At 40.6% G+C, this 143,852-nt stretch overlaps 7 protein-coding genes across 7 annotated transcripts in view; 3 read left to right on the top strand and 4 right to left on the bottom strand.

Moving 5' to 3' along the window:
- The first annotated feature begins 15,102 nt into the window (after positions 1 to 15,102).
- Positions 15,103 to 19,280, top strand: tmem9 (transmembrane protein 9). Its single transcript, XM_083894716.1, has 6 exons — positions 15,103 to 15,204; positions 15,337 to 15,482; positions 16,420 to 16,511; positions 16,652 to 16,760; positions 16,947 to 17,078; positions 18,018 to 19,280. Exons 2-6 carry the CDS (start codon positions 15,390 to 15,392, stop codon positions 18,156 to 18,158), a joined length of 567 nt encoding a protein of 188 aa, XP_083750842.1. The 5' UTR covers positions 15,103 to 15,204; positions 15,337 to 15,389; the 3' UTR covers positions 18,159 to 19,280.
- A 558-nt stretch (positions 19,281 to 19,838) lies between these two features.
- Positions 19,839 to 59,035, top strand: LOC310931496 (dihydropyridine-sensitive L-type skeletal muscle calcium channel subunit alpha-1-like). Its single transcript, XM_083894666.1, has 45 exons — positions 19,839 to 20,212; positions 21,829 to 21,934; positions 24,213 to 24,352; positions 24,518 to 24,651; positions 24,762 to 24,914; positions 25,481 to 25,686; positions 25,789 to 25,892; positions 26,853 to 26,998; positions 27,082 to 27,163; positions 27,254 to 27,414; positions 27,510 to 27,735; positions 27,837 to 28,044; positions 28,454 to 28,574; positions 28,688 to 28,802; positions 28,896 to 28,995; positions 29,112 to 29,181; positions 29,611 to 29,743; positions 29,825 to 29,954; positions 30,036 to 30,095; positions 30,178 to 30,284; positions 30,405 to 30,492; positions 31,621 to 31,728; positions 31,832 to 31,884; positions 31,962 to 32,108; positions 32,334 to 32,535; positions 32,640 to 32,798; positions 33,991 to 34,101; positions 34,220 to 34,303; positions 34,905 to 34,952; positions 36,803 to 36,829; positions 36,912 to 37,037; positions 37,140 to 37,205; positions 37,965 to 38,056; positions 38,139 to 38,298; positions 38,394 to 38,521; positions 38,637 to 38,733; positions 39,092 to 39,194; positions 39,279 to 39,380; positions 39,467 to 39,600; positions 39,787 to 39,912; positions 40,145 to 40,347; positions 40,431 to 40,495; positions 40,706 to 40,752; positions 40,844 to 40,918; positions 57,540 to 59,035. Exons 1-45 carry the CDS (start codon positions 20,028 to 20,030, stop codon positions 57,858 to 57,860), a joined length of 5,559 nt encoding a protein of 1,852 aa, XP_083750792.1. The 5' UTR covers positions 19,839 to 20,027; the 3' UTR covers positions 57,861 to 59,035.
- Positions 59,036 to 59,541: 506 nt separating this feature from the next.
- On the bottom strand, positions 59,542 to 69,637 carry smc1a (structural maintenance of chromosomes 1A). The gene is made up of 26 exons (XM_083895270.1): positions 69,318 to 69,637; positions 68,587 to 68,775; positions 68,321 to 68,433; positions 67,755 to 67,958; positions 67,274 to 67,512; positions 66,921 to 67,179; positions 66,455 to 66,595; positions 66,279 to 66,361; positions 66,094 to 66,193; positions 65,152 to 65,259; positions 64,857 to 65,042; positions 64,364 to 64,543; positions 64,074 to 64,220; positions 63,675 to 63,812; positions 63,464 to 63,580; positions 63,263 to 63,369; positions 62,830 to 62,971; positions 62,590 to 62,735; positions 62,267 to 62,420; positions 62,066 to 62,173; positions 61,721 to 61,877; positions 61,467 to 61,621; positions 61,055 to 61,206; positions 60,878 to 60,947; positions 60,671 to 60,781; positions 59,542 to 60,303 (listed from the first exon to the last, which is right to left on the bottom strand). Exons 1-26 carry the CDS (start codon positions 69,424 to 69,426, stop codon positions 60,223 to 60,225), a joined length of 3,696 nt encoding a protein of 1,231 aa, XP_083751396.1. The 5' UTR covers positions 69,427 to 69,637; the 3' UTR covers positions 59,542 to 60,222.
- A 994-nt stretch (positions 69,638 to 70,631) lies between these two features.
- ribc1 (RIB43A domain with coiled-coils 1) lies at positions 70,632 to 73,318 on the top strand (the record flags this gene model as incomplete). The annotated part of the gene is made up of 7 exons (XM_083894754.1): positions 70,632 to 70,830; positions 70,941 to 71,158; positions 71,283 to 71,397; positions 71,650 to 71,768; positions 72,343 to 72,561; positions 72,917 to 73,083; positions 73,237 to 73,318. The coding sequence occupies 7 exons, from the start codon at positions 70,632 to 70,634 to the stop codon at positions 73,316 to 73,318; spliced, it is 1,119 nt and encodes a 372-aa protein (XP_083750880.1).
- Positions 73,319 to 76,018: 2,700 nt separating this feature from the next.
- On the bottom strand, positions 76,019 to 94,273 carry l1cama (L1 cell adhesion molecule, paralog a; the record flags this gene model as incomplete). The annotated part of the gene is made up of 27 exons (XM_083894859.1): positions 76,019 to 76,412; positions 77,204 to 77,276; positions 78,155 to 78,286; positions 78,569 to 78,718; positions 78,818 to 78,931; positions 79,018 to 79,194; positions 79,429 to 79,551; positions 81,322 to 81,538; positions 81,887 to 82,002; positions 82,084 to 82,309; positions 82,419 to 82,489; positions 82,575 to 82,772; positions 82,977 to 83,078; positions 83,529 to 83,653; positions 83,872 to 84,031; positions 84,206 to 84,363; positions 84,832 to 84,943; positions 85,054 to 85,200; positions 85,298 to 85,429; positions 86,563 to 86,747; positions 87,256 to 87,370; positions 88,699 to 88,869; positions 89,264 to 89,386; positions 90,350 to 90,552; positions 91,024 to 91,126; positions 93,077 to 93,091; positions 94,147 to 94,273. The coding sequence occupies 27 exons, from the start codon at positions 94,271 to 94,273 to the stop codon at positions 76,172 to 76,174; spliced, it is 3,816 nt and encodes a 1,271-aa protein (XP_083750985.1). The 3' UTR covers positions 76,019 to 76,171.
- Positions 94,274 to 129,164: 34,891 nt separating this feature from the next.
- On the bottom strand, positions 129,165 to 135,477 carry LOC310931874 (E3 ubiquitin-protein ligase HUWE1-like). Its single transcript, XM_083895114.1, has 13 exons — positions 135,268 to 135,477; positions 134,919 to 135,157; positions 134,159 to 134,261; positions 133,777 to 133,926; positions 133,422 to 133,667; positions 133,212 to 133,329; positions 132,980 to 133,120; positions 132,604 to 132,891; positions 132,332 to 132,437; positions 131,955 to 132,072; positions 131,350 to 131,531; positions 130,122 to 130,312; positions 129,165 to 130,010 (listed from the first exon to the last, which is right to left on the bottom strand). The coding sequence occupies exons 1-13, from the start codon at positions 135,389 to 135,391 to the stop codon at positions 129,908 to 129,910; spliced, it is 2,109 nt and encodes a 702-aa protein (XP_083751240.1). The 5' UTR covers positions 135,392 to 135,477; the 3' UTR covers positions 129,165 to 129,907.
- Positions 135,478 to 135,652: 175 nt separating this feature from the next.
- Positions 135,653 to 143,852, bottom strand: part of LOC310932201 (E3 ubiquitin-protein ligase HUWE1-like) — a gene marked incomplete at its 3' end in the record, with an annotated part of 29,856 nt that continues 21,656 nt past the window's right edge. The window contains exons 49-69 of the mRNA XM_083895493.1: positions 143,655 to 143,827; positions 143,401 to 143,540; positions 143,169 to 143,244; positions 142,835 to 142,933; positions 142,562 to 142,689; positions 142,323 to 142,482; positions 141,719 to 141,947; positions 141,452 to 141,630; positions 141,274 to 141,363; positions 140,935 to 141,095; positions 140,809 to 140,851; positions 139,806 to 140,189; positions 139,384 to 139,594; positions 139,063 to 139,187; positions 138,762 to 138,982; positions 138,237 to 138,628; positions 137,210 to 137,864; positions 136,393 to 137,107; positions 136,211 to 136,302; positions 135,909 to 136,065; positions 135,653 to 135,804 (exon numbers count right to left, since the gene is read on the bottom strand). Of these exons, the coding sequence (XP_083751619.1) occupies positions 135,653 to 135,804; positions 135,909 to 136,065; positions 136,211 to 136,302; positions 136,393 to 137,107; positions 137,210 to 137,864; positions 138,237 to 138,628; positions 138,762 to 138,982; positions 139,063 to 139,187; positions 139,384 to 139,594; positions 139,806 to 140,189; positions 140,809 to 140,851; positions 140,935 to 141,095; positions 141,274 to 141,363; positions 141,452 to 141,630; positions 141,719 to 141,947; positions 142,323 to 142,482; positions 142,562 to 142,689; positions 142,835 to 142,933; positions 143,169 to 143,244; positions 143,401 to 143,540; positions 143,655 to 143,827 (4,582 nt within the window). The remainder of the gene's footprint in view (positions 135,805 to 135,908; positions 136,066 to 136,210; positions 136,303 to 136,392; positions 137,108 to 137,209; positions 137,865 to 138,236; positions 138,629 to 138,761; positions 138,983 to 139,062; positions 139,188 to 139,383; positions 139,595 to 139,805; positions 140,190 to 140,808; positions 140,852 to 140,934; positions 141,096 to 141,273; positions 141,364 to 141,451; positions 141,631 to 141,718; positions 141,948 to 142,322; positions 142,483 to 142,561; positions 142,690 to 142,834; positions 142,934 to 143,168; positions 143,245 to 143,400; positions 143,541 to 143,654; positions 143,828 to 143,852) is intronic.

Genomic DNA, 143,852 nt, shown 5'->3' on the forward strand with positions numbered 1-143,852 from the left:
TACAGGATTATAAAAATAGAAAGTGCAATATCGTAAATATAAAAGTCTGTGGCTGGTTTGTTTTGGAGGCGGGGGATTGCGTTTACATGAGGGTCGCGGGGGCCGCTGGTGCCAATCCCATCGTTTTTTTGCAAATCAATCACAGATAAATATTAGGATTGTTTGTCAAGTCATATTGTTTTTGCGCTCTTTTTTTTTTTTTTTTTTTTTTTTTTTTTTTAAACTTGATGCCTTACCTGTGCATGTGTGTTTACTGTACAGTAATTTGTAATCAGTGTGCACCAGTGTGGATGTGTCTACATCCTGGTGTTGTGCTGTTTCATTAGGTTCTGATTATGGGGCCTGATGCAGAGTGACAGTGTGCAGATTGAGTTGCACAGCCGCTCTAATTCTCTCTATTAACAACAACCCGACACACTGCCGCCCTGAACCACATTTATTAATCACAATTTGTCATCTGTCCGATGCTCCACCCTCTCCGCCGTTCTCTCCCTCTTCTTTAGCTCTGTTCTCCCTCCCAGCAGGGCCAGTTACCGCCTGCTCGCCCCACCCCTCCCTCCCCGTCCCCTCACCCCTCAGCTCCGTTTGCATTCGGCTCAGAGACATGGTCCAGCATACTGAGGGGATGTTCTCCGTCTCCTCCCTTACTCACTCCTCTCCTCTCCTCCACACTTTAACTGCACTCTAGAAGGAGTCTGATTAATCATAAAAGCTTTAATTGGCTAAATAACAGTTAACGACTTGGTGTGTGTTGACTGACTTGGTGAACAAAATTATGCCGTCGATTATTCTAAATTATCGTGAAAACAAACAAAGCAGCACACACACAAACCTTGTGGAACGCATTGCATCCTTGTGCAGCATTGATCGCAGCAATGTGGAATTTCTTTGCACGCAAAATGCTGGCATGTGATCAATATGTATACGCTGGGATGGCGTAGATTGTATTAGTGCATTATTGGTGAGAAAATACCTAAAAATCTCATTTCTGCTCATGTCTTAGTCAAACGGCCCTTGACCCTACTTAGAAAGATGATTTATGAGTCAGCGTGTCCCCCAGGTTTCCCACTGCCACTCAAATATTTGAGGATATTCATTTACCTTAAACTGCGGTTTCATCACCCAGGAGAACTTTTCTCCCATAGTTTGTTTCTTCAGGAGTTGCAGTGCCGCCATTGCCTTGCGTTGAGGTTTGGAGGAGATGTTGTTTCTTCTAATTACAGCACCCTTCATCAACCCACCATCGTCTCACACTGAACCAGGGGCCCTCCACTGTTTCCCTTCAGTCAAACGGGTGTTTGGGGGAAACAGAGGCGATTTTCATGTGCAAATGTCACTCAGTCCGCTCCCAGCAATCACAGGCCCCGTCTTCTCCTGAGATCAGGGCTTGAGACACAGCCTGAATAATTTAGCAGCTCTGTGCCACAGTGCTCTAGGGTCACAACCTTCTAAAGTGACGACAGAGAGACATTGGCTGGCTTTCCTTCCGATTCACTCCCATTAACACGTATTTACCGTTCCGGAATTCCAGGCAGACAAAAGCAGAAGGCCACACTGGGGACGGGGAAATCATCATCGCTGTATAAACTCTGTCATACAGCACGGCACAACCAAACAATGACATTTTCACAGCATCCCCAAGTCAGCGGTGATCCCCTCCTGTGCCACACTGTGAAATAAACACGGGCCGCGCACGAGAATCATCCGAGCCAACGGTCACAGTCAAAAGAAATGATGGACGCGCATAGAGAGAAAAGGTCGAGGAGTGACACACAGCAGGGACACGGAGAAAAATCTACCGATGTATGAAAAGGGTGGATTAACATTCAGATAGTGGGGGAGGCATGCAAATCTGCTATTTCAGGGGAGGAGAGAATGGAGTGAATTGCGAGGTACGATAAGGAAAAGCACGGAGACATAGAGGACGGGGTAAAAAGAAACTGATCCCTCCTTTCAGTCAGATGCTCAACATTTCAATCACTCAGGGAGACGGACAGCATTTTGTCTGACAAGTGTGGTCATCAGTCGTCTGCGGCACGACTCTGACAGCAACATGACGAGGATGAATGGACTGACCAGCAGCTTCCAACCGAGATGCACATCTTGTTGGGGGGAAATGATAGATTTATCTGCCTCATAATTTAATTCAGTGATGATTAATTTCTTCTTCAATTATCCATCACTTCTTTGCTTTCTTTTTCTTCTTTTTTTTTTTTTACATATTTGGCCACATATCATTCAGTCATGATGGTGCATTGTATAAACGTTTGCCCCCTTTATCAATGTCAACATTTTTATGCCTCTCAATATCTGTGTTCATTATGAATCAGCGTTTATGGAAATCCAAAAATGCCCCGAAAACACAAAAAACATCCACGGGCTGAATCTGAATGTCTCCACAGCACACGCAGGAATGTGAGGAAGCAACGGTGAATTGTGAATCAGTAATACAGTGGGATGTTCCCATGGAGATATCAATTGTGATAGTGTATTAGCCCGGCCGGTGAGATGCACGATCACTAAGACACTCTGCGAGGAATGAACGCTGCGTCCTAGCTTTTCTCTCTCCTGACCCGTCGTCATGCGCCACAGCAATACAATCAGTCATTTCAATTGTTTGGGGTTTGTGCGTATGCTGCATTTATAAAGAGCTTAAAGTGTCGACAGGCATGTGGTTTGACCGTGTGTCGTGGAAATGCACTACAAGGGCAGACAGAGGGGAGAGGAGGACACGAGTGATCCTTACAAATTATTGAGAGTGATGATTCGATGACATATGGTTGGTGGCTGTCAGGAGGTGTCGTGATAAATTGAGCTGAGGAAGAAATACACTTTCTGTTTTTCTTTGCTCCACTTGGACGTTCTCAGATGGGCTTTTGGGGCTGCATATCCCCATAAGTCTGATGTAGAAAGGTAACTGTAACTGTGTTTTGGTTTTGATATGTTTTATATTTGTTCTAAGGCATGAGGAGGAGGAGGAGGTGCCAGGCTGTGTACAGAGGCCACTGTTTGTTATATTAAAGCTCCATAGAGCGGAAGTTCCAACTAACGCTGTTTTTTTGGTGTGTATCTGCGCCATTACCTCGTTTATGAAGCCCTAAAGTTTTGAAAAAAACAGTTCAGCCACTGCTGGGATTTTATTGTATTCTCCGGCTCTGCAAGTTGTCAGAAAAGGCCTGGTATCGTGACGTAAGGATTCCGTCTCCTGAACAGCAGATCCTCCTGCTCCGGGCACTAGTCCGGGCACATCCGGTGGCAAACATTGAACCGCAGAAGAAGAATAACATCCGTTGTGGAGGTGTTTCACTTGCGACAGTGTCTTCTGACTCTGGGTCCGATTCCGAGTCAAAGGCGTAAAAAAAGGAACTGTGCCGGGGAGTCGTGATGAAGCCATTTAATAATGTTCTGATAATGAGTGCATCCACCGTTCCAGAGGGGGGAGCTGCGCTTCTGAGAGCTGACGTGCTAATTACGTCACTTCCAGGTACCTGGCCAATCACAAGACAGTTGGGAAGGCTCTCGTTGGCTGGCCAATCACAACACAGTCCGTCTTCTGGGGGTGAGATTTCAGTCTGAAACGGCGCGGCTGACGAGAGCTTCAGTGAGGAGAGATTTCTATCGGCCCGTTTGCAGCAACTCGGAGGTTTTTGACCATAAAAACAAGTTAATGTATGTAAGTAGACCTCCATTACTCACATATAGGCGATAGGACTCTATGTCTATCTCCAATAAATGACACCAAACAAGACTCAATAGCAGAATAAGGTGTTTTTCATGAACGCAACCTACATACTCAACTCTGCTGCTCCTCCCACAAATGTGACAGGGTTTCACATTTATTGTCAAGAAGCATTGGTAAATGTACTATACTACACAACTATATAGTAAGTGTACAACTACTGTACCACCTCCTCGTATTTCAACTCCCTTTCCCGAAAGTTTGAGGGACCAACAATGGCCTTCGCCTGCCAGGAATGATGTTTCCTTCATTTGCTTTAAGCTTCCATTTCAAAATGCGGAACACACATTCTCTTCTGTTTGTCCCTTCATGGTGGTGTAGAAACGTGAAGACACAAGATAGTGGCCTATGTGAAAAGCAAGACCTTTGCCTGAAATACATACAAGATGGTTATTTTACAAGATGGCTTTTGCCAATAAACTCTCCTAAATCTTACACACTGCTAAGTAAGTAAAATAATTGCATAGTTGCATATATTCACTTTTGGAGTGAAATGTCACTACATGTAGTGACTGATTTGCTATGGAATTTGGTGCAGCCATTTATTATGTCATCTTCCTTAATGAATTCTCAAGTAACCTGATCAAACACCTGATTAACTGTACAGTAATGACATTTTTTTCAGAATCAGCTGCATGGGCCTTGACAAAATTGTCTAAACTGAGGAGCCGATATCCTGGAAAAATAACAAAATCGCTTAAATCGTTTAATGAGGATGTGAAGATTCATGTCTGAAAGTGGATTTTAAGTAAAAGAAACATGTGATCATCAGTCTGGAGATGGAAGGTCATCCCACCTTTGGGGACTCAGCGGGGAGGAGAGCAGGAACCATGTGGAGAGATGAAGAGTTGGAGTGTGAGTAGGAGAGTCTGAGTTAAATGGGCAGCAGTGATCGATGTGCGGAGCCTTTGCCTTCTAGGTGCCGGAGCGGGGACTCATACAGGAATCAAGGTTTTAAAACTACAAACAGCCTGTGGCTGCCAGTGACTGCAAAAGGTAGGAACCAGGGTGATTTGGTGTGGATGAAAATGAAGCAGCAGCATCTTTCTGAGTAGGAGGCAGACGTAGCAAGGGAAATGATTGAACCTTGATAATGGGGCTGGGTCTGATGAAGTGCATATTGTTGGTGGAGTTCAGTTAACTAATAGATAAACTGATGGATGATGATAGGACACACGGTGCAGGGCCAATCTTTGGTTAAGCCCATTAAATGAGATAACTCCCCTCTCCATGAATAATTATTTTCCCAACAACCATCAGGTTTGTGGTTCTTCAAGATGTGCGAGATCCTCTTGCTTCTCCTCGAGTGGCTTTGTTTTCTTTTCATTGTACGCATACCAGGAGACCTGTTTCCCCATTTATAATTGACATTCCCCTGTTGCATAATGTTTCTAACTGACTGATCAGTTATCAGAGATGGAGTTCTTTGTGTAAATGCAGTCTGAATAATTCATACATGGCTGTCAGAGAGAGAGAGAGAAGGGGCATTTTAGAAATCAGCTCACTAGGCCCCTGACCATGAATAATTGATCTAAACTGATTAAAGTTTGCAGTGATTACCCCTTCACCCAACCACCACCACCACCACCAACAGATAAAATGCCACACCTGTGTTTGCCGTCTCTTTACTCATTCTCATTATTTTTCTGCCTCCTCAAACATGTTTTAACTAGAACCACGTGACCACACTTTTAAAGTGTTGCTATTGTCTCATATTAGCCATTTGTAAGCAAAACGCACTTGATTTAAGCACAAGTGCTTGTGTTCTCTGGCCCTCTGATGAAATATACAACTTGTATGTTTAAGCAGCAACTTTAAATATGAGACATTCATTAGTAGCTAATATTGAAATTCTGAAGAGCACATTTCTTTTTATCCCTCAGGCAGTAAATCCTCCGTTAGCCATAGAAGCGCTCAAACACCGCTGCAATTGCGTCGTCACTACACACTCAAAGACACTGGGCTACAGTACCTTGATCAAATCGCGTCCACTTGCTGCACTTCGGCTAACACACAGACAAACGGCAGACTCATTGGGATTGCTTCTCACTTTTCTTAACCTTCAAGGTTCCAACTAAGGAAGGCACTTGATCTGTGTTCCACAGCCAAACGAGAAAAAAATGTGTGAGAGAAAGTGATTTGAAGGAGGAGAAAGGCCGTGGGAGTGGGAGGGAGTGTGGCGGAGTGACAGCTAATGACAGTAGCAACACGCCGCGACCTTTAGAGCGATCACACAAGCATGACGAACCAGGCTCAAGGTGACAGACAAAGCCGGGGCTACTTTGGAGAAGAATGTTCAGGACAATAAATCCTTGTGTGTCTGCGATTAGGCAGCCGAGGTGCAGCGGTGGTGATTGAGACTGAAGGTAATCTGGATATCAGTAGCACTGAGGGTTTGTCTGTGCTTAAATGCCGTTAAAGATAAAATATTCACTCAGACAGGACAACAGCAACACCTTTTAAACTTTTATTTATTCATCCAGGGGAAGGTCAAGTGCTTTGCCCAAATGGCGCTACTGCTCTTCTCTCGCTCTCTCTCCAAGCTCAGCTCTTCTCAGTGACTTAATGGGAATCATTTGCTGAATTGTACATTGGCAGTGATCACGGTGCAAAGGAGGCTTGTTATTCATTTCAACACCTTAATTGAATACATGCATGATTACTTCCTAGTTTTCAGTTAAAGGGGAAGTAAGTAGTTTATGGTGACATCTAGAGGAGCGGCTGAAATTTACAACAAAGACCTGCTGCTCTGCTCACCCCCTCCCTTCCCTGAGCTCTACGGTATCCGCAGCTGGTCAAATGTCGTCCTTGTTGTCTTTCTCCGTGTCAGCAGATGAGGTTCGTGAGGCGAGGGGACCGTACCTATGTTCCCCGGGTCCTATGTTCCCCGATTTGTATGTGACCGGGGAACATAGGACCCTTTCTCTAAACCCTCTCTAACCCTAACCCTACCCATTTTCAAAAAAGGGTCCTATGTTCCCCTGTCACATACAAAGTGGGGAACATAGGACCTTTTTTGGAAAAACGGGGAACATAGGACCTTTTTTGGAAAAACGGGGAACATAGGACCCGGGGAACATAGGTACGACACCGAGGGGGGAGCTACCGCGGCTGTAGCAGACGAAGCGGAGAGAGTGGAGGCGGGACTTCCGCTACAAGTAAAGAGACGCTTGATTTGTTCACTCGCGTTTGTCCTTACAGGCTCCGGCAGAAACATGGCGTCTCACTGCTAACAGTAGCTATGCGACCGCGGCCCGCGACCATGTTATTTTAAATTACTTTTTGAAACACTACGAAAATGAAACAAAGAATATTATACAGCGACTAGACAATGCAGGAGCACATAATATGTATAAAAAGTGGATTTTGGGTAATATAAACCCATAAATACTACATATTGTCCCTTTAAGCCAGCCCGACTGTTTCCAGTAAGCTGTCAGACAGAGACGCAGAGATGTTCTACCGTCGGTGTCGGCACAAGTCGCCAAGAGTTTAATGACAAATTATCAAATTTTTGCGGAGGCCGTGCACAGGATACAGCAGTGCTCTAATAATAATAACTTCCTCTTCTAAAGCGTCTTTCACGAAACACAAGGTCGCTCTAAAAGGAGAAGAGAGACAAACAAGAAACTAAAGAAAAAAGGTGGCAAAAACCTGCTCTGCCTCCGTCGCCTCTCAACACTGATATTTTAGGTCACGTTAAATCACTCAGGGCAAACTACTAAAACACAATGTAAATGTTTTTGACCGATGCTAACTTTATGTCATACATGTTTCCCCATTGATTTGGCTTATATTTTAGCTGCTGTAAGTTGTAAGTGATGCTCCGTGCATATCATCCAGTGTTTAATGTGAGCATTCAAACCACAGTCATTGCAGAACGGTATCGACACATTATCAACACCGATTTTGCTGAGCAGCCTGGGACCTGGACGCTCGCTCTCAGGCTGCTGGCACGGACAGAACAGAAACATTTTCTTCATGTTAAATCTTTTCCCAGCTTCAAACTGAATCTGTTCACAGTGTCACATGTGACCTCATACAACACTAACTCAAAAACCACTCACTATTTTCTCAAGATTCTTTTAACAGATTTGTTTTACTTTCTATGGCCGTGCTATAAAAAAAAAAAAAACCTTATATAAGTCACCTTGGTTTTATGAGATGTGCTTTTGAATGCACACTATAATGTAAACCTGCAAGCAGCTTCAGTGTGAGACCTCACAGATTTGAGGTCAGTGTTAAGGTTAGCATGCTAACATGCTCTCAACACATCAATATGAAGGCCGAAGTTACTATTTCCACTATTTTCATTTAGCATCTTAGCATGCTGCAGCACAGAGTGGTGCACGTGGCCGGCCTTTCACCCTATGTCATGTGGAGGATAAAGCAGTAGACGATGGTTGGATGGATGCTTACATTGGCTAATTGGCAATAACTCCCAATAACAATATGCTGAGAAAATCTTTGTTTTGAAAATGGATGTTTACACCCAAAGTGGTACAGATGGGTGTTGAGTTAACTGATGCACACACTTGTGTAAACAGAAAACTTTTATTAGTTTATATATTTTTCTAAACATTTTTAAAATGCATACCTAAGAAATTTGTCAGCATAAATGACACATTGACACACACACCACACAGGTTTGCACAGTCTTGTTTTGTTTTTGTAGTTTTAATAAATGTTAAACTTACTTACATTCCTTTCCTGGAGACTTACGCTAACCTTAACAATAATTACTACTGACCTAATACTAATCCTGACCCTAACCATAACCCAACCCACAAATAACTTTAAAACACGTTTTCACCTTAAAATGTAGTCATTTATGTTTTGGGGACTTGATTTTTGTCCCCATAAGGAAGACAAAGCTCCCATGATGTGACTGTGTGAACAGATTTATGTCCCAACAACATAAGGAATACCAGACGCACACACACACACTTTTACTTGTCATGGATCAGCAGGTCTAGATCATATTTGCAGTGCATCAATATATGCCACTGAATACACTGGATTAAGAGCGAATAACCCATCAACATGCAACTGCACTTGCGCTGGTTATTCACCCAGTATTATTTTCAAAGTGTTCTCTGCCACTGAAAGGTTAAATGCTTGAGAATAGGTCTAAAGAGAAGATGTGACCTACAGATTGAAAAAGGAGGCAGGGAGGTATATAGCAAGGGAGGATGAGTCCACTTCAGGTCCCCTGCTGGAAGTGACTGGGCTCTCTTTATGTACACCCCATCCTAAAAAAGGAAGGAGAGGGGGAAAATAGCATCACACACAGCTGGCCTGGGCCTCACCCTTGCCTTCTCCTTGTCTGCTTTCCTTGTGCAGAGACTTCACAAGAGATGGGAGGAATACTAAGAGCAAGCATGGATTTTCTGCTGGGGGGATAGAGGAAGCGAGGGAAGGCTGGTGGAAGGTGGCGGGGTTGACTGCTCACATCAGACTCCTCTCTTTTTTTTTATCTCACCCTCTCCCTTTCTCCTCCGCTTCTTCTCATCTGCTCAGCTCTGGAGGGACCCTCTGTTTGTCAGCCAGGCAGTGGAGCGTCTCTCTCTAACCCCACCACATCCTGCCTCTCCCTCTTTAAATCCCCACCTCTCTCTTGCTCTGTTTCTTTTGTCTTTTCATAATACCAGTTTCTTGCTTTCCTCAGTTAAACAGCCTTGTATCTCCTCCGTTAAAGAGGAAGACCACCGATAAAGACCCGAGACGGAGTAAGATATATGATGGATGCAAATTAAACAAATAACTGCCACTGCTCCTTCAGAATGGAGACATCGGACAAAGAACACAAACATTACCCAAGGACCTCAAAGTGACTGAGTTGACCGAGGTCTATTTCTTCACAACAAAGCAAACCTAAGAAACACGACCGAGATACTGTGTTTGTACAGAGTAATAGGAATGCTATTTTTGGAAGGCACATAATGGGTGAATTTTATTAATCTGAATTTTATATTATACCGTAAACACGTTTTCACCTCTGGCGGATTGTACAAAAGTCTTCCTTTTATTAATTGGACAAACACATTCACAGTGTCACTTTACAATATGAATTAATCAGCCCTCTCTAGTCTCACCCCTCGTCCTGTCATGTCTGCTTCCTTTACAACATCCCTCTGTTTCCCTGCCTCCTCCTCAGTCCCACCACAGCCCAACTTCACTCCCTATGTGTGTCCAGATTTGAGGGAAAATGCGGAGCTCTATTGATTTTCGAAGCTGTGAGATGACAAGCCGGGCTCTCAGACCCTCCTGTTTACATCAGATTTGCTGCAAGATGCTTGTGGTCACACAGAAGAAGGAAAGTATAGAGGATCAGAGAGGAGAATCACCTACGCTTCCCCGGAAGAGGATAATTACCTGTAATTTTGTCATTCCAGTATGTAGAGACATTTATATTATGTATTATCTACATCTTGTTGTTTTGGTTTATGTCCCTGGTTTATGTCCCTGGTCTATAACATCAGGTGCGGTCCATTGTGACACACCACTGAGCTGTCAGGACAGATTGTAGAAAATGCCGAAACACAGGAAGGTGAGTCACACTGGCGTTTGGACGTGGAGGTGAAGTCTCTCATGCCTGCAGATGTGTCCTGCAGCTGGGGATCACAAACTGCTACAACACGGGAATTACTGAAGATTGAGGGGTGGCATTGACTAGATTACTGTGACTCACTTTGATTCAATTTCCCTGTATAGCACCAAATCACAGCATATATTATCTCGAGGCACTTTACATGATAAGGTAGAGGCCATAGAATGTTATAAAGAGGAGGAAAAGCCCAGCTATTCACAATAGGAAAACAGAAAAATCCCTTTTAACAGAACTCAAAAACCATATCATTAAACAAAATCACACCCACTCCCACAGACAGAAGGAAATATAGGGGGTGTTTCATTATGTCCATGTTTTGTCAAACCTCTAACTCTATGATTGACTGGCCTCCCCCGTATTCTTTGAGACAGCTAATGTGAAACCTATATAGGTCAGTTTTTATGACGCGCATGTGTTTTTTGTTTTCTTCATCGTCGTCCACGCGTGTAGCAGCATTATATATTTAAGGGTTCTATGCATCACTGGACATAATAAGTCAGTTTGAAACTGTGTGTGTTGGTGAAAGTGAAACGTGGGCATTAACAGCTGACAGTCCATTGACTGGCCTGCCAACTGTTGTTAGATGAAGTAGCAGCTTTTCCAAGACCAAAGCCTACATCACCTCCTTTGATACCAACCACAAACCTTCCTGCCTCCCCCGCAGCTATTTATCTACCTCTCAATTCATGTCACCTTTCATTTCTCGCAATTGTTTTCAGCTGTCTTCTTGCTTGACCCCTGGTCTCTCTTTAAAGATGCATGTGGATTTCTGGCAGCTTGCCGTTTTCCTTTTCCCACCGACACGCCACGATTCTGTGATTGGCCTATGAAGGGCTCTGTGAGGCTTCCCTGCATCCTCCGATCATCGTGGGCAACATTAAAGTCCACACATTATGGGGGGTGCAGAGTTCAGGTGGAGGATGCTGTGATTCAAGTATTATCCCCTCCTTTTTAAGTCTTCCCCCCCTTATTTTTATTTTTTTTTGTTTCTCAAGGAGAATGTCAAGCAGGGAGGAAGGGGGAGGAAGCAGCTTCTCTTCCTGTGTTTGTGTCCATCATGTGTCATGGCCCACTCTTGGCTTTCGTGTTCTGTCTGGTTGAGTCTCTCCTGCTCCAGCAGTCTCTGTTTCCTTGCTGAAAATCTGTGTCCCTCAGAGGCAGGAGACTCGTTCTCGTCTGCATCCATTCCAGCTCAGCTCAGCTCAGCTCAGCGTAACTGGGGCTCTGCTCTCACCTTGCTGACACCAGTTCCTCAGTAGACACCTCTCCCCAGCGTTGGCTCAGCTGGCTGAGTGACAGCTATCCATACAGATTAAGAGGACACACACTGTAATCTTGAGTCCATGTCGCTGCCTTGTTGTTCTCACTTTACTCTCCGATTCAGACACTCGAGGAAGCATCGTTCAGAAAAGAAACATGATATATCCGCTTGTTTCTGTCAAGTTATTTTTTATGCATTTTGTCGTTGTATTTGTTTGTCGGCTATTACACTTCAAAGTAAGCACAAAATACTCTCGCTTTTATTAATTTGTGCTTATGTAGAACCATTTTTTTTTGTGCTGCATCTCAAGTGTGGCTAATCATGGAACCCAATATCACACACTTGGACACAGACACTTGAGTGGTAGTCTGTGTTTGATTACCCCGGGAAAAGGAAAATTCTGTTGCAGGGGCCCAAAACAAGCCAGTGGTTGATGAAGACAAATGTGCAAACACATGTTAGCAGAATTGCTTTTTGGTTGAGCGTGATCGGCTACGCTCAGGAGGGCGGAACCCGAGGAGTTGTGATTTATAGTTTTGTGCTGTCCCTGGACCACCACTGTCTGCTGCCTCCCACTACTGTAATTACTACATGTGTCTATTAGAATAGTCCAGCTGCCCACAATGCATTGGAGGAGGAGAGGAGAGGAGAGGAGAGGAGAGGAGAGGAGAGGAGAGGAGAGGAGAGGAGAGGAGAGGAGAGGAGAGGAGAGGAGAGGAGAGTTATCACTTTCCAGAGATAGTCTTGTTATTCAAACAGTGTTCTCTACAAAAGCATAATACAGAGGAAGAGCCGCGGAGTAAAAAGACTCTGCAGATGATGAGATAAAGGTCAAAAAGAACCATACTGAAAGGTTGAAGTGTGTATTGAAAAAAGGGAGAATTGGGACAGAAATGGGTATCTACCTATAGGTCAGGTGTGAATTTATTTGGATGCTCTGCTCCATATAAAAAAAGACTTGGTACAATACTTAAACTGTTATTTATGGCTCAGCCTCTTTTATGTTGTAAAAAGCCACAGACCTGCTTTCAATTCAATTTCCCTTATATTCTTAACAACATCAGCGTTGTTGTAACATGCCCTGTGTAGAATTTAAACTCATATTTAATCTTTTGTTGTCTTACACGTTGTTCTTCATCTTATTTCCACGACAGGTGCCCTAAAGTCTGCTTTACCTTGGGCCTTATAGCATCTCCTAGTGGGCAAACTGCCCAGTATTTTCAGTGTCATGAAAACGAATGCTTAAAATAAATGTAATTCAATCAATGCCATCAGCTACCTTGTCAAATTAGAGAACTCGACATCGCCTGAGCTCGTTTAGAAAGTGTATTTCTCTGCTGTGTTTACATATGGATCATTTTCCTTTGGCTGTTTTACAGTCGTGGGGCGTTAGCCGTCCACAGTAATTGTCAAAACACTGTATCCGTCCACATAAAAACAGTCTTGTTTGGAGCTAATAAAGCATTTTACATACGGCAACTAGATTTATTTCTTTTTCTCAAATGAATAACCTTTTGCTATCCACCTAAAAAGGGAATTAATCTTTTTTCCCCCCTCTCTTTTCATGAGCGCTCTGAACTGATAATGAGACTGGACACTGTCCTCTGGTGTGTGTCATCTATGCAGTAATTGGCCTAGGGTTGTAAAGGGCATTCATGTATCAAGACAGAGAACTAAGTGGCATACAATGACAGGACTAAGAGAACATAATGCAGTCAGTTAGCTTGCACAATTCTATATTTATCAACTTATTTATGACCCAACAAGCATTATGCTTCTGGTGATTATCGCAAAATTGCATAAATTGATTATATTGTTTTGGAGATTACAAACATTTGCAATTACAATTAACCAGATTTGTGCAAATTTAAAACAAATCAAATCGAGACTTCATTTGAATTTGATTATTTTATGGGTCTTTTCCAAACAGTTTAAGGAACAGTAACCGTTTTATTTTAGTTGTTTTTAAATAAACAAACAGAGGAGTATACTGTATATATATATAAACATTTACCTCTGACACCTGAAAGTAAGAACAATCGGAGACCTGAGACGAATTAACAAACCCCCTGAAAACAAAATCATCCAACATTCCAATATTATAATGTTTTAATATTTCACGCTGATCCACATTTTGTTTTCTGATACAAATTTAGAATATTATCTAGCCAAGGTCCACCGATGTTTGTGCACCACATATTCTCCCATCATTCATGCTTATTAATGTATTCCATTATATCCAAACAAACACCCTATTTCTCCAGGTGTGGTTGGAGCAAACATACCGATATTTTAGAAATACAGATTAAAACATTCATGTAACCTTCATAGCATTTGTAGGGGAAAGAGAAAATGTTGTTATTTTTTACGTGGCTAAATCGAGGGTCACATGAATGATTGGGGTTACAGAGAGGATAGAGATGTTCTGTTCACTGTGATATCACTGCTCATTAGAGAAATAACCATGGTCTCAATTGATCTGCGTGACCACGAGCTCCTCGTGAGTTTCAGGTTGCATTTGTGAGCCATTGATTTCTATGGTTTATTAAAGGTGCTGAGCTGATCTTACAATACAGAGCTGAACAGTGTGAAAGCAGGATTATCAGGAAATGGAGGTATTGATTGGGTCAAGATGCTACATTTCAAATGTCACCATGGACACAGAGTTCGACTGTGTTAACAGAACGATGCGGAGGAAATAGTCACAAATAGATTGGACATGCAATACAGAATGGTATGTAATAATAAATGTTATTAATAATTAAAGCAAAATGATTGTCTTACCTGTATCACCTGGTAGGCAGCTTTGACTGGCTGTAGGGTTGTTTTACCAGTGGTGTAAAAAAGTAAACACATAAATGTACTATTTATATTATTATACTAAATAAATATATATATAAAATTGTATTTAAACATATATATATACAATTTTTTATGTAACAACAAACTGTATGTAATAGGGAATTAAAATAATAACATGTTTTTGTTTTATTGTGCATGCTAGTAAATTTCATTTATTATGTTTTATTATTTATTTTTAGCTCCTGGTTTAACTTTTAGTAATTGTTGTTTATATTTGTGTATGGCGGTTTGGTCAACTAAGGTTTTTATAATTGTGTTGTTGCTTTTTGTGATTTAATTAACTTTAAAGTGTGGAGGGGTAGACAATAAGAGCGTATACTCAAATACATGCGCAATCGTAGAAAGTGCGTAAGCATAGGTTTTTATTTCATTTGCTCCTCTTTCACTTACCTTTGTTTTTGTCCAGTAGGTGTCAGTGTCGCTACAGCATTATTTAATCTCCGCTCTTGAGAAAAGTGAAGTCCCGCCCACAGCCTGCCTCTGATTGGCTCACCGTAATTAACTTGTCTCCTTCTGACCAATCATTTATCTCCTTTCACAAATCTAAACCAATCAAATGCATGTACGATGGGGGAAGGGGGTGGAGTTTTATGATCAGTCTCGTGACGAAGACACCCGGAAAAAGGAAGCTACGTATTCATTAGGACAAGCTAACAACAAAGCTAACATAGTAATGCGTAGTCACATCTTGAAAGCGCTGCAAAAAAGAGCACTTTGATTTCTAAGCGCCACGTAAGTTGTGTTTATTCTAGTTATTGTCTTGTATATGATCAAATGTTTATATGTACCCACAGCGCAGTAAAATTGGACCGCGTTTGTCTTAATTTGCTACGCAACCTGACACAGACTGTTGTGTTTTGACAGAGCTTTGCTGGAAATCCTGCACCCGCAGTGAAAACAGCCTCACATCTGACAAAATGCCGTTTAATCGGGAACGACCCTGGACATTCGTTGTGGCCGCAGTTGTGACCTTCTTTCTGCTGGATGTTGTCGTTTTTGCACAAGCGAAGGTAAAACACCTGCTGATCCACATCTGATAACGGACTAAACCTGGTTCTCGAGCAGCCTTAAAAAACATTAATTTCACTTTCAATATACTTCAATTGCCTAACGTTGTAATATTGAGGGATTTGATAGTAACTCATAAACTGTTGTGGTATGTGACGTTGGTAAACGCTGTAAACTGAAGATGAAGATTTATTATTTTATAGATTAATAGATGGACTGAGGGATTTGGCCTGAATGGCTCGAGCAGGCTCGTGTCTTTCACAATACACACGAAATTAAAATGACTCCGTAAAAGGCAATTTTAGACATAAATATAAAAGTGTTCATTAAAAATCTGACCACTTCAGAAAGTATCCTCGGGTCCATTAAACACTGTGTAAATGAGACTCATTGAGTCATTGACACTACAAAACAGACTCATTTTTAGTTGATACTGCCCATCCAGCAGAGCAGAGCATAAAACATTGTGTTGATGTCAGAAAGTCCACGTTTTTGTTGTGTTTCCATTCTCAACTTGAATAAAATCCAGCCTTTCAATCCATTTTCTACTGATTCTGTTCAGGTTTGTGATTTTTCTATCATCATCATCGATCTTTAGAGATTATTTTGATCCACTATTGGCAGAAATGCACTATAAATGCCAGTGAATCATTATACGTGGTAACTAACAGTAGGTCAAATCAACCTGACAAGGTTTTATTATTTTTCACAATTACATTTTTTTGATTCATCATGTATGAAACAGATTGATACACTTATCTGTGCTTGTATAAAGAATTAAAGCATAGTTAACCAACAGTATAGTGTATTGTATACAGGCAATGGTTTGTGCAACTGAGGGAAAGAGGGCCACTGCTGGTGGTCTAGAGTATTATTATTATTATTATTAAGTTTGCCAAGTTTGTGTCCACTTTAATCCAGTTATGTCTGAAATTGCAGAATTTTGAGGATGTTCGCTGCAAGTGCATCTGCCCTCCATACCGAAACATCAGTGGCCATATATACAACCGAAATGTCTCCCAGAAGGACTGGTAAGATAAACCTTCCAAATTACGGGACTTTATCACACACAGTGTTCCTGCTGTGTAGAACACGTCTGAATCCAGTTTAACACCTTCTTTGTTAACGTTGAATCCACCACTCACAGGACAGTTTTGAATATGTTTTACAGTAACTGCCTTCATGTAGTGGAGCCCATGCCGGTGCCAGGCCATGATGTTGAGGCATACTGCTTGTTGTGTGAGTGCAAGTACGAGGAAAGAAGCAGCAACACCATCAAGGTACCGTGGGAAAAATAAATTCTATTTAACCTGAGCTCTTAAAATGTAGTTAAAAATTAAATCAAATGGTGTCTCTCAAGTGAATCACAGTCACAGTAATATATAATAGCAAATATAAATAATTTGAAAATAAAAATGTGTTCGCTTCACGTGAATGTGTAAGAATTTTAAATCTGTCTCTCCTAGGTGACCATCATCATTTACCTGTCTGTTGTGGGTGCACTGCTGCTGTACATGCTGTTTCTGCTACTGGTCGATCCTCTCATCCGCAAACATGACCCTTACACCCAGCCACTGCACAACGAGGAGGACGCTGAGGTAACCATTCACTATAAACAACCCATACTGCATGTGCTTAAAGGACCACAGTGTAGGATATCGCTGTAGAGCGAGCTTCTACATACTTCTTTCAGACCTAAAAGGTTAGGGTCAGACCTTTAATAACACAGCTGGAGAACCTCTGGCGAGTGAACGCCCTGTTTCCTGCATGCTGAGTTCAGACACCACCCCTTGCCCTGATCCTCTAGGACAGGGGTCTCAAACTCAAATGACATTCCCATGTTCAAAATATTGCATCATGATATCACACGTATACTTAATAATACCATTTATGGTGCAAAAATGTATGTATTAATATCAAAAACAGACATTTATTTTAAATTACACCAATAATAGTGCGGACAACTATAGTTAAAATTTGTGCCAGGAGCCGTTTTGGCCACTGCCATTCGTGGCTTGGGCCCTAACAAGTGTATATATACTGTATAGGTAATTGAATGTTGTATATGATACAAGATATATAGACCAAATGTCTTATTATTACTGTTATAAACAGTAACATTGCTAGCAAACATATATTCTATCACCTCGCTGGCAGCTGTGCCTCAGCCACACACTGTGTTTAATAGACGGTGAGGTCGTGGGCCATTACATTAAAACATGATATTAAGTGGGGGGGCCGCATGTAATCGATTGGGGGGCCGCCAGTTTGAGACCCCTGCTCCAGGAAGCCTCCTGATGATTTGAACATGTCTCAACCATTATGTTTGTCATATGCGAACAGAGAATGTCCACACCAAACGTTGTCTGGGGAGAGGGGTCCTTCACTTGATCGTAATCTTTAGCTTTACTAATAGGTGCCTCTTGATCTTGCACTTTGGTCTTTTAAACACCTACACTTCACACATGCATTTCATTTCCGTTTAAATGTAAATTCCTTGTTTAATTTTTGTTCTTGGCTCTTGTGTTTGTGTTCAGGAGATGCGTCCGCAGGTGGACAGCAGTCAGGCGAGAGGAAACACGGTGCTGGAGCGAGTCGAGGGAGCACAGCAGCGCTGGAAAAAGCAGGTCCAGGAACAGCGCAAGACTGTTTTTGATCGACATAAGATGCTTAGTTAAACCCGAAAGCTAACCTTAGTACAGGTTTAGAATAAGTAACCTCATCTGGCTCAGAACCCAGGGACCAGCTGAGCTAACTTGTTTGTAACTGATTGTGCTCTCCATCTGAATCAGTTGAACACTGATGTACACACGTTAATTTGACATTTCCACTTAATAAGGCTAAATTGCAGTTTGCACACTATGAAACGACTACTAGAATAGAAATGTCTTTATTGTAGAACCCTTTTTGTCTATTTAGCCAGACTGAATAGCCTTCAAGCTTCTTTTGTGATGCTTTTTTGTTTGTTGTTAGCGTCTTGCTAACATGTTATTTATTATTATTGTCATTATCAATGTTACCTCAGAACAGGTAAGCTTTATGTCCGGTAATCTATTGGGGTAGAAAGAGTAACCCCATCTATGCTATTGCCAAGCATTGCACATTTCATTGTTTAGAAAATATTACTAATGGATTTTTACACGAAAAGTTGGACTTTTTCAGTATTATTTGCACTAATATAATTGTAATTGAAGGAATGTTTAGGCTTTGTGATTTAAAAGCTTTGACATCACCTTTTAGAGACCTCCAACACGCACCTTTTCTCTTCTTAAATGATTGGATGTTACACTTAATTCCAGTGCAATTGTTGCTCTTTAAATGACAGTAATTTACAGCTGTAACAGATGAAATCGAACAGTAATTTTCTCCCTTTTGTCAAGGCGACATTTACATGATCTAATTTGCAGTCTAGGCGGATGGAACCCACTTTGCAATGCAAAGACAGAGATGGAGAGCGAAACATTTGATGGAGCTTTAAATCCATTCAACATTCAAAATAAGTAAAGCTGCTAATAATGTGTTAAAGTATGAAATATCAGGCTGTATTACAACTCTAGTGTGCATATTTTGCCACTGCAGCTTCCTGTTTTTAATATGACAAAGGTACACTGACTCACATTCCCTCAGGCTCAATGGGAACGGTTTAATTTTATTTGTTTATCTGCTGTGGTTTTCATTATCACTGGAAAAATGGTATTGGCTAATATACAAATCCTTTCATATTGCTGCTATCGTTGGTGTTTTATATTTATACGTCTCTCCAGTTGAATTTGATTATTTTGCTGTGTATGTCTATATGTTTGGCTTGGTGTGAAATGATAATAAATACAAACACTTTTAAGTGCAATATTTTTGTTATTTATTATTTTTGTAATATTATTCTGGTTGTCAAAGGACTTGTCACTATTGGTGTGCTTTACTCTGGGCTTTACCTGCACACTATCACTAGAGGTAACATCCATGAGTCTCCTGCCTCTTTCCTGGTAATTTTCCTTTATCTTCAGGCTATATGGCTATTCAGTATGTTTTGAAATTGAGGACCAGCTCTTGTTTGCTCTCAAGAATATTTAGTTCGTGCAAGACCCCCACCCAAATAAAAAAAACTGTCTCTTGCCACCTCTATACTCTCATTTACCACTGCTGCTCCAACCCCCTTGATCCCATCTACTCCCTTCTAGTACCCACCCTCATAACTATCCCCAAGCATGGCCTGTCAGTGGTTCACAGTCTAAATTTAAACTACAGCAGGGCCAACTGCTCCACCAGCCACTCTGGGTCCCTGTTATTTTGCCCAGGGTGGGATGGGGGGGCTTTTTTTGACGAGGCCCTCAGCCAAGAGCTGAGGTCTGTGACTCTGCACGAGGTTGAGGAAGTCAGAGGGAGAGGAGACGAGGAGGGAGAGAGGTCAGTGGAGGAGTGCACACAAGATCAGCAATTTAGGGACCCACGGACCTCCACAACAGGGGTTTATACTGAGCCACAGATTGGGATTATACAGAGAACGGAGTAATTTCTTTTGGAGTTGGACTTAAGGTGGAAGTACCAAGATGGCGGCCAACGCAGAGGCGGCAAAGCCGGTCATCATGAATGAAGAGGAACTGAAGAGGAAGCAGAGGGAAAAGCTGAAGAAGCTGCAGGCCACGGGAGGCAACCCTCGCCCCGCGAGATCCCTCTTCCTCTTCAACCTCAAGAATCCCTTCCGCAAGGCGTGCATCAACATCGTAGAGTGGAAGTATCCTTTATGTTTCACACAGATATCTCCTGGAGACTTGAACTAACATTAACCATAACTGCTACCATAAAAGTTTCCCCAAACTTAAGTTAACCCTAACCAAACTCTAATATGAATGATTTTACATTATGGATTTTGTGTTGTGTCTCCACAAGCAAAACTGGTCCCCTGAATGTGACCGTAAACACAACATGAGTAACAGCACACATTCATACATAAACATAGATTGATTGAACTGATTTAATTTACATTCATCTAAATATATTCCATTTAAACAGCATATGTTTATTCTATAGAAATAGGATTGTTGAGGCATTTCTAATTGACTTCACACAGTATATGATCCTTTAAATGTATTGTGCAGTTATTACATTGCATACTGGGCTGTGGTAAAGAACACTGACAGCTAGGATACACACAAATTATGTGTCTGCATGACAGTGAATTATCAGCTATGTACTGTAGTTAACCTGCTTGCGAGCCTGATGGAGCCAAATCCCTTTCTGATCTGTTAAGAAGTGTCAGTGCTCTGTTATGTACGTGGCACTGTGTCAATGTCAAGTTTACGGCTCTCCTGTTTTCACCTAAAATATGAGAGAATGCATTTACATCTAGCAAACAAAAGTTATCGATGAGTCTGCCTCCCTACGTGTCCTGACCAGCTGTCATGTTGGTTTTAATGTGGAAATATTTCTCTGCATTGCTGGCACTCAGTGCACATGAACACAAGGCAGGCTAGTGAGTGATGTTATGGTCCCTACTTGCTTTTAGCCTGATGTCCATTCCTGGATAATAATAATAATAATAATATAATAATGCTTTTCCCATCCAAGGTGGATTGTATTGATCTTTGGGCGAACACAATCAGTTTCAGATTTTGAATAACATAGATATATTTTGAGTATTTTCGTACATCATTATGGCGTAAATAAATGTTTTCAGCTGCGTCGTCATGTATTTCCATCTCTTCAGCCAGGTCATTTTCTATTGCAGCAGTTTAATCACTTTGGTATGCCAGTCTTTAACACAGGACATGGTGTGAAACAAATAAAACCTCAAATCCTAATTTGAAATCAAATCCTAGTGTCTGGGGGAAAAAAATGACTGCTCACAGACACTTGAATAATAAAATTCCTCATAGATGAACCAAACACTTTTATTCCTGATGAGTAGTCTGTGTTAAAATGGTTTGGTCATATTCTTGGTCTGTGCAGCTGTCCCACGGCATCACACGGAGACATGGTGCTGACCTGGCAGGGGAATTCTCTTGGAGAGCCCCCTATGGATGAGAATGAAGCAGGACAGCAGACAAGATTACATTAACTGTGACTGCTTTGCTGGCTCGCTGCTGGGCCCAGTGTAGGGATGATGTTTCAAGCAGCATTTAGAGGCACTGATTGATTTTTAGCAGAGCTACACAGGTGTTTGAGATGTGCTATCACATTACATCACAAAAAGTAATGAACGCGTCAAACAGACTGACCATTTACTTTCTAAAATAAAACTGTCACTCAATCATTACAATTCCATGTGAACAGTATCCTTTTTGAGTTTATTTTACCAGTGTTCTTCGTCCTCATGTTTTGTTGTTAAGACCCTAAACATCCCCAAACCAGAACGTTTGAGATCATCATCTTATTGACGATCTTTGCAAACTGCGTTGCTCTGGCAGTGTTTCTGCCCATGCCTGAAGAAGACACTAACAACACCAACTTAAACTTGGTGAGTATGACCCTCTCGCCTTTTCTTTCATGTAACGTCATAGGACTGTACTGTACTTCACTCCTCGTGGCTGTGGTTTCTAAAGAATCCTGTGTTTTGCAATGATCAGAAGATATCTATGTTCCACGGGGTTTAGGGTTTGAGTGCTTTAATCCTCCAAAGACAGGTTGCTGCGTGTTGACTCCCTTGCCCAGAATACTATGCTTCGTATAAATGCCTGCAGACACAACTCACCTCTTAGTTTGGAGTTGCATCTGTGTCTGCAGATGAACAAGTCATCAACCAAACATGTTATTGGATTTTCCCTAAACTCTCATCTTCATGTAAATAGCAAAGTCTTTTTTTTTTATTATCTCATTGTATCTGTTACAATGGTTCACATAGCCTGAATTTTGTTGTATTCATATTGTTGTATTCATATATTCATAACAAGAATTATAGAAACACATTCTGCCAATGAAATTGAAGTAGCTTATGCTGCTTCAGTTAACTTTGTTATGTAAATTAAACATTTATGTATATATATATATATACATATATATATATATATATATATATATATATATATATATATATACATACATATATATATTCATGGACATCATATGTATGTTGCTAATAATGCTGGATAATGTATTCCAGATCTGAGGCTGAACAAAACTGGGTGAAAATGAATGGTGTTGACATCTCAGTGTTTACTGTATGTCCTGCTAGACATGTGGTGTTGTATTATCAATGGTTTTGAGGAAGATTGTTGTGAGGGGTATTGAGATGTTGGTCAGAACTCACTTTCCCCTTCATTAGGTACACAGGATGCCTAATACAGTGGCATTATGTGTGTTTTTCTGCTGCTTTGAGTCGCTGATGTGAGTTAGATGTGCCTTTTTATGATTGTATCCAACATTTTGGCATCAACGAGGCATCTTTGCAGAGAGAACTGCAACTTACTCGTGCATGTTTTCTCTCTTTTTTGGACCATTCGCTATAAACCCCAGAGAAAGATATGCCTGAAAATCCCACTAGATCAGCAGTTCTGAAAGACTTAGACCAGCTTGTCTGTCACTTAAATCGCCTTTCCTCCACGTTTCTAAGGCCACGTTGGATTTAAGAAGTTTTGCTTTAAGCAGGTCTTCGTGCCTAAATGTATTGTGAGTGAGTGCACCACAACTCACTAGGTTAACACTGTATAAATAATGCAGGCACCAAACCATTTGACCTGAACACAGGCCAAATTCATCACGTTATCAAGTATCTAACCTAACTCCACCGTCACTATAATATCTTTAGCGTGGCTCGCTTGCCAAACCTGCTCGCAACCTCTTCTTGAGTCTCAGTGTGCCATTCTTCAGAGGTGAGCGATGTAAGAGGAGCTAGTCAACCCATCCACCCCCCAATGTCCATCACACTATACCCCGCCACTGCTGCTGTAAGAAGTAAAGAAGTAGGTCGGCCCGATCAGCGTCACCGTGGAGAGTCCAAAGCTCTTATCTCATGTAACAACGCTTACACTGTGCACGTAACATGCGGACAGAATACGTTCCTATAATATCATCTAACTACAACATGGAAGCACAAGCTGTGATTGCAAATTACAAATCTCCTATGATTGTAAAGTCTTCATAATTTACAGCAATTGTGAGAAAAATTCAGAGGCCAAATAATACAGCTGAGACATAAAGAGGCATGTCACAGCACTGGAGGGACACACACTGATTATTAAGACACAAAAAATAAGGCCCGATTTTCGACCAGACTGATATTTATCTCTGAACGAAGTGTTGATATTTGTGCTAATTGTTTGCTTTTTGTGAAACCTCTCTGTTTCAAAGCTCTCGCTTGTATTGTGTCTACTATGGCTTTTTTTCATCACTGATTCATGGGCCACTCATCTGTTTCAGCTGTCTGAGGTCATGGCATGATATCAAAAGCTATAATGAGTTCTTCTTTTATTCACTTCAACCTTTATATGTACTTGGATGATAATTTATTGCCCTGATTTACAGCCATGTAAAGTGACCAAACATGACAGAAACGATCAAATACAAAAAAAAAAACTGCACAAAGTAATTTAAGGGCAAATGGTTAAAAGTCAATTAATGAGAGGTGTCATATATATGGATTGAGAATTTCATTTAAACATCAACAACACATACTGTAGTGGCAAGTGCTTAAAGGTCAAAGTTGTCATAAACCACAGTCTCTCGTTGAAATTGTACCTATGGGTTGAGAGCTGTACGATATCTAATGTCCTGGTTTGTGACTTTTTTTTTTCTTTCAGGAGAGTTTGGAGTATATCTTCTTGATAGTCTTCACATTAGAGTGCTTTCTGAAGATAGTGGCGTATGGGTTAGTTTTCCATGAAGGCGCCTATTTACGGAACTGTTGGAACATACTGGACTTTGTCATCGTCTTCATGGGGTAAGATGAGCTGTGTGCTGCAGGTGGATGTCCCAACTGCCAAAGGACACAGCTTTTCCTGGTCACTGTAACTCACTTTGACAAAGCTGATGCAAATGCAATGGCAAAACAGACAACATAAAACAAGTCTCCAAATTAAAACGTGTGTTTTTTCTCCTCCTACAGTCTCTTCACCTTTGTTGTGGATACGATCCATCATATAGCAGGCATGCCGATAGAAAAGGGTGGAGGGTTTGACATGAAGGCACTGAGAGCCTTCAGGGTGCTACGACCTCTACGCCTCGTCTCTGGAGTCCCAAGTAAGAGCCAGTGCTTTGTTTCATATGTCCCCCCCTTTGCTCTTTCAGATTAGTGTCATTTAAGTCTTCATTTCGAATCACCGTGTGTCTGCTTTTAATGTTCACTTCAGGTCTGCAGGTGGTGATGAACTCCATCCTCAAGGCCATGCTCCCTCTGCTGCATATTGCCCTGCTTGTCTTCTTATTGGTTACCATCTATGCCATCATGGGACTGGAGCTCTTCAAGTGCAAAATGCACAAGACCTGCTATTACACTGACACGGGTATGTAAAACAATGGCACCATCAGACACAGTTGTAGTCATACTTTTATGTCTTATTACATTACCGTTCAAAAATTTTGGGGTCACCCATACAATTTGTTTGTGTTTTCCATTAAAACTCACACTTTTATTCATCAAAAGAGTTGCAAAATGAATAGAAAATATAGTCAAGACACCAGATTTTAAATAATAATGTTGCCCTTCAAACTTTGCTTTCGTCAAAGAACCAGCAACACTGTTTTCAGCTGTGCTAACATCATTGCACAAGGGTTTTCAAGGGTTTTCTAATCATCAATAGCCTTCTAATGTGATTAGCAAACACAATGTACCATTAGAACACTGGAGAGATGGTTGCTGGAAATGGGCCTCTATACACCTATGTACATATTCCATTAAGAACCAGACGTTTGCAGCTAGAATAGTCGTTTACCACATTAACAATGTATAGAGTGTATTTCTGATTCATTTAATGTCATATTCATTGAAAAAAGGTGCTCTTCCTTCAAAAATAAGGAAGTGAGGCTTTTGAACGGTGGTGTATATTTATGTCTTCATCTTGGCCCACAGGTATCTATGCTATAGCAGAGGGTGAGCTGCCTTCTCCCTGTGCTCAGGCTGGTAACGGACGCCGTTGCATCATCAACGGCTCCGAGTGTCGGCCGTACTGGGAAGGTCCCAACAACGGCATCACTCACTTTGATAACATAGGCTTTGCCATGCTGACCGTCTTCCAGTGTATCACCATGGAGGGATGGACCACAGTGCTCTACTGGGTAAAGGGTGACCATCAACACCGCAGCATTTTTTAGCGATTGTTCAAAAGCAAACTTCAACAGATTATCATGTTTGTGGCTGATGCAGCTCTGGTCTTTCAGGTTAATGATGCTATAGGGAATGAATGGCCGTGGCTCTACTTTGTTCCCCTGATTCTGGTGGGTTCCTTCTTCGTGCTCAATCTGGTTCTGGGTGTGCTCAGTGGGTAAGACGACGTTCTTATTCCATCAGTTGTCTTGCTTTTTGGTAACAAAGAACCCACTGCCAATCACTTTTTACTGCTTCACCTGGATAGTAGGTTAGGCTTAGATTCCTGTGCGACAACCTTGTGTTGTATTTATTGTATGAGAACTGTGTATGTGATGGGAATGTTGGCCTTTTAGTTTTCACTACTAAAAGTAATTTCCGCTGTACTGTATTGTTCAAGTATCTTCTGTGTTTCACCCCACTGTTGAAACCTTAATGCATTCTTTCATCACTTCCCACTGGGGTTATTTCAGTTCTCTTCTCCTCAGTGCAACTTCACACAACTTAAAGAGACTTCAATTTTTTCAAATCTCTCCCTCAAACATTCCCATGATCCTAAAATCCCTACCCTTCAACAACTTCACTGGCTCCCTGTATGGCATTTACTAAATTCTTCTCCTGTTTTTTTCAAATCCACCCACAATCTGGCTTATCCATACCTCTTTTTAACGTATTATTTGTAATACCTGTTTCGAATGCTTACTCGGGAGTCTGTATCAGTATGATTGCAATTTTTCCTGTGGGGCAAGTTTCCATCTATCTTAAAGTTCAAATTCAAAATACCGGGGTCTTTTAGGTTTCGTTTTCTGACATAACTGGCAACCCGTGGTTGCTCGGCAGCTGAGACTCTACTGACTGCAATGATTGGTAGACGGCGGTAGGTGGCGCCACATGCCAAAACATGATTTCAAAACATCAACATGATTTGCAGTCTGCAAAATATTTTATTTAATGCAAATATTTTGTCTGTACTATTGTTGTTGGTGAGTTCAGTTTGTCATATGAACATTATTCCTGAGTCTCTGTGACATATTAGGAGGATTTTATGGCCAGTTGCTTTAGATTTATTACATAATGCACCTTTGAACTAAAACATAATAACGCTTACTGATGTACTTTTCCTCATCTCTCCAATCAGGGAGTTTACCAAAGAGAGAGAGAAGGCTAGGTCGCGTGGAGAGTTTCAGAAGTTGCGAGAGCTTCAGCTGCTCGATGAAGATCTTCACGGCTACATGGAGTGGATCACTCATGCTGAAGTGCTAGATGCAGACCGCGAGGGCAAAGGTGAGCACTACACAAACAAACCTCGGGCACCGTGTCATGACACCAAGACTTTTAGATTTCTACCTGTGATTCTCTCTTGTCAGGGCTGCTGCCTTTGACCGGTGGAGATCCTGACGCAGACAGCCTGTACGGCCTGGAAGGCAAAAGTCGAGTCGTCTACTACTAGTGAGTCTGCTGTTTTTCAAACGAGTTCATGTTGACCTGTAATGTTCACAGCAGCTGGCCGCTGTAAGCCAGTGTTATTTTTATGTTTAGCCGCCTGGCCCGTCGCTGGAATCGTTTTTTCAGGATGAAGTGCCTGGTGTATGTGAAAACCAGGTGTTTCTACTGGGTGGTTATGATCCTTGTTTTAATCAACACCCTGACCATAGCGACAGAGTACCACCACCAGCCTGAGTGGCTTACGTCTCTTCAAGGTTGGAGATTAATGTATTGATGTGTTGTTGTTGTTGTTGTTTTTTTTATATACATTAAGTCCGTTCTTTACAACTTCATCCTTTTATCTCAACAGATGTTGTCAGTCGTGCACTGCTGGTGCTGTTTGTCATTGAGATGTTTGTGAAGATGTACGCTCTGGGCCCCAGAGCATATTTCATGTCTCTGTTTAACCGCTTTGACTTCTTCGTGGTGTGGTGCGGTATCCTGGAGATGATCATGTTGTCTGCAGGATCTGTGGCTCCGTTAGGTTTCTCTGTACTCAGGTGTATTCGGCTGTTGAGGATCCTGAAAGTCACAAAGTAAGTCCACGGTGTCCTCAAAGCATCGTGTTGCATTCATTTTAACAGCTGCAGTGGTGTTTAGTTTTGATTAAACACCTCCTCTCTCAACTGCTTTGCAGGTACTGGACCTCTCTGAGTAATCTCGTGGCCTCTCTCCTCAACTCTGTCCGCTCCATTGCCTCCCTGCTCCTCCTCCTCTTTCTCTTCATCGTCATCTTCTCGCTCCTCGGCATGCAGGTTTTTGGAGGAAAATTCAACTTCCCCGACCAAAGACCCAGACGCAGTAACTTTGACAATTTCCCTCAGGCCCTCATAAGTGTATTTCAGGTGAGACTAACCATTGTATTGTAACAATGTAGTGACAGTATGATTATTATTTTTAATTATTATGGTGATATATATCATCCTATTTCTATAGTAATCACCAAGTATTAAAAGTAGTGTGGGACTAAAAATGTGTGTGGGACCTACAGGAAAATGAATTTCAACTTTATAACATGGTATTTATGAATGTGATGGTGTCACAGTTGGTAGCCTATAGTGATTCTTATTATCAGTCTATTACCTAGATATCACATAGAATAACTGTAGTATTATCTCCTTATTACTACACTGTTACCTTGCTATTTCATAATTATAAACATATCACTACATTATTACTGTACTGTAATGTTAAATGTTATTTATTTTCTATTTATGATTCATCGTGTGTCGTGTCACTGACGGTTTTTCCCAGGTCTTGACAGGAGAAGACTGGACCAATGTTATGTACAATGGCATTATGGCCTATGGAGGGCCTGTTTTCCCCGGCATCCTAGTCGCCATCTACTTCGTTGTCCTCTATGTTTGTGGAAACTGTATCCGTCACATGCAAAACAAGGTCATGTAATATTCAAAAAGCTATGCATAACAATAACGGCTGGCAAATAGATCCCAAGAGTTTGTTTGTCCCTGAACTCGCTGCAATCAGACATCCTTCTGAATGTTTTCTTGGCCATCGCCGTCGACAACCTGGCAGAGGCTGAGAGTCTGACCTCAGCCCAGAAAGAGAAGGCAGAGGAGAAGTTGAGACGGAAGCTGCTCAGGTGAATAAAAGAGGTTTAACCTGAGTGAGACTATTCTGCTGTATTTACTCATATCTTAAACATATCCCATTCATTTCCTTCTTTCCCCTCCAGGTCTAAAATGCCTGACAAGACTGATGAGGAAAGAGAGAGGATAGCTAAGAAACTGGCAGAGCAGAGGTCCAAGATAGAGGGCATGCCCACCACTGCTAAGGTTAGTGCTTCTTTCTGGTATCATAATGTACACATATATTCATGAATAGAACAGTGATAGAAGCTATACATACTGTAAATAAATATATGTACTCTTTATTTCTCTTTTGTTTTCAGCTAAAAATTGATGAGTTCGAGTCAAATGTCAATGAAGTGAAAGATCCATTCCCACCTGCTGACTTCCCGGGTAATATACAAATATCTAAACCTCAAAAAAAAAAAAGAATCTTCATCTCAAACCACTTTCTTTGTCAGCTATCATGCAGATGGAGCAGAAAGAGTTCACTGATTGTAGGAATTTATATTGATTACACCGGCTGTATATCAGAGCTGCTTGGCTATGTTTAGTAGCCTCTCCTTATTATTAGACTCCCAGTTCCCTGAGCTGAGTTTATAATGCAGTCTAAAGTTAGGCTATTTTCACACTGCCCTGGTGACTACCATATAAAGTCTACAATGTTATTTGGTATCGGGAGTTCAATGTATACATTTCCTTTAGATGTGGAATTAATTTAATTTGCTTTGTATTCTCTCTTTCTGTCTTCCTGTTCCACCTATCAGTAGATGTGTAATTGCAGTAAAGTATTTTGAGCCTGCTTTTTTTTCCTAATGGTAGGTGACGATGAGGAGGTAGAGCCTGATATCCCCATCAGCGATCGACCCCGACCAATGGCCGACCTGCAGCTGAAGGAAGAAGCTGTTCCACTGCCTGTAGCCAGCTCCTTTTTCATCTTTGGCCCTCAGAACAAGTGAGAGCCTAAAACTGATTGTTTTTCATATTATAATAATCTGTGTATGTGAGTGTTTATGGGCCATTCACTGGTCTTCAGGTTCCGAAAGCTTTGCTACAAGATCATCAACGCATCGTCCTTCACCAACTTAATCCTCCTGTTCATCCTGCTCTCCTCCATCTCGTTGGCGGCTGAGGACCCCATCGATCCCAAGTCCTACAGAAACAAGGTGATAAGCAGGGTCTAATGTGACAGACAGTGATTATTGAAAGAAGGTCACGGTTGATAACTGAGTGCATCTTTCTTCCAGATCTTGGCCTATGCTGACATTGTCTTCACGACGGTTTTCACCATTGAGATTGTACTAAAGGTAAATACCACCTTTTGCTATTTGTTTAATTTGATAGAAGTGTTCATAGTCTTACACATTTCTACCAATATGCACATGACAGATGACAGTGTATGGAGCGTTCATGCACGAGGGCTCCTTCTGTCGTAACTCCTTCAACATCCTGGATCTGCTTGTGGTCGGAGTCTCCCTGCTTTCTATGGGAATGGAGTGAGTTACTGCATTGGATATAAAACATTCCATTTTGTTTCTTTCTTTCCCCACATTACACTTTGGTAGTTTTTCAAGACAATGCAACCAACATTCCTTTTTGCCATGTGTTAAATGCAGATCCAGTGCCATCTCCGTGGTGAAGATTCTCAGGGTGTTGAGGGTGCTGAGGCCTCTTAGGGCCATCAACAGAGCTAAAGGGTTGAAGGTACAAGTGCAAAAAGAATGTCTCTGTTTTCTCAGGTGGAGAAAGTTTTCAGATCCTTGCTAAAAACAGATATGTCGTGAGATGATTGGTGTGGTTGGAAAAAGAACAAAAAAAAAATATCTATAAAATATACATATACATTTTTGGATACTTTTAAATATTTGGACCTCAACATATTATTGAAACTAAACATTCAGACAATTCCTATTTCCCACAAATGATTGATTTGGAGGCCATGTTTTTTCTTTCTCTTCACTTAAGGGTTAGGGTTAGTAAATAGTTCATGTTGTTGCAGTAAATGGTACGATATTCTTCTTTAAACATGTGGTTTAGTACAATTTTAAAGGGGACATATTATGCAAAATCAACTTTTTAATCATTTAAATCTGGGACTCTGGAGGCCCTATAAAGTGCGATAAAGATTCACTCATGTTTTTGTGATTCTCCTCAGTCTAAGTACAGGAGATAAAACATGCGATGTTGACTTGCGCACTCACTGGGATGTCGCAATGCGCTAAATTCCTGGAATTGTTGTCTTGCGGAGCTCCACTTTGTCCGTAAAACACGCAAGAGTGATGGCGAGGGCAACTGTATCCGAAAATCGGAAGTCCGTGAAGTTCGCGAAAAGTTCTATTCTTGGCGCCACAGTGCAGCACAGAGTCCTACACAAACTTCCAGCCTCAGAGGATTTATCTGTCCGGTGGATACATGTTATAATATGACGGCAATGTGCCTGCTAGAGCCTGCAAATGATCACTTTTCCAAATGCTAACTGCCAGTAGCCTCTGTGTCCCTTAAGTTTCGTTTTATTTATAAATATATATATATATATTTATTTTTTATTTTTTTAAAGAAATACTACTAAACAGAGCATTCTGAACAGGGCTGTTTTGACAGGGTGATTGAACTGCTGTGATGCTTCATCCTTATGGTATTTTGACCAAAGCATGTCACAGACATGTTCATTAGGACACCAGGGAACTAGGTTAACTTGGAGAAATAGGGTATAATATGACTCCTTTAAAGTACCTTGAAGTAATGGTATTTTCTTAATTTCCACTGCCATGTATTTCCATTACCTACTTGACTGTGTGTTAACTGGTCATTGTGTGTCTGTATTGACAACAGCATGTGGTCCAGTGTGTGTTTGTCGCCATCAAAACCATCGGTAACATCGTCCTGGTCACCATGCTGTTGAATTTCCTCTTTGCATGTATCGGCGTGCAACTTTTCAAGGTAGGTTTTTGCACCTGATACAGTTGATACCACATAAAATATTAGTGTATTAGAAACAAACTTGCCTATGCATCAAATACATCACTAATCCATTACCTCGTAGGGTAAATTCTACAGCTGCACAGACGCCTCAAAGATGACCGGGGAGGAATGCCAGTAAGGCAAATATATTATATAATCCATCGAAACCATAGTGCTATTTTAGTGTGACCATTCACTGTGTCTGCCCCCAGAGGATACTTCGTGAAGCACATGGAGAATTCCTTACAAGACACAACGTTGGCTCAGAGAGAATGGCTCAACGGGGACTTCAACTTTGACAACGTGCTCAATGGCATGCTGGCTCTCTTCACCGTGTCCACGTTTGAGGGCTGGCCAAAGTAAGCACTGCATGCATTTTGATTTGATAAATGGTGTCTTTGAGTTTGAGGACAGATTATCTTGTTATGTGGATATTGAGATGGAAGTAACTCAATTGCCTCGAGCCAGGAATTGTAGAAGAGGCAATATATCCTTTTTAATCTAATGAATTATACATTTCATCCATACACATTGCCATGATTGTGTCTCTAATCTTTTGATCTTCTTCCTCACCTGTTCCCAAGACTGTTATACCGAGCCATTGATTCAGGTGAAGAAGACATGGGCCCCGTCTTCAACAACCGCGTGGACGTCTCCATCTTCTTTATCATCTACATCATCCTCATCGCCTTCTTCATGATGAACATCTTCGTGGGCTTCGTCATCGTCACTTTCCAGGAGCAGGGAGAGGAGGAGTATAAGGACTGTGAGCTCGACAAGAACCAGGTACGACGAGACCTTCAGAGTCGAGCCTGGTCAAGTAAAAATCTGAAACTGTGAATCATTTTCCTTGAAAACCCACATCTCATCTGTGCTGCCTCTCCCTTCAGCGTCAGTGTGTGCAGTACGCACTGAAGGCTCGACCTCTGAGGTGCTACATCCCCAAAAACCCCTACCAGTACAGGGTCTGGTACATTGTCACCTCCTGCTACTTTGAGTACCTCATGTTTTTCCTGATTATACTCAATACCATGAGTCTGGGGATGCTGGTAAGTCATGGTGCAATGTAAACAAATCTGTTGTGTCTTCAGTACATCTGTTGTGTCTTTTGTAGCATTCAGTGAATGAAAAATGTGATTCTTTGTAGTTTTATGTAAACATGAGACAGAATTTGAAAAGGCTGATTCAGTTTATCTCAGCTTAGATGCTGTTTGTGTCAATTTAATCATCACTTCAATTTAAATTAGACTTGTTCTTTGAGAAAGACTTTCTACTCAAGTTAAAACAGTGTTATTTTCTTTATTTTTTTGAAACATATTTATGCTTTCCACATGAAAATAAGTGTTACAGGTGAAATAATTATTACTTGTTAACTGGATTTGTTGTCACATTACAGAGGAAGATTTAAGTTTTAAAACAACCTTTTTGACTATACTCGATGATGTTAGCTAGTAATATGTAATGATCTTCTATGAAACTACATGTTGGGTTAATATCTTAGGTCTGAGTTTGGAGATATGTTCTGTTGTCTAAGGTAGTAATACTATTTGGCATCAGTTTTTAGTCGGTGAGTCCCATGATATGGACGAAAAAAGAAGAAAAAATGGTTTCCTGTTTATCTAGGAGAGAAATATATTTTTTTCACTTTTTATAAATATATGGACTTAAAGGTGCATTATGTAATAAATCTAAAGCAACTGATCGTAAAATCCTCCTAATATGTCACAGAATCAGGAATAATGTTCATATAACATAGTGAACTCACCAACAACAACAGTACAGACAAAATATTTGCATTAAAAAAAATCTTTTGCAGACTGCAAATCATGTTTATGTTTTGAAATCATGTTTTGGCATGTGGCGCCACCTACCGCCGTCTACCAATCATTGCAGTCAGTAGATTCTCAGCTGCCGAGCAACCACGGGTTGCCAGTTACAGTACGTCTGAGCTACAATGGTGGAGAAAACGTAACCTAAAAGACCTCTGTATTTTGAATTTGAGTGTAGTAACCGTTTTTGGCCACATTCTTACATATGGCGCCTTTAAATATATGAACATATTTTGGCACTGGTTTGTAGTCACTGAGCTGCAAGACATTATAAAACAGAGCAGTTATTTCTCAATTTTACAGGAATTTGTTGATGGCCCCTCAGTGAAAATCCTGTGATCTGGAGTAAACCAAACGGTAACTTCACTGCAGTGTAACGGCAAACTTGCATTTTCTTTTTCTTTCCGTGCAGCACTGCAACCAGTCAGCCCATGTGACCAAGCTGTCAGAGATTTTGAACTTGATCTTCACCGTGCTCTTCACCGTGGAGATGATTCTTAAACTCATGGCCTTCAAAGCGAAGGTAAAAACACTGACGTCTGTGGTTCCAGTGGTTTTCCACCCCTCCACCCCACCCCCCACCCCCACCCAGTTGTCCTGTTGTGTCATCAGTGCTTCTGCTGCATTGTGTCTCTGTGCAGGGCTACTTCGGAGACCCCTGGAACGTTTTTGATTTCGTTATTGTGGTTGGTAGCGTTGTTGACGTCATCTTGAGCGAAGTCGATGTGAGTGAGAACAACAAATCATGTATGATTTTATCTTTTCCACAGACATTTGATTATCATCACAGGTGCTGCACATGAAAGTCCCTTGTGTTGTCATAATGAAACATTCCCAGTCAATAGGGTGATGTTAATTTAGACGACTGGGGGAATTTATTTAATGCTGTCGCACAGAAGCGTATTATTGTGACTGGCACCAGCAGATAGCTCTCAGGTCACGGTCAGTACTGTTGTTGGCAAATCTTCACCCTCTTCACTCTCAGCCTCCTCAGTGCCTTGTGCCACCTCAGATGTTTTTTTTCAATTTACATCACCAGAACTTTCGGTGATCACTGATCTAATATCAAAGGAGGTTTTTAGTGTTGTTGTTATTTTTGTGATAACCGTATAACACCACACAAAGTCACAGTTTTCTCTGTTGCACTGCATCACCCTCATCTTTCTTCATTCACAGACACAAGCTTATAGTGACGTTTGTTCTCTGCACCCACATCTTATTTCACATCTTTTCATGCTCAATATTCCTCCTTTTTTCCCCCCATTATCCCCATCATCTCTCTCCGTCCTCCATGCATCTCACTCCTCATCTGTCTATCCTCCACAGACTGCCCTGGCCTCCAGTGGAGGACTGTACTGTCTCCATGGCTGTGCTGTAAATATCTGATCTGCACCGCACTGCACTGCTGCATGAGCCTTGCTGTGTGAGCACTTCACTTTGTTCTCAACTAAACTGGTTGTAATACTGTACTGAACTGTTTGTGGCTCAAAGTGCGGATGTTTTTTTGTTTTTTTTACTGTCCATGTCATCTTGCAGAGAATGGGTTCAGGCCCTCAACATGTTATCTAATTTGTGTTACAGTATGGCTCATATAAAATTAGAGCTACATCTCAATATATATATATCTGTATATTATATATATATATATGTACACACTACTGTTCAGAACTGTTCGGGGTCACTTAGAAATGTCCTTATTTTTGAAGGAAAAGCTCTTTTTTTCAATGAATATAACATTAAATGAATCAGAAATACACTCTATACATTGTTCATGGTAGATGACTATTCTAGCTGCAAACGTCTGGTTTTTAATGGAATATGTACACTAAAACGCAGGAAGAAAAACTTGTAGTTATTGTTATGTGACAAAACAGAGTAACTATCCAAAAAATAACAGTACAACTTTATCGGTTAAGTGGCTTTAATTTGCGAGCATTAGGATCAATTTCAAAACAAAGGTCCTGGAGTAATGGCAGGAAGAACACAACCAGGGGGATCGATGATCCAAGTTCACAAACTTCAATAACGTGTGTGTCCACCATTAGCCTCACGCAGAGCGGTACACCGGCGACGCATGGACATCACCAGGTTGTCGACCGTGGCCTTGGGGATGTTGTCCCATCCCTCCTGCAGAGCCACTTGAAGTTGGCGGCCGTTCTGGGGGAACTGGAACCCGGTTTTCTGTCGTTCCAGTCTCTCTGAAACGAGTCCACGGGCGGCTGACAGTGGAATGATGCACATCCAGTTGTGTTGCCACAGCTGTAACGTTCAACCCAGCACTCAGCATGCCAATGGCACGCTCCCTCGTGATTTATGACATCTGTGGCATATTGACAAGTGACAAAAGTCCACATTTTGGTGTGCCCTTTTATTGACCAGACCATAAGGAGTATCTGTGTACTGGTCAACCATATTGACCACCACTCCTGCCATGCTCCATGACTGTCGTGAGTTGAAATACTCAATCTGAGATTGTAGTCAATAGGAGTGGCCAAGTGACACTGGACTACTGGGTTTGAGCAAAACAAATCATTCCATAAACAAATGCATCAAGAATCTGAGTAAACGTCATGACATTCTATTTTTGTTCACCATTTTCAAGTTTGTGCGTTGAGTATACATAGGTGTATAGAGGCCCATTTCCAGCAACCATCTCTCCAGTGTTCAAATGGTACATTGTGTTTGCTAATCGCATTAGAAGGCTATTGGATGATTAGAAAACCCTTGTGCAATTATGTTAGCACAGCTGAAAACAGTTTTGCTGGTTCTTTGACGGAAGCAAAAGTTGAAGGGCAAAATTATTATTTTCAATACAAATCATTATTTCTAATCTTGTCAATGTCTTGACTATATTTTCTATTCATTTTGCAACTCTTTTGATGAATAAAAGTGTGAGATTTAATGGAAAACACAAAAAATTGTATGGGTGACCCCGAACTTTTGAATGGTAGTGTATGCAGTATTAATGATGCTGAATGACTGAAAACTACATTTTTGACAGCAACAAGTGTGATGTTGTTAATTTCGCATGAGTTACAAGTTGTAGCAGTTTTTCTAGTTTCTAGTTTTTAAGCAAACTAAAACTCCTAAAAAGTGGGTAACTTTCTTATATTAACCCAATTTTAGTGTTTATCTAATGATCCTATGTCTGCTATGTGCTTCCTATTAATGGTATCGTAACTTTTATCAAGTGATGTTGGACTTTGACATTTCTCTTTGTGCAGGAGACGAATCCTATGCAAGCGATTGCGGTAAGAACAAACTCTCAGGATTGAAATCTAACATTTTTTCCTTGTTTTCCTTTTGTCATAACACACTGTCTTTTCTCCACAGGCCTCTGAGAATGCCTCTGTTTCCATCACGTTCTTCCGACTCTTCCGTGTCATGCGTCTGGTCAAACTGCTGAACCGATCAGAGGGCATTCGTAACCTGCTCTGGACTTTCATCAAGTCCTTCCAGGTCTGTCACGCTGCTCATCATTATCATAAAATGTTTTGGTTTTAATGTGTTTTTTTTTTACTTTAACACACTCTAATTGGACTATGTGGTTTGTATCTACAGGCGCTTCCTCACGTTGCTCTGCTCATCGTGATGCTCTTCTTTATCTATGCTGTCATTGGGATGCAGGTACTGTTTTCAGTGTTGATTTTTAGTATTCTTTAACCATTAGTGCACATGCGGCATGGATCTATGCCTTATATGGACATCCTGGGGGTGTGTTCTTTGTTCCGTCTTATGTGTTGTTGAGTCAAAATTATGATTCATTTTATATTGCATTTTTTAGTAGTGATATTCCAAATGTAATAAATTAAATTCGATTTTAAACATTTTGAGTAATTTTTCCTCAGTTGTGTTTATATAGTTGGTGAAAATTATTTTTTTTATTTTTTTTACCTACACTCTAAGAAATAAAAGTGCTAAGTAGAACCATATAAGGTTCTTCGGCTAGCTTGTCCTCATAGGAGAACCCTTTTTGGCTCCAGGTAGAACCTTTTTATAAAGGTTCCACCTGGAACCCTTTTCGAGGGTTCTACCAAGAACCATTTTAAAACCCTTTATTCAAACCCTTATTATTATTAATAAGGGGTTTTAAAGGGTTCTCTGGATCAAAACGGTTCTTACTGGAACCATCAGTGTTACCAAGAACTCTTGAAAACCCCATTTCTTTGGGAAAGGGTTTTCAGAAGCAAATGGTTCCAGGTAGAACCTCAGCCCTTGTACAAGGACCCTTTTGGAACCCTTATTTCTAAGAGTGTAGGTTGTTCTGAAAAAAAAAGGATGTAAGACGCTCTATGTTGTGCATTCTTTTTAAAATACTCTGTGTTCCAAGGGTTAATATGTTAATAAGTAAAATGTCTGTATTTTTACTGTCTAAAATCCCTTCAGATCTTTGGAAAGGTAGCCTTAGTGGACGGCACCCAAATCAACCGCAACAACAACTTCCAGACATTCCCTCAGGCTGTACTTATGTTATTCCGGTAAGTGTGTGGACCAAAATGAGGGTCAAAGCTCAGTGTTGAGCTTCACTCACTGTACTTGTTTTGCGTTTTCTATATTAAGATGTGCTACTGGAGAGGCTTGGCAGGAGGTCATGGTAGCATCGATGTATGGGAAGAAGTGCGACCCCAAGTCTGATTTTCAGCCAGGAGAGGAGTTCACCTGCGGGTCCAACTTTGCTGTCTTCTACTTCCTCAGCTTCTACTGTCTCTGTGCCTTTTTGGTAAAGAAGCAGCCATAAACCGCATGGCTGTTCACCATTACATATGAGATTTTCACTTCTTAAATAAGGGTGTTATTTTTCCCTTCCTGCTTTAGATCCTCAACCTGTTTGTCGCGGTCATCATGGACAACTTTGACTATCTGACCCGTGATTGGTCGCTCCTTGGTCCTCATCATCTGGACGAGTTTAAGAAGATCTGGGCTGAATACGACCCTGAAGCCACGTAAACCTGAACTCAAATTGAGATCCATAAGTTCAATCAAACCCAATCATTAGGTCAGATTTGGGTGTGTGTGTCCCACCTCAGATGAATGTAACTTGTTTTTTGGATCTAACAGTGGGAGAATCAAACATCTGGATGTGGTGACGCTGCTGCGAAGCATCCAGCCTCCCCTCGGCTTTGGCAAGTTCTGTCCTCATCGTGCTGCGTGCAAGGTACATCCATATTTAATTACAGAGACATTGCATAAACTGTTGTGCATGGTGTTGTGTGTAATGTATGGAAGTCATGTGATGACATCATGTAAAAAAATCATTCCAAATGGACACTAGTAAAATAACATATGAGTTGTAGTTGTCTTATTTTAACTAACCTAAACATAATATGTACTATATAAAGATTGTATATGATATCTATAGCCTTACATAACATAGTATGAATTGATATTAATGATGATATGAATAAAGTGAATTAAAAACTTGGGAAAATACATACAAAAAGTTTATAAAACGTTTTTGTTTTCCTCCTCAATTTTTCTATTATTACTCACTATTCTCTGTTTCCTTTGTGCAGCGTTTGGTTGGTATGAACATGCCTCTCAACAGTGATGGCACAGTCACTTTCAATGCCACCCTGTTTTCTCTGGTCAGGACTGCTCTCAAGATCAAAACTGAAGGTACAATGCATCACTGACACAGTAAACCGATCCATCAGGTGATTTAAATTTTAATCTGCTGCTTTTTTCATGGACTGTCAATAGGTAACTTTGAGCAGGCCAATGAAGAGCTGAGGGCCATTATAAAACAAATCTGGAAACGCACCAGTATGAAACTGTTAGACCAGGTCATACCCCCGATCGGAGGTATGTTTAAATGAATCGGTTCTATTCAAGTTCACCTTTACTAAATGATCCAGCACTAAAATGCACCCTAACTCGTTTGGTTATAGACGATGAGGTGACTGTGGGGAAATTCTACGCCACCTTCCTCCTTCAGGACCATTTGCGCAAATTCTTGAAGCGTCAGGAGGAGTACTACGGCTACCGGCCCTCAAAGAAGAACGCCTCAGGCCCAGAGATTCAGGTGATCAGACACTCTGGAGTCAGCATCATATGATCAGTGTCATGTTTAAAAATGTCAGTCACAAAATAACTGCTCATATATTCAAAGGGCACCAGGCTTTTTCTTACAGCAGTACTCCTGTCCTTGGTAATGCAGTGCTACGTGCCTCTACTTTTCATTTTTAACACTTCCTTCATGCATTTGTAGGCAGGTCTGAGGAGTACAGATGATGAGGCAGCTCCAGAGATGCACAGGACCATTTCAGGAGACCTGCAGAATGAGGAAGAGATGGACAGAGCTATGGAGGAGGCTGGAGAAGAGGGAATTTACCAGGTGAAAACCACTCTCTGAAAGCATGGGCAGTGCAGCAGTGATAATCATCATCAATCTTATTTGATTAAATGGTCCTGGAGAGGGTTTTATGCGTTTTTAGTCCAGTGAAAACATTTTTTCAAAATTTCAATGTCAAGCGGAAGGGGAATGGAACTTGATCTTGTAACAAGATGGTTGGCAGTTTTGTATCACAATATGGGTTTATATCTGCATGTGTGCTTGATATTTCCAGCGTACACACTCTCTGTTTGGTAACCGGATGGACCCGTTCTCCACTGAGCCCACCAACACTCAGCCTCCACACATGACCAAACAGCGACCACTCATATTCTCCGACAGTCAGCCCGAGTCATCACCTGACTTTTCTCCCTTGACGTCTACAACTGAATTCTTCCCCACGACAAAGAACAACACAAACAATAACGCCTTTGCAGAGTAAGAAACAACCTCACTGTTATTTATCTTGGTGGCGTTTGTTTGGCGGCGACTGTGTCTGATGGTTTTTTGTTGTCTTGTAGGTTTTCATATGAAAGAGAAGGCAGTCCTGAAGAGTTTTACAATCCCAGTGAGGACACAGATCCAGGTAAGTGCAGAGATGTGGGGTTCATGTGATTCCTGTGAGTTTTATCTCTAAATCTAAAAGATAGTCAATTTACTATCGCAACACAGAAAATAGAAAAATCTAAAATCTGATTATCAGTATAATTTTCAGTGTTACTATCAATCATCAAATCTTTTCAGGTGAGTTTTATTATCCTCTCAAAATGCATGTCTTGTTTTCACCCTTAATCAGACAACCTGAGATCCTGGAGTTTCACAGTGAGAACAGACAAAACACAGGTAACATTCCAAGAAAGGGGAACTTGTCACATGTGCATAATGATGAAGTCACACAGAAGATGAACTGTACATGCATGTCTTTTCCATATAGTTTCCTTATGATCCTCACTATGGAGACAGTCAGAGTCAGAGCTCCCGGAGTGCATCTGACCAGCTTGTCCAGGAGGTAAGGAACCGATTAACCACTTAACCATGTCAAATATTAAATAAATCAATACTTCTACGATCAGGGAAGGGCATTATACTATATACTATGTCGTCCAGAATTTTATAATTTTTTAGAAAAACTTTTTTGGTCCAAAATCTGACAAAAACCTCAAACTATACTATGTTGTCCAGAATTTGAAAAAATGTTAGGAATAAATTGTGGTCCAAAATTTGACAAAAACGTCATACTATACTATGTCCTCCAAAATGTGACAAAAACATCATATTATACTATGTCGTCCTGAATTTGACAAATTTTTTGAAAAAATGTTCTGATCCAAAATTTGACAAAAACGTCATACTATACTATGTCGTCGACCAAAATGTCATACTACACTATTTCGTCCAAAATCGGACAATTTTTTTAAAAACATTTTTTTAGTCCTAAATGTGAACAAAACGTCATACTATACTATGTTGTCGACCAAAATGTCATACTACACTATTTCGTCCAAAATGTGACCATTTTTTGAAAAAAAAATTTGGTCCAAAATATGACAAAAACGACATACTATATACTATGTCGTCCAAAATCTGACCATTTTTTTGAAAAACGTTTTTTTGGTCCAAAACTTGACAAAAACGTCATACTATACTATGTAGTACGTTATACTATACTATGTCGTCCAAAATGTGACCATTTTTTGATATGAAAAAATTTGGTCCAAAATTTGACAAAAACGACATACTATACTATGTCGTCCAAAATCTGACCATTTTTTTGAAAAACCTTTTTTTGGTCCAAAACTTGACAAAAACGTCATACTATACTATGTAGTACGTTTATACTATACTGCGTCGTCCAAAATGTGACCATTTTTTGATATAAAAATTTGGTCCAAAATTTGACAAAAACGACATACTATATACTATGTCGTCCAAAATCTGACAATTTTTTTGAAAAACGTTTTTTTGGTCCAAAACTTGACAAAAACGTCATACTATACTATGTAGTACGTTATACTATACTATGTCGTCCAAAATGTGACCATTTTTTGAAATAAAAAATTTGGTCCAAAATTTGACAAAAACTACATACTATACTATGTCGTCCAAAATCTGACCATTTTTTTGAAAAACGTTTTTTTGGTCCAAAACTTGACAAAAACGTCATACTATACTATGTAGTACGTTATACTATACTATGTCGTCCAAAATGTGACAATTTTTTTATGTAAAAATTGGTCCAAAATTTGACAAAAACGACATACTATACTGTCGTCCAAAATCTGACCATTTCTTTGAAAAACCTTTTTTTGGTCCAAAACTTGACAAAAACGTCATACTAAACTATGTAGTACGTTATACTATACTATGTCGTCCAAAATGTGACCATTTTTTGATATAAAAATTTGGTCCAAAATTTGACAAAAACGACATACTATATACTATGTCGTCCAAAATCTGACCATTTTTTTGAAAAACCTTTTTTTGGTCCAAAATTTGACAAAAACGACATACTATACTATGTCATCCAAAATCTGACCATTTTTTAAAAAACCTTTTTTTGGTCCAAAACTTGACAAAAACGTCATACTATACTACGTAGTACATTATACTATACTATGTCGTCCCAAATGTGACCATTTTTTGAAATAAAAAATTTGGTCCAAAATTTGACAAAAACGACATACTACTATGTCGTCCAAAATCTGACCATTTTTTTGAAAAACTTTTTTTGGTCCAAACTTGACAAAAACGTCATACTATAATATGTAGTACGTTATACTATACTATGTCATCCAAAATGTGACCATTTTTTGAAATAAAAAATTTGGTCCAAAATTTGACAAAAGCGACATACTATACTATGTCGTCCAAAATCTGACCATTTCTTTGAAAAACGTTTTTTTGGTCCAAAACTTGACAAAAACGTCATACTATAATATGTAGTACGTTATACTTTACAATGTCGTCCAAAATGTGACCATTTTTTGATATGAAAATTGGTCCAAAACTTGACAAAAACGTCATACTATAATATGTAGTACGTTATACTATACTATGTCGTCCAAAATGTGACTATTTTTTGAAATAAAAAATTTGGTCCAAAATTTGACAAAAACTACATACTATACTATGTCGTCCAAAATCTTACCATTTTTTTGAAAAACGTTTTTTTGGTCCAAAACTTGACAAAAACGTCATACTATACTAGGTAGTACATTATACTATACTATGTCGTCCAAAATGTGACAATTTTTTGATATAAAAATTTGGTCCAAAATTTGACAAAAACGACATACTATATACTATGTCGTCCAAAATCTTACCATTTTTTTGAAAAACGTTTTTTTGGTCCAAAACTTGACAAAAACGTCATACTATACTATGTCGTCCAAAATCTTAACATTTTTTTGAAAAACCTTTTTTTGGTCCAAAACTTGACAAAAACGTCATACTATACTAGGTAGTACATTATACTATACTATGTCGTCCAAAATGTGACAATTTTTTGATTTAAAAATTTGGTCCAAAATTTGACAAAAACGACATACTATATACTATGTCGTCCAAAATCTGACCATTTTTTTGGTCCAAAACTTGACAAAAACTACATACTATACTATGTCGTCCAAAATCTTACCATTTTTTTGAAAAACCTTTTTTTGGTCCAAAACTTGACAAAAACGTCATACTATACTAGGTAGTACATTATACTATACTATGTCGTCCAAAATGTGACAATTTTTTGATTTAAAAATTTGGTCCAAAATTTGACAAAAACGACATACTATATACTATGTCGTCCAAAATCTGACCATTTTTTTGAAAAACGTTTTTTTGGTCCAAAACTTGACAAAAACGTCATACTATACTATGTAGTACGTTATACTATACTATGTCGTCCAAAATGTGACCATTTTTTGAAATAAAAAATTTGGTCCAAAATTTGACAAAACTACATACTATACTATGTCGTCCAAAATCTGACCATTTTTTTGAAAAACCTTTTTTTGGTCCAAAACTTGACAAAAACGTCATACTAAACTATGTAGTACATTATACTATACTATGTTGTCCAAAATGTGACCATTTTTTGATATAAAAATTTGGTCCAAAATTTGACAAAAACGACATACTATACTATGTCGTCCAAAATCTGACCATTTTTTAAAAAACCTTTTTTTGGTCCAAAACTTGACAAAAACGACATACTATACTGTCGTCCAAAATCTGACCATTTTTTAAAAAACCTTTTTTTGGTCCAAAACTTGACAAAAACGTCATACTATACTACGTAGTACATTATACTATACTATGTCGTCCCAAATAAGACCATTTTTTGAAATAAAAAATTTGTTCCAAAATTTGACAAAAACTACATACTATACTATGTCGTCCAAAATGTGACCATTTTTTTGAAAAACTTTTTTTGGTCCAAAACTTGACAAAAACGTCATACTATAATATGTAGTACGTTATACTTTACAATGTCGTCCAAAATGTGACCATTTTTTGAAATAAAAAATTTGGTCCAAAATTTGACAAAAGCGACATACTATACCATGTCGTCCAAAATTTGACCATTTCTTTGAAAAACGTTTTTTTGGTCCAAAACTTGACAAAAACGTCATACTATAATATGTAGTACGTTATACTTTACAATGTCGTCCAAAATGTGACCATTTTTTGATATGAAAATTGGTCCAAAACTTGACAAAAACGACATACTATACTATGTCGTCCAAAATCTGACCATTTTTTAAAAAAACTTTTTTTGGTCCAAAACTTGACAAAAACGTCATACTATACTACGTAGTACATTATACTATACTATGTCGTCCCAAATGTGACCATTTTTTGAAATAAAAAATTTGGTCCAAAATTTGACAAAAACTACATACTATACTATGTCGTCCAAAATCTGACCATTTTTTTGAAAAACATTTTTTGGTCCAAAACTTGACAAAAACGTCATACTATAATATGTAGTACATTATACTATACTATGTCATCCAAAATGTGACCATTTTTTGAAATAAAAAATTTGGTCCAAAATTTGACAAAAGCGACATACTATACTATGTCGTCCAAAATCTGACCATTTCTTTGAAAAACGTTTTTTTGGTCCAAAACTTGACAAAAACGTCATACTATAATATGTAGTACGTTATACTTTACAATGTCGTCCAAAATGTGACCATTTTTTGATATGAAAATTGGTCCAAAATTTGACAAAAACGACATACTAAACTATGTAGTACGTTATACTATACTATGTCGTCCAAAATGTGACCATTTTTTGAAAAAAAAATTGGTCCAAAATTTGACAAAAACGACATACTATACTATGTCGTCCAAAATCTGACCATTTTTAAAAAACCTTTTTTTGGTCCAAAACTTGACAAAAACGTCATACTTTACTAGGTAGTACATTATACTATACTATGTCGTCCAAAATGTGACCATTTTTTGAAATAAAAAATTTGGTCCAAAATTTGACAAAAACTACATACTATACTATGTCGTCCAAAATCTGACCTTTTTTTGAAAAAACTTTTTTTGGTCCAAAACTTGACAAAAACGTCATACTATACTAGGTAGTACATTATACTATACAATGTCATCCAAAATGTGACCATTTTTTGAAATAAAAAATTTGGTCCAAAATTTGACAAAAACGACATGCTATACTATGTCGTCCAAAATCTGACCATTTCTTTGAAAAACGTTTTTTTGGTCCAAAATTTGACAAAAACGACATACTATACTATGTCGTCCAAAATCTGACCATTTTTTAAAAAACCTTTTTTGGTCCAAAACTTGACAAAAACGTCATACTATACTAGGTAGTACATTATACTATACTATGTCGTCCAAAATGTGACCATTTTTTGAAATAAAAAATTTGGTCCAAAATTTGACAAAAACGACATGCTATACCAGGGGTCACCAACGTGGTGCCCGCGGGCACCTGGTAGCCCGCGGGCAGCCAATACGGTGCCCGCGGGCTCACTTCACTTCACCTCACTTGCATGTATCCGTATGATCTGTCAGTAAAATATCTTTGATATTGTTTATAAAAACTGGTAATCGTTAGGAGTAAGCACTGGAAGGAATGTGTATGCAGTTGAATGCATAATATTAATCATTTAAATGGTAAACAAATAAAAAAATATTATATGGTAGCCCTCCATATTATTTTTTACCCTTAAGGTAGCTCTCTGACTCAAAAAGGTTGGTGACCCCTGTGCTATACTATGTCGTCCAAAATCTGACCATTTTTTTGAAAAACGTTTTTTTGGTCCAAAACTTGAGAAAAACGTCATACTATACTATGTAGTACGTTATACTTTACAATGTCGTCCAAAATGTGACCATTTTTTGATATGAAAATTGGTCCAAAACTTGACAAAAACGACATACTATACTATGTCGTCCAAAATCTGACCATTTTTTAAAAAACCTTTTTTTGGTCCAAAACTTGACAAAAACGTCATACTATACTACGTAGTACATTATACTATACTATGTCGTCCCAAATGTGACCATTTTTTGAAATAAAAATATTTGGTCCAAAATTTGACAAAAACTACATACTATACTATGTCTTCCAAAATCTGACCATTTTTTTGAAAAACTTTTTTTGGTCCAAAACTTGACAAAAACGTCATACTATAATATGTAGTACATTATACTATACTATGTCATCCAAAATGTGACCATTTTTTGAAATAAAAAATTTGGTCCAAAATTTGACAAAAGCGACATACTATACTATGTCGTCCAAAATCTGACCATTTTTAAAAAACCTTTTTTTGGTCCAAAACTTGACAAAAACGTCATACTTTACTAGGTAGTACATTATACTATACTATGTCGTCCAAAATGTGACCATTTTTTGAAATAAAAAATTTGGTCCAAAATTTGACAAAAACTACATACTATACTATGTCGTCCAAAATCTGACCTTTTTTTGAAAAAACTTTTTTTGGTCCAAAACTTGACAAAAACGTCATACTATACTAGGTAGTACATTATACTATACAATGTCATCTAAAATGTGACCATTTTTTGAAATAAAAAATTTGGTCCAAAATTTGACAAAAACGACATGCTATACTATGTCGTCCAAAATCTGACCATTTTTAAAAAACCTTTTTTTGGTCCAAAACTTGACAAAAACGTCATACTTTACTAGGTAGTACATTATACTATACTATGTCGTCCAAAATGTGACCATTTTTTGAAATAAAAAATTTGGTCCAAAATTTGACAAAAACTACATACTATACTATGTCGTCCAAAATCTGACCTTTTTTTGAAAAAACTTTTTTTGGTCCAAAACTTGACAAAAACGTCATACTATACTAGGTAGTACATTATACTATACAATGTCATCTAAAATGTGACCATTTTTTGAAATAAAAAATTTGGTCCAAAATTTGACAAAAACGACATGCTATACTATGTCGTCCAAAATCTGACCATTTCTTTGAAAAACGTTTTTTTGGATATAAAAATTTGGTCCAAAATTTGACAAAAACGACATACTATACTATGTTGTCCAAAATCTGACAATTTTTTTGAAAAACGTTATTTTGGTCCAAAACTTGACAAAAACGTCATTCTATACTATGTAGTACGTTATACTATACTATGTCGTCCAAAATGTGACAATTTTTTGAAAAAAAAATTGGTCCAAAATTTGACAAAAACGACATACTATACTATGTCGTCCAAAATGTGACCATTTTTTAAAAAACCTTTTTTTGGTCCAGAACTTGACAAAAACGTCATACTATACTAGGTAGTACATTATACTATACTATGTCATCCAAAATGTGACCATTTTTTGAAATAAAAAATTTGGTCCAAAATTTGACAAAAACGACATACTATACTATTTCGTCCAAAATCTGACCATTTTTTTGAAAAACGTTTTTTTGGTCCAAAACTTGACAAAAACGTCATACTATACTATGTAGTATGTTATACTATACAATGTCGTCCAAAATGTGACCATTTTTTGATATAAAAATTGGTCCAAAATTTGACAAAAACGACATACTATACTCTGTCGTCCAAAATCTGACCATTTTTTTGAAAAACGTTTTTTTGGTCCAAAACTTGACAAAAACGTCATACTAAACTATGTAGTACGTTATACTATACTATGTCGTCCAAAATCTGACCATTTTTTAATGTAAAATTTGGTCCAAAATTTGACAAAAACTACATACTATACTATGTCGTCCAAAATCTGACCATTTTTTTGAAAAACGTTTTTTTGGTCCAAAACTTGACAAACACGTCATACTATACTATGTAGTACGTTATACTATACTATGTCGTCCAAAATGTGACCATTTTTTGAAATAAAAAATTTGGTCCAAAATTTGACAAAAACGACATACTATACTATGTAGTACGTTATACTATACTATGTCGTCCAAAATCTGAAAAAAATTTTGAAAAACGTTTTTTTGGTCCAAAACTTGACAAAAACGTCATACTATACTATGTAGTACGTCATACTATAGCATGTAGTCCTAAATGTGACCATTTTTTGAAAAAAAAAATTGGTCCAAAATTTGACAAAAACGACATACTATACTATGTCGTCCAAAATCTGACAAATTTTTTGAAAAACGTTTTTTTGGTCCAAAACTTGACAAAAACGTCATACTATACTATGTAGTATGTTATACTATACAATGTCGTCCAAAATGTGACCATTTTTTGATATAAAAATTGGTCCAAAATTTGACAAAAACGACATACTATACTCTGTCGTCCAAAATCTGACCATTTTTTTGAAAAACGTTTTTTTGGTCCAAAACTTGACAAAAACGTCATACTAAACTATGTAGTACGTTATACTATACTATGTCGTCCAAAATCTGACCATTTTTTAATGTAAAATTTGGTCCAAAATTTGACAAAAACTACATACTATACTATGTCGTCCAAAATCTGACCATTTTTTTGAAAAACGTTTTTTTGGTCCAAAACTTGACAAACACGTCATACTATACTATGTAGTACGTTATACTATACTATGTCGTCCAAAATGTGACCATTTTTTGAAATAAAAAATTTGGTCCAAAATTTGACAAAAACGACATACTATACTATGTAGTACGTTATACTATACTATGTCGTCCAAAATCTGAAAAAAATTTTGAAAAACGTTTTTTTGGTCCAAAACTTGACAAAAACGTCATACTATACTATGTAGTACGTCATACTATAGCATGTAGTCCTAAATGTGACCATTTTTTGAAAAAAAAAATTGGTCCAAAATTTGACAAAAACGACATACTATACTATGTCGTCCAAAATCTGACAAATTTTTTGAAAAACGTTTTTTTGGTCCAAAACTTGACAAAAACGTCATACTATACTATGTAGTGCGTCATACTATAGTATGTAGTCCTAAATGTGACCAATTTTTGAAAAAAAGAAATTGGTCCAAAATTTGACAAAAACGACATCCTATACTATGTCGTCCAAAATCTTATATATTTTTTGAAAAACGTTTTTTTGGTCCAAAACTTGACAAAAACGTCATACTATACTATGTAGTGCGTCATACTATAGTTTGTAGTCCTAAATGTGACCATATTTGAAAAAAAAAATTTGGTCCAAAATTTGACAAAAACGACATACTATACTATGTCGTCCTAAATCTGAAAAAAATTTTGAAAAACGTTTTTTTGGTCCAAAACTTGACAAAAACGTCATACTATACTATGTAGTACGTCATACTATAGCATGTAGTCCTAAATGTGACAATTTTTTGAAAAAAAAAATTGGTCCAAAATTTGACAAAAACGACATACTATACTATGTCGTCCAAAATCTGACAAATTTTTTGAAAAACGTTTTTTTGGTCCAAAACTTGACAAAAACGTCATACTATTCTATGTAGTGCGTCATACTATAGTATGTAGTCCTAAATGTGACCATTTTTTGAAAAAAAAAATTGGTCCAAAATTTGACAAAAACGACATACTATACTATGTCGTCCAAAAAAAAGAAAAATTGTCCTAAATCTGACAATTTTTTTGAAAAACTTTTTTTTTGTCCAAAACTTGACAAAAACGTCATACTATACTATGTAGTACGTCATACTATAGTATGTAGTCCTAAATGTGACCATTTTTTGAAAAACGTTTTTTTGGTCAAAAACTTGACAAAAACGTCATACTATACAAGGTAGTACATTATACTATACTATGTCGTCCAAAATGTGACCATTTTTTGAAATAAAAAATTTGGTCCAAAATTTGACAAAAACGACATACTATACTATGTCGTCCAAAATCTGACCATTTCTTTGAAAAACGTTTTTTTGGTCCAAAACTTGACAAAAAAGTCATACTATAATAGGTAGTACGTTATACTTTACAGTGTCGTCCAAAATGTGTCCATTTTTTGATATAACAATTGGTCCAAAATTTGACAAAAACGACATACTATACTATGTCGTCCAAAATCCGACCATTTTTTTGAAAAGCTTTTTTTGGTCGAAAACTTGAGAAAAACGTCATACTAAACTATGTAGTACGTTATACTATACTATGTTGTCCAAAATGTGACCATTTTTGATATAAAAATTTGGTCCAAAATTTGACAAAAACGACATACTATATATACTATGTCGTCCAAAATCTGACCATTTTTTTGAAAAACGTTTTTTTGGTCCAAAACTTGACAAAAACGTCATACTATACTATGTAGTACGTTATAATATACTATGTCGTCCAAAATGTGACAATTTTTTGAAAAAAAGAAATTGGTCCAAAATCTGACCATTTTTTTGAAAAACCTTTTTTTGGTCCAAAACTTGACAAAAAACGTCATACTATACAAGGTAGTACATTATACTATACTATGTCGTCCAAAATCTGACCATTTCTTTGAAAAACGTTTTTTTGGTCCAAAACTTGACAAAAACGTCATACTATAATAGGTAGTATGTTATACTTTACAGTGTCGTCCAAAATGTGTCCATTTTTTGATATAAAAATTTGGTCCAAAATTTGACAAAAACGACATACTATACCAGGGGTCACCAACCTTTTTGAGATGAGAGCTACCTGAAGGGTAAAAAATAATATGGAGGGCTACCACATTAACATTTTTTTGTTTGTTTACCATTTAAATGATTAATATTATGCATTCAACTGCATACACATTCATTCCAGTGCTTACTCCTAACGATTACCAGTTTTTATAAACAATATCAAAGATATTTTACTGACAGATCATACGGATACATGCAAGTGAGGTGAAGTGAAGTGAGCCCGCGGGCACCGTATTGGCTGCCCGCGGGCTACCAGGTGCCCGCGGGCACCACGTTGGTGACCCCTGTACTATACTATGTCGTCCAAAATCTGACCATTTTTTTGAAAAACGTTTTTTTGGTCCAAAACTTGACAAAAACGTCATACTATACTAAGTAGTACGTTATACTATACTATGTCGTCCAAAATGTGACAATTTTTTGAAAAAAAAAATTGGTCCAAAATTTGGCAAAAACGACATACTATACTATGTTGTCCAAAATCTGACCATTTTTTTGAAAACCCTTTTTTTGGTCCAAAACTTGACAAAAACGTCATACTATACTAGGTAGTACATTATACTATACTATGTCGTCCAAAATCTGACCATTTCTTTGAAAAACTTTTTTTGGACAAAAACTTGACAAAAACGTCATACTGTACTAGGTAGTACATTATACTATACTATGTCGTCCAAAATGTGACCATATTTTGAAATAAAAAATTTGGTCCAAAATTTGACAAAAACGACATACTATACTATGTCGTCCAAAATCTGACCATTTTTTTGAAAAACCTTTTTTTGGTCCAAAACTTGACAAAAACGTCATACTATACAAGGTAGTACATTATACTATACTATGTCGTCCAAAATCTGACCATTTCTTTGAAAAACTTTTTTTGGACCAAAACTTGACAAAAACGTCATACTATAATAGGTAGTACGTTATACTTTACAATGTCGTCTAAAATGTGTCCATTTTTTAATATAAAAATTGGTCCAAAATTTGACAAAAACGACATACTATACTATGTCGTCCAAAATCTGACCATTTTTTGAAAAACGTTTTTTTGGTCCAAAACTTGACAAAAACGTCATACTATTCTATGTAGTACGTTATACTATACTATGTCGTCCAAAATGTGACCATTTTTTGAAAAAAAAAATTGGTCCAAAATTTGACAAAAACGACATACTATACTACGTCGTCCAAAATCTGACAATTTTTTTGAAAAACCTATTTTTGGTCCAAAACTTGACAAAAACGTCATACTATACTATGTAGTACGTTATACTATACTATGTCGTCCAAAATGTGACCACTTTTTTTAAATAAAAAATTTGGTCCAAAATTTGACAAAAACGACATACTATACTATGTCGTCCAAAATCTGACCATTTTTTTGAAAAACATTTTTTTGGTCCAAAACTTGACAAACACGTCATACTATACTATGTAGTACGTTATACTATACTATGTCGTCCAAAATGTGACAATTTTTTGAAAAAAAAATTTGGTCCAAAATTTGACAAAAACGACATACTATATACTATGTCGTCCAAAATCTGACCATTTTTTAAAAAACCTTATTTTGGTCCAAAACTTGACAAAAACGTCATACTATACTAGGTAGTACATTATACTATACTATGTCGTCCAAAATGTGACCATTTTTTGAAATAAAAAATTTGGTCCAAAATTTGACAAAAACGACATACTATACTATGTCGTCCAAAATCTGACCATTTTTTTGAAAAACCTTTTTTTGGTCCAAAACTTGACAAAAACGTCGTACTGGACAAGGTAGTACATTATACTATACTATGTCGTCCAAAATGTGACCATTTTTTGAAATAAAAAATTTGGTCCAAAATTTGACAAAAACGACATACTATATTATGTCGTCCAAAATCTGACCATTTTTTTGAAAAACGTTTTTTTGGTCCAAAACTTGACAAACACGTCATACTATACTATGTAGTACATTATACTATACTATGTCGTCCAAAATGTGACCATTTTTTGAAAAGAAAAATTGGTCCAAAATTTGACAAAAACGTCATACTATACTATGTCGTCCAAAATCTGACAATTTTTTTGAAAAACCTTTTTTTGGTCCAAAACTTGACAAAAATGTCATACTATACTATGTAGTATGTTATACTATACAATGTCGTCCAAAATGTGACCATTTTTTTAAAATAAAAATTGGTCCAAAATTTGACAAAAACGACATACTATACTCTGTCGTCCAAAATCTGACCATTTTTTTGAAAAACGTTTTTTTGGTCCAAAACTTGACAAAAACGTCATACTAAACTATGTAGTACGTTATACTATACAATGTCGTCCAAAATGTGACCATTTTTTGATATAAAAATTGGTCCAAAATTTGACAAAAACGACATACTATACTATGTCGTCCAAAATCTGACCATTTTTTTGAAAAACTTTTTTTGGTCCAAAACTTGACAAAAACGTCATACTAAACTATGTAGTACGTTATACTATACTATGTCGTCCAAAATCTGACCATTTTTTAATGTAAAATTTGGTCCAAAATTTGACAAAAACTACATACTATACTATGTCGTCCAAAATCTGACCATTTTTTTGAAAAACTTTTTTTGGTCCAAAACTTGACAAAAACGTCATACTATACTATGTAGTACGTTATACTATACTATGTCGTCCAAAATCTGACCATTTTTTAATGTAAAATTTGGTCCAAAATTTGACAAAAACTACATACTATACTATGTCGTCCAAAATCTGACCATTTTTTTGAAAAACGTTTTTTTGGTCCAAAACTTGACAAACACGTCATACTATACTATGTAGTACGTTATACTATACTATGTCGTCCAAAATGTGACCATTTTTTGAAATAAAAAATTTGGTCCAAAATTTGACAAAAACTACATACTATACTATATCGTCCAAAATCTGATAAATTTTTTGAAAAACCTTTTTTTGTCCAAAACTTGACAAAAACGTCATACTATACTAGGTAGTACGTCATACTATAGCATGTAGTCCTAAATGTGACCATTTTTTGAAAAAAAAAATTGGTCCAAAATTTGACAAAAACGACATACTATACTATGTCGTCCAAAATCTGATATATTTTTTGAAAAACGTTTTTTTGGTCCAAAACTTGACAAAAACGTCATACTATACTATGTAGTGCGTCATACTATAGTTTGTAGTCCTAAATGTGACCATATTTGAAAAAAAAAATTGGTCCAAAATTTGACAAAAACGACATACTATACTATGTCGTCCAAAATCTGACAAATTTTTTGAAAAACGTTTTTTTGGTCCAAAACTTGACAAAAACGTCATACTATACTATGTAGTGCGTCATACTATAGTATGTAGTCCTAAATGTGACCATTTTTTGAAAAAAAGAAATTGGTCCAAAATTTGACAAAAACGACATACTATACTATGTCGTCCAAAATCTGATATATTTTTTGAAAAACGTTTTTTTGGTCCAAAACTTGACAAAAACGTCATACTATACTGTGTAGTGCGTCATACTATAGTTTGTAGTCCTAAATGTGACCATTTTTTGAAAAAAAGAAATTGGTCCAAAATTTGACAAAAACGACATACTATACTATGTCGTCCAAAATCTGATATATTTTTTGAAAAACGTTTTTTTGGTCAAAAACTTGACAAAAACGTCATACTATACAAGGTAGTACATTATACTATACTATGTCGTCCAAAATCTGACCATTTTTTGAAATAAAAAATTTGGTCCAAAATTTGACAAAAACGACATACTATACTATGTCGTCCAAAATCTGACCATTTCTTTGAAAAACGTTTTTTTGGTCCAAAACTTGACAAAAACGTCATACTATAATAGGTAGTACGTTATACTTTACAGTGTCGTCCAAAATGTGTCAATTTTTTGATGTAACAATTGGTCCAAAATTTGACAAAAACGACATACTATATATACTTTGTCGTCCAAAATCTGACCATTTTTTTGGAAAAAAAATGGACCATTTTTGGTCCAAAACTTGACAAAAACGTCATACTATACTATTTAGTACGTCATACCTTACTATGTCGTCCAAAATGTGACCATTTTTTGGAAAAAAATGTTTTTGTCCAAAACTTGACAAAAACATCATACTAAACTATGTAGTACGTTATACTATACTATGTCGTCCAAAATGTGACCATTTTTTGATAAAAAAATTTGGTCCAAAATTTGACAAAAACGACATACTATACTATGTCGTCCAAAATCTGACCATTTTTTTGAAAAACGTTTTTTTGGTCCAAAACTTGACAAAAACCTCATACTAAACTATGTAGTACGTTATACTATACTATGTTGTCCAAAATGTGACCATTTTTTGATATAAAAATTTGGTCCAAAATTTGACAAAAACGACATACTATACTATGTCGTCCAAAATATGACCATTTTTTTGAAAAACTTTCTTTGTTCCAAAATTTGACAAAAACGACATACTATACTATGTCGTCCAAAATCTGACCATTTTTTAAAAACCTTTTTTTGGTCCAGAACTTGACAAAAACGTCATACTATACTAGGTAGTACATTATACTATACTATGTCGTCCAAAATGTGACCATTTTTTGAAATAAAAAATTTGGTCCAAAATTTGACAAAAACGACATACTATACTATGTCGCCCAAAATCTGACCATTTTTTTGAAAAACCTTTTTTTGGTCCAAAACTTGACAAAAACGTCATACTATACTATGTAGTACGTTTATACTATACTACGTCGTCCAAAATGTGACCATTTTTTGATATGAAATTTTTTTTTCCAAAATTTGACAAAAACAACATACTATACTATGTCGTCCAAAATCTGACCATTTTTTTGAAAAACGTTTTTTTGGTCCAAAACTTGACAAAAACGTCATACTATATTATTTAGTACGTCATACCTTACTATGCCGTCCAAAATGTGACCATTTTTTGGAAAAAAAACTTGGTCCAAAATTTGACAAAAAACGACATACTATACTATGTCGTCCAAAATCTGACCATTTTTTAAAAACCTTTTTTTGGTCCAGAACTTGACAAAAACGTCATACTATACTAGGTAGTACATTATACTATACTATGTCGTCGAAAATGTGACCATTTTTTGAAATAAAAAATTTGGTCCAAAATTTGACAAAAACGACATATATACTATGTCGCCCAAAATCTGACCATTTTTTTGAAAAACCTTTTTTTGGTCCAAAACTTGACAAAAACGTCATACTATACTATGTAGTACGTTTATACTATACTACGTCGTCCAAAATGTGACCATTTTTTGATATGAAAAAATTTGTTCCAAAATTTGACAAAAACAACATACTATACTATGTCGTCCAAAATCTGACCATTTTTTTGAAAAACGTTTTTTTGGTCCAAAACTTGACAAAAACCTCATACTAAACTATATAGTACGTTATACTATACTATGTTGTCCAAAATGTGACCATTTTTTGATATAAAAATTTGGTCCAAAATTTGACAAAAAACAACATACTATACTATGTCGTCCAAAATATGACCATTTTTTTGAAAAACTTTTTTTGTTCCAAAATTTGACAAAAACGACATACTATACTATGTCGTCCAAAATCTGACCATTTTTTAAAAACCTTTTTTTGGTCCAGAACTTGACAAAAACGTCATACTATACTAGGTAGTACATTATACTATACTATGTCGTCCAAAATGTGACCATTTTTTGAAATAAAAAATTTGGTCCAAAATTTGACAAAAACGACATACTATACTATGTCGTCCAAAATCTGACCATTTCTTTGAAAAACGTTTTTTTGGTCCAAAACTTGACAAAAACGTCATACTATAATATGTAGTACGTTATACTTTACAATGTCGTCCAAAATGTGACCATTTTTTGATATAAAAATTTGGTCCAAAATTTGACAAAAACGACATACTATACAAGGTAGTACATTATACTATACTATGTCGTCCAAAATCTGACCATTTCTTTGAAAAACGTTTTTTTGGTCCAAAACTTGACAAAAACGTCATACTATAATAGGTAGTACGTTATACTTTACAGTGTCGTCCAAAATGTGTCCATTTTTTGATATAAAAATTGGTCCAAAATTTGACAAAAACGACATACTATACTATGTCGTCCAAAATCTGACCATTTTTTTGAAAAACGTTTTTTGGTCCAAAACTTGACAAAAACGTCATACTATACTATGTAGTACGTTGTACTATACTATGTCGTCCAAAATGTGACAATTCTTTGAAAAAAAAATTTGGTCCAAAATTGGGGTTAGGGTTAGTTAAAACGTCATACTATACTATGTAGTACAAAATGTTTTGGTCACATTTGGTCTTAAATGTGACCAAAAAGATCAGATAAAGACATGACAAGACAGCAACTGCTATGGAAATAGTTAATATGACAAAACAATGACTTCGTCCCACCTCTGCTGTATACAAATAATAACAGCTAAGACAATATTAATATGAAAATGTTACTGCGCGTGAGTACCAAACCTGTGCATTGTTCTGTCTTCCAGGCTTTAGTGATGGGCGGTTTGGGCTCAATGGCCAGAGATGAGGCTTTTGTGTCGGCGACGAAGCAGGAGATGGCTGATGCCATGCGCATCCCTGTCAATGAGATGGAAGGCTTGGCTCAGGGCATCCTAAAAGAACGTTCTGGCAGCATCCAGTCTGTCAAAAAGAGACGCCCCATCCCTGCACCTCCGCCAGACCTATCTGTGGCTGCACAGGAAAAGGGGAGCCAGATCCAGCCGGATCCAGCTGTGAGGAGAAAGAGACGTCCAATCCCTATGGTTCCCTCAGTACATGAGGTCAAGGATACTGACTCAAAAGTTTAGAGGCTGTCACCTAGTGGTCATCATGTGTTTTTTTTATTCGCGCAGGTGGCTCCTCCTTACCTCAGTTTACCAAACTTGGCGCCCATGTGAAAATCTTCTAGGATGCCTTGCGGACTCACAAATTGTGATATACTGTAAAAGTTGGGGTTTAATCCCAACTAAGGAGAAACAGCATCTCTGATCATGAAAGAATTTCTTAATCAGATTTATTGAAACTAATAAAAACGCTAACTTATCTCAGCGCAAACACATTGACGCACTCCTTTCTTTATAGGGTTTGTTGAGGTTATCCATTCCATATTGTTATGGTACAACCATGTAAGTGAGCCGAGTGTCTCGCTGAAGCCTTGAAGAGAGGAAAGTTGGATCGTAACTGTTAACTAAAATGTCTGAAGGGACTCTGAATAAGGGACTCTGCTGCAGTTCAGTGAAGAGGAGGGGAAGACTCCACTGAGTTTCTGTGAATCCAGGCCCAGAAAAGACCAGCATAGCATTAAGCTCACACTCTTAAATGGTTCTGGATTTAACAGCGTTCAAGTTTGCGAAGCAGTGTCCTAATCCTTTAGGACTTGCTGTCTTTTAGTCTTTTATTACGCCAGTTTTCTTCTGCTCACAGCTGTTTTTGTGTGCAGTTGATTCCAGCGGATTTTAAAGAGGAAACTTGTTTTTGAACACATAGGATTATTACCTTACAGATGAAATAAACAATATAGTTTATTTCATGTAAGATTTAGTTGTGTTAATGTTTTTGTCCTGTTTAAGCGATACTGTAGCCATGCAGTGCATGTGATCGTTTTTTTTCACTTTAAGTCACTCTACTGCTACAGGTTTTGTTTTTCACTGACATGAACCTTGGAGTTGGGGGCAGTTAGTTGGACCCATACAGAAAATGTATCCTCAGCATACCAGGAGTATGGTGGATGGAGCTCGAAAGCTCCCCAAAGCCTTTTCAACTCATTTTGTTCATAAATTACTGCACTTAAAATATGACAGGCCTTCCAAAGTACAGTTTGTTTCTTGTTTACATTCTCTGACCACCCTGTATTTTGCCGTCATCTTAAACTTATGTTTTGAGTGAGAGCTCAACGTCTGACCTTAATTCACCTTCACTTCTGTATCTGTGCCAATATGGTTGATTGACATTTCCACTACTGGAAAACAAATAAATCATCCAAAACGTCCATTTACATGTTTTTTTTTTTCTTTCTATAACAAACCACAATATGGACACCCGACATTACAGGTGAGTTTGTTCCTGTAAAAATATGCTAAAGCAAAACTGTGAAATGGGAAAGTGAGCGCAAACAGCCTCGATGAGAAGATGGGTGCGTGCGTTTGTCACTGCCCCCACTGCAAATGTTACGGTGTGAAAATTGAGAGCCTCTATAAATAGTCTTGGCTTGCAAAGCAAACTCTTCGCTTATGGAATGGAAACTAATGCAGCAAGATGAATGCTGCAGAATGAGTTCATATAAGTTCAAGTAAATGCTTAGGAATCAGGAAATTCACCCCCCATAGCAGAGGCTTGAAGGAGAAACCTGCTTTTGAGCTGTAAATGGGATGCAAGCGTGCACTGCAAAACAAAATGAAAGGAGCTTAAATATTTAGAAATGTATTTATTGAAGCAAAACTATTGAAAAAAAAAAAAATCCTGACAGACAATTCTCACTCAAATGTTTTCCATTTGCCTACAGCTGATATCAGGGAACATAAAGAGAAAAGAGTAATTCATACACCTCAGTACATTTCCTTGAACTCGGATTACAGTTTTGACATGATGGTATTCCAGTCCCTGCCAGTTGCGACTAACAAATGGTTTAATTTATCACATAATGGGAATGTATCCATACTTAACATTTTCCTGATTGAGCTTCTAAAAAAATGTAGAAAACCAAGACAATCTTTGAGTAAATATAACAGGAGACAGGAAAAGGCTTTGAAGCACATCACTGACAGAAGGGCAGTATAAAAGTTCTGAGAAAAGGCTTGATTCAGGTCAATTTAATGTTTTTACTGCATGATAAAAACTTTTCAGTCTCTTAAAAACGTTCGTCTCCGACCCATTTTTACTGGGTGATAACTAAGTTTCCTCACTTTAATCACTCTTGTAAGGCCAAATTGAGAAACAGCCAAATTGTATAAATGTACATACATCTTGGTTGTCGCTGTTCATAAAGAACAACCTGCAAAAAAAATATCACTAATTCACTAATCCAACATTTCCAAAAATACATACACATGATAAAAACAATAGTAAAGAGCAGGTGGGGCCTAGGGGATACATGATTTGTGTCTACAGAGTACACAAGAGAGTAACAGATGTACATACAACTTGCCAAAATACCACCGTCGGAGTCACGTCCTATTCATTTGGATTTGGGTTGGCATCAGGATACTGAGAGAGGTCAAAGGTGAGAACTTTGCTGATGACACAATCTCCTTGCTGTGGACAGGGAAGAGAAAAATGTGTTGTAATTGAACTGCAATTTAAATGAAGCTTCCGATGTGCATGTATTCAACGGTTTATGGTGATTTGATCATTAAGTCAATGAAATGTCAAAGTCATTGATAAATTAGGTACAACTAATCAAAACAGCAGGGGTTTTTTCTGAGATAGATAGATAGATAGATAGATAGATAGATAGATAGATAGATAGATAGATAGATAGATAGATAGATAGATAGATAGATAGATAGATAGATAGATAGATAGATAGATAGATAGATAGATAGATAGATAGATAGATAGATAGATACTTTCTTGACACTTTTCAAATCAAATTTTATGAAGACAACAGTGAGACACAAACCTCTGGATAAACACCAATGAGTGAATCTGCCTTGGTGTAGAATTCCTCCTTCAGAGAAATGACAATGGCCTGGAAGTTCTGCACCGACTGGTCTTTGATGTAATTCGCCACCTTCAGTTCACAGGATTTTACAAGTTTCAGTTGTACTAATTCGATCACCAAAAATTCATCTCACGTAATCGCATCTAATTGAATATCTGAACACACCTTGCCGATGTTAGTGTTGTCCAGAGCAGCGTCAATCTCATCCAGGACGAAGAATGGTGCAGGTTTGTAGCTAAAGACAAGCAGGGACAGATTTTACTAATAGACCAACTGCCCAGAAATCTTTCAAACAGCAGAGAATAAAGTATTCAGACTGGATCTTCCACTCCATTGTTTCACCTGTGGATGGCAAAGAGCAGAGCCAGGGCAGCAACCGTCTTCTCTCCTCCAGACAAGTTGTCCATGGGCCTGAACCTCTTTCCCGGAGCCACACAGTTATAATTAATGCCATCCAGGTACGGCTCCTCTGGGTTCTCTGGGCCAAGGAACGCCTATAGAAGAAACGCACACACTCTGGGTGAAAAGTTCTCCTTTAAATATTTATGGTCAAGGTTAAATAAATTGTTATAGCACATTTAAAAACAACCCCTGTTGGCCCAAAGTGCTTTACGTGCTTAAAGGGAAGTAATAAAATACAATGAGGAAAGTCACCAAGTAAAGTGAGTAAAAATTGGATAAATATGAGGTTATACTCAAGCAGATGATCGTGATCTTTATTTTTAAAAAATGTGTTGTTTTTTAAAAAACATACCTGAGCACTGCTGTTGCGAGAGAGGGCCTTGTATATCTCGTCAATGTTGGTGGCCACAGACTCAAAGCAGGTATTGAATCGATCATACCTTTCCTTTTTAATCTGCTCAAAGGCCTGCTTTGCCTTCTTGGCTCTCTTACGAGCAGCTTCGAACTCTGCATTAGACAGAAAAAACACAGTATATCATATCATCATTGACAGCTCCACAAAGGGCGTGGTGCGTCTGCACCATCATTTAACCACTGCCATCTCACCATCGCTGGTCTCTTGGAACTTGTCCCTGACGCTCTCGAGCTTCTCCATGGCTTTCATGTTGGGCGCACTGATCCTCTGCAAGATGCTCTGTTGCTCATTGAGACGCTGCTGCAGCGTGTTTGTCTCCCCCTTGATCTCTTCATCGGTAAGTGTGTCCTGCAGGAAGTCAAACGTGATTAATGAGAGCAGAGATCCCACACATTTTTCCAAGACTGATATAACCATCATTACCACCACTTATAAAACCTCATAACATTAATGAGGGAACTTGATTTAATAAAAGAATAATGAGAGGGCGTCAAACTGGATTGTTTTAAATGCGAGGTGATGTTGGGACTAGCTACCTTGAGGTCTTCAGACAGGTTGCTGTAATCAATTTCTATTAGAGCCTCTTTAGCCAGAACAGTACTGGACGTCCTCTGGCTGCTGGATTCTTCCGCCTGTGAACTCCCCTTTCATAGCAGACAAAAAGAAGAATGTAATTATTCCGTAATTATTATTCCACTGGCTTAAAGGAAAGTCTGCATTTGTATACTTGTGCATACCTCTCCCTGGCTGATATCGTCCATAGTGCCAGAACGAAGAGGCAACCTGATATCCTGCATTTTGCAGGCTTGCAGCAAATTGTGACGGTCGCTGCGCTTCTGTTCCAGTTTGGTCTCGATGGCTGTCACCTCTTTCTGGAGCTGAGTTAACTCCCTGGATTATATAAGTACAACCACACTTTTAGCACAGCCTGACACAAAGGTGATTTATAATTACAACAATGTAAGTTGAGACGTCCGTGTGTGTGTGTGTGTGTGTGTGTGTGTGTGTGTGTGTGTGTGTGTGTGTGTGTGTGTGTGTGTGTGTGTGTGCAGCGACTGACTTGTTGGCACCCCCCAGTTTTTTGCGGATCTCCTCCATCTCATGGTTCTTATCATTGACTTCAGATTTCTTGGTGAGGTGCTGGTTCTTCAGGTCTTGCAGTTGTGCCATTGTCTCATCGATGATCTTCATGTGTCTGTGCTCCTCCTTTAAGAGACAAGGACACAGAAGTATGAACTCACACATCAAATTTTCGGGCATAATAGATAAGTTGCATTTTTATCCATCACAATGTTTTTACCTTCTTAAGTCGCTCTATTTCAGCCTCGTCCTTCTTGACTGTCTGCTCCCACATCATGACTTTCTCCTGGTCCTCCTTCAACTGATTCTTCTCATAATCTACCTGGATGCCAAGGCGGGTCTTCTGAGTCTCAAACTCAAGACTGAGGGAAAACAATGGATGTCAGGTTACATTACACAGATAAACAGTGTTCCTGTCCTTAGCGGTTCCTGTTTGGTCGCTGTCATAAAGATGCAGCAGTGAAAAGATTCTGATAAGGACACGCAAACCTTTCCTTAGAGAGCAAGTGATGCATTTTGTCAAAATAAACTCAAGGGCAAATACCAGATAAATCAAGTCATTTGTCCAGAAAAAACAGATGACACTCACTTTAACCTTCTAGTATAAGCCAAAAATACGTCTGTTTCAGCTCGAACTAACTGAAAGAACTCACCGCTTTTTTGCGATTTCATTTTGCCTCTTCACCTTCTCCTCCTCAAACTCTCTGATGTTCCTCACTCCAATCTCCTCACAGAATTCCACAAAGACTTCATCTTCCACCTAGAAAACACAAAAACATTCATACCGATATTAGAGCAATGTCAAAATTTCAGAAACCGAACTCTAAACGAGCCTCACTCGATGTCGGTCTCACCAGGTTCATGCGGTCTCGTAGGTCAGTGATCTCCTTCTCACGGGACTGGATAATCCTCTTGATGTCGTTGATGCGAGGGCCAAAGTTTGCCAATTCGCTCTCAAGCTTCGACTTTTCCTGAATGACACAAATAATACAAGCTTGAGCACAACAGTTTCTACAGCCACGACAGACAGGAATGATAAAGTAATGAGCTGTAAGCATGCTGTACCTGCATGTTGAGGGAGAGGTGGCGGGTTTTTGTCTGCTCCAAGTCACTCTGGGAGTATTTCAGTCTCATCTGTAGACCGTGGGCCTGAGACTGCACCTGACGCAGCTCTGCCTCCTTCCTCTTGGCCTTCATTTGCTCCTACAAAGAAAAAACAACAAGTGGAAATTATCATAAGGCAGCTGCAAGTGATGCGGCGAGATGCGGCACTGAGAACTGAGAAGCATATGAGGCTGCACAATTATTTCAGACAATGTAACAAAGAAATAGCATGAGCATTACTACTAATCCACTCTGAATTACAAAAGAATGTATCTTACAAGGTAGATTACACAACATGAAGTCTCTGCAAAAACAATAAAACGGACTAAAACAGAAACTTTATTTATGTTTAAAGGTTACCTTGAGCTCTTCTGTCAGTTTTTCTTTCTTTTCCTTGAGTTTGTCTACTGCTTTCTCATCCCAGCGCCTGGCCTTGGCCTTCAGGTCACTGGCTCCTCCAGAGATGACTCCAGACTTCTGAAACAGAGTACCGTCCAGGGCTACAGTCTGGAAAAAGGCAGAAAAGACAAGGTTAGGTGGAAAATTAGACAGTGGGCAGGAATAATAGCTTTCCAGTCATTTCATGTACAGCCAATGTCGTCAGTGGACATGTGAGTGCCTGAAATAGCAGTCCAACATAGGTCACGTACCTTGTGTCGATATGGACCTCCAAAGGCGATCCTTCGAGCATCTTCTACGTTCTCACAGACCAAGGCATTCCCACATGCATATTGCAGAGCTTTCTTAATGTGAGGAGGCTCATAGCGAATCACATCAATCACCAGCTTGGCTCCTCGCAACTCTCGCAGTTTCTCATCAGTTGGTTTCACCTTTGTTCCAAGAAAAATGCTTATTAAGAGTCTTTTAATGAAGTAATTTATAATTCTGATAAGCGTTCTATCACAAAACTAGAGTCTGGCATTTAACAGAAATTAAATAACCAATAAAGTTTGCTGCAAAAACTTTGCATAAAATGTATATTTTAATGTGGTGCTGCAAAAAGCTATTTGGGCAGCATCGAATTAACTGGTCATGCTTTCAGACTATAAATCAAAATCGGACGTTTCCTTGGATGGCAGTTTTGAAACTGCATGGTCTATCTCTAACTGAGCAGAGCGACAATCACTACGTCCTACAATTTACCTCAAGGTAGTCAAGAGGAAGGAAGGTCTCAGGCTCTCCTCTCTGCTCTTTGATGTACTGAATGCAGTCTCTTCCAGTCTTCTCAGAGTCAACAATGATGGCGTCCATGTTCTTGCCCAACACTTTGGTCACAGCAATCTGATACTTCTTCTGAGTGGGCTGACATAGGTCAATAAGACGACCATACTGAGGACAGAAGAGGTAGTATATTATTGACACATCACTAAATCCAGGAGGAAATAAATACACTGTAGGTTTTTGAGCATGAACTAATGAACTAAGTCAGTTTCCTTACCACTGAGCCTGGGTAGAGTCGTTTGATACTCTCCATTATTTCAGCCTTGCGCTGCTGGCGACTGTTCTCCTGTCTGTCAATTCTAGCATCTCCAAGCTGCTCCATCACCTACAAAAAAAAGACAATAATATTTTATTTTATAAGATGTTTTAAATGTCTTTACCACAACAAGGTTCATGTTGTCTGTTTCAAGTCATTATTCATCATTGGGAAGAGGTTCTGTAAAACTATAAAGTGCTTACAGTATAATAGCTGTGATTGGTTGGTCTTGCAATCAAACACAAGCCAAGTTTCTGCTCTTAAATTTAATGCATTTTTTGTATTATCATTCACCCGTTTGCATAAAATGCAGGGTTTCCCCCAGTGCATTAAAAGCCTGGCGGGCCACCAGGCTTTTTATTCCCTTAATTGCAACGCCAAAGCGTCTTCTACACAAATATTGAGACCACGGAGTGAAAACAATGAAAAGTCTGCTCTGCTCTTAAGAGTCTGTCAACACATTTCACAACAAAGATCATTATTTGGATGTGGGGATAAAACTGCACATAGAGAAATTATCCAGTCTATGTCCCAAATTTCCTGTCAACTTTTACATTTTTTTTTATAAAAACACAGTGGGCTGCCTGAGAGGCCCTACCACTGGGCCTTGCATGTTTGCAGGTCTGGGGTAAAACCTGCAATGAAATATGTTCCATTTTGTATTTACTGCATTCCTTATCAGCGTCAATCCTGATTAAACAGAGCTACGCTTTTGATGTGCTTGAGTTTTTAAACACATAATGTGTGACACACACTCGCTCTCTCCTGTCAAACAGATACATAAAACATCATACAGACATGTTTAGTTTTTTTTTTGCAAACTTCATGAGCATAGATTAAAGAAGCAGGTTAAAAATTTCATTTACAATATAATTTTCTTTCTTGTGGGTTTGTGTTGTGTACCTGGTTAAGCTCCGTGTTGATCTCATCAATCCTCCTCTTGGCCATCTCCACCTCCTCGGTCAGCTCCTCCTCCATGCGCTTCTGTTCATCCAGTGACTGCCTGAGGGGTAACAGACCACAAGCAGGTAAATAGAGAGTATAATTGAGAAATCAAATCAATACACTGACCCAGTGAAGCAGCATACCTGCTGGTGGAAATATAATCCTCTAATTTCTCAATACGTTTCTGGTTTTCCTCAATTTCCCTAATCTTTTGTTTGATTTTGGCCTGGAGAGAAACAAAAGATATATTATTGTCTGCATTCAATGATATGCTAAAAACAATTCTTATGGCACAAACTGCTGCGATTATTTCATTTACCTCCGTCTCAACTTTCTTTCTCTCTTCTAAGTCAAGGCGGTCCTGGTCTGCCTTTTGGTCACGGTTGAACTTCTCCAGCTCCTGTGCCAGCGTTGCAGCACGTTTACTGGCCTCCTCCTTCAGACGATGGTACTGCTTGACCTGGACATGAGAGAGAAACAGTGGGTTGTATTAAGTCACTTGAACTTATCCATTAGGTGATGACCATTACAAAAGACACAATCTTTAAACGTATGATATATGCTAGCTTTCCACTTGTACATTTATTAAAATGTTAAACTGATGAATGCATTTTGAAAACCCAAGACTAATATATGCTGTAGCTCTCGGACATGCAGATGCTAGCCAGTGGGTTTTTTGGAACTTTGACTGCAATCTCAATTCCTTGAAAATTTAGATTAGCTTGAAAGATATCAAATAAATAAAATAAACAATGAAATCCCAGCAACTCCCAAACATATCAGACCTGGTTTTCCTCCAGAGTGAGATCCTGGCCCTGACTCTGTGCCTCCTCCTCCATTCTCTCCTCAAACTCTTGCTTGGTCAGCTCCACCGCCTTCATCTCTTTATCCAGCTCATCCATGTCTCCCTTGCGTTTCTTGTACATCTTCTGAGCATTTTGCAAGGATTTGCGTGCCGCCTCAAGCTTCTTGATCTTGTGCGAGGTGTTCTCTTTGGCCTTGATGTACTGTGGCCTCTTTTGGTTCAACTCAGAATCTTTCTCTCTATGAAAAGAGTCACAGGATCAAGAAAACCCATTGTAAATGGCACAGGATTAATGAATTGTATTAAGAAAATATGACATGGCATGTTACTTACTTGATTTCTTTCTCAATGGTCTGCTGCTCCCTCATCATCCTGCCCAGCTCCTTCTTCTTATCCTTTAGTTCTTCCTCCACATGGTCCATCTTTTTACGGTCCTTATCGATCTCCTTGTTCCGCTGGCCCAATTCTTTATTTAGTTTCTCAAGCTCAGTTTCATTGTGGTAAAGCTTGAAGAGCTGCAACTGAACACTGGCCCTTGCTACTTCATCCTTCAGGCGCTGATAGCGCTCAGCCTGAAAGGAGATACACAGTTAACTTGTGAAAGCATAGATTCTATGTGTTTTAAATAAAGGACAAATGTAATATGCCTTTGCCAAGATAGGCAGCAACAACAAAGTGTGACAGACGAGAAGTTCAAGACAGAAAGGAATCAAATATCAAAACTGTGAAGTGCTAAAGTGTAACTAAGCAACCCTGTGTAGGAGTAAATGAAACTGCAGAGATTCTTCTTTTGTAACCGACTTGTGTAACAAACCTCCTCTTTCTCTTGCTTCGCTTCTTTGCGCTCAGCAGCAATGTTTTTCTTCCGATGATAGTTGAACTGAGTGTCCTCTTCTGCTTTCACCATCTCCTTCTTTCTGCGGTCATATTCCTGGGCCAGCTCGCCAGAACGGGAAATCTCCTCAAACAGAGCAGTACGCTCCTTAGGATTCTTCATGGCAATAGACTCCACAGCTCCCTAGAGATAAAAAGTGAGACAGCCAAACTGTGATTACAAAATTAATCTTCAAAATTCCTCACCCAAAATGTATATGAAATTACACTATGTGGGCATCTGCTGTGATTTGCCAACTTCATTGTTTCCACCACAAGGAGTAAGTGCAACATACATAACATTCCCATTTACAGTTTATCACAGCCATAACTTTACATCACCAATTCCTCAATATTAACAGAAGCAAGGCATTCATGAATCACAATCCTGAATTCACCGAAGCACAAATGTCAGACAGCAAATCTGTGGCTGCACAAAAAGTATTATGACAGGACAACAATTCATTTGTTTACACTAAGAAGAAAGTTTTAGGATGTTGTTCTCACCTGAAAGACCAAGAAGTTCCTAGCTTTGATAAGGATGCCAAGTTTTTCCAACTCCTCGCTGTACTCAGGCAGGCCCACTACCTTGTTGTTGATGCGGTATTCAGAGGAGGAACCTGATGCATATTAAAGGAGATAAAACATCGGAAAGTTTAGTTCATTAAAAGCACACAAAATGTGGCTTTAAGGGTGTTTCATTGAACACATCCGATTATATTGACATAAAGAAAATGACCAAAACATTAATGACGGCCAGTGACAGTTCATACCAATAATGGCCCTTGTGAAGGAGCGCTCCTCTCCATTGTCCTCCTGGTACACCATACTGACAAAGGCTCTGTTGGCAGCTGGCTTCCCCACAGGTGCTCCATGGATAAGATCTTTTAGAGTCTTCACACGCAGGTTACTGGTCTTCTCCGCCAGCACAAAGCTGATGGCATCCATGAGGTTGGACTTTCCTACAAGTGATGTCAACAAAATCAGCATCAACAATAAAATATGAACTGAACACAGTCAGGGTGCATGGTTCATGAGACACGCATGCGTTATCTGGTTTAAAGTTTTGACCTTGTCCTGTGTGAGGAAGAACAGGGCTGTAATCACTAAACACCACTAATAAACATATATTAACATATAACATTTAAAATAACAAAACAAAACACTGACTACATCGTGAACAATTGTTAGTTACAGCCCAAAAACAGAACAAAACTATCTCTGTTCATAAAAAGACGACATAACATAACTGAGTTTAAGGGTTAATATAATACCCTTACAAACGTAAACGTACAACACTGTGCAAGCCAACAGTCATAAATCACATAATACAGTTGCACTGGGTTCACAACAGAGTAGTAGATTAGTAATACTGATGATATTTCGCTAGAAAGTAGAGGTTGTGACAAAATCTTATGTCAGACAGACATTATAGCGATGTGCTTACTGCTAGTCGATGCTAACAAGCTATGTTCATTCAGCACTAGCCACGATCAAAACATACCAGATCCATTGGGTCCGATGATTGCAGTAAACTTGTGAAAAGGTCCAATGATCTGTCTTCCTTTATATGACTTGAAGTTTTCGATCTCTATCAGTTTTAAATAGCCCATGTTCGCTGTATTCCTGTCGCCGTTTTAAGAAACTGCAGTGGGTGTTTGCAAGTAAAATGTTGCTAATGCTAACAAGTGTTTATCGAAAACGTACTCCGAAAAGGCGAAGCATGCACGCAAATAAATTAAATCCCCGTTCAACGTATGACTGGCCTACGCGCAAGTGGCATTACGAGGTGCACATTTGGCTTAACATCTCAAATAGCGTCATAATCTAAGTCAAATAACAGCGTCGTATCTGTGACAACAATGCGCCATTTTACAGTCGAACAGGAAAACCCGAGAGCGCGCGACATGAAATCTCGCGTTTTCTCGCGACACCATGTTGAGTGTTTTCCTCTCCGGAGTTCAGCTGTTACTTTAGAATCCCTATCGCACCAACATGGAGGTGTATTATTAACTATTATTAAACATGATGTTAACGTCAGAGAGAGTCTGTGTTTGTACATGGGTAAAATGTGTGTGTATTTAATTTATTTCTAACATAAGTTCCTGTGTTGAGATGTTGCCATAGTTACCAACGCAACAGGACACGGAGCTGCTTCACGCACTGAGGTCGTCCCACTTGTCTGTTCTTTAAATGACTTCAAATATCTTTTAAAACACCTGTCGGTGAGTGTTTGCTTTAAATCGATGATTTCACAAGTCCTACAATAAAATACGTCTGACGTCATAAAACTGGGTTGCAGTCTATATCAGTGAAGCCATTTTTATGATGTCATATTATAGCTATATTTGTCATTATTCGTGTGTATAAGCTTGTCTCATTCTGTCTTGTTTCAAGGTGCATAGGCTATGCTAGAATAAAATATGTATTTAAAACCAAATATTACCATATTCTGACAACCAAGAAGATGTTTTATATGATTTGAGAAATATATTATTCAAAATGTAATTAATTGAGTGTGATACCTTTTGTTGATAGTGCCAAAGAGTGTATTTAATCATTAAAATGTGCTTGGTGTGCTATTACATAAAAATAATTCCTATATAGATGCAATGCAATAATGTACTGCAAGCATGGCATCAACTGAGCCTCTGAGCCATTTCCTGTATAGTGGGTACTTTTATTTAGCTTTGACTTTAGATCATTTTCTTTACAATATGTTTATGCTAAACATATGTCTTTTTTACTTCAATGTTGAGTGACAACCCCTTATATACCGTTGTGTTTTCTCCTTTCCAGCTCACTTGAAACTGTAAGCATGTACAAAGTGGATTTGCCTGTTGACCAGTCTACTGAAAAGGCTGTAGAAAGGAGAAGGTCTGCGGAGACGGCACGCAAGGCCAGAATCTTCAACACCCGGGTGCGTGTGATGGGTGTTGCCCTCGATGCTCTAAACCAACAAGTCCAGGAGAAAAAGCATCAACAAAACATGGAGCAGCAACGAGACAAAGCTTTCGGTAAAGTGGGGTTTGAGCCATGCACAGACTAAAGTCACCCTGGTGGCTCGGTCCCAGAATATGACCTACTCCCCCACTAATGTCAGGTGTTTGCTATCAATATTGTACAGATAAACTGAGAGAGTATCATGACAAAATACTGCTGCAACAAGACACTGAAGAAAGAGAGAGACGAGCAGCAGTCCACGCTGACTTGGTCCAGCACTGGGCCACTCAGCAGCATGAGGAGGACTCCAGTGATGCTGGTCTCAAGTGTGGCCTGAAGGGGGCATCCATGATCACTATTCCAGAGAGTGAGCTGGGCCCTGCAAGTATGCAGGTTTTCCAGGTAGGCTTTGAGTGACTATCAGGTGCACGGTGTGCATCAAGAGCAGGAGAACATAGTCCAACAAAGGGTTGAGTTAGTTATCACGTTAAGTGCTCGGAGGGCTTTGTTCTTGTTTCATGTACAGGGAGAGGGGATCGGAGAGGAGCACATGGAGAGAGAACAAATGAAAAAGACAGAAAGAGATCTGCGAGCGCAGAAGGAAGACGAGGCAAGAAGACTCATGAGAAACAAGCACCGAGGTGAAAAGAGACACGCAAACACACTGTAATCACACATGAGCTGACATGGGACACACTGTAGCTGCTGTAAATCACACATGCTTCATGCTGTACTGCTCAAACAATCACACACTCCCACGCACACAGCCCTTATTGCCATGTGGCGTTGATGGATGCTCATCACAGATAAGCGTTATGTATGTGTGACTGTGTCACTGAAGAGCGCCTAAAAAATGTTTTGATTTCAAACTCGTTCTCACCCGTGTTTCACAGAGATTCTTGCAGGCAGAGAACTAATGCATCAGGACCTAAGGGGGGTTCAAAAAGCGGCACTGGAGGAGGAATGTAAGAAAGCTCTACGCATGGCACTCGACAACTACAACCGAGCTCTGGTACAGTACATGCAGATGGACACAAGACATTCACACACCACCTGCCGATTTTGAGTGAGCGATGAAAAGCAAAATCCAGTGGGGTTTTGAGCTGTGACATGATGTTCTCAAGTGCTAATTGAAAATGTTAAGTCATGCACACACTTGCTGCAGGAAGCTTTCATGTTCATTGGCCAAAAAAAAACAAAAAACAGCACCATGGGTGGTTAAACAGCACTGATGTATGCATGGGCCTTGTCTGTTTTTAAAAGCTTCCATTTAGCTCTCCTTTCATTTGCCTGAACGCACTTGATTGAATCCTCCATTGGGAGATATCATGACAAGTCTTTCAGGTTATAGTATGTTCTGACGTGTGGTTTCTCTAATAAACACAGGCATGATGCACATGCCACTGACTGATTGAATTCCTCAGGAGGGCATTTACCATATGGTTAATTCTTGGCTCTATACTAGAAGAAACGTCACATAGCAGTGGTTGGGATGTGTAAAGCTGGTTTTCCAGTCATCTAGAGAAAGAAGAAATGTCCCTGGATCCCTGCTAATGCTAATGCTCACACTGACCTGTTGTCCACAGGCTACAGAGCAGGCAGAGAAACTGAGGGAGCAGCACAGGAGAGAGGAGAGGGAGAATCGTGCAGAGATGCGGCACACATTGACATCGGACATGATGACAGAGTGTGCAGAAGCAGCAGGGACGACACACCGGGTTCTGACCGACAGGTGGAAGGGAATGAGCCCTGAGCAGCTGAGCGCCATCCATAAGGAGAGAGAGTCCCAGCGCTGTGAGAGACAGGTACTGGGGTCATCCTCAATTATAATGTATTCCTCATATACAAAAATATACACAAATAAGCAATTAATCATTCTTACCTTTCTCCAAGCTCCTTTTTAGTCCACTTTTCCTCAGAATTCCTTCCAAATTGTGGTTTCTGTAATGTTTTACTCGTGTGATATCAACATGCACTGTTTAAATAACATGCTGAGTCACACTCTAATGGAGGGATGAACACCATCCACTCAAAAGATGTTCCCCTATTTCATCTTTTAAGTGCTAGTACTGTCTAACAACCTGACCCAAAAAGAAGCTGCTGAATTTCTTTCAACCTGGTATCCCCAAGCATTTTCACTCTAGACATTTATGTATTTAGAGACAGCGTGATGCTGAGAAGATGCAGGATGCAACATGGGACCTTCAGCTCCTGAAGCTGTCCAGAGAAGCAGAGGACGAGGAGACAAAGGCAGCAGAGCTGAGGAGACAGAGAAGGATTCAGATGGACCAGTGCAACGTGCAGCTAGCTCGTGAGCAGCAGACTCAGTAAGTGCTGCACACACCTACTCTACATACTGTGCACCCACTATGCAAACTGTGCCAGCAAATACATTTTGGATGTGAGGGTTAATGAATAATTCAGACTTAAAATTGTATTTCTGGAGACTGTGTGAATCTGTGTGTTTGTGTCTCTCTCAGCCAGGAGTTCCTGAACCAGAAGCTATACACCAACAAACCCACTAAGAACTACTTTGATCAGTTCAACACCAGCTCTCGCTGATCACCTCACACTGATCCTTGTCCTCCTGTGACAATGTGCTAATAAAAATCTATTGATTCTTTTACTCACACTCAGTGTGAAACGATTTCTTCTCAGTCGATACCCGTTGCTTTTACGTCACATCGTCATCGATTTGCTCTGCTCATGCTCGCTACACAAAAGGTGAATCCCTGATTGATACACATTGTTCCATGTACTTTATTTGCAGTCAAATATTCAGATACAGTGGTAGAATCATAATGCATGTACAGTTATGTTGGCCCCACTAGTAAGCATCCCACACACCACAAAGTGGCACATTTACACTCCAGCAGGGACACACACACACACACACGTATCCCTCCTCCCTCCCCCATTTTCAATGTTGTTAAAATTCAGTTTTTTCTGAATTATCAAGAGGGCTCTCTAAACAAACCCATTGACTTTTCTTTCTTTTTTTTTATGTTTTATCTTTTAGTTACAAAAAATAAGGGAAAACAAAGCAAAGCAAAGGCCAGTGTCATGTTTCCCATCAATACATAAACAGCAAAGAGTGAGTGGCGGCAGTTGAGTGAGTATATGTGTGTGTGTGTATGCACTCATTCCTCATTCAAAGCTAACATTTGCTCTGAACACTGACAAACACAGATGTTTAGCAGCAGTTAGAATATTGGCATATTTTGTCATCCATCATTCCTGTATGAAAATAAATGTTTTTAAACCTTTATTTGTCCTGAGTGTGTGTGAGTGTGTGAGTGTGTGGGGGTGTGTGTGTGTATGTGTGTGTGTGTGTGTGTGTATAACCAACAACAGGGAGCGTGCACACACTGAATGTGTCACTGGCCATTACAGATCATCCCATTTCCTTTTACCTCTGGGACTGCCAGATAATATTTGGCCAGTGTCGAGATTTGATTTGAAACGGGACGAATGAGACCAGCAGCGTTGCATGTGCGTGCTCCCTGTGGTGGGCACAACCTGGCTCGCTGCATCCCTGCCTTTCATAACTGCCTCTGACAAAAACTCCACAGATATTCCCTGCATCGCAATGCATTGATGGATGGTTATGTGCAGCAAAGCACTCCTAGCTTTTATTGAAACGTATAGCTACCTCTATCACTAAGTTACGCTAATGTAATTTTTTTTTCGATTTTCAAATTATGAAATGTTCAAAAAAAAAAATGTCTACAGAACAATGTGTTTTATACAAGTTTTTTTTATACCTCAACTATTTTTTGCTAAAATCTCACTGCAGTCTTTTGTCAAATATGGAAAAGTTGAAATCAGAGCAATAGTACGAAGAAGAAGAAAGAGAATTACAGATTGCAGCATTTTAAGTTATTTAAAACCTGCACTTTTTTTTTCACACTTTTAGCAAACATGGATGGGTTCATAAGAACAACCTTTTAGGAGTTATATTTACATTCAGTGGGGAAAACAGCTTTCCTTTTAGGTTTTCTCATAGTCACTCCAGTACCTGTTATCTCAGGTTCTTGAGTCATCAGTAGCACGTAGAAACAATTACTACCAGCCCTAAAAATAATACATTCTCTGTGTTTGATCTAACAACTGAGTGCCTCTTTTGAACACCAACTAGCAACCATCGCTGCTGTCTGCAACACCAGCTTGCATTAATTCGGGTCTGAAAATAAAACATCGAGAGTGTTTTCCCTCAAGACTCCACTCTCTAATCTGTGGTATAAATAAATACTGCTCCTCAAACAAGTTGCGTGGTATGATATGAATAGGTAAGAAAAGGTTGGTAATTAGAGACAGCAATGTTTTAATACAGTGTAGAAAGAGACAAAGACAGATACAGAAAGCTACACATAGGTCTTGACACAAAAAAAAATTACAATATCATTTCCAATAATGGCATTACACTTCTGGTAGGAAGGCGAGTAATGACATCACTCTGGTGCTCTATGCAGACCCAGCAGGCACAGGAACATATAAGGAGCATGTACATAATAATACTGTATTATGGCTAAGTAGATAGATGTAGATGCAGCTATATACACCAGATGCTACTCGGCATCTTCACAGCAAGTTCCCCGTAATGCATCCAATGTTATTTATAGTAAGAAACTTGGCTTCACTTAGTTTCAATGAAAACATCTTGATCTATGAATTATGCCAATACAGAAAAGTCGTGAGTTTTTATGTAAATAATGTGGAACATAACATGGCAGCAAGGTGATAAAATATTAAAAAAAAATACCTGATGACAAGAAAAGTAGTTCTCTTGTTTTCAAACACATAAAAAAGAAAAGAAAAATGTCCAGTACAATCTGAGGCATTAAATGGCCTTAGACATGTGTAACGTAAAGTAAGTCATGACATGATAAATATCCAAGTTTCATGATGTGTTTACAGCAGCACGTGCTGTCCGATTCTCCACACACCAACACCCTCTTTCATTGTACGATTCTGCATTTCTATGGGACCACACGTCATCTATAGGACCACACCGACAGTCCCTCGGACATTTTTCTATCTGTACATCATTCTGTCTTTATCCTTCTACAGAGTTAGTTGCAGAGAGAGAGAAGGAAAGAGAAGAAGGGAGAGGAAATGAGTGTTAGTCATTTTGAATTTGCTGTGAACTACACAGATAAACGAGGATGAGGGGGGTCAAAGGACATCTTCAGGTCAGTCACAATTGTTTCACATTGTCCCACTACTTTGGACACTCCTTTGGTCAAAATAGTCTCAGTCGATCAGATGACTGCCGGGCCATCTGAATAGTCAATATATTGATTGTGTTGTATAGTAGTCAAAGTAGGGATCAGCAAGTCATTAAGGAACAAGAGCATATGGGCACATATGTGTTGTCATGTTTTGGTCTGGTGGTCCCCTATGGCTGTGTGGGGGTTAATCGAGAATGGTAACTGAGTTGGGCGTGCCATTGTTGGCCGGGGAGGCGGCGGTGGGGTTGAGTGGCGAGCTGTCTGGACCCTCGCTGGGACGACTGAGTTGGCTCACCAGAGACTCGTCCATGTTGAGCTCTGTGGTTATGGCACTGCTGCCGTTGAAGTCGAGGTTGTCCACGCTGCACAGTTTACTCTCCTCGCCCAGGGACGGCTGGCTGGCCGTGCGCTTTTCCTCGAGATCGCTGAAGCAAGTGAGAGCACAGAAAGAGGTCAGACGGAAGGAGTGTAAGGCATGTCAAGACAAATGAGCCACACATGCAGAAAGCTATATCTGCAGTTAAGTTTGGAGTTTAAAGGTGCATTATGTAAGAAATCTAAAGCCATAAAATCCTCCTATGTCACAGAGACTCAGGAATAATGTTCATAAAACAAACTGAACTCACCAACAACAACAGTACAGACAAAATATTTGCATTGAAAAAAATATTTTGCAGACCGCAAATCATGTTTATGTTTTGAAATCATGTTTTGGCATGTGGCGCCACCTACCGCCGTCTACCAATCATTGCAGTCAGTAGAGTCTCAGCTGCCGAGCAACCACGGGTTGCCAGTTACGTCGAAAAACGAAACCTAAAAGACCTCTGTATTTTGTAATTTTTTAATGTACTAACCGTTTTTGGCCACGTTCTTACATACGGCACCTTTAAATAACCTAAGTCATCATTTAGACAAAAATCAGCATAATAAACGAGAGCAATAGCCTTGTTAATTGCAGCCCTACATAGTAAACAATAGAATACAATGGCCAAGTATGGCATAAGCAGGGGAGTTAAAGAATAAGTGAGTTTGGGCAAATCACATCGCAGCATACCTTTCTAGAGATCTGCATAGCACAGGCAAGCATTTGTGGAGAAGAGGGACGATAAAAGCAACACAAAGGGTTAGAAAAAAACATACAGTGCTGAGGGAAACTGGGCTGTCAGGCACTGGGAATTTAAAACTAGAAAAACGCTCAAAGAAATGATGTGCAAACCTGTACTCTCCAAAAGTCTCGTCTTTCATAGGCCGTGCCTCTGAATCCATGGGGCCTTCTTCTTTATCTTTCACTGAAAAGGAAAGAGATATTCAGTTTCATTATCAGAACGATCTCAGCCATGTTTCTCTATAAGCCTCTGTCTCAGGCATTGATTAAGAAACTGGGCTACGCTGAAAGATAACGACACATTTATGTAGTGGAACAAGAGTATTCTCGTTATCTGTACACATGATCTATTTTTTGGGAGGAGGATTACATATTGCTTTTCGACATCCTTAATAATTACAGGTTAACATTTGACTTAATTTCTTGTCTGACATTCAGCTTTATAACTGCTATTATTAATATTACTATTAGCATCGCAGTAATAAGTTTTTCATAAAGTTGAAGCAATTGGGTTTGATGGGATGTATTATTCAGGGGTTTTTGCAGCAGAAAAAGAAGTCAGCCGCATGTTTTTTTTTCCCTCATGTGAAAAAGGGATGTAATGTTTTACTGTATTATATCAGACCTGTCAGACTGTGGTCTGCAAGTTAGTTACTGCGGTGGTTTATGAATGTTATTTCACTGTTCATTTGGTCACAGAGTAAAGAAGTGCAAGCTTAGATGTCTGTTTCATGTTTGATGCGAAGGCTGCAAAGAGACCTTTGGATGTTTTTCTAACCACTAAAATAATAACAAAGCTAAGAGAGCTGTTTGAGGAGAATTTCAAGTACTGTATCTGTTTCCAATTAGAATAATCTTGATTACTGAGGTACATTTTTTCAGTTTGTCTTTTTTTTCCTACTACTAAAATCAGCCACTTCCATGGCCCCTCACTAACTTTACTCACTTACTCACTTTGAAGGAAAAACAAATTTCACAAAATAATACTGAATAAACACTCAAACATTTTTAAAATAGCTAAACATCTTCTCCGATGACTGATTTACAGTGGACTGCACTTGCCTGAGTACTTCCCCCCTTTGCTCCTCTTGACGAAGCAGAGGATGAGCAGTATCAGCAGCAGCAGCGAGATGGCGCTCACAACGCCAATAAACCAGCCTTGTGTTGCGAAGCTTTGCTGTATCTCTGTCACTTCTTTGGCAGGAGAATAAGAGGGATGTGGACACAAAAGAGAGTGAGTTTGTTTTTTTGATGAAATCAGGATCAGGATGACGGTTGATGAAGACATTTCACCGGGAAACCTTAAAAATACTGGAGAATACCTGAAACAAATGCAAGTAATTGATCATTTCTATTGGCCTATAACCTAACTCCATAGCTCTGTTATCCCCGAGTCCTTTGAGAGGACTTCACAGGCACAGAGACCAAAGACGATAAAAGAATACAGGATGATTGAAGGCAGCAAGCTCATAGTACCTGTTCCATTTGTCTCAATTTCAGTCTCCCAGTAGGTTTTGTTGCTGTAGATGAAGAGTAGACGGTAATGAGAGCCAGGACTCAGGCCCTGGAGTTGGTAGAAAGACTGAGAGGAGTTCACTTCCTCTGTCTTCTTCCATTTACTGTCAACTGCAGAAACACAACATGAACGTTGTCAGGATTGAAAAATGAGTCCTTAGCGGATTTCATCGAAGGTTTCATTTGAAGTAATAAGTGTCAATATTATACCCTTTTTTTTGAGGTAGTGGATCTGGAAGTTAACATTCCTGTGTCTCTTTTTGGCTACCCAGCTGAGGTTCACTGAGTTTTCCGCCACAGATAGGTTGAAGTTGGTAGGAGGCCCTGAAATGCATTCAGACACATATTGATAATGGATCCCAATCTGGTCTTGTATGTGTCACATTTGTGACTATGAAGACAGTGTTTACCTCCATCCAGTGTGGTGGCACCCTCCCTAAATATAGGCTCTCCATCCCCAGTAGCAGTGCGCCCCCTCAGGTAGAACTGGTAATGGCTGTGGCGGTCCAGGTTGGTCAGGGTGAGATGGGTGACTGTCGGATCCACGATTGTCACTACTTGCATGGGGCTGTCATCAGTCTCCACAACTGATTATAGGACAGGGAAAAACATTCCATCATTGTTTGATCTTCAGCACATCATTATGGGTGACACAATGCTCGGGGGGGGAGACATGTCACTGACTGATGAGCATCATTAGGAGCGTTCACTTTTGACATTTTTCTGGTGTTATTGATTTGGCTGAAAGCGAGGTCCGTGAAACAAAAGCATTTCCTGTTTGTGCACAGGATTCACAAAGATTAAATGAAAATAAAGCTCACTCCGTTGGTATTGCAGTAGATATCCACTGAGGATGCCATTGGGCTGGTCAGGAGGTGTCCAGCGAAGAGTCATTTCTGTCTCTGATGGGCTGTCCAACGTCAGGGACAAGGGAGGAGCAGGTACTAGCAGCAACACAAACAAGAATGATTAAAGGTCCAGTGTGTGACATTTAACAGGGTTTATTGGCAGATATAACATATAGTACGTTTGCATAACTGTATAATCACCCAGAGCTAAGAATATATTGAATAGCAACAAGGGCGCGACTCCACTTGTTGCAAAACAAACTCTGTTTAAATGGAAGTCATTGGGAAAACACCCCTCATGATCACTTGATTTGCAACATCTCCGTGACTTAATCGTCCGAAGCACTAGTTTCAATTCTCCTTCAGGTGACTTGACTTGGCATTATTATACTATTTTGTTACCTTTTTCTAGCCACATGACGGTCTAACGGCTACAGCAAAATGACCTGGGTTTGCGACCCGCCCACAGTCCAAAAACATGCAGAGATTAATTGGACACTCTGTGAGTGTGAAAGTGAATGGTTGTTCATCTGCATGTTTGCTCTGCAATGGACTGGCGACCTGTCCAGGCTTTTTGCCCTATGTTAATTGAGATTGGCTCCATCCATACAACTCTCATATGGAGGATAAAGCAGTGGACAATGAATGAATGTTACTTTTGCTCAGCATCTCCCCCTAAATCAATCTCAAGGCAAGGCAAGTTTATTTGTATAGCACCATTCTTACACAAGGCAATTCATAGTGCTTTACAGGCAGGAAATACATTTGAAATTAAAACACAATCAATTAAAAAATCAAGTAAAGAAATTAAAACCATTTAAAACATCAAACAATTTAAAATCAAGCAGAAATGAGTGTAATATAAAATCATTTGAAATTTAAGCACAATAAATTCAAAAATCAATTATGAAATTAAAACAATTTAAAACATTTAACAACTTAAAATCATGCACAAAAAAATGCAATTTAAAATCATTATTTTAAAATTATTAAAATCATTAAAAAGGAAAGTTAAAGTGGTTAAAATTGGTAATATTAGAAAGCTGCAGTAAACAATAATGTTTTTCACCCTGATTTAAACAAGCTGACAGTTTGTGCACGCCTCAGGTGTTCAGGGAGCTTGTTCCACAGGTGAGGACCATAGAAGCTAAATGCAGCTTCGCCCTGCTTGGTTCTGACCCTGGGGACGCTGAGTAAACCTGTCCCTGATGACCTGAGGGGTCTGGAACGCTTCATAATCAATGAGCAGCTCTGACATGTATTTAGGCCCAAGACCATTCAGCGACTTGTAGACTAGTAGCAGGATTTTAAACTCGATCCTTTGACTCACAGGGAGCCAGTGCAGTGATTTAAGGACAGGTGTGATATGGTCCATTTTCTTACTGTTGGTCAGGACTCTGGCAGCAGCATTCTGGATAAGCTGCAGCTGCTTGATTGATTTTTTACTAAGACCTGTGAAGACACCATTACAATAATCTAACCTACTAAGAATAAATGCATGAACAAGTTTTTCCATGTCTTGTTGAGACAGAAATCCTTTGATTCGTGCAATGTTTTTGAGATGATAATAGGCTGATTTAGTGATGGTCTTTATGTGGCTGTTAAAGTTCAGGTCTGAACTTTGGCTGTTAAAGTTCAACACTCCTTCCCTTCACTTCTCTCCACCCAGTAATTCACTGGAGATCATTGTAATGTCCTAGATTATAATTCCCTATCCTCTTCCATTCATCTATTGTTGCTCCATCTTTTTTTTTCCGTTCCCTGTCAGTTAATTAAACCTCTTCACCCAATTTATTTATCACCTCCCTCCAAATTGTTGCTCCTCCCTGTTTGTTTTTTTTTGTTCGCTCTACTTCTCAGTCTCACCTCCCTCGTGGGTCTTAAAGGACAGCATCTCAGAGGCAGGTCCCTCTCCCTTGCTGTTGAACACAGTGACTTCCAGGGTATAGTGGGAGAACGGTCGGAGATCGGTGATCATCCTCTTCTCCTCATTGGCCTCAGTCTCCACCACTATAGTGTTTTCTGACTCCTTTGCCCTGCGGCCTCTGTGGTGACCCCTGGAACCAGTCCTGGTCAAGTAGATCTGCAGCCAGAAAAATCAGACAAGAATGAAGAAAGGGGGAAATTACTGGTATGTTTCAGTGTGACATTTCAAATCTCAACATTTCAGCTCATATTACGACCATGCCAAGAGAGATTTTCTTATGGCAAACATTACATTTGGACTGTCTGCTAACAGGGATGAGGTACAGTTGGGATGTTGAATGTAAAGAGAGAGGAAATGTTAACAGTGTGAGTCTGATTCATCTAAAGTGGAAAAAAAGCTTGAAACGAGAGAGCAATGTGCCAAACAGAGATGTCAATCCACCTGCTATAAACCCAAAAATATGTATTATTCATGGGACATCAGGAGATACTACAGGATCAGTACCTTGTACCCAAGCAGGTGTCCTCTGACCGTCTCTCGTTCTATTGGTGCCCAGGTCACTCTGATGGTTGTGCTGTTAAGTATCACAACACCTACGTCCATGGGAGCCTCCGACGGAACTAAGGGACGATGGCATACAACAAGGAGGTTGGAATAGAGAAGACATATAACACAAAAGTACAGTCTGTGTGTAGTTTTACCATCTTCCCCTGAGTAGCCAATAACTGGGTCTGGCTCAGGTCCGTCTCCTTCCTCATTGACAGCCTGAACTTTGAGCTCAAAGGCAGAGAAGTTGCCAATGTCATTGACAATAAATGGTGTTGTTGTTGTGTAGTTGATGTGCCACTTGGGCCCACTGCCCACCACTCGCCTCCACAACACCCTGTACTTGAAGTCAGGTCCGTTGAAGGTGTGTTTGCTCATTTCCTGTAATGACATGAACAGCAGTGAAAAGGTCACACATGGTTTTTTTTTGTTTTTTGTTTTTATTTGTCTTGTCTCAGACTTTTGTAGAATCAGGTAATAGTAAATGTACCTCCCAGGTGATGATCAGAGAGTCTGGGTCTGTGGATTCACTTCTGACATCTTCAGGATTATTGTCTGGCGCTGTGATTGGGGGAAAAAGTTCAGTATAAGATGTCGGAGGGTTATTGTGACACTAGAAAAAGGTTACAAAATACACGCCTCATACCTTCTGCTAGTGTGTTGTGTATTTCAGAGGGCTTGCTGGGGTCGCTCTTGCCAAAATCATTGATGGCAATGACGCGGAAACGGTAGGACATGTAGGGCCACAGACTGAGGCGTACATGCTCTTGGTTACCTCTTACTCTCTTCAGTGATACCCAGCCCTTCTCCTTCGAACCTTGGTCCTCAAACTCAATCACAAACTCTGAAGAGACAAAGAGTGATGTGATACAGTGTTTTGCTCTGGTGTGTTTCTATGACATAGTTAATCTCTGAGTGGCATGCGTTTAAGTAAGGATCACAGCAGGAAATACATTTTAAAACAAAAACGAAATCATATATATATATATATATATATACACACATGTATATATATACTGTACATGAAAATTATAAGACTGCATTATACCTAGCACAGGACTTTTGTTGTCATCTCCAGGAGTCCAGATGAGTGTGGCGTTACGATGTTTAGTCTCTGTGATTTCGAGCAGGATAGGTGGATCTGGACGATCTGGGGGAGACAACAACAACGATGTCACACCACATATTGCTTTTCGACATCCTTAATCATATGTCCCTCAAATTGAAGAAAACGTGTTTGTTATAGCTGTAGTGTGTAACTTTTTCGATATACATGAATGCATCTGAAAATTCACACCAAAATAAGTCAATAAGTCAGTTTGTTTTCATGTCTGTGGAGACACAGGCTGATTCATTTCACATCACAAATGGTGGAGGGAAGGCAAAAATTGCAGTTCTCTGAAACATGAATAAGGTAGTGAGATACCAAATTGAATGCTGAAAGAGAATGTTCAGGATAGTCATTCTTAAGAAAATTCTACAGGCTCACGTGAGGCATGGGAAAAGTCTGTGGGGAATCGAGACACTAGCAGTGTTTTCGAGACAGAAGTTACACACTGGAACTTTAACTTGCAAAAAACAGTGTAATCATTGATCTTACCACATAAAGTGAGGGTGCCACTTGCTTCAGCCATGTCCTTCTTAGTGATGACCTCACAGGTGTACACGCCCTCATCACCTGCTTCCACATTAGCTATAATCAGGTTAGGTCCGTCCAATGTGTATCTGTGGAAATATCATTAAAATACATCCTTTCTATTGAGAAACTGCCAATGACAAAAATGAATGCAAGTTCCTTCTGGGTATGCATTTAACAACAAATGTAAATGAACAGATAAAGAAACAAAAATTGATTAAACAATCACATGATTGACTTTTGAATTGTCAGCATTTGTAGGACAAATGATTGTCATTTCTCCCATGTAAAGGCAGTATAGTCTTACTTTGCGTCAATGTGGGACTGAAACAGCTTCTGATTGTTCTTTCTCCACTGAATAAGCGGGGAGGTGAGTCTGGGGTCGACTTGGGCCACACACTCGAAGGTTGCTGTGTTTCCCACCTGCACCTTCAGAGACTGTGGTAGTGACAGGATCACTGTCCTGTCTGTAACGGAAAGCAAGACATTTGACGTTGAGATATATGAGGGAAATTAATGTGTGTGCATGTTTGTGTGTGTGTATGTGTGTATGTGTATGTGTGTGTGTGTGTGTGTGTGTGTGTGTGTGTGTGTGTGTGTGTGTGTGTGTGTGTGTGTGTGTGTGTGTGCATGTCACTCACTGAGCACCTCCAGCTCGGCAGTGACTGACAGGTTGGTGTTCACTACAGAGCAGGTGTAGAAGCCCTCGTCGTCACGGGTGAGATTAGAGATCTCAAGGCCTCCATTTGTGAGTAGGTTAACTCTTGGATCTGCAAGGATGGGGATGCTGCCACTCTCCCTGTGGACACACGGAATACATGTGCATATACATCAGAAACCTGGCAGACAGAGTAAGAAATAGACCTTAATAGAAATGATTAATTCACCAGTTCCATTGACTGTAAAAAAAAAAAAAAAAATTTAGGTAACACTTAAGATTAGGGAACACATATTCTCCAGTACTAGTTGCTCAAGTAGTTGCTTACTAACATATATAAGTAGCATACTAGCCCTTTATTAGTAATCATTAAGCACTTATTAACATCTTATTCTACATCTATTACAACCTACCTAAATTCCTACATAAAGTGTTAATACATGCTTAATATTTACTAATAAAGGGCTAGTATGCTGCATGTTAGTAAGCGCTTAGTTAGTATTGAATATGTGTTCCCTAATCTAAAGTGTTACCAAAATAATAATAAAATCTCTGTGAAGGTTGTTAACAGGACAATTACAATACAATTCAAATTGTCATGTGCCTCACCATACGACATTAGGTTTAGGGGAACCAAAGGTTTCACACTCCAGCAACGCTGTCTTGCCCTCTGTATATGTATATGCATTCCTGTCCTCAGTGAGGATCTGTGGAGGCAGCTCTGAAACAATGCACAAAGAGCCAGAGGTTCAGAAATGAGCTTCTAGAAAACAAGAAAATGACAAGCACCCACACCCACACGCACACACACACACACAAACAAACACTCACCGATGACATAAACATTGGTGTTGGTGAGAATGGTTCCATGTTTGTTCGAGGCCCGACACTGGTATATGGCCGTGTCTTTGAAGTGGACATCATGGAGGATTAGAGATCCGCTTGCTGTCAGAGTGTGGCGAGAGTCCTTGTTGGTTGCTGGTGAAAAAAAGTACGCACAGTCAGTTCAAGTACGGTGTGGTAGACAGAGCAGTGTTGAGCTGCAGTATGTTGTTGTTGGGTGTCTGTGACTCACCTGTGATGGGGTTCCCGTTGATAGTCCAGGTGATGACAGGGGAGGGGATACCGTCAGCCTGGCAGTCCATTCTCACAGTCTCACCCGGGGCGTACAACTGACTGACTGGCTCCTTAGTCCAGTAGGGAGCAGCTAGAAGGAACAGAATATTTAAATTAAAAATAGTACAGAAATAACACTGAGACCAGTGGAGGAGCAGAGGCACTACAGAGCTGATAGTAATATACAATACTACAAATGTCATGTGTGAATATATAAAGCATCATTTTGGCACTATCATTGCAAGCGATGTCTTTTTTTTTTCAGAGAAAATTATGCCTTAACCTGGCACAGCAGGTTTTTAATGTTTAGTGTTCTTCAGTGGAGACTTGTTTTGGTTTAGTACTTTTTAAATGAGGATGCATTCCCTCGTTGATGTGTGATGACAAAAAGAAGCTTGACATTTGTATCAGGGGTGGAAGTAAGAAAAATTAAATGAGAAAAATGCAGCGGTAAAAAATGGATGGGAAGTGACAAAATGAAGTGATAAATGAGCACATTTTATCATTCGCCTCGTCTTACATTCATCATTTATCACAAAATTGTCCCTTATTGTTGAACGAATGTGTCCACAAGGGTGGAAGCGACAACATGTAATGATCCATCTGACATTTAGCGTTTGCAGCATGTAGTTTTAGTTTCTTCCACCCAAAACCAGTCAAATCCACGCATACTAACTCTCTGATCGAGTTAATTATGAGATTTATGAGCTTTTGTATGTTCCAATAAGAAAAATTAATAATATCATAATCAATAGTCTTTCTAATAATGACACAAGACATAACAAAACTACCAGCTGCAAACGATAAATGTCAGATGGATCCACGCTGTATTTTTCCACTTCACTACACAGGCCCAGGATTTGGGAACCCTTGTTAGTCGATGGGATGTTGCTCTAAGAACAATGGAGACTTCACAGCTTCATAGCTGGTGCTTGATAATCATTCTATCACACATTCAATTGATATTTTTGAACAGGATATAAACCTAGAACATGACTAAACTTAATTATTAATTTTTCTGATTCTAAATTTAGAGAGTGTATTCTCATCCTTATATACAAAACTAAAAAATACAATAATGACTGTGTATGAGTGTCATACATACATTTTTGCATTTTTCTGTCGGGGACAAGTTAAAAAATGCCTCTTTCTGGCGTCTGTGCATAAAAACATTAAAGAAAAAGAACTAATAATAATAACAAACAGCATGTGTGTGCGATGTACCTTCCACAATAACAGTGTAGGTGTGTGTGATCTTTCCCTGTGAGTTGTTGGCTCGACACTGGTACTCTCCCGCGTCGCTCTCTGAGATGTTAGTGAAGCGCAGGCGGCGGTCAAACATGTCTTTTGCAGTTCGAGATTCAGACAATTCACCGTCCTTCCTCAGCCACATCACATCAGGAGTTGGGCTGAAAGAAGAAGAAGAAGAAAAGATAAGTTAAAAAAAAAATTAGAAAGACAGCGATTATGTAAATAAGAGGGAAATAATGTGATGCATAATTAATCGTGTTGAATTCCAGGTAATATTTAGGACCAGATGTTAAGAGGAAAAATTCCCTGTCCACTTATTATCCATTTATTTTTAGCGCACATGTATTTTTGGAGGCACGACTGAGAACATAACATTACACTAAATAAGAATCTTAGCCTTATGGTTCTATATTTTATCTTAAAGAAGAAAGATGTGTAACAGAGGGTGGAAAACAATGACAACGCTGATTTCAAATGAAGAAGGTATGAGGAGAAACACATAAAGAGCGATAGATAACAGTATGAAGAGAGTGTATGGATAGAAGAGATAGGTTGCATAGATAAGATGCAGGTGAGATTGATTTGAAGAAGTGAGTCAAGTTTTTTGATTGATGGGAGCAGGACATACATATGTACACACACACACACACACACACACACACTCACAGGCCTTGGACGATGCACTCAAGCTCTATGGTCTGGCCCCTGAGGGCGTGGTAAGTGCTATGGCTTCCAGTAGGTCTCATCATCTGGGGCCTCTTGTTCCGCACTACTGAGTTGGCTGGAGAAAGGGAGAGAGGTTAAAAAACACAAAGATGGAGAGCGAGATTCATACAACCAGGGCAGCATTAGAATGTTACCAAACCTAGAAAGTCTCACCACCCCTCGCAAAAAGGTCTCGACCAGAGGAGAAGAAAATCCAGGGTGGAAATGAGTAATAATATTGAGAGTGGAAAGTGGAGGTAAAGTTCTCTGACTCTCTGTGGAGTTTAACGTCCGTGATATTTTTACAGTCAGTTATTGTTGCAATCTCACCTGTTGCTGATGAATGAAAATGAACCAATTAGGTCAAATGTTCTTAAGAATAAACACAAGACAGTGGGATAGTCATGTATGGGAACGTGCTCAAACACAGTGCTCTGTCTTTCTGTATTTCGGGAAATATGAATACGGCAACCACACTTGAATTATGAATGCAGTAACCATAGTTGTACATCACCTTTTAAAACTCTAATACACAGAGAGATGCAGAGTGTAGAGTCCAGCAGATAAGACATTACAGCGCTGCTTCTACTGTACATACTCCACCTTTGTAAAGACACATCATTAGATAGATTTTGTCTTATACACAGAGGTCTTGTGTTACACATGCTCCTCTTTCCGACCTGGAGTTGGGCCCCAGATGCTGGTCACCACATCTCAGTGTGAGCAGCATCTCATTACCACTGAGCTGGAGCGGTGATGGGGCCCCCCTGTTGAGGCCAGGATTACCTCCTTGACACTGTTACCACTGCTTTGGTCAGCACAACTTTCCACCACACAGAGGTGGCTTTAATTCAACGGGTATTTAAAATTGTATTTAAAAAAGGATATTACACAGAAAATGTCCTTTAAAAAACTGTTGACATGCACAGTCTCTCTTACCATGTTTCTGAAAAGAGTTGATGTTACTGATTTTTTTTAAATGTAATTTGTAATTTCTGCTCGAGCTTTGCAGATGACACTCCATTCACCTTCCTTATACTGAGGTGGCAGCAGAAATCTAACAAGAATATTGTCATTCTGGAAATAGTTTTTGGAGGGTGAGATTTAAATAAATCTCCCTTTGACATTATAATAATAATATTTTGTAGTCTTAGTGTTAATATCTGTATATATTGTATTCTTTTTGGGTAATGCATGATTATTATTTATTATCTTTATCTTTACTGATTTTGCTGCTGTAACAATGTAAATTTCCCCACTGTGGATCGTCTTATTTTTCAATGAGTACCACTATCTAAATTAACTATTTTTCTCCTCTATTGCCTTCTTTTGCTTTTTTTTTTTTGTTGCATTTTAGAAACACAGTGAAGTCAGTCAGTCCAGTTGATCGAGAGGAAAACTTACAGGAGAGGACAGACAGAGAGATGGGTTCCTTTGCCAGAATGGTGCGCGTCGCCAGATACTGGACGTTACAGATGTAGTCGCCTCTGCTGTCATCGACTGTCAAATGGGCAAAGTACAGGTCGCCTTCCTTCCCCACCACCACACGTGGGCTAAGCTGAATGTGGTGTAGCGCTGAAGACAGTGGAAGAAATGATACACAGAGAAGACACAGGTTCAGTGTAGTACAGCGGAATAAAACTAGTCAGGGGGAAATGGCGGTGGGTCACATAGAGGTACTGTATAATAGGATGAGGGGAATAATCCCATTAAAATAACAAAGAGAGTTTGTGAATGGGGTAAGAATTAATCCAGCTAATCCTCCACAAGGTGATGAAGATGTTTTTGCACAAAACAATATTCTGACAGTGAAAATTGTGCACAATAACATTTTGAAAACAAATAATCAACTGCCAGTGTATACTGTAGATTTATGTGATATAGACAGAGAGTCTGCAGTGGCAAATGTATTGACAGGAGAGACAGGAAGGATGTAATGGAGAGCGAGATGGAAAAGTAATGTACTCACTCCAGTTCATCCAGTGAATGATGGGCTCCATAGAGCTCTGCGGGCGATTACACTTCAGAACTACACTGTTTCCCTGCTCAGACTTCACATTAACCTTTTTTTCTCTCTGCAAGGTCGGAAGAACTAATGGGAGACAGGCATGAAGAAAAAGGACACACCCATTAGTCTGCAGAGATATACACACACACACGCGCGTACAAAAACACCTGTGCACATATTGACTGTGTTATTTAGGGACTTCCTCAGGAAATCTGCAATCTCACAGTTACTTAAACACATAATAATGCAGTGGATTTTTATTTATTTATTGATTGATTTTCATTTGAGAAAGAAGTGTCATCGGAGAAGGTGCAGCCTTTTGTCCCGCAGAGGCAGTGACGTGATTTGTGAGTCATGTGACTCGCCTCACCCCCCCCCCCCCCCCCCCCCCTACCCCCCCCCCCCTACCCCCCTCCACCTCTGCCCATTGTTGATAACCCCACAGGAGCGACTGTAGAGAGCTTCACATGACATCAACCAAAGAGTGTTTCTGGGGAAACCGTTGTCAGGGAAACTGTGAAGGAAGGAAGGAAGGAGGTTGTCCTGGAGAGATCCAGTCACACAGGTGGATGGATACGCAGAGGCGCTCTTTAAATTTGCCCTGGGGGACTGTGTATGCGTGCCCATGTGTTCCCGAGGATGTGCTGATTATCATGTTATTGCATGTAATTATGGTCTGGGTGGCAGTCTCAATCTGCTGACAAATGAGCTCTCTATGGAGGAGAAGCAGAGCAAAGTGAAGGCTCTGTTCTCACACAGCTTTGTAAAGGGCTACGTAAATAACGGCTGATCAAAATCAACCGTTAATCTGGATACTGAAGGCATCTACGGCAGCACTGACGCTGACATAAAACAGACACACCTCCTCTACTGTGACTCTGTTTGTTTGAAAACATCAGAGGATGTTTGATATTCTTTGACAGGGCGATCTCCAAATGATTAACAATCAACAAATGACTGAATTCACATCATTAAATGTCAAAATGTGACGTTTCTAGCGCAGTAACCGATCAAAGGTTTCCTTAGGATTAATCAGCATGCTGTTACCATCAGTGGTGAGCACGGCCTCATTAGAGACGGCAGTCCCCAGATCGTTGGATGCGTAGCAGACATATTTGCCTTGGTACTGCTTCAGAGTGTCCACGGTGTAACTGAGCGTGTAGAATGCGAATGAGCCAGTGGACTCGGTAACCTTTAACTCCGGGTCGCTGCTTGGGAAAAACTCCTCTCCATCCTTTGTCCACTGGAAACTTGAAAAGACAAATATAAAAGTTAAAAAAAATATATAATTTCTATGTCGTTTAAAAGGGTTTCCTTGTCCTTACATGTCACTGGATTCGAGGATACAAATGTACGGCTGCACAATTTACACAAGACGCCCCAGTGGGACCCATAAGCTTGTGATGTGTAATTGTGATCTCTTCCTTTGGCGCATGAACTACTTTTCTACTTCACAACAGCAAAGACACTTTGAAGAGATTGCTCCAGGGCTTAATGACATTTATCCCTTGTTGAAATTAGAACTGCGACCGGGAGAAGCTGTGCTGTCATGTAATGCTAATATGTAGACGTCAACCGAAACAATTAGGCAAGGGAAGGTCACTGTTCTGAATAAAGCTGAAAAAAGAGATAACTAACAGCTTGGCTCGCCCCGTGACTAACACGGCGTCGTCAGGATTAGACAAATGGTGTGTCGTGTGGATGTGTTTGTGCTGACTAACATGGGTGGAGGGTTTCCAGTGGCTTCACAGTTCATGACGAGGTCTTCGACGCTGAAGACGGTGACAGACTCTGGCTGCGTGGTGATCACCGGAGGCCTCTTGACTGCAAGCACCAACAACAGTGTTTACACAGCATCACTCTAACACAACAAAACATGTCATGGACACATAAAAAATATATATGGTATACAAAGGTACACCATATGTGCTTTCATGCTGCATATACACGTTCAAAAGTTTGGGGTCACCTATACTATTTTTTGGTGTTTTCCATTAAAAGTCACACTTTTATTCATCAAAAGAGTTGCAAAATGAATAGAAAATATAGTCAATACATTCACAAGATTAGAAATAATGATTTTTATTCAAAACAATATTTTTTTGCTTTCATCAAAGAACCAGCAAAATCCCACATCATTGCACAAGGGTTTTCAAGGGTTTTCTAATCATCCAATAGCCTTCTAATGTGATTAGCAAACACAATTACCATTAGAACACTGGAGAGATGGTTGCTGGAAATGGGCCTCTATACACCTATGTACATATTCCATTAAAAACCAGACGTTTGCAGCTAGAATAGTCGTTTACTACATTAACAACGTATAGAGTGTATTTCTGATTCATCTTTTTTCTTTTTTAAAGTGCTTTTCCTTCAAAAATAAGGACATTTCTAAGTGACCCCAAACTTTTGAACGGTAGCGTAAGCTTACACATAAACCACATCACCCCATTGTTTCACACATATGCATACGAGGGCTGGTAATAGCTTAACCAACAGCATAATTGGAGACACTACGAGTCATTCTCATAGATTAACAGCTGCCATTGAATATATTCAGTCAATATCACTTTAAAAAGAAAAAAAAAATTCCCTGGAGACAAAAATGAAATGAGCCTGAGAAAAAGAGTGCAAGGAAGAGAGCAGGCATATAAAATGGGGTGAGATGAGAGAGGAAATTGATACAGCATAATGTACGAGAGAGAGAGAGAGAGAGAGCTCATGTAAAAAGAATACATGGCACATGGCTTTCTATGAGATTAAGACAAAGCGGGGAGGAGGAAAAGTGTCTGTGGGGAAATGAAGCATGGATTTTAAAGGAAAAAGTAAAGACAGTCAGAAAGGGTTTCTCTTTGTCTGTCACCGCTGTCTTTAATAGCCATAAAGTAAAGCACAGTCATAAATTCTATATTTATTTATATTCTGTTCAGAAATTTAAATATGTGTCTCCACAGAGTAAGTTAACCCCAGAGAAACAGAGGTCACAGCTGGATACCTGTTTGTCGTCCTTAATTTGATTTTGAGGGAATGAGACTGAGCCTGAGATAAAGATGGATTTACATTACGTAGGTAAATGGGTAAAGGAAGGAGGGCTGTGGAGAGGAGCGGTGGGGATGGGGAAGAAGGATGGAAGTATGAGAGAGGGAGTGCAGACAGAAAATAGAAGCAGGGAGGAGACCGAGAGGGAGGGAGGAAAACAAACACGGTTCAGAAAGAGACTGATCGAGGAAGGGGATGGATTTAATGAAAGAATTCCCACTGATGGAGGGAAATGAGGCCCTTTCCTCAGCTGATTGAATTGAAGTTTGGGCTGTGGGCACCGCTGCATTACTGGCAGTGGAGGAGAGGAGTTGGTGCTTAGTGCTTTAGCTCCTCTTTATTTTCCTGTGGCTTTGATCCGACAGCCCTGGCTGCCTCTTTAACGAAACAGCAGCTCCTAGCACTTCCTCTTCTATGCTTTAGCAGGGAGCCACAGAGGCTAAACACACACACACACACACACACACACACACACAGAAAATGACACTTATACTGGTACACAATGCAACACACACGTCCTCACATGCAATCACACATGCCTGACACAAGACAGCCGCTGGAAGAGAAGTGCAAAGAGACGCGCACGCACAGAAAATGCACCGTCGATGCCAGATTCAACAAAGTACAAAAACAGGTTTTGCTGTGCGCTGGATGGAAAATGATCTCGCCGGCATAATGAAAGTGTTCACAACAACCTGTGCCAGCTCCCGCATTAAGAAAGTTAGAAGCACTTACGATCACTTATGCGGTCTGTTAGTCCAGCGGTTGGCAGAAAGAAGGAAGTGAGGGAAAAAACATTTTAGTTACAGTAAACACGACGGATGAAGGAGATATTAAAATACAGCAAAGGCAGAAAACAGACAGACAAACAGCAGTTGTGATATATTGTCATTAAAGCAGCATAATGTCTCCTGTGATTGAGCATACGTTAACCTCTCCCTCCTTGACACAGATTCTATAACACGTCTCCATGTATTGATCCCGATCGACACCACACTCACATCACTGACACTTGCTAATTGAAAGGCAGGAGGACACCTTGACCTTTTACATTTTTGACCTGCCCCTCCTTCCACTTCCTCCTCCTCATCATCGTTCTGCCTTCACCTCGTCCCCCTCAGGAATTAGACTGGGAGATTATCAACATATATCGCATATAGACCATATTTATTTGTGTTATAAGGTAAGCGCTTATACATGCGAGTCGTTTTCTTGTTTGTATTCAATTTTGAATCTGTGTGTGTGGGCGGAAAAAGGACTTTGAGTCATTGCAAGCAGAACAACAAAAGCAGCAGTGGAAACAATTCTCTCTCTCTAGCTCTCTCCCTCTCCCTCTCTCTCTCTTCATTGCCTTTATGTGCAGGTCAGCAGCAGCAGAGCAGATGAAGATCAATTTCCCTGCAGGGCCACATCACCATCATGGGAGAGAAGAGAGGGGGAAAAAATTCGAGCTGGATTTTTGTTGTATAACTTAATTGTTGATTAAATTACTCCGCAATCAGATTCTGGTTTGCACCAAAGAGACCAGATCAATAGTGGGACTAATCATTGCAGTATGGGGGGATCCATTACAAAGTAATTAGACACACCACAGGCCAGATGAGTACTAAGCAGAGAGGCCTCAATATGAGTGGTATTTTCAGCATAAAGGCGTAATCTAACCCTGATATTTTGAGGTTACTCTAAAATATCCAGTAATTAATCATGACGAGAAATAATTTGTATGATGTTTTGATGAATACACACATGTAAATAGCACTCAGCTACCGCTGTTATGAATGGTTAATACGTGGTTGGGTACTCACAGGTGGAGGGGATGTGTATGGCTGCTCGACTGGGCTGTGCAGCAAGTGATAGAAGGAGGAGGGGGAGGAGAAGGTGAGGGGAGCACTGCCCCCTACTGCCAACCTGCTGTCGCTGCATGTGAGGCATTGCTCACTGTCCCATCAAAGTCCCAACTGCGCACACGCACACACACACACACACACAGGCCTCGGCTTCGCCTTGCACGTCTTTGGTCCCTCTTTGGTATCCTCTCCTCTGTCTCCTTCCAAGGTCCACGCCCTCCTGCTGGTCTCCTGTCTGAAAGATTAAATAGAAGGAGGGGAGGCGAGAGGAGGAGAAGAGGAACAGAGAGAGGGAGGGGCAGAGAGGGGGCCATGTGTCAGAATGGGAGAAAAATGACCCCGCACCATGTGGTCAGAGCTACAGAAAGATCGAAACATGAAGTGAACGTGCCAGTCAAGAGGCAGCAATATACGTCCTCACAAAAAGCACCAGCATTGTCTATCACTGAGTCTGCTCGTTAAAAAAAAAAAAAAAAAAAAAAAAAATCTCCATTTGGTTAATTACATGAGGAGTGGCCCATATGGAAGAGCCACAACAAGAAGCTGAACAACACCCAGATGGGCTGAGCACAGACAAATGCAGATTGATGAAGTGTCAAATCAGATAATCCACACAAGACAGACAATGTGTGTGAAGCTGATGATTAGGTTAACTGGTCAGGGCTGCATTTTACCAACTGCACAGTTTCGTCTTGTACTTGGGTGGCAGTGCTGTGATAAGCGTGTGATAAAGATGCTATCGGCGGTGGCGAGTGAGGAAAACCACCCCGCGGTGAGTGAGTCTATCCATTCTCCATCTGTACTCTTGGAGCCGGTCCACACTCCGACATGCAGGCTGTCCTCCCCCACGGCACCACGTGGCGCTACCCACTGACTGTTTACACTACTCAGTATCACACACAAAGAGCTGTTACAGCGCACCACGATTGAGACATAGATGTACACGAAATAGACAAAAGAAAACGGTGACACAATGGAGAGGGAGTGTGCTTATTTGGCAGCTGTGCAGTCTTCGCAGTTTGATTGAAAGAGTTTTGGCTCGGCAAACTGTTGTTTATTTACCCTGCCAACATGGACGGATGAGTGACCTTGGAGAGTGTGAACAGGTGAGGAGATACATGATGGAGTGGAGGTGCAAGAAGAGGATGGAAACATTTTTTTTACCAAAAGGGTAGCGTAATTACTTTGGCTATTCAACAATATTGCACAAAAGAGAAACATGAATGAGGGATTTGTCTTTGCAAAAACACACACATTTGGATACAATTAAAGACCAAACAAGAGCAAAGCTCTTAATAAGGCAGTTTAAACTATCAGCATTAGGATTAAATGAGCCATTACACTCACTCGCTTTGCCTCCTCAGAAGAATGGCACAACAACAGTGCACTGAGAGGAGGGTGAGAGAGGGGTGGAGTACTTCTGGGTATAAATGAAAAGTGGAAAAGTGAGTTGGAGGAGGAGGAGGAGAACACAAGAGCGAGGGGAAGGTGGGGAGTGATGTGGGATGTGGTGGGAGGAGTGGAGAGATGTGGAGGCAGGGGAGGAGGAGAAGGTCTGACAAGGGTGACAGCTGTGACACTCATCCCATCCATCGACTTGCATACAAACACACACACACTCTCTTTTAATCAATGTGCATCATTTGCTCACGTTCTGCATCTTTTTTCCAGCACCCGCATCAGAATAAAGCCGCTTTAATTGTTGTTTACTGAAGACAGGGGGGGCAATTACAGTGATCCCACAGTGAACCAAACTCACCACAATGCTATTAGATGCAGATGAACAAAGCAGAGGCAGTTGGGGTATTAGTGTCAGTGCCGACGTGATCGAAGGTGGGACCTCGTCTACGAGTTCCCACCTTCCAAAGAGACGCTGAAGGAGAACTTGATTGGGCCAAAGCCAGATGCTGATTAATAACGTCGCAGCACATAGTTTGTCACGCTGCCAGTTGCAATTTATTAAGGCACTTTGCTGCATGTGCAAATGTCTGCACACTGACACTGATGCAGAGGGAAATAAAGCTAGAGAAACAGAGAGTAAGGTGGGACACACACACACACACACACACACACACACCACAGGTGGTCTGACAGAAGAGATCAGACTGATAAAAGGGGCATAATCCAGTCTGGAGGTTGACTGTGCCACAGTCTCCCAGTCATGATGAGTAGGAGCAGTAAAGGGGAACACTATAATGGGTAGACAGGGCCGTGAAGGAGACCGTGGTGTGTGTGGGAGAGAGAGAGAAAGAGGCTGAGACAGACAGAAAGCCATTTAAAGCCGCCAACCAACCCAGACATGCAGCCATGCTGATATCAGGGACTGATGTGGCCCGAGACAACGCCAACACAAATCCACACCGAACACACATAAACACTTCCACACTGCGTTGCATGGCATGGCGCCTTGTGGCCGCTCCACGCTCACAGGGGTTGAGAGGCGCTGACATTGATGCAGACGCCTGATTTCACTCCTTCAGGGCGTCTCACCGCGTGCAGCTGTCAGTGATCCCAATCCCAGCGCCTGTTACCTGCTTCACTGGACAGGGTCAGAAGTCACGCCTGTGATGGCTGCTCACAGCTGGGCTGCGATGACCTGCCACTGTGTTTCTGAGTGCTTTTAAAAACCGTTATCACCACTGGAATGTCAGCGTGCATCATGGAAAGTCATTCAATCACATGGGAAATTGCAGAAAGTGCAGCTTCGTATGGGTGTGGTCTTTTTTTTTTTTTTTTTTACTCTCGATAGAAAGAGCTCATATCACCAAATCAGTCAAACCAACCGAATGCATTTCACCGCTCTGCAATTATTCATGGATTCCTGCTTTGAGGCGTTTTGCTTACAAAAACATGACTAACCCAGGCATGGTGTATTATGCTGTTAGTATTCTATCATTAGCGGAATTTAATTGCTGCGCCACGATAGTGATGTGCACCCCCTTGTCATCCATTAGATAAAAAATTGCACCCTCCCATCCCGTGCAAAACGCTGTAATTAGCATTAAGTAGACATGTTGGGCGTTGCCAAGGACTTCTCGAGTGCGTGTGTGTGCACAAACCTCTAGAGTCAAATTCTGACATTCACACATCATCATGCTAAATAACTACACACGAAACACAAAAAAACAGTTTTACATGATGTCCTGGTGCAGCTGCAGTGTGAGACGCTGCTCTATTGATGAATGATTGCTGCTATGTTTTCTCTCAACACAGCCTCTCTGTACTTTGATCTGACGTGCTGCTCTATTCGATTGTACTGCGTGAGTGTGTGTGTGTGTGTGTGTGTGTGTGTGTGTGTGTGTGTGTGTGTGTGTGTGTGTGTGTGTGTGTGTGTGTGTGTGTGTGTGTGTGTGTGTGTGTGTGTTTGCATGTTCAAACATGTGCAGGTCCCGCGTCTTGTCATGCCTCGCTTTTAAATATTAACAATCTCCCGCTGTGAAGATGTGTACGGGGCGAGGATGTGGGATGGAGGGAAGGGGGGGGGGAGTAAAATAAACGAATACATGACCCCCCCTCCCCTCCCTCACCGCCTCCTCTTCCCCCAGGGTCCGTCTGTCTGGAGACACACCGGGCTCAAACAAGCCAGATGAAGGGACGGGGGGAAAAGACAGTGATTTCCACATGAAGAAAGAGGAGTGCTCACAGATGGACGGATGGACTTATAGCAGTGCAGGAGACGAGCAGAGAGAAATTATAAGGGTCAATGGATGGTAAAAGTGAGGAGGGAGTCTGAGGAGCAAGGTGGTGCTGGTGGGGGGGTAGATGATTGGGCCCCCTGAAGAGGTGAATTATTCATAGAAATACCCTTCCTGTCGGCACAATTTGCCCTAAATTCACCCAGATTCATAATTCATTCGCACCCCTCGCTATACATTTTGGTTTGGTCTCAGACTCATGCTGTCCATTTCTACCTGGTGTCTTTTGGTGTGTCTTTCTGTCTGACTCCCTCCCCTCGTCCTCTCTCTTGCAGAGATCATACTTAATGCATGAGCCTGTTGCAGTGAGACAAGACTCAGGCCCACGTTGTCACTACAGCAGAAAAAGACCACAAATCACGTGGAATAACACAAGTTACCCATTTTTAACACCACTCCATGATTCGCTCTGCCATTCTTGTACATATGAGCAAGAAGTCTCCATTTTCTTTACCTTTTTATCAGTCTTTTCCCTCTCCTTGCTCAGCTCCCTTGGTAGCTGATAGTAAAAAGCTTCCTCCAACGATCGCCTTTCACAGTGCAGTCTCTTAGCCTCTCCACTCTTTCGCCTTTCTTTTCCATATTCAATGACTTTTCTCAATTTAATAAACTGCTGTGGTAGCACTCTAGCTTGGTCAATAGGCAGTGTGGCCCATTAATTCAATATTCACAACTTTAATGGAAAGAGGGCCTTTACAGCACAGCAGGAAACCGATATCTCACACATGCCGGTAGCCTTTGTTTAAAAGGCCAAGTTACACGTGTTTGGAGCCCGGTGATCCATGGACAACTCCAAGTGGAAATTTACCAGTGGAATAAAGTGCTGCAGAGCCACAGCTTATCTGGAATCAGGGTACACGGACATCACATTTATCATAAGCTTGGTCGTTAGACACTTTGCTTCTCCGGCTGGCATCAAATGCGGCAATAGATTGCACGACCAGGCTCGAATGCCTGGACCTCATTCGACGGGATTCCACCTCACCCCCACCTCATGTTTTTCCACGGGTTAGAGGTTAATATCGGAGCGACACAAAGCTGGAGAAAATAAAGGTTGTCAGTAGAGCCACGAGGGCAACCGCCGCCCCCGCACTCACTCTCTATCCTGGTTGCCATGACAACAGAGTCTCCACACAGCATCCCCCCCCCCCCCCCCTTGTACATACAAATTCAGTTATTCACACACATGGTCACTAACAGGTTTGCGGTATCACTTCCATACGCGTGCACACACTCAGTCACATGGACGTTGTAGGTGCCAATACGACTTCACATCTTTACTAATACACCAAAACACCAAGATTTGTCAGAAAGTATTTAAGTAGAGGCAAATATTTGTACGGTTAAATCATTTACAGGCTGATATAACTGAGAATACTCCACAAAAGAATTAGATCTTCAAAGTCCTCTTTAAGTCCCTGCCCTTATTCCCTCGCTTCTTTGTACACCAATAAACACATGTGCTGTCATCTCGCCTGCTGCCAAAGACCGCAAAGGAAGCCACCTATGGCGTGATTTATTTATTGATGTTTTTCCCCTTAAGACACAATGAGAATGGAATAATAAAAGAAGTGGTGAATAATTCAAGGAGAAGGGAGTGGAGTCATTAAGACATCCGTGAGGGCTGGAGACAGGAGAGGTGAACGTGGGGAATGATGGACAGAGGAAGGAAATCCGACAAGGAAAAAGAAGGGCAAGGCCGGCGGGAGATCCAAGATGAGGTTGACAACAAAGTTGGCAACAAGAAGTCTGAAAAATTAATAGAATGTGGAAAAACCAAGAGACAAGTTGACGAGGAAGAACAAAGAGGATTGACGAGATAAGAGATTGACCTTACTGATAAAATCTTATTGATTGTTAAGTCATTTTTTTGTAATTTCCTGTTTTATTTTGAAATTCAGTTGTCTTATTTCAGGTGTCTGCACTTCCTGCCCTCCTGTGTTTACTTGTCCCAATGTGTTCCACTTGTGTGTGACTGTCTCCACTCACCTAGTGTACATAGTACAAGATAAGATACTTGAAAAGTACAACATATAAAGATGACTTTAATATGACTATTTTAGAATGTACATTATAGATAGAGTCTAGAGCTGTTTACCGCTACCATTATTTACTTAATGTACCTGTTCTTTCCCTGCTTTTGATAACATGATCGTGTGTCCGATCACCTGAATGTGTTTGTGTATCAGTAGAGATCGGGCTGTGTGTCAGCAGCTAATCTCTCTTGTCAGCTAATGGAGCTGGTCTTACAGATGGAGTGCTGCCTCCAGCCCTCCGTGCTTCTAGCATGTTAGCCGCTGCACACTTAGATTAACAACTGATAAGGCCATTTGCTCTCAATTCGCCTGTCAGGCAGTTAGTAACAGGAAATGGAGACGTAGGGTATTTATTAATGCACAAAAAGACATCAAACAGAATAGAGTATAGAGTGGAGTGGTAAGTTTGTACGTTTGCATGGATAAATTCATGATGGTATAATGGAATGGTTAAATGGGTCTGGTGTATGGACAGTGCTGTGATATCGATTGTTCCCAATAATCTAAGTGCAGCAGATGCACAAAGGAAAAAAAAAAAGGGTCCTTCTCGTTTGAAAAATGCATACATACAAGGAAACAAATCAAAGCTATTTAGCTCTACGTGGAAAAACATGTGTAAACATTACGTGCGCGCACACACACACACACACACATACACATACACATAAAGTTAATATCATCACCTAAACTGCTGTACTCCTGCCTGTGGGTATCATTTGCTTCATTAGCAGCAGCATCAGTCAGATTCTGCTCCTGCAGCACAAAGCGCGCTAATTACAGACACACCCTATAGGAGTCGAGCGGCAGATACAAGATGCGATGCATCGCAGGCACATCCTCACAAACACGTTGTTATAACATGCACTGGTGAACGCATACAGTTTATGAAAATAGGTTTTTGCGGCGGCTGAAATGATTCAGTGTGCACACAGTAGATAGTTAATGGTGTTGTCTTGGGCAACGAGGGCCAATCATGACATTATGAAATTATGTGGAAGAGCGATTAGGAGTGACCTTCTCCCTTCTCCCGTTCCCCTCCCCACAGTCCTACACTCCCTGCTTCCTCTTGTTGTGTAGACAATGACAACGGTGAAGGCAGAACTCAGATCGAACAGTCTTCTTTTTTTTTTATCCCCCAACTAGCATGTACTGTCCAAATGTTTTCCTGTTTTTGTGATAAAACATGCTTTAAGATCACCGTGTTCTTGGCTTATGTTCCTGTCCATCCATCCAAGAGTCAACCCTAACACTCTTCCCTTTGGAGGCTAGAAAGTGTTTTGTTTAATAATTTATTTGTAGTTTAGTTCATTCATTCACAAATATATATATATATATATATATATATATATATAAAAAACACATTTTGTGTGTAAACACAACACAAAATTGTCCAGAAAGAGCAGAAAGAAGAGTAATCTTCTCTTCTCCATGTCCTTGGTGAGTATTGCACATACCGGTAAGTTCAGCTCCTCGTTTTGTTCTCTGACCTTGACCTCTCATATATAATTTTCCTACCACACTCTCTTTATCTCCCACACTCAGCCTCTCCCTTTTCTCCTTTTCCGCTGGCACTAAGAGCCTCGCTTGTGTTGCTGTGTGCATTTTGACCTTCACCGTCACTTTTTTTTCCCCTACCTTTGAGTCAACATATGCCATTCTGACAAATGTGTGAATGCAGCCTAGCGTCTATTTGACATAAAAATTACAGGGAGATCAGATGAGTGACGAGAAAATGTGTGTGTGTGTGTGAGAGAGTGTTATTAATGCCTTTCGGGATCAAACTGGTGCCAGGCAGCCCAGTAAAAAGAGGCTGACATTGGTATTTGTGCTTTTGCCCGGATATCAGATGAGGGCGGTTTGTGAGGCTATTAGAGACGACACAGCAACTATAAAACACAAATCAGCCAGTGAAGCAGATGGTGGAACATCCATACCATGTATAACAGCATAAAAGCTAATCATTTACATTTGTTTATGACCGTGTTTCCATACTCGTCACATTGTTATTCATGCATTTCTGACTCTAAGGTTATCTGACGAGTCTCTGCTGTGATGTGTGCATCTCTGTGCAGCATCAAGTGGAGAGCGCGGGTGGGGGGGGGAAGGGCGGCTGTTGCAGGTAAGGGGTTGTACATCGGTTCGTTCATTCAGCAGACACTGAGGAGGCGTATGAGGGAGTGGTCCCTTGGGTCAGGTGATAAGTGGCCCCCGCATCGCAACGGAGGATGCAGCTGCCTGTGACTCGTGTCACACGCAAGGACAAGCGGTCGCCTCCACAGGGACAAACATCACGCCCACTCCCTGGTGGGCGAAGGGGGGGGGGGCGGGGTCTATACGTGACCTACAACAGGTTTGAGACATGGTTGAACTAAAATTCTTCATTTTTGAACAAAGATGATTCAGCTATTTTTGTCCCCTTGCCTCCCTCCTGACAGCTTATTTCTCATTTTTAGAATTTGCCAGAAAATTTGTCAAGGCCTGCATGTAATCCTGGTTTCGCCACCCCTTCAGGGAAATTAGCTTCTGGCAGGACAAGGTCACACATTTGCATGGAAGGGCCACGGTGGCTTATTGACTGTGGGAACGCAGTTGGATTTATTTCTCTTTTTTTCTAGCAAAAAAAAAAAAGGGGGGCTTGTTGAGACAAAAAAAAAGGTCACATTTTAAATTGCAGTAGGTCTTCGCAGTTTCATTAATTATGGCAGCGCATAAGAGGAATGTTTATAAATAACGATGCGAGTACACAACTGTTCACGGGAGCTGGTGATTTACGTCTTCAGAACAGGATTATTATACCAGGACCAAGAGAAGCATCTTGACAATCACATTAACTTTGCTAAAAGATGCAAAAACAGCACTTCCCCTTAAGTGCTTCTCATCTAATTACAAGTACAAGGCCTTGTGGGGATGAGGCAGGAGATAGAACGCTGGTAAATATCTGTGGAGTGGAAATGGAGGCGGTGATGGTATGTGTGTTTGGAAGAAGGAATGAGAGAAGGAGTGAAGAGAAAACAACGGAGAGTGCAGGTCTTTTGAAACACTTCAGCCCTATAACATGACTCTATAACGTACATGATGTGTACAGTCAGTGCTCACAGCAGTAGAGCTGCTTCATTTATATGTTTTGGGGTTTTTTTTGAAGGTAAACAAATGTTTTTTCATCGTAGAATATTGATATTCTCAATAAAGACGCTCCGATTTAGTACAAGTGAATCAAGATAGCGTACACACAATGTAAAGTGCCTTGGTCGCTGTGGTGAATGATTCTATATTTAAAAACAATCAATACACAAATAAGGATTATTATTAGCTGCTCACTGCCTCAGAAGTAAATGCCCCACAGGACCTGCAGCTCATCTCCTCATTAGCTTGTTTGTGCCTCTCCCATCTCTGTGTCATCAGCACACACAGGAAAACAACACGAACAAACAACAACACACACACACACACACATATATAACAGCAGAGTGAGGGTTGCTTTGGGTAATTGTCTGGCGAGACAAGTCAGTTTGAGGAGATTTGCCTGCCATTCAAATGGGGCTGAGTGAGGATAAAAGAGAGCACAGAGATTTGGGGGGAAACAGAGTTTGCATTGTAATGTGGTGACAGGTGCAGCTCTTTTTTTATTCACATCACCTGGGTTTGCATGTGAATGGGAAAGCGTGCGTGTTCGCTCAGGCAGGACGTGACAGGTCATTATTGCTCCGCCCCTCCCGCTCGTCTCGTTTGATGTCGTATGGTACGACTGTGTGTGTGTATGCTTCAACAATACACACACATACACTGTGTGTGTGTGTGTGTGTGTGTGTCTAGGGTTAGGTGTCAACACCCATGGCTCACTTTCCTTTTCTCACCGTGCTATCACCATGACAACCTCCTGACACCGGCTCCGCCGCACACAGCAAATATTTCCCTCCCATCCCCCTCCCACGTTCTACTCCTTCAACCCACACCACCACACACACACACACACACACACACACACACACAAACACACACATCTATATTTCTACTTTATACTCTCATCCTTCATCTCATCTACTGTGTCTCCAACTCCAACTTGCTCTTTCTCCATCTCCCCATCCCTCTACAGTCTCTCTCTTATATCGACACGCTGCCCGTACATGAAAGAGTTCCTGCAACAAAAAAAAAGTATTTTCTTTGCACTGCTCTCTCCGTCTCTTTATTCTGCGCTCCCCGCTGATCGTCTCGCACTCCTTATATCAGTATCAAACTCTCTTCTCCTGTTCTCTCCCCGCTCCCATTACCCCACAGCTCCCTCCCTCTTCCTCTCCATCCTTATAAAAAGATGCTTCGAGGGCTTGTCTTCCATCTCTCCTGCTCCACGCAGCTATAAGATCATACACAATACAATTACAGGTATAGCATTCTATCAACCTCTGCCATCAACGTTTATCAAGCCTAAAAGAGACTGCCCAGTCTTAAAGGGGAATTTGCAGACTAGCACAGCATCGTTAAAGCCTAAGTGGCTGACGAACTCCCATCACATCTCTTATCATTATCATCAGCAAAGCCATTTCTTGCGTTGTAACTGAATCCAATCATTACCAATAGACTCCATGGTGGAGAGCTTGTTTGAGGTGGAGCAGCTTGTGCTCTCCCAGTGAGCGGGGCTGGGCTCCATCAAAGGCTGCAGTGTTATCTGAGGCGTACAGCCACGTCTCTGCTGCAGACCCTTGTCTCTGCTGCAAATCCCCCCCCCCCTCCTCCTCCTCCTCCCCCTCTCCCCATGTCTCCACGCCGCTCCGGCCCCTCGGCGCACCACCAGTGTAGTGGTGCAAAGAGATCAAGGACGTGACATTTTCTGGGGACGCGAAGCAATTTTCACAAGGTGCAATATGAAAGAGAGTAAACTTCTCGCATCCTGTTTGCATATATTTGCGTGTGCGCACGAATGTGTGCAGATTTTTAAAAAGAGAATATCTGATTTTATATCCATTCCAGCAGAAAGGGAGACAGCGTGAATAAGCAAAAACAGGATGCTGTTTCATCTCTTGCTTCTCTGCTTCTCTGCTTCCTTCCCTCTCTCCTCCATGCAACCATCATTTCTCCTCGTCTTTTTCCAGGGGTATGGCCCCCGGACACTGGAGCTCCGGCTCCACATCATACATACTCTCATCTCTCTTTCCTTCTCGTTTTGCTTCAGTTATGAGTGACGACAGATATCCCAGTGAGAGAAAGATATGAATTGGGGGGGGGGGGGAAAGAGAGATAAAGGCCTCAAGAGGAAGCTGTGGTGACCTTTCCCTGAGGCTAATCAACCCACTGATGAGCTTCTAATAGAGACTCAGGCCAACATGGCCTGACTATCTCTGCTGTACGCACACATGTGGCCATCTGCATCGGCTTTGTTCACACTTTTACTCACCTTCTCGTGGAAAAACACCAGACCTAGATCTAGCACACAAAATCCCCTGCTGTAGTGGCAGATATCTAAATAACCTGCATCCCATGATAGCACAACATAAAAACCTGCTGACACTGCTGTTTCTATGTAGGACATCCACACCACCATGTTAGCATCTCTGACCAGATTGTACTCGTCCAGACAAAAAAAAAAAAAACACATGCTTTTGCAAAACCAGAGAGCTGTTTTCTTTGATTCTGCGTGGACGGAGAACCCAGACTTCCTGACACTCATGGAGGCAGACGGACCCTGCAGCTGCAGGGTCTGAGTAACGGCACACAGGAAAACCTCGCGTATGACAAGCTGAATGACCGCTAACATCTCTGTCACTGACATTTACTGTTGGGTCATTTGTCCCCGACTGAACCGCTGGCCGGTCAAAACGGCGCTCACGACGACACAGCCATAAACAAAACAGAAACCGGCGCGGGACCACTGGATTGCGGGGGGAGGAGGGGGAGGGGGATGGAGTGAAGACGGAAGGAGATAAAAAGGATGTTTAAAGATGGATGATATACGACACCTGCTGAGAATGAAGTCATCCCATCACTGAATATGTGCGGATTTATTTCAGTCCATTTCGTCCGTATGTGGTTTGGACGTTGTGCTCGTCTTTAGAGAGTTTAAATAGTGTCACAGATTCACTCATTTACACAGCCTGATTATGCAGGTGTGTGTCTCAAAGTGTGTGTGTGTGTGCGTGTGTCAGGTGTCTGCATCTGCCTCTGCACACACTTGACATTTTAATCGCTTCAGGATCTTTGTCCCTCGTCCTCCCTGCATCTTTATCTCTATGTCATCCCACATTGTCCCGACTATTCTCATGTCAGCACTCTCTCGCTCTGTGCTTGTCACCCTGAGCACGATCATATTATATTAATGGCACCATCCACATTATTAAAGAGTATAGGGATAATAAACAGGCTGTCTGTCTGTCTCTCTCTCTGCTGCCTCCCTGCCACACCCAGTCATATATATACGGCCTGGAGGAGGAAGCCTCAGCTTTTGGGTATAATTACATCATCAGATGTAGCATAAACAATCTCTGGGCCATCTTGCGATCCTTTACCTTTGTGTGTCTTTATCTCGATGAGATATATGTTCTACTTTCACCTCCCTCTTTGCTCTCATTGTGACATCTGTACCCCGACAAAAAAATCCATTTTCCCCTCTCTGTGCTCCCGTGTTTTCTCCTGGGGTTTGTGTCTTTTATCTTTTCAGCCTTATTAACAGGGAGCCTCGCCCCTGTGTCTGTGTCTCTGTCTCTCTCTCTCTCTCTACAAACGATAAGCACAGAGTTGTACACCAAAAGTGTGCCCCGGCACAAGTGCAAGCACAGAAACACATTTGCTCAATTCGTCCCGTGGTGCAACAGAGCGCGATGGCTGATGTAAATAGACAGTTTTATAGCTAAGTATAGAGTCTCATTATTGTATCTTGGGCCCAGTGTGAGGTTCTCTATAGTGCTATGCCCAATTACCCCTGATCAATTCCGGGAGAAAACTCCAAAACCTCCCAACACCAACCTGATTTAGAAGTGCACACACATACACACACACACACACACACACACACACACACATGCCCATACTCAAGACAGCCAAATAAGAACAGATCCAAAGACAATGTCCTCTTCAGGGAGATGAAGTGTGTGTGCAGTGTGGAGCTGCCTAGCATGGCCTAATTTAATGCGGCAATGAGCAGATAAGGATGGATGACGGGGAGAGATGTAGGTCATAAATGTTGAAAAAATAAAATAACAGGACAGGTTACATAAACCCATATTTCAATCGTGTGCAATCTCTGCTACATTAAAAAATGATTTACAACTGGGCAAATAGATATGCTAGATATGCCGAGAACAGATATGCTAATTTTTGAACCAATAAAAAAAAAAGTGAATACGCAAAAGAACTCCTCACAAGAATGAATTTGTGAACATAAAAATGCAAACAAGCTCTTATTATTTACAATATTACAGCAGTTTTCCTTTGTTTACAGCCCCTGACATGTATCACCATCAGATTATCAGTGTCTCCTATTTGTCCATATTTATAACAACCACCGGCGATTGCTCTGAAGAGGATATGCAGTGAAGAAATCCAGGTCACGGAACCGATGTAGCCGTTGGATATAAGATATAGGACGCACTCAATGACAGAGTCTACACTGTAAATATGTGTATTTTGTGAAAGAGGGTGGAAACGGGAAAATACTCTTACTTACAATGCAAATAGTGTTGTTATTGTGGTTGTGTGAAATAAATCTACTGGCGGTGATGATGTCGCTGCGTGTCATGGTTTTTAGGAGCACACTAAATTATTATCATTGATCTGAAGCATTTATTGATTTTCCTGATGTTCTTTCAGCACCTGAATGCTCTACAATCCTGAAGGGGTTGAGAGAATGTTTCTCATCAATCTGTTGTAACAGAGACACCAACCATGTTTTTTTTTTCCTATACGTCAATAGATAGCATGTGAAAAAAGTATTCTCTTTGCTTTAAGATGAAGCCACAAACTCGGAAAAGTAAAGAAGCAAGTGAACACATCGCAACACAACTGGAATGAATGAAAAACAACTGGAGCCACTCCCTGAATATCATCCATGACATTTTCTCCTTTTTTTCTGTCTTCCTTACTGAATTTGTCTCCTCCACTCATAATCAATTTGCTTCCTTCGTAGCTCTCGTCTTACAGTCCTCTTTGTCTCCTCTTGTCTGACATTACCCAGTTCTAACCTTGCGTGGCCCTCATCTGCTCTCCTCCAGCCAGCGCTTGCTCACATGTGGTGTGGGTGTACTGTGTAATAGGATGGCACAGTAGGTGAGATTAAATTAGGCCAGTGTATGGGGATTACAACCCACTCAAATCCAAATCCCCTCCCACTCTCTGAAATCCAACCCTAATGAATACATCATGGCTGACACAGCAGATAAAGCGCCTGCAAGAGGCCGCAATCGCAGCATCACAGAGACAGACACGGACGACCGACCATCACCTGCAGCAGACTCCACGTCAGGGTGCTGTGCTGTGTTTGGATGCCATCTATTTCCAGTTATGGATCATTCAGATAAAGTGTAGGTTTACAGTGAGAAGTAGGGGAGAAAAAAATCTATACCCGTAAATGTAAACACTCCAAATGAATTGGTTCACAACAGATTCAAACCACATTATATTTCACATGTCTGAAAATGACGCGCGCCTTTCCGTCCATGTCAGGCAGCCGCTTTCATTTCGACTTGTTTACTTTGCGCAGTTGTGAGGACACTCATAATGCATTCCCTCATCAGCCCCTCACCCCGACCACAACTAAATGTCTGTAACCACAACCCCCTCCTCTAACCCCTAAACACAATTAAAGTCTAAATTCTCCAGCGCTTTGAAGTTGTGAGGATCAGCCAAAAAATGTCCCCGCGATGATGGTTTTCACACAAATGTGCCTCAGCTGCAATGTGTTATTGTTACAAAATTAATATACTTACTCAATAAATCACTGAATGTTTCAGTTTTAAAGTTACAGGAAGTATCCAAGTACCACAGATTGAATGTGCTGCCACATGTTCGACTCCACGTTAGAATCCAATTACGTTTTGTTTTCAGTCGTGGAAAAGAAACATGTTTCTCTTTGTGTTCTCTTGGAAAAGGAAACATGTCAAGTTGACGAGGATAAAGGCTTATACTGCACGAATGTAGATGTCTTTAAGGACTCTCTCAGCTCTGGTGAAACAGAAATTTGCCACCACGGCTGTCTGTACGATCACTGCACCTCTACGTATGGTGCTGGCGGCCACATATTTTTTGTTACACTGAATGAATGTTGACTGCTCACATGAACAGTTTTTCTTCAATTTAAATAATGGTGACCAAAAATATATAAATAAATCTGAGCGAGGATGAAAGTCAAACCAAAGACATGGAGAGGCAGAGTTGAGGGTGAGAAAACAGACAAAACAAGCGCAGAGAGCACAGATCGAGAATAAATTCAGAAAAGCTCAAAAGCTTAACTCTGCAAGTGTGATGTAACATAAAGCAAAGTAACACTGCTGAAGTAGCCGTGGCCCCGAGTTCCATTAAAAATGCAGCCAACCCCTAATAGCAACAAATCAATGAATTAGTAACCCAACGCTGTCATGTCTCCTAAATAAACAGTCAGAACAATATCATGAAAACCAGCGTGTTCCCCCGTGGTTCAACAACATGGTCGACGGAATCTGAGATATAGGACATATGAGGTCAGATCAGATGGTTTTTACATGTGTCCTTATATAATTAAGGAAACAGAAACAGGACGGTTCATGTTAAAATGACACAATTGATGTTAAACATTCAGATTCTGATGCACAGAGGACTAAATAACTGAATAAACACATCTATAAAGCCGTAGAGGCCATTTTGTGATGGAAAAACACAATAGAGTACTAAGTTGCTATGACGACCACTGATGATAGCATCATTAAAACAAAGACAGCTAGTAAGCTAAAATAGTTAAGGCTATATGTTACATCTGACATTAATCTGACTGAAGTTAGTCAGCATTATTGTAATCTGTACAATAAACAATAACAGGGCTGAATAAGTCATTGTTTTCAATTCAACATCATCCTCAAAGGTTGTGATTTCATTTCTCAGTTTTGATTGTTCTAGGTTTTATGACAATTAAAAATAATTCATCAACTCACAGGTTCTCATTCTTGCATGAGAGTATAGTGTCAAATATAAGAAATATAATATTTGATTGTACTTTATGCAGCAGTGCTCCATCACTTTGTAAATCTACAACACTGAGCTGAAGATTGATTTAATTAAATATATATATATATATATATATATATACATATATATATATGTACACTACTTACAAAAAGTTAGGGATATTCAACAAAAAATCTCAATGTCTCAATAACTTGATAAATTTTAAAGTGTTGTCTTGGTCTCATAATGTCAAAATGTGAACATCATGATGAAGAGGACTGTTTGAATACAACTTGTCACTGAAACAGAACTTTTAGTGGTTCAATAACTACATCAGACAGTTGTTTTGATTTTTGCAGTTAATCACCTTGTTAGAGAACATTCTGAAATTGAATCGAAAACATCCCTAACTTTTTGTGAGTAGTATTGAGTAGTACTAGTACAGACGTATAGTATATATACATATCCGTATATATTTAAGTGTCAAAAATCTAATTCCAATATCTCTTGTTTGGCCCTAAACACTAGTCACTAATTCCATGTGTAGTTTTTAACAGTAGCTGGTTATTGGTTGTTTAAATATCCAACTAAAAACCAGTTAAACTTTAATGCTACTATTAATAATTAAAATAATATGATATCGTTTCTTTTTGTATTCAAATCAGAGCTCAATTTAATTCATTATAAAAATATTCGAGGGAAACCAAACAGGATTAGGATTTGATGACCAACCTTTTTTATATACAAATACAATGACATACATTAGTCGAAAAAATAGAGAAAAGAAAGACATGATGTGTATTTTTCCTCTTATTTAAACCATAATATTCAGTAAATCATAAACTTACTTATGCTACAATTCTCCCTCCCACTGTCCAGTCATTCTCATCCTCCACTTGTCCCAAACATGTTAAGTGAGCACATGTAGTCACAGATATGTTAAGGAAGGTCATGAATTCAATATTTATGTTTTCCATGTATCTGTGCACTGTGTTATTTCTGTGTATTCAAGATCACAGGTTGTTTTACAAAAAGAGACACCGAGTAAGAACAGCAGCTGTTTTCTCTAGAGTTTCTCTTTTGGCATTATTTTCAGATGCAATAGAAGGTTCTAATATTAGTATGTGATGAAATAAGATCCAGCAAAGAGAACTCTGGTTTGATAGAGCTTTTCCATCTCCAGTGGTCAAACCAATAACCAAATGACTTTGAAGCATAAACTGAAAATACGTAACCTAATGTCAGAGCTATTCTTTGCCCAGAAGCCATTAAACTCACAGAGTTACTTACTGTATCTCAACAAGTCTGCCATTAGCCACTTGGCCTTGTCTATTAAAATGAATGGCAATAATCCAGCATTGTTGATTCATATAGGGCCATAATTCACTCATTCATCAGGGTTTCTCATACTGGCCCCCGGTGATGTGGTCTCTTTCATGCAAATACACAGAGAAGACTCTCTGACAATCAACAGACGTCTTCATGGACAGAGATGCATAAAGTTGGGAAACAGAGGGTCAGTCTAGTCTAATTATGTTCACTCGTGTGAACAATAAAGCCTCTTTGATAGCGCTGACTCTGGTCCAGGAGGAGTGACGCTAAGGGGAATTCTGTGTTGCCGAGACAAAGAGATAATTTTGTCAGGCGGAGGAAAAAAAAAGACGAGGACAGCATCAAGGAGGCAAAGAGGAGGTCAGACAAGAAGTTCATATCTGCCCTAATTCATATTCAGCCCACTGTGTGTCCTATGTGTGGCTTTATTGCTCTGCTGCGTTCCTGTCTGCTCCAAACCAAGGGCACAGTAGACATTTGATTCACACAATTAGAAGAAAGTCGCGACATTTCACTATATATCTGGTGCCACTCGCTTCGTTATTGGTTTGGCTGTAATTCATTTATCTCCTGGTTTTGAAATCATATCCAATAACGGGGCTCCAGTTGTGTCATTTTAACCACCAATAACACATTTGTGACTCAGGGGGATTCTACAAGTTCTCCTCTAGCATAGCATCACTTATAAGGTAACTCACTCTCCCAAATTGAATTCATTTCCATACATGACGCCTCTATCGGTGCCCTCGTCTCCACCGCAGGTTCAATTGTGTAATAGGGTTAGATTTATGAGTCTTTGTCTGAGAGCCTGTTTCTGGGAAAGCTAATAGGAGCCCGAGTCATTATTTTGATTAAGACCTTGATGCGAATACTGATGGGAAAAGTGAGCCTGAAGAAGCGGACGGCAGGAAGTGCATAGGGGAAATGCAGTGGAGTCAGAGGCCGTAAAGCCAAATGGATCGCCTGAGTTGGAACGTTTGTTCCGTTCGCTGTCCAAGAAGAGAGCGCGAGCCTCTTAAGTGATGACTGGAACGACGTAGTTCAGAGAAATTGCCACGACGCAACTCTCTACTTTCATCTCATCTTCCATAACAGCCCTTTATGCTTCCTCCATCCGCTGCCCTTTTTTTCTTTTTCCATCTTAAGGTTTTCCTTCCTGCCTCGATCGCTCGTCTCACCTCTGCGAATTTCATGCATCCCCTTTTTGTTGGCCACCTTCCTTCCTCCTCACTGCTCTATAATCATTTACCCATGGCTGTTCCTGTCAATCCGCCTGACCCTTAGCTCCCTAAATCACCACAATGAATTCTCCACCAAACCCTGACAGCATGTCTACACAATCACCCCCCCTCCACTTGACACTCAGTGGGCTCACTCCCGTCTGCTCCAGCTAAATCAAAAAGCCTTTGAGCGGCAGCCAGGGAGATGATGGTGAGGAGGGCGTGGTGTGGCGCAGGAAACTGACATGTTTGTACGTGGGTTCCTGAAGGTGCGCGGCGTCGGAGCGACACGTGCATTCTTCAAGACAAACTCAACTCAAGGGGGTTCACTCGCACGCTTTTGAATCTGCTCTTCTGCGGTCGTAACTTTGCGTCTGTTATTCTCAGTAGACGAGGACACGTTGAGATAGTTTCTCTCTCTCAACTCTGTCTGAACAGCTGAATCCCTGTGAAGCTGCTGTTGTGATAAGGTCTTTGATCAGTCGAGGTTGCTTAAGTAATCAGGCTGAGGAGGCAGCATTAGAGACTTTTTTTTTTTATTTGGCGCACTGCAACAGGATCTCTGTGATGTGTATTTAAAGAGCATTTGTTGCCGAGGTTGTGCCTGAACAGATGTGTGTGTGTGTGTGTGTGTGTGTGTGTGTGTGTGTGTGTGTGTGTGTGTGTGTGTGTGTGTGTGTGTGTGTGTGTGTGTGTGTGTGTGTGTGTGTGTGTGTGTGTGTGTGTGTGTGTGTGTGTGTGTGTGTGTGTGTGTGTGTGTGTGTGTGTGTGTGTATTAAGTATTTGAATTTGGTGAGCAGGACAGCAAAGGTGCCCTGAGGCTATGACAGGTGGCTGAGGAGTGAAGGGCCAGCGCTGCACTGCTCTTCCCTGCGATTGTTCCTGACTGGCAGATTGAGAGCAAATCACTCCTCTCCTCCTACACAACACCGACTATCTAGTTGAACTGCAGGACTAAAAGCAGCTGGAAACGAGCCAGAGTGAAATACATCTGACCATGCATTGCGGGGATTTTCTCTGAGAAGCATCTTCAAGTGTGATTAAACGTAAAAGGTGCCATATGTAAGAATGTGGCCAAAAACGGTTACTACATTCAAATTCAAAATACCGAGGTCTTTTAGGTTTCATTTTCTGACTTAACTGGCAACCAGTGGTTGCTCGGCAGCTGAGACTCTACTGACTGCAATGATTGGTAGACGGCGGTAGGTGGCACCACATGCCAAAACATGACTTCAAAACATAAACATGATTTGCAGTCTGCAAAATATTTTTTTTTAATGCAAATATTTTGGCTGTACTGTTGTTGTTGGTGAGTTCAGTTTGTTATATGAACATTATTCCTGAGTCTCTGTGACATATTAGGAGGATTTTATGGCCAGTTGCTTTAGATTTATTACATAATGCACCTTTAACTGATTCATAGAATACAAAAAATCCCACATTTGCCTTTCATTTGTTTTTTGTTCTTCCCTTTGCTACATCCTCCCTCATGACCTTTCCCCCCTCTCTTAATCCTAAAAGATCCCTCTCTCTCTTTACTCCTTCTCCACACCTATTACAGAGGTCGTACATTAATGGATGCAGAGTGCTTTTGCTTTTCAAAAGGAAGTCCCTCGTCTTCTCCCTCACCTTTATCTTTTACACCGTCCTCCTCTGCCTTCGCTCTCTTTTCCTTGCACATCTGTCTCTCTGTCCTGCTCTCCTCACATAAATCCCTGCTTGCATCCATCTCTTTGATGGAACAGGTCAATTAACCAGCCCGCGTCGGGAGGGGAGATTACATTCTGCACCATACTGTAGTGAGGGTAATCACAGACCACAAGTCCGTCCGAGCTCCTCTGACAACAACATCGCTCGTCCACCAGCGGCTCTGAGCTCTCTGTGATCGGGCGGCCGTGGCCGTCCAAACCCCACTGCATTAAATAGTATGGTAATGTGACCAGCAGTGAGTCTCTGGAGCATTGCTGCTATGGAGAAGTCTCTCTCTCTCACACACACACACACACGGAGAGACACATAGCAACCTCCTCCTGAGCAGCAGCAGCTGCAGCAGCTGTATTGTGCTCTATTGTGTGAACGAGGACAGTTCAGTATGTTTATGGATGTTGTACAGATGGTGACAAGTCATTGTCAAGCACAGCACCTTCACTCCCCTCTCCGGTCCCTGCAGGCGACCAGTAGCTGCAGGCTAGTGAGGCATAGAGAGCGAGAGCGACACCACTGGGACACACACACAAAGACGCACAGAAATATACACAAAAGTCACCCAAACATATCTTTGCACATTATATTTCGGTCAAAAATGTCATGTCGTGGTGCACCAGCAGTGATTCTGCTCACAGAATATGCACAAAGATGTACCCGACACAGACGAATGTGGAATATTGTCTCTTTCCTGCCACAGGGACGGACAGATGTGTAATAGGCCGGACCACAGAGGTTGACATTGGCCAGATGTGTGGAAAACAGCCAGGTCTGTTTTCCCATTGGCACACCTCCACCGTCTCCTCCACCGTGCACTGCCCCACCCTTATTTTCACCTCCCCTACATCTCCCTCCATAGGAATATCTCCGTCACAGGCGCTCTGCCTCCTGTTGATATGTGAATCTCTCCTCTTTTCTCCTCTTTCCTACCCCCTCAGTAGTGTAGTGTAAGTTTAACGTTACCCAGCTCCAACTGCAAAGGCTAAAGAGAAACCCACTGCCGCTGCGGGGGATAAAACTGGACGCCTCTAATAAATCTTGTTGTGGTGTTCAGCAGCACACAGCTGAGTTTCATCCTCCAACATCAGGGAAATTCATAGCAGCGCACTGCAATCACAGGCCATACAGGGAACACGAAGCCATTTAGAAATTAGCTGGGGGAGGGGAACGTGAGAAAAAAAAACGAATATTCATATTAAATTAGCTTTGCAGAAGGAGGGGGCAGAAAAATGACTTTTCTTATGAAATGACCCTCAGATCACACACAAAAAAATGCACAATATAATCTGCAATGTATTCAATGAAAAGTGTTTCATGATTGTGAAAGTTTTAAAATGAACGAGTAGTTCAATGAACTCACAAAATATAGAGATATTATTGCATGTCAAATTCAGATTCCAACTCCATTTCAATTTGAACAGAAAATGAAAACACAGTGCAGCGTAATGCTGTATTTATACATCACGCACGTCTGTATATTCAGGATTCATGTCTGAAGAAACACTGTTGCATGCAACGAGCTGATTTCTCAGACATAAAATATTTACCTTTACCCAGAAAGATAATAAAATAGAGTGAGAAAGGAAAAAAAAAAAACTGAAATATATGGTGAACGATTGTGTCTAAAAGTATTCTGCACCAACAGGTTTTCAATCACACCGCAAGTTTGATGCTCTACATTTCTTATCTCCATCGAAGCTAATGCTGCCACACACACACACACACACACACACACACATGTTATCTAGTGAAAGTGTGATGACAGGTGTTGAATGTGATGATATAGTTTGTTGCTAAAAAAATCAGCACAGCTGAGAGGAAGCTGTGAACCAACACGAGAAGATGAAGCAAAGGTGTGACTCCGTAACCACGCCACCTCCACCTCATCAGTCCAGTTTAAGGACAATAAATGTTCGTCTCATTACAGAGAAAAAAAAGATCCTCTCACCTTCACGGATGCTCCTTTTCCTCCTTCTCTTCCTTATCTAGCTTCAGCCTTTCCTTCGTCTTGACTGTGAAATTGATTGTGCACCTCTCTCCTCTCTGCTGATGCTGCAGTGATAGAAAAACACACCCTCCTCCGGCCGCTCCGTCTCTCCACCCCTGCCGCCTCTCATTGGCTGCCTGTTAGAGGTGACATCACCCTTCTTCTCTGCCTGCCTCCCTCCATCCTCCTCCTCCTCCTCTATCCCCCTCCCTCACTCTCTCTCTCTCTCACTCTTCACCTTACTCTCTGTAGATTCTGGCCATTCCTTTATTGTACCCCCTCCCCACCACCTCCACCACCCCCCTCTCTCCTCCTTCCTGTCCTCTTCTGCTTCCATCCTCTTCTTCCTCCCCGTAAACATTCTGGATTAATACGTCCAGCTGCTCTTTAAATTCAGCCACGCCGTGCCAAGCATATTAATGCACACACTGTACATTAGCATAGAGCACTCGAGCACTTTCTCTGTGTTCGCGGTGAAATAGCGGCCGTGTGAAGTTTTGTGTTTGTGCTCAGCTTGGCTCAACTTTCAAGCCGTTTTAATTTATCCCCCCTCACTAAAACATCAGCTGGGCTTTGGTTCATTATAGCGCAGTTTGAGGCTATGACTGGGGTGGATGTTATGTAACGCTGCTCAATAAATATGTGTCGGCAGTTACTGTTGGCTCTTGTTTGATCCTGGGTTTTTTGGGACCGTTCACATATTCTGGGTAGTGTTTGCTGATGTGACAGGATAACGCTGCTATTTGTGCCCACATGGTGATAGATGTGTTTGTTTGTTTTATTTCCGTTTGCTTTTGCGCATAAATTAGAACTAGTTCATTATGTAAAGTCCCTATTCCCTAAACTCCTTGGATCTTTGGCACATGTCGTCCTCCGAGTTCTAAACATTCTGTTAAAATCCAGTTAAAACGAACAGATTTTGAATTGTTGTGAGCAGGCTGTGGAAGAGTTTAGGTTTCACTCATCTTTCTCATATTAAAGATTAACAGCCTTCAATATGAAGTGAGAGTCCCGAAGGAAGTTAAAACAGCCTGTTTTTCTTGTTTACACTGTTTTCATTCAAGACTTTCTGTGTACTTAGCTTGATTGGGCTTTGGAGGCAATATGGCTTCATTATCTGATCGCTCACACTGAAACAGACATTCATGGTCCCCAGAGGACAACGCCGTCTGACTTTAGCACAACTTTATGACTTATAATGAATATACTGTATCTCAACAACTCAGTTTGGCACAGACATTCATGATCCCCTGAGGATGAACTGTAGTTTTTCCTGTCCTGTCCACTACTTTGGTTCATAATGAAATACTAATAATGAAAAAGTTTTCCATACGACTCGGCCTAACACTTACTTTGTGTAGCAATTTTATCATCCAAACTGGCTAAATGAAGACATTAAAGGGGTCATATTATACCCTATTTCTCCAAGTTAAACTAGTTCCCTGGTGTCCTAATGAACATGTCTGTGACATGCTTTGGTCAAAATACCTTAAGAATGAAGCACCACAGCAGTTCAATCATCCTGCTAAAACAGCCCTGTTCAGAACGCTCTGTTAAGTAGTATCTCGTTAGGTCCACCTTAAAAAAAAAAAAAAAAGTAAAACAAAGAACAGGAAATGACATCAGCCACAGAGGCTACTGGGAGCTAACAGCAGTTAGCATTTGGAAAAGTGATCATTTGCAGGCTCTAGCAGGCACATTGCCGTCATATATAACATGTATCCACTGGACAGAAAAATCCTCTGAGGCTGGAAGTTTGTGTAGAACTCTGTGCTGCACTGTGGAGCCAAGAATAGAACTTTTCACGGATTTCTTGGACTTACGTTTTTTTTACCGTTGCACTTGCCAACACGGAGTTTCCAGTGAGTTTCAGTGAGTTCCAATAAGTTTGGCTTCCAGGAATAGTGATGCAATGTTTTTTTGCAGTTACTTTCGCGCGTCACTTGAGGACACACAGGAAGCACTTTAAATATTGGGTCAACTGTCAACGCACACACGTAATACACACGTAATACACACGTAATACACACGTAAAACACACGTAATACACACGTAATACACACGTAATACACACGTAATACACACGTAAAACACACGTAAAACACACGTAATACACACGTAATACACACGTAATACACACATGCAGGTGCTCCACTGCTGTAACCTGTACCTTGCAAATAAAGTTTTGCCTCATTAGGCTGTGATAGATTCACAGCCCACGACGCTGCATCCCATGGTGTGAGATACTGTGTTTGATTTAATATCTAAAAAGGATTGACATGATACTCACTCTGTAATGACAGCTCGGCTCTTCAAACAGAGCACAGATACTGAATCCAGGTGATTTTCAGATTTGTTCCTGAAAAATTAAATGATGAAAACAAAGAAAGACAGAGATTAGAAGCCATTCCACACTTGTTCCTCGTGGTCAAAGGAATCCCTTTCCAGCTCGAGTTTTCCTTTGTGCTTCTCCATCCTGACGATGCCAGCGTTGCCCCATCTGCTGCGAGTGCCGGAGGATTTGCCAGGCATGTAGACAAAGGCTGTGAGCAGGAGAGGAAAAGTGATTGATGATACAGTTTAAATAGGTGAAAACCTCTGCCATTATCCTCAGGAGAGGTAGGGGGAGATCTGACTGAAGAAAGGTTGAGAGTTCAGGGACACAACTATGGCTGAATGAATGTCAGAGGTGGAGAGTAAAATACTACAACATAAAGAGTATTATATTACCCGAGAGCTTGATGACCACTCATTCACTCACACTTTCATACAGCACATCTGTGTGCAGCGCATTTTTCTATCACACATCTTTCATACCCACTAACACTCTGCCGTCAGGAGCAACGTGGGGTTAAGTGTCTTGCTCAAGGACACATCGTCACGTAGACGAGGAACCTTCAGGTTGAAAGACGACTCGCTCGACCACTGAGCTACCGTCGCTCCCGAGGTATATAATTGGTGGTAAAGATTAAGTGACTCTACATTTATACAGAGTAACTATCACTTCGCTGTTTTAATTATGAACACGATTGTGCTGCAAAAAGGCTGCGAGCAAAACTCATCGTGAAAGACAGAATCTTTTGATAACTTTTCATCTGGAATGTCTTGGGATGTTAGGCGCTAAATATGAGCTTATAAAAGTACAACAAAAGGAAAATGGGCAAAATCTTATCCACATAGAGGGCGGCTGTTGATTTGAAATTTTCTAGGGGGCGCTGTGGATTAACTTTGCCATGCACAACATGTTTTTGTCACAGGATTAAGGTTTTGTTTACCTACTTTTACCTTCACAATGGTCCAGTCCAATTAGGTTGGAGCTAGGATCGGGTATGAGTCATCTGGCCATTGAGTGGAGGGGAAGAGACTGTGGACACTGGCTTCTTCTTCTTCTTCTGTTGCATTTTTGGTCAATAAAACCACAGCTTTTTTTTTTTTGGCATGAAATTCTGTTTCCTGAGACCTTGAAGCAAACGAACTCCAGCAGTGCCAGCCAAGTTATGTAGCCTTACTGCCTGTAATGTGACACAGACTTAAAGTTATGATGCTGTTGATGAGTGTGTCAAAATGTGTGATGTATTTGGTATGGAAACCTAGAGCTGAAGCAATTAATCGATTTGAAGCTTTTTTTCATTATTAAAGGTGCCATATGTAAGAATGTGGCCAAAAACGGTTACTACATTCAAATTCAAAATACCGAGGTCTTTTAGGTTTCGTTTTCTGGCGTAACTGGCAACCCGTGGTTGCTGAGGAGCTGAGACTCTACTGACTGCAATGATTGGTAGACGGCAGTAGGTGGCGCCACATGTCAAAACATGATTTCAAAACATAAACATGATTTGCAGTCTGCAAAATATTTTTTTTAATGCAAATATTTTGTCTGTACTGTTGTTGTTGGTGAGTTCAGTTTGTTATATGAACATTATTCCTTAGTCTCTGTGACATATTAGGAGGATTTTATGGCCAGTTGCTTTAAATTTATTACATAATGCACCTTTAAAACAAGATTTTTGATAAATTGAAACCCACCATTCACAACTGACAGTTCTGTGAGGGTTCATGCGTTTGTGTTTATGGCCTCAAACTCTCAGATTCTCTCTCGGCTCCTTTCAGTTACAATCGGCTCCTCACACCACTGAGTGTGCTTACATCCTAATAACGATATTGCTGCATCATCCATTTCAAACGCTTCAATTCAGATCATTCATGCCAAAGCCAACAGTCTGATATTTAAGAGGCAGCTTAAGCAGGTGGATGGTGGAGACAAATTTAAGGGAGGCCTCACTCAGGCTGATCAATACATCATAATGTCTCTCTCGTCTCCGATTGTTTCACCTCCTCGTGGCCTGACTTTTAAAAAGACATGTGAGCAGAGAGGAGTAAATCCTCCTCCCTGAGTGGACTTATCTGTGAGAAAACATTTACTTCAGCTGTCACATCCTCATACCTTCTGGCAGGGGCCCTCACTCAGAGCCATTCATCTCGGAGAAAATGTCTTACTCGCCCTTGCGCAAGCTCCTCCCCCCCCCCCGCACAAACTCAACTGTAAGTGAGTCAGCCGGCAGACTGGATGGAGAGAGAGATGGAATGATATATGAGGAGGAAGAGGCCGAGTGTGCACAGAGACACAGAGAGAGAGAGAGAGAGGGAGAGGGAGAAGGCTATGAATGAGTAACTTCAGTGAGGAGTGCAAAAAAAAAACTGGTGCTGTCAGCAAAAGACAGAGGGACAGAGAGAGATCCATCAGCTTTAAAACCAGAGGATGGAGGCAATATAGTAAATGGCTGCAGTGTGTGGGTGTGGAGCTTCACAAAGAGAGGAGCATAGGTATTGAGATGGAAAACACCACTAATTAAAGCAGACGGGAAGAAGAGTATGTGTGTGCGCGTGGGTCCATAAGATCTATGGAGAATGAAAGGAAGTGAAAAGCTTGAAAAAGAAAGAAAGAAAGAAAGAAAGAAAGAAAGAAAGAAAGAAAGAAAGAAAGAAAGAAAGAAAGAAAGAAAGAAAGAAAGAAAGAAAGAAAGAAAGAAAGAAAGAAAGAAAGGGAAGAACAGTAATAAGATGAAAACAAACAGATGGACACACATACCAAATCCTAAAGAGACAGTGATTTTAGGATTCCGTAGACAATAGGTGTGTGTGTGTATGTGAAATGTTATTAATCATACAGTATATCTCCGTCTCTTCAACATTTCCCTTTAAAACTCAGAGAAAACTCTTGTCTATCCGTTTGATTTAAAGATTCTGTCTTTTATCATCATTACTGTACCTAAACATTTAACCGTCTACAGACAACATTTAGTTGTTTGGTTATTGCAAGCGCAACAACTTCACGCTTAAGAAAGAGACATATATTTACGACATATTATACTTCCACTGTGGTGCTCTTCAGCGCCTCTCCTCCTGCATTATTCAATGATGCATATAAACACAGTAAAATGGTTCACATAAGTACTCGTAGTGTCGTTCCAGTGCATAGATCATTGGTCGTTTAAAGATCCTAAAGCTCAACATTCCCTGGGAACAAAATTATATTCGCACTGTAAATCATTTCCAAGTTCTGAAAGAACTTTGCAAACTAATGAGGATGATCTGGAAACAACAGTGTGTCCTGGTTCAGTGATCCTGATCCTAAAACACCAAGAGTCAAGTACCATTGAGCAATTCCCAGCATCGCACTTCTCAGTGTAGAAGGGAAGATTTTATTTACAGTGATTGCCTGCACTCAGATCAGGACAACAGGAAGTGAGTGGTCAACCAGAGCTGACTCACATTTGTAGTTTCCCTCGGTCATCACCACCTCCACCTCTCTGAGACCTGACATCACCCTGTGGTCGGAAGCCGAGAATAGAGTCCTGATCCCAGTCACATTGGAAGGAGCCATCCTGGAATGAGAGAAAGAAGTCACGGTATATGCCGAGCACGTGGCAGAACGTCAACAAAGAGGCTGGAGAGGCAACAACTCACCCAGTGGAAGTGAGGCTGCAGTGGTTTTTGTGGGGCTTTCAACCAAGTGCACCCTGAGGGACGTCAGGTTCACAGAAGCCAGAAAGGCTATCAAAGATCTCTGAGAAGAAGCAGAGAACGGTGAGTTTTTCTGGCTCCGGCTACACAGAAGAGAGCAACACCGGGAAAAACCTGAGCATCAAAATCCAGCTGCAGGGAGCAGCAGGGAGGGTCAGGAACGCCCCTGACCGTTGCCCCCACCATCTGGAGATGTGCTGGGATTAAAGGGGGCGAAACATCAAGGAAGAACAACCTGACAACCCCCGCAGCTGGTACCCAGGCACCGGCGGATGTGCAACAAGCGGAAACGCTTTGCAGGAAATTACACCATTTGTAAATACAATGCCTAATAACTATGTTCCACAAATATTAGTAAAAGAAAACGGTTAAATAATCAGTAACTTGATCAACAGCAGATTAGGTTTTTTGGGTGGTGGTGGGGGAAAAATGCCTCTTAAATGTGAGGATTTCATGCTATAGCATAATCCTTCATTACAGACTGACATCATTAACGGTTTATTTGCATGTGACAAAGGCTTCATTCCCATTTGCTCCAGTTTCACCAGCGTTGGTCACAGCCTCAGTCCAGAATCTTGCAGTAAGTTGCAGTGGTGAACACATGGTTCAGACAGTTAACTGATAAAGACAGTTAAAGGAATACTCCACCGATTTTCATTCAGGTCTGTATCCATAAAATAGGGGTAATATTTTTTGCAAAATTGTGCTTCCCAACTTCAGTTTCCCCTGAGTCGAGAAATATCTTCATTTTTTTTGTTTTTGTTATGTGCCAACCAGTGACACTTGGTCTGAGGCTAGAAACTGCAACGCTAATGCCGCACTTTTTAGACCCACCTGTAGGGGGACGGACGGGACATCATTCCCAGAATGTAAACAGTGTCTGCCATCTTTGATAACATTTAACCTAACAGGACCAAGTGTCACTGGTGGGCACTTAACTGTTAGCAAAGATGGCGGACACTGTTTACATTCTGGGAATGAGGTCCCGTCCCCCTACAGGTGGGATTAAAAAGTGCAGTTTCAAGCCTCGGACCAAGTGTCACTGGTGGGCACATAACATAAAGAAAAATGAAGATATTTCTCGACTCAGGGGAAACTGACATTGGAAAGCACAATTTAAAAAAAATAATTAAATACTATCCCTATTCCAGTTATACAAAGCTAAATGCAGGTCCTGTCCTCTGGTTCCTGTGTTACTGATGTGGCAGGCGATTGGAGATCCATTGATCCGGTTAAAGTCATTATGAGGCCAGAAGGTCAGTCAGCCGTCTCTGACCCTGGCGTTAATCACTCACTAATTGAAGGGAAATGACTCTGATTTAGTTTCCTTCCATGCTCAGAGTGGCTCCGCTGCCAGATACGAGCAGCTCCTCACTCACCAGAACGCATCTCATTAAGCTCATGTTAACTGCAAGCCTTCGCCATCCCAGATTGTTATCATAGAATCAAAACAAGTGCAGTCAGACACAGAGGAAATGGGGATCTGCAGCTTTACCAATACCCAAATTCCCATGGCTGATATTCAAATGGAGGTTTTGCATAAAATGTGTTCCTGCACGATGTGAACTCAAAGCAATGACTGCGGTTTGTGCTGGTTTTGACTGACTTTGAAGGCTTTTCCCCTCCATGAATAGAAACGACACTTTAATGCTCATTATCTAGCATTTCAGTGCTCTATACTGGAATTAGATCAAGCCATGTCTCTGAAGGCTCTCAGCCATTGAAATTGTCGTAATTTCAGGACTTTAGCTGGACTTGATTTAGTTAAAGCTCCAGTGTGTAACCTCTGTTGCCAAAGCACTGCTGTGTTGCCACAACCCCAGGCCATAGATAGATAGATAGATAGATAGATAGATAGATAGATAGATAGATAGATAGATAGATAGATAGATAGATAGATAGATAGATAGATAGATAGATAGATAGATAGATAGATAGATAGATAGATAGATAGATAGATAGATAGATAGATAGATAGATAGATAGATAGATAGATAGATAGATAGATAGATAGATAGATAGATAGATAGATAGATAGATAGATTTCTCATTACCATAACTCTGAGACCATTTGTGATATCTAGAAAATTGTGACGACAGCTTCTCAGTATTGTAATTCCTAAACGGTTGAATAACTGCCAGATATAGATTAAAGTATATATACACATATATATATTATACATGTATAATATAGTATACATGTTTCTCTTGTGCTACATTTCCACATAAGTAAGATGTTTCTTTCAGGTGCTTTCATCACATGCCTCCACTCAACAGCAGTATGTCTCCAAATGATAACCTTCTGTAGTCGACCACGTCACATGATCCGTAATATGGCAGAGGCTACATTTCATGCAGTGACGTCTCTCTCGTCTAAAATGCCACAAGGTTCCCACTGCTGTGTCACGGAGGGGGGGGAGGGAGGGATGATGGGGAAGGGGCTGCTGCAGATGCAATGTGGAGAAGAGAGACGGCCACCAAAGATTCTTGGAGGCTCAAAGTTAATAAAGACTGTGACCTTTACAGTGGACAAACTGTCACTTCTGGTTTGGGTCTCGACTCAGTGCTTTGTGTGCTTGGGTAAGTGAAACAAAATCCAGTCTGCATGCAACACGCACACGTATATAAGCACTGAACCAAAACATGTGTCACTGTGTACTGGTCAAGAAGCTAGACAATTTGTGTTTTCCATTAATAGTCACACTTTTATTCATCAAGACTAGAAATAAAGATTTTTATTCAAAATAATAATGTTTTGCTTTTGTCAAGGAACCAACCAACCTAACATCATTGCACAAGGGTTTTCAAGGGTTTTCTAATCATCCAATAGCCTTCTAACGCCATTAGCAAACACAATGTACCATTAGAACACTGGAGAGATGGTTGATGGAAATGGGCCTCTATACACCTATGTACATATTCCATTAAGAACCAGACGTTTGCAGCTAGAATAGTCGTTTACCACATTAAAAATGTATGGAGTGTATTTCTGATTCATTTAATGTTATATTCATTGAAAAAAAGTGCTTTCCCTTCAAAGAATAAGGACGTTTCTAAGTGACCCAAACTTCTGCTAAAAGATGTTTAGAGACCTGGTTGGAACAAGGGCCTCTGCATGGAGTTTGCATGTTCTTCTCCCTGTGTGTGTGCATATGGGTTATCTCTGGGATCTCTGGTTTTCACACAGTTCAAAAACATGCAATATGGGGATTAGGTCAATTGTACACTCTATACTGAGTAGTAGTAGGTGTTAATGTTTGTTTGTGTCTATGTGGCCCTGTGATGGACTGGCGAACTGACCTAAAACCAGTGATTGAGATTATCAACTCCTCTGAGACACTGAAAGAAACCTCAGCGTACCGTTACCTTTGGATTGGCCTCGTCCGGCAAACTGGAAGACGACGTCCGTCCTTCCACTTTTTTTATAAATGTGCGATGGTAGAGATCCTCTCCTCTGCTCTGCTGAGAATAGACAGACAGTATTTTCTGCAGCGACCCTGGTTTTCACAGACAGAGCAGAGAAAGCAGCTTAATCATGAGGTGACGGAAAAAAAAAACCAGACAGATTCACAACAGTACATAACACCCTCTGAAATCTGTCACACTGCTGTCAAAACTGAGGGCCGCTCCTGTCCACCTCGTTACGTCAAACCTCTCTTTTTTTATCTTTATATTTGACCCCAACAACTTCACACGAGAGGAAAATGTGGAAAAAAACACTTAATCATGAGAGTCTGATCCAACTTTATATTTGGAAAATCTAACATGAATAATTACGAGTTGCGAGTGTGGCGCTCACACCCTGTAAATAGCAACTGATTCTGCTTCAGATGAAGACAGTGTTTACCGTAAAGCTTCCCCCCCCCATCGCGAATGTGAAAGATCATGAATTGTTTGGGAAAGAAGGAAATCTGTAAGCAGCATCATTCACTTTCTCCTCAGTAAACATCTCTCCAGCTAATTACAAACAAACCAATTAGTCTAATGAACTGATTTTGTTCCTTTGCCTGCTCGCTTGCTCTGTGTGCTAAGAAAAAAAAAGAAGCTTTATCATTTTGCTTGGTGAGCTCTGTGATATTGTGAAGGCAGCACAAGTCAAACAAATTACTCTGAGAGCTCATTTGGCTCATACATAAAGTACTAGTCATTATTAATCAAACGCCACTGGCCTTCATTTCCTCCTCAGCTCCACTATCTCAGATGTGGTCTGTTTTTAAAAAAATGTCAGCGCTGCAGACACAAGTTAAGCATTAAATCCTGAACAATGCTTCATTTAATTTAATTCCACCAACCTGCAACTTTTTATATGGTTCTACATAAGATTGCCGAGTTTGACTAAATCATTAAGAAAGCGTCCGGAGTCAAAATACTGACATTAGAGTTTTTGCTGCAGGTTTCTCCCACACTATGACTTTAGTGGGAACTAACATTGAAAACCTTGCGACAGGGAACATCCTGTTTGGTCTGCGCAGTTCAGCGATGCTCACCCGGTGGAGACGACTGGCACGAAGCAGCACTTGCGATATCTCATTTGGCAGCAACTGCTGACGTTACAGGAGAGACGTTCTGCTGAAGTTGCATCACAACGTCCACAGGAGGAAATCTAGCATGACAGAGAAGGTTAATCTAATCTCTGTGTGAATGTATTGCAAAATCAATGTATTACTTGTGAATTCCCCGCGTGGTTGGATTATTATTTTTACTCCTTTAATTGCACAACAAAGCCTCAACACAGCAATGAATGCTTATAAGATGTGCAAATCAAGCGAGGCCTTAAAATTGCATCTGAGCTTCATAGGTGAAGGGAGGTGGGAGCTTAAAAAAAAAGAAGAAGAAGCTGGCTGTGCACTGTACTGTGAAACCATGGCTTAGTGTGGGGTCTGGAATCCCTGCACGACAGCACTATAATTTCATTTATCACACCTCGGCGCACATTAAAGCAGACATGGACACTCCCTTCACTGCAACTGGTCTGTGCAGCTTTGCAGTGGGGGGTTGGAGGTGAGAGGTGGGGGAGGGTCAGAGACACAGCAGAGGAACCACCACAACAGCAGGTTTGGTTTCCAGCGTCGTCGTGGCTCAGTCATGTGGAACAAATACAGCACGTGAGAGCAGGTGATAGAGGAAGAGGACATGTGGGGGGGTGGGGGGGGTAGAGCAGGTGCAAAACTGCAGAGATGTGAGGGCAACAACATGCATTCAAACTGTTGCTGATACTGAACGAGTTATTGAGCGTGGGCAGTTTGCTGTTGAAATGTTTAAGTGGAAGACATTTTGAGCATTTTAATTTCTGCTCAAGTGACGATGAAGTATTCTTTAACAGTTTTAGAAACTGGGTCGCAGTTAGAGCTGAAACAATTAATAGATTATTCGATTACTAAATTAATCGCCAAACTACTAATTTGATAATCGATTTGACACTTTTTCATTATTAAAACAAGATTCCTGATAATTTCAGCTTCTTAAATGTGAATGTTTTCTTCGTTTCTTTGCTCCACATAAAGAAATCATTAAAACGGAATCATTTTGGTCTGTGGACAAAACAAGACATAAGAGAACATCGTCATTTCCACGTTTGACAAACACCGATCATCATTTTTAAACATTTTATGGAGAAAATAATCGACAGATTAATCGATTATGAAAATAATCGTTAGTTGCAGCTCTAGTTACAATCTACAACAGAGGGGAGTCACCAGATTAAATAAATCCAGCCTTTTACTCAATATTCATGTACACTTTCTTTCATTTATCAAATATGTTTTTTTTAATAAATGTTGGGGTCACTTAAATTGTCCTTATTTTGAAGGAAAAGCACCTTTTTTTCAATGAATATAACATTAAATGAATCAGAAATACACTCTATATATTGTTCATGTGGTAAACGACTTCTAGCTGCAAATGTCTGTTTTTTAATAGAATATGTATAGATTATGTACACAGCAACCATCTCTCCAGTGTTCTAATGGTACATTGTGTTTGCTAATCCCGTTAGAAGGCTATTGGATGATTAGAAAACCCTTGTGCAATGATGTTAGCACAGCTGAAAACGTTTTTGCTGTTTCTTTGACGAAAGCAAAATTGTTGTATGGTGTTTTTCTTTTGTTTAAAATAGTAACCTTTTAAGTTTGCAGCAGGTTTACGCTTCATGCCTATTATTAAAAAAAGTCATTTAACATCACTATATTAAACTGGTCAACACCACTTAGACCACATAGTAAGTAGAAAGACAACCAAACCTGCAGGTGTGCAAACTTTTTACAGTAATGTAACTTGGTCCATGTTACTACAGGTTCATCAATAATCCATCCCAGTAATGCAGTTAAAAATTGATTTACTTACAGTGTATTTCTTGTGATGTGAAATCTCGATCTGAAAAAGACAGCTTTTGAAATACAGTAATAGTGGCTTGTGCCCTGACAAAAAAAAAAAAAAAAATGTTTTTGGTTGACCTGAAGTGAAAAAACTAAATCATCGAGTGTGTGGACGGTGCACTGGGTCAGCGTCAGCATGCAAAAATTCAGTCCTGCTACAATGAGCGTCAACTATAATCCCGACTACACCACATCTTCATTTACTGCGATTACGCGACTCTGGCATGAGTTAACGTCTCACTGCGATGACCAGCAGGAGCTTCAGGTGAAGAACTGATGGAAGAGAAATAAAGGGGCAAATTCAGAATACTGACGATAATATTGTCAAAGTATTATCTTTTCTAGTAGATAGCCAATAACTATTTCAGTGTAATTAAATTTTCACATTTTGGCTTTTGATGAAATGAATGAACCTGCATGTTATGGTACAACACTGTTAAAGAAAACAATGGACGCAAATTTTATGCATTTATTCATGTAGTTATTCCACTCCGATTCAAAGGCTCAAGGCTGGGTAAGTGATTTAATAGCCAAAAATACTCTAGAATTTATGGTTAATGTCTTTATCTCCTTCAGGTTTTCTCTTCATATTTTTTTGTACCATCCTTCCTTAAAAATGCCACAAAACTTTGAAAAGTGCATTTTTGTGAGTATCTCCAAAACTTAAGTTGTCCATACACCCCGCATAAAAATGTCCCCTGTTGTCAAGGCTCGTGAGGTCACAAATTTGCAACAAGAAACCACCAACATTTTTTTTCCCCAAAGGTTTTATAACCATCCTGTTCAAACATCATTCTCTTTTTTTTTTCTTTTTACACAACCAGAGAACAAAAAAGATTAAACATAATAAACTCCCAAACCTTTTGTACAGAGAAATCAAACTAAATGAAGAAAATGTCTCTTATATTAGTCCATGTATTATCCTCTGAATTCCACTCTTGCATTTGTCATTAAATTGGGAAGGGAGACACGATTGTGTCAACATGAGGCTCTCTGTGTTGTACGCAATGTTAAATCAGTCCATTTCACTTGCTGGTTGTATCTGTTTTATATGGAATAGAAACCAGTAAGTCTAGGCCGTTCAACAAGTAATCCAGTAAATGTCTATGATAGTGTGTGTGCATGTGTTCAAAGTTATCAGTGAATGTGTCAGGAGTAGGCAAATCTAAATTAGATGTCTGCATGTTTTTTTTTTTCTTTTTTCTTTTTTTAAGAGTCTCATGATTTAAGCCAGTCCGAAACCCTCGGAGCATTCCTGAATGGCCAACAGCAGCATATGTCTCAGCTTCTCATAGCTCTCATAGGCTGGAAGATCCAGCTGGTTAAAGCTGGGGAAGGAAATAGATGATAAAAAGTCAATCAAATATTCACAACATTGCGGAAATCATTATTTTACATTGCTTTGATTGGATTTTTCAATTTGTGAAAGTGATGTGTACCAGGTATGAGCAGATGGCAGGCGGTCAGTGGATCGATCATCGCGGTGAATCTGGAACTTCTGAATGCCGTTCATACCCTCCAGAGCAGCAAAACCCTGGAGAGGAACTTTGGATGTACCCGTGACAAACTGTAGGAACTTGGCCCGGTCGGCCTGGTCAAAGGACCGCAAGGCCCTCCAGAACCACTGGATCTGGTGGGGGAAAAAGTAAGTTTAGAACACTGTTACTGGTGCTACAGTTTACCGATGATGTGCTTTGAATGCGTCTCTTTGTGCGTGTGCCGTCACATTGAGGTTTGGCCAATAACGCCAACACGATGGCAGTGTTTCTTGAATTCAAAGAGCATCTTCAAAGAGTTTTGATGAACTTCAATTTAATTTATTTTTTTTCGCATTTCTGTATATGTGCTTCACTAGAGACCATATCTTGCTTCACTTGCCAGTTCCACAAAACAGCCAAAAATATTTTTTCTATAACTTTTACTCTGCTAGAATGACTGAGATGAGCAAACAAGTTTGTTCAACTGTAAATTTAAAAATAAAAATCCTTTGGTTTCTGTAGCCTTAGTAAAAAGCCTTTTATATGTACTAATGGCAAAATGCCTAATTTTAAGGTGTAGCCATGTTAAACGGCATCCCAAAAAAGTTGTGCATTTCTGGTTTGGGAGCAAAAGCTTTAGGTCACACAAACTGAGAAAAATGGCTTGTAAAAGAGTGTTTACATCCTTTATGGCAGCGGCCCACCACTGTATTGAATGTAATGAAACTATGGCACATGACCTTCTCTTCCTTGTAATAGCAGAGGTGATAGATTACACACATAATACCAAGTATGATTGTAAATGCTACATCATTGCATAGTGAAATATCATTATTACAGTATCAAGATGGAATAGTATGTAATGACTTTGATTTCAATCTTTGTTTCACTACACTGGCCCCCCTCCCAGATTAGACGCTCGTTGGCCCACAGGTCATTTGACATTGTGACCCCTGCTTTATGGTTTGTGTAAGCCACCATAGTTCCCTGATGCAGTTGGGAAAAGCTGAATCAGAAATTCTGAAAAGGAGGGGGTAAGTGAAAAAAGTCCTCCCTTTGTTGCACTCTGCAGTCTCACCATTAGATGTCACCAATTGTTACAAATCTGACCTTTAAAAGACTCCATTTACAAATTCAAATGTTAAAGTGGGTATACATTTCCATAATAATGTAGTTAACTCATGCAAACCTGAATGGAGCTGGACTGGTATTTGTGATATTCAGTGTTGGCCTTCAGGTCGTCGATGTCAATCGTAGGCAGGCCAGAGATGAGCAGCTCCAGCTCCTGCTCAGTGAAGATTGAGATCAGCCTCTTGGGGATGATCTCATAGAATCCCTCGAGGAAGGCTGCCAGCTGCTTGCGGATTGCACCTAGAAAACAAGTGTCAAGTATTCACACAGGGATCTTTCTATAATTAGATGAGAATATTCTTTGAGGCACGTGAACAAGGATGCTATCATTTAATTTGGTGGCTATTTTCCTACAATTAAGCAGCAGAATATGTAATTATTTTCTGAATAATGTATTTGAGCAGCAGCTGGAGGATGATGGTTATGATAAATTAGTAATCCTTGGAGAAACAAACACCGCTGCTGGATAGTGATCAGTCCCACATTGAAAAGTGCAGCCACCTAGTGTTTTCTTTGAGCCTCTGAGAGAATATATGCCCTGAACAGTTCTTATCTACTATACAGTACACTGTACTGTTCAGACTGTTCTCATTAAAAGTTACCAAGAGAATAGACGTACTACTTAGATGAGATTAAGAGTTGGTGAAATAACCACAGTCGTACCTGTCATCTTCATCTGGCACACCAGGTGCACATACTCTTTCTTGTTTTCCTCCGTGACCAGGATGTTGGCTCCATTTGGCTTGAGGTCTCTCACTTCACACACTCCAAACTCTTGGACCTACACACAAAAAGCAAAAGGACACTTTCAATGTTGCAGATCTTAGAGCGATTCAGCCTCACATTTTACTGCAAATTAGTTGAATACCATCAGACTTCCATAACAGTTTTACAACATCAATTTAATGACAACATAAACCATCTGAGATTCAAGCCCTTGAGGCCATATTCCAATTTCAAGAGTTAAGGCGAGAAATAAGTAAGAATTCATTCATTTTCCACTTGAAGATAATTGAAACATTAAGAGAACAGACACCAACCTCTGTGCTGAACGTCAGCTCGTAGCCCAGTGTGGACACATCATTCTCCAACAAGTAGACCAAGCCCTGGAAGAATGGATAGTCCTCACTCTCCATGTCCGTATACCTGTGAATTTTTACAAATTCAAATAAAGAATGCAAAAATAAGTCAACTAAGGTTTGGGTGTATTAAGCATTAAGTAAAGTGAGCAATATTGCTTTTTTTTGGTGCAACTAGCCAAGGTCTTAAATAATAAAAATGTCTTGACCGAGACTGCCAAAAGCTGAAATACCTGACACTCTTGCCCAGGATGTGTTTGTAGAAGCTGCGGGTGAAGTAGCATTCCAATAACCGGTTATCGTAGACTGCCTTCGCCACCACGCGACCCACAAACTTGAAGTAGCTGAGGTGGTTGGGGTTGCAGTGAGATGACGGGTTGATGGTATATGTGACGCGGTCACCCGGTGAAGTACGGAATAGGGCGTACATAGGGTTAAACATCTCCCGGGAGATGATCATGTACCATTCCCTCAGCAGGCCACCGGCATCCTGTCCCTCCTCCCCTTCAAAGACGATGTACCTGTAGGAAAAAAAGGCAGCAGAGTATGACTTGTGTGATTGATAAGTGAGAAGACATCCAGGTGGATAAAAGGGCAGGAGGGTCTTACAGTCTATTTTTCATGTCCTCTGGGCTCTTGCGATGCAGCTCCCTGTAGGAATCTTCAAACACATGATCTCTCCTCACATGCACAGCCATGTCCTCCTTCCTTAGGCCTTCATCCAGCCGCTCCAACTCCTGGCGGAAATACCTGCAAAGATGCCCAGGACCACCAGAATGTTAGTAATTCTAAAAACTAATAACTGTCTAAATAATAATAAGTGTAAAATAAACCAACTTACTTTCTCTTAACGTCAAAGTCAAGTATCCGTATGTAATCAACCAGTACTGCAAAAGGCCCATCGGCCAAATGAGTGGTGGACTGGCGCAGGATCTGGTTAAGCACTGTGCGGTGAGTTTCTAAAAAGAAAGAATGAGTCTTGTTATTCACAATGCTACACATCACAAACAAAATCTCCATTATTCTTCTTACTGAAATTCTTCAGGCTTACCAGCAAAACGGAGGAATTTCTGGGTGTCTGGTGGCAGGTTGGAAGAGATGTGCATGGAGGATGGTTCCCTTGAAAAGAACGGGTCTAGGGATGAAGGTGTGGCAGGTGTAAGCGGTGCTGGGGACAGTGGAGGCGGCTCATCTTTGATGTGAGAGAGCTGGCTCTCCCTGGTGTCCCTCACAGGAGGTTTGCTCTCTCGCTCCGTGGCATGGACCAAGAAGAAGGCCTCCACAGCAGGCTGGAGAACTGAGGAAACAAAGACAACAAATTAAAACTTAAACTAAACACTTGACCTACTGCTTAAACAAATAAGTACGCTATAAATTATACAAAGAATTACTGCAGTTAAACCAACCTAGTACTGCATGCTGGTCATGGGACTCCTCCAGCTCTTTCAGACACTCTCCAAGCATGTCCCACAGCTCATCCAACAAGAGCTGTTCACTGAGCAGAGGAAGGTCAGGAAGTCTCTCCTCACTCTCTGACTGGCCGTTTCCTTCTTCATCTAAAAAAGTAATATCAAATATACACTGAAGCCTCTTTGACAATTCTGTATACTGCAATAACCAATGCATGACATATCATTTATAACTGATAAATTGAAATACACTCCACAACTGCTGGCAATTCCAGGTACAAATTCAGGAGCTTTTGATCATATTAGAGAGGGGTGTTTACTGGAGGCCTTCACACTTCAAAAAACAGGTAACCACTACATATTTGCATGAGCATCATACCAAGCGGTGCAGGGTCCTGGTCCAGAGGAGATGGCTGGTCTACATCCATTGGAGAGTCATCTCTTTGGGCTGCCTGAGCTTCTGTCATTGACTGCACTTCGGACTACAGACAATAAATCAGAGAGGACCGGGTAGGGCAGAGAGACAGGATGAGCAACAGGAGAAAAAAAAAATGTAGGCTTTAATTATCATTAAAAAACAAATCTTCTTCATTATGACTGAAACAGCCATGCAAAGTGACATTTCCATTATCGAACACATAAGGAGCACAACAGAGACAAATATGGGAAGGAGGAACAGCCAAAAGCATGAAGCCATGTCAGCCAGCAAACAGACCATATCAGAGGAACAGATTGAGAGCAGGCATCACAATTACATACAGAACATTTCAACATGTCATGTCAACATGATCTAGAATGCAGTGGATCCCTGACACACCTGTGGTTCTATTGGAGCTGCCAATGTTCATCACAGTACCACATTAGTGTTGTCAACAGATAATTCATTGTAATAATATATCAAAGAAGAAAAAAAATATTTTTCCACCAAGTAATGGCTCAGACATGATTAGCTCATGAATTTCACAAAGCCTGATATGGTGCATGTTAAAAGCTTGTTGACCATGACAGTAATTCTGGCTTAACTTTACTGTGATGGTCATTCTATGAAGTCAGTGTTCTTATTTTCATTGTTTAGTCTCCTAAAATGTGTGCAGTGTGTAAGTAGGAGTATGCCTGCTGTCAGTGCAGCCCATGCTAACCGTGGCAGCAGCAGCCGTGCCAGCAGGAGGAGCAGCACCAGTGGGAGCATGGGGGGCAGCCACTGAGGATCCTGCAGCAACGACAGCGGCGGCGGCAGAGGCGGCGGTGGGTAGGGGTGCCTGTTGGAGCCGGCGTGCCCTCTGACCCTCTCTCACCATCTGGATGATGGCATCAGCTTCAGCCTCTAGCTGACGCACTGCAGCCTGGATGCTGCTAGCTGAGCCCAAACTGGTAGAGCCTGGCCATTGAGAGAGGGAGGACATGGGATTTAACACTTAGTAGGGTTACTGTATGCATTCATCCAGAATATATCATAGATGTTTGTGTCTACATGTAACATCACTCTACCTAATCGTCCTGTCTGTTTGGCTTTCTTGTTGGCACGTCGTGTGTCCTCACGGAGTTGGATAATGACCTGCAGCACTCGCAAGAAAAACTTCTGCGTCGATGTCTTGGAAGTTAGTGAGCTCATGCAGGGAAGCTGAAGTTCACGTCCCCCAAGTGTGCGTTTCTGTGCAGCCACAATCACTACACTCTCCGAGCCGTCAAACCTGTGCCCCCGCCAACAAATGCATCACAAGGTAAAGGGCGTTGTATGTGTAACGACAATTAACCTACATGCATACAACTAACATACTGTAGTGTCACTTGACAAATTTACGAGTTTGAATTGTGTCCTCAGTATATCAGTCCCTTTTAAGCTCAGTGACATTAATAAACTAGTGTCACTAGGCTATCCATAGTCAAAACTAGCTAACCTGCTAGTCATCTTGCCCTTGAGCCTGGCTGAAATGGAATCCTCAGGAGCATCTGGGGAGTGTGAATCAGCGTGTGCCCGTCTCTGCTGCTCCAAGTTGTATTCTCTGAGTTCAGCAAGTAATGTGCCTGAGAGAGAAAAAAAATGCTCAAATACAATTAAATACATGAGAGACAGTTGCATTTGCCTGAATAGGTCCAACTGGACACCGACGGTGTCTCCCAACACTAACCGATCTGTTTGCAAAGAGTGTATCCGAGGTGTCTAGCCCCACTAAGCAGAAGTCTGAGCACAGTGTCTCTGGTGGAACCATCGCCCCTGGACAGCTGCAGCAGAATGTTAGCTGCATCCTCCAGACCCTCCTCTGAACATGAGTGAGATGTCAACACCTTGAGAGGACAAGGAAAAGGTTGTTGGACAAAATGTCTCACTGCAGAACAGTGCAAAATCACAAAATTAAATAGATCAACTGGTCTCTGCTGAAAAATACTAAGTAATTAAGTAAATGTTACTTATCAGACAAATTAATCATACCTCCACAGAGAGTTGAAGTTGTTTCTCTGTGAGTCCACTCGAGGCCATCTTGTTGTCACTTTCTGGACTGGTCAGAGTGCCTCTTTGTTTCCCTATTTTGGAGGGCCCCAAAAAAGTACATCATTACAATCTATCAAAATACCTTGTACACTTTATATATAATTTGGAATAAATGGCACTACCTGTAGAGATTGTTCCAGTGGATGTGGGTATAGAGATCGTTGTAGAGGGTGTCTGGGAGGCTGTTAGACTCCCTGAGGATGTACCCTGTGCTGCAGCTCCCACAGAAGACCCTGGGCCTGGCACAATGGGCTGGGTAGAGCCTGCAGATGCTACAACTGGTGTTGTGACTGGGATTGTGGCTCCTGAACTGGTTGCCACACTGGGGTTGGCAGCTTGTGGGGTGGGGTGTCCGGCAGGCACCTCCGTGGCCTTGTTGTCCGGCAGGGCGATGGATATGAGAGAGAGCAGGCGCAGCAGCTTTTCAGTGAGCAATGAGCTCCGTCTGATCACTGGGTGGGACAGCATGTTCATCAGTTGGCCAAGAGGGGATGTCTCCAGGCTGAACTGGGCCCCCTCTGCATCTGCACTGCCCCCAAGAGGTACTGTCTTCATAGAGGCTTTGCCCTTGCGACTGACATTCATGTTGTCCAGCTTGACCAGCAGGTCCCAAAAATCAGTGGAAATACCCAGAGACTGGGGTGTAAGGATAGAGGAGCCAAAGGAGAGCTGTGTGTTGGAGGCATTGGAGCTGGGGTTGGTTAGAGACTGTGACCCTGTCCTGGAGCTTCCACCTCCACTTCCTCCACCAATGGCAGAACAAAGACGAGAATCAAGGTCAGAGGATGATCCTGTCAGATCTTTACACCGCTGCTGGGTGAAGTGGCTAGGGAACACCTGCAGGGGTAGACAAAAATCAAAAAGAACATTTAATTACATCAATTACAATTTACCTTCCAATAAATTATACACTAAATGGTATAAATGAAAATAGGTCACCTTAGCCAGTTGGATAAGTGTGTCCAACACATGTCGACAGACTACTGGAGCAGCCTGTGGGTGGATGTGAACAGTTGAGCCTCCTCCACATGTGACACTTGTAGCAGCACCTGACACTCCACCCAATGTTCCAGATCCTGCGGAACCCCCCTGTGAGTGACGGTCAGCATGTTTCCTACCTGATGCTCGCTGAATTTGGAAAATGTTTGTCCGGCAGCCCAAAGCTGCGTCCATAGACACAGAGAGCCAGGAAAGCTGGCTAGAACTACGAGATTCCACCCTGTTCAGTAGCTCTAAGGAGGATGATGAGGACGAAGAGGAGGAGGATGATGAACATGAGAGGGAGGAGGTAGCAGAGCCTTTTCCTCCACAGCCGCCCTGGGTGCTTCTCTTGCCACGAGAGTCTTCTAGACGTGATGTCTCCACACAAACCTCACTTTCGCTGCTGCGTTGGAGGATGGACAACAGGCTGCGAATGACCCATCCTCGTGTCTGAGAGTGGTAGCATAGATTCCTGAGCACACGGTGCAGACGGCTGGTGTTGAGCTTGGGCTCATCTACGAAAAGTAAAACGAGCAGGCAGGACAAGGCCTCGTGGTCCAGCAACAATCGACCTCGCAGACGCAGCAAAGAGTCCACACTGGAGCTGGAAGGTCTGCAGAAGAAAAACGTGTTCAGTTTTTTACCTGTCAAAAGCAATGACTCAAGGCTACCTACATTTACTTACATTGTTAATATGACAGTTAATGCTATAGTGTGTACCTTTTCAATATTAACACATGTTCATTAGATTCAGACCATTATCAAACAAGTTTACACAATGCTGATTAAGCCTATCAACTGTAAGACTCTCAGTAGACCACTGTTTTGTTGTTGTGTCAATGATTTTACACCACAACTGATGGGAGGGTGGAAGCCTAACAGTAATGCTAGTAAAGCCAGTTGACTGTAAACTGAAGGTTAATGAATTGTCCACAGTTCTCTGAAACATGAGTGAGGTGAAACAAATGTCGACATGAATCCTCACCTGTGGTTTGTTCCTCCCCCCATTTGAAATGTGCCTCCTCTCTGCACAGCCAATCGGGTGTACTGGACACCACGATTGCTCCCTAGCCGACTGGTGAAGGCAGGTGAGCGCAAGATGGCCGATAGGGCTGAAGATGAGCTATGACCAAACAGCCTCTCATGCATTAGTTGCCTCTGGCGTGCCTCTTGCTCCCTACGCAACGCAGCTGCTTCGGCAGCAATGTCCGGGGGCATGACAGCCAACACGCTGTCCTCCATGTCCTCCAGGACACTACGCCGGAGCTCTGAAGGTAGCGTCTGGATGAAAGTGACTGGATCCAGAGGCGTGTCTCCCTGTGTAGGCTGCTGGGCTAGCTCTCTGCGTTGCTGCTCTGCACGCTGCTGGGCAAGAACCTAAGGCAACCAGTAGTATAGTTAATTACAAATAACATTTTCTCTAACTTTTAGAAAATAAAAATACGTATCAGATTAGTAGTTCTAAAGCTATTTATTTTGTCCTTTGATCTCTCTGAGAACAGTCTCCCACCTCTTCCTGAATGGCAGGTGGCAGGGCCGCCAGGAATTCGGGGCTGACTTCTGTAACCCCAGGTCCACCCAGAACAGGTGCAGTAGAAGTAGGCAGGCTGGTAGCAGCAGGAACACGAGAGGGTGGTCTGATCCCAAGCTGGTTTTGCAGAACCTCTCGACGTATATCCTCAGGAAGAGCGGCCAGGAAAGAGGGATCCACACCCTCTGGCAGACTGATGCCTACCGAAGAAAAAACAAACAGTGAGATCTAATACTACATTAAAATATTATTTAAAAAAAATGTTTTTTTATAATTTTACCTGCAAGTGGATCCTCATCATCATTGCTGGTTGATGGGAGAGGCTCTTCCTGTATGGCCTGAGACTGGCTGTCTGCACTATCGCTCCTGGGCATCGTTTCTCCAGGCGATGACACAGAGGTGGAGCTGTGAATATGAAATGAAAAAAAATATTTTTGAGTTTATTTTTTGCCTTGTGGTTAACTTGAGAGGAAAAATATTATTTTTTGCTGGCCATAAAAAGGGGATACTATATTATTAGCAAATATGGTTATCCGAGATAAAAGGATACACGATATAGTTTTACATGTTGATATTGTGAGAAATAATACAAGTTACTAACCCAGTCTCTGCATCGGTCTGCCTGTCAGTCAGCCCAATTTCCCCACGACCAGAAAGTTCCTGAGACAGCTGAGTGGTCTGGGTAGGGATGGGAGCAGCTTCTTCCTGAGTGGCAGAGGCGGGGCTGCTGGTATCCATAGGTGATCCTTCCAGTTGAGATACACCCACTACTGCAGGCTCCGAGCTCTCAACAATATCTGGACTTAGGGATGCTGAGGAAAAAAAGAAAGAAAAACCCACAATGGTTAAAAACTATTTAAATAACTGTACTGTAGCAGAGTTAAATGTTAACCGTTTTGTACTTTAGTGTTCAGCGATTTTAGCACGGATCTAGAGCATACCAGTATCAATGAAATTTTAATTACTCGTTTGTCCTTACTGTTGACCAGTCTGTACAAAAAGAGTTTTTCAAAGTTAGTCTACCTTCCCTGCCTTCATCCAATGCTCCTCCTCCACCACCTCCACCACCTTCTCCTGCTCCGACTCTCTCACCAATTGTGGGTGCTGGCGACATTTCCATCTGAGATGCCTCTGCCTCACTGCTAGGCCTGTCAGCTGCTGACAAGGATGGAAGGCCTGCCCCAGCCAGAGCAGCTAGTGGGCTGGTATGTGGCTCGCCCAGTAGCAGGTCAGCAATTGGCTGGTGGACCTGCTGACTTATTGCAGTCTCCAGGGAGACTAGAGCCTGTTCATGAGGAGCAGGTGTGGTGGGAGTGACCTCTCCAGATGGGGGAGCCGTGAGGAAACCTTCTGAGACCCTGGGTGGGTCCAGACATGACACTGTACCACCCTGAGCCTGCTCACCCTCTGCAAGATCCAGAAAGAAACATATGTGAAGACAGGTGGTATAGTTTATATTTTTAGTTGTATACAATGAAGATATATTTTTCTTTATGATACATTTTACAGACAAACTGAACTTCCACACAGATGCCAATAGCCTCTGCTGAGGAAGGCAGTAAGTTGTATAGTTATCTCCTGAATGGGGTGCACAATCCTGATCCCCAACAACAACACAACTTACTACCTCACCACAGCAGAGCCAGCTGCAAAATACTGAAATACAAGATAAACACAATTCAACATTTTATACTCGAGATATTTAGTGACACGTGGAGTTACGTGCCAATGACAGCAGTGAAAATTAGATATTTTCAGATTTTATTGTGAATAATTAAAAAGAAAGATTTCCTCTGCAGCAGATAAGGATGCCGGGCTGTTATGGCATTGCCATGAGAAAGACAGTAGACTGTATAGTTATCTCCCAGATCTGGTGTGATCCTAAAACTATACAAACTACTACCTCATCCCACAGCACGCTTTACTGGCAGCTTGACTCCGGTTGCTCATCATCGAGATGTGTTCATTTCAGACAGGTTCAGAAATGTCAACATTAAGAAAGTAAAAACTATTTAAATGTCACTACCTGCAGTGTTGTCTGCTCCATTAATTGTACCCAATCCAGAACCCTGGGGACAATAACAGAAGACATTAGGAACCAGAACTCAAATATCCAGACTGTACACAGCATTAAATATATTTTTCTATCAACCTGCAGGCTCTGTTCCCTAGTCTGTTCTGCTCCAGATGCCCTCCTCTCATTTTGCTTGGACTCCTCCTCCTCTGCCAGCTGCCTCCTCCTTTTCTCTCTGCGCTCTTCCAGTTCCTCATCTCGCAGACTCTCCAGATGCTGCAGGATAGGCACCTTCACAACTTCAAGTAAAAACAGATGTCAGAATATATATCATTGGCAGTAAAAAGAAAGGTGTACAAAGTCTGCAAAGAGTTGCAATTAAAGCTACCACATTTAACCTGAAACACAACTTTAAAACTGTAAAGCTGTGTATAGTAAATTGATCTCTATTGAGTCAAGTTTATTGCTTTAAACTACCTGCTACACAGTCGTGCATACTCTCAGCATCCAGCACTTTGCACTCATCTGTCCATCTAGTCAAGGCAGTGGGAATACTAGAGAGGGTGCCTAAAGAGACAAAGAAACAGATAATCAATTCAAACCCATGCTAAAGCAAAAGACCACAATATTCATGACAACCTGAAGCAATTCTCACCTGCTTGTCCCCCAGTACTGCTCTGCTCATGGAAAAAGTCATCCAACAACTCATCATCAGAACGAGCAATGATGTGGACATCTTCATTTCCAACCAAAAGACGGGCACGACCTCGAGACTGCAGGGGCAGAGAGCTGGACAGCTGTAAAATGTCTGCTGCAGCACTGGGACCCAACAACCTAAAGAAGAGAGTAGAGAACAGTCATTTTTATTGCTGCTGCTTCAAGTGAGAGTTTTGAAGATTGCTGTTCTACACAATGCTTTTACCTTTGCAAGATGAGCGGTGGGTTGGGCTGGCGATTGCCAGGGTAGTGGACATGAATGGTGTGTCCACTGTTGGCAGTGAGCTGGCGCAGTGTCCGCTGACTGCGACCCATGCCCTGGGCGAGCCGGCTGCTAGTGCCTGCCACCCCAAGGGTGAGGGAACCGTGGTCAGCATGGCGCACCATCAGTGGGTGGGAGCTGGGAATGTTGCCTGGGGAGGGAGGGATGTCAGCTGATGGAAACACAAAACAGTAGGCAGACATTAGGGGAACAGAGCCACTTGTAGGAGGGCAACTATCTGTCAGACCTTTTTTCATATTTTGCTGTGTCATAACAAGAAACACTGGTGTAACTGATAATATTAACAAGTGCAGTAAAATCTACACTTACTGCAACTGAGCCATTCATCAACACAATTTGTTTCCACAAATCAAAATGTCATGGCATCAAAAAGGTCTCGAGTACCTCAAAGCAGTTCCTACCCAACAGCACTGAATGTGGATATTTATAATCGTCATTCTAAAAATTTGATTTCAGACCAGAAACAAAAATAAGAATCCAAATTTGCACTACAAACATTTCTTCAAATCTAAATGATCATGCTTACCGTTGTTGGAGAACATGTTGTCAAACTCTATGATGAGGTCATCATCCCTGTCAAATCTTTCAAATCGGATGTGAGGTGCAGCATTGATGTCTGGGAAGTCTTCGTCCAACTCCATCTCTGAGCCCTCATCATCATCATCCTCATCTCCTTCCTCATCATCCTTGAAGAAAGATTATAGCCTTTAGTCTCAAGGGCAAGAAACAATGATGACTATATAACCTCAGCGCATTAAACCATACTTGATCTTCCTCCTCCTCTTCCTCCTCCTCCTCCTCTTCATCCTGGCTGTCTTCATCATCATTGCTGCCACTAGAGTCTTCCTCCTGTGTGTGTTCCTCATCCTCTGGTTCCAGGATATTCATGGAGTCTGATGGAACAGAAAAAAAACACATGGTCATGTTGTTTTTCTAAATAACAAAAAAATATATACACTATTCTTTACAGTGTCATTTTGACCCTTGAATCTGCCAGACACTGCCTAAACACAACAATGTCAAGTGTCAATGTCATACCTTCACGGTTGGCCTGAAGAGTGGATGCCTGGCTAATATTCGAGGGGGCCTCATCCATCAACACATCCTCTTGCGTATCATCTTCGCCACTGCGTCCCACTGATTCAAAGAACAGACACAAAATAACTCAAGAATCATATCACAATAATCATAAAAACAGGAGGGTTTCCTTTATCTTTCATTTTTTTTATAATAATTTAATTAAGAATAGATGAGAGATTGAGACAAATAGCAAATACAACTCTTTTCATAGCACAGGATTTATTTTTACATGTGCATGTATACAAATTGAAATGCCATTGCACTCACTCCCCAAAAGAATTGGGTGACCTACCTATAATTGTGCTGTTGACAGTGCCAGCATCTCTCTCCAGGAGCTCATCAATCAGATCAACCAACTCATTCTCGACCTACAAGCACATGATATAAACATAAAATGGGCATTAAAACATTGGAGCAAATTTACCCATGTCCACAGCCACTTTTATATGACAACCAGTAATTTCACAGGTTACAGATGAGATGATGTGTTGTGAATATATTATGCATAATACAGCATCACTCACCTGCATAGCCTGTGTGCTGAGAACCTCTGGCTGACCAGCAATGACCACAGTGTCTCCCTCTGTCTCTCCATCCATTAGGTCCGTGTCCGTTCCCTGCACCCTGTGGTTACCCTCCACTGGCTCTGCCTCACCAGCCTCTCCTAGAATAGATGTCACACATGAGCAACATTCATATTGGGCTGAGTGGTGAATTGGGCTGTTGATTAGCCAAATCAAATATTTAGTGGGTTGAAATCTCTTATCCAACTTCATACCTGGGTCCTGAGTGTTGCTATTACTGTCCCTGGAAGCACCCACAGTATCATGTTCAACCTTGTTCTTGCTAGAGCCTCCTTTGCCTCCAAACAGACTGCTGGGCTGATTAACAATGCGAGACAGAGTCTCCAGAGGCTTCAGTGCAGCATTCACTGTGTTGGCCATGTTGGGACTAATTCAAAAGATAAAGGGAACAC

This window comes from Microchirus variegatus (assembly GCF_963457635.1).
Source record: "Microchirus variegatus genome assembly, chromosome: 9".
NCBI lineage: Eukaryota > Metazoa > Chordata > Actinopteri > Pleuronectiformes > Soleidae > Microchirus > Microchirus variegatus.

Excerpts from the sequence above, each read along its gene's own strand:
- LOC310931874 (XM_083895114.1), bottom strand. The coding sequence starts at position 135,391 with ATGAGCTCACTAACTTCCAAGACATCGACGCAGAAGTTTTTCTTGCGA. Across the intron at positions 133,927-134,158 it reads CCAGGACCCTGCACCGCTTG|ATGAAGAAGGAAACGGCCAG; the intron begins GTATGATGCTCA and ends TTACTTTTTTAG. Across the intron at positions 132,892-132,979 it reads GAGGACATGAAAAATAGACT|GTACATCGTCTTTGAAGGGG; the intron begins GTAAGACCCTCC and ends TTTTTCCTACAG.
- LOC310931496 (XM_083894666.1), top strand. The coding sequence starts at position 20,028 with ATGGCGGCCAACGCAGAGGCGGCAAAGCCGGTCATCATGAATGAAGAG. Across the intron at positions 25,687-25,788 it reads GGACCACAGTGCTCTACTGG|GTTAATGATGCTATAGGGAA; the intron begins GTAAAGGGTGAC and ends CTGGTCTTTCAG. Across the intron at positions 28,803-28,895 it reads TTGAGACGGAAGCTGCTCAG|GTCTAAAATGCCTGACAAGA; the intron begins GTGAATAAAAGA and ends TTTCCCCTCCAG.
- smc1a (XM_083895270.1), bottom strand. The coding sequence starts at position 69,426 with ATGGGCTATTTAAAACTGATAGAGATCGAAAACTTCAAGTCATATAAA. Across the intron at positions 67,959-68,320 it reads GGAACTTCTTGGTCTTTCAG|GGAGCTGTGGAGTCTATTGC; the intron begins GTGAGAACAACA and ends TTTTATCTCTAG. Across the intron at positions 60,782-60,877 it reads ACAACACTAACATCGGCAAG|GTGGCGAATTACATCAAAGA; the intron begins GTGTGTTCAGAT and ends TGTGAACTGAAG.
- tmem9 (XM_083894716.1), top strand. The coding sequence starts at position 15,390 with ATGCCGTTTAATCGGGAACGACCCTGGACATTCGTTGTGGCCGCAGTT. Across the intron at positions 15,483-16,419 it reads TCGTTTTTGCACAAGCGAAG|AATTTTGAGGATGTTCGCTG; the intron begins GTAAAACACCTG and ends CTGAAATTGCAG. Across the intron at positions 16,761-16,946 it reads GAAGCAGCAACACCATCAAG|GTGACCATCATCATTTACCT; the intron begins GTACCGTGGGAA and ends TGTCTCTCCTAG.